Source organism: Nelumbo lutea, chromosome 2 (assembly GCF_056320005.1).
Source record: "Nelumbo lutea isolate HS-2025 chromosome 2, American lotus-T2T, whole genome shotgun sequence".
In the NCBI taxonomy this organism is placed as follows: domain Eukaryota; kingdom Viridiplantae; phylum Streptophyta; class Magnoliopsida; order Proteales; family Nelumbonaceae; genus Nelumbo; species Nelumbo lutea.
In genome coordinates, this window is record NC_142685.1 from 103,782,980 (window position 1) to 103,891,332 (window position 108,353).

The 108,353-nt window shown below is 36.5% G+C and overlaps 2 protein-coding genes and 3 long non-coding RNA genes across 9 annotated transcripts; 2 read left to right on the top strand and 3 right to left on the bottom strand.

The window, feature by feature from the left end:
• The first annotated feature begins 2,768 nt into the window (after positions 1-2,768).
• Positions 2,769-4,384, top strand: LOC148872447 (uncharacterized). Its single transcript, XR_016107937.1, has 2 exons — positions 2,769-3,601; positions 3,766-4,384. It is a non-coding gene; the product is annotated as an uncharacterized LOC148872447 (long non-coding RNA).
• Positions 4,385-15,604: 11,220 nt separating this feature from the next.
• LOC148872448 (carotenoid 9,10(9',10')-cleavage dioxygenase 1-like) lies at positions 15,605-45,571 on the top strand. 2 transcript variants are annotated; one of them, XM_088971101.1, is made up of 14 exons: positions 15,605-16,147; positions 19,300-19,370; positions 19,638-19,652; positions 31,708-31,837; positions 32,482-32,581; positions 32,764-32,826; positions 33,057-33,167; positions 33,246-33,430; positions 36,441-36,579; positions 42,109-42,202; positions 42,282-42,383; positions 43,029-43,277; positions 44,203-44,314; positions 45,263-45,571. In XM_088971101.1, the coding sequence occupies exons 1-14, from the start codon at positions 15,923-15,925 to the stop codon at positions 45,290-45,292; spliced, it is 1,626 nt and encodes a 541-aa protein (XP_088827227.1). In that variant the 5' UTR covers positions 15,605-15,922; the 3' UTR covers positions 45,293-45,571. The 2 variants fall into 2 exon arrangements, with proteins under 2 accessions (XP_088827227.1, XP_088827228.1); XM_088971102.1 differs by having other exon boundaries at positions 31,726-31,837.
• Positions 23,664-41,638, bottom strand: LOC148872449 (uncharacterized). The gene is made up of 4 exons (XR_016107483.1): positions 41,559-41,638; positions 38,386-38,544; positions 38,206-38,259; positions 23,664-23,971 (listed from the first exon to the last, which is right to left on the bottom strand). It is a non-coding gene; the product is annotated as an uncharacterized LOC148872449 (long non-coding RNA).
• On the bottom strand, positions 43,246-61,645 carry LOC148872450 (uncharacterized). The gene is made up of 4 exons (XR_016107482.1): positions 61,372-61,645; positions 60,633-61,276; positions 60,364-60,467; positions 43,246-43,481 (listed from the first exon to the last, which is right to left on the bottom strand). It is a non-coding gene; the product is annotated as an uncharacterized LOC148872450 (long non-coding RNA).
• A 1,471-nt stretch (positions 61,646-63,116) lies between these two features.
• LOC148872451 (uncharacterized) lies at positions 63,117-74,636 on the bottom strand. Of its 4 annotated transcripts, none has more exons than XM_088971098.1 (4): positions 73,952-74,636; positions 71,348-73,399; positions 71,204-71,252; positions 63,117-63,452 (listed from the first exon to the last, which is right to left on the bottom strand). In XM_088971098.1, exons 2-3 carry the CDS (start codon positions 73,306-73,308, stop codon positions 71,246-71,248), a joined length of 1,968 nt encoding a protein of 655 aa, XP_088827224.1. In that variant the 5' UTR covers positions 73,309-73,399; positions 73,952-74,636; the 3' UTR covers positions 63,117-63,452; positions 71,204-71,245. The 4 variants fall into 4 exon arrangements, with proteins under 4 accessions (XP_088827224.1, XP_088827223.1, XP_088827225.1 ...); XM_088971097.1 differs by having other exon boundaries at positions 71,204-71,251; positions 73,578-73,965; XM_088971099.1 differs by lacking the exon at positions 73,952-74,636 and adding an exon at positions 73,805-73,943.
• Between the last annotated feature and the right edge of the window lie 33,717 nt (positions 74,637-108,353).

The window sequence follows — 108,353 nt, forward strand, 5'->3', positions numbered from 1 at the left end:
CGAATACCCCAAACAGAACTTGTGGGAAGGCACGACCGCACGAGGGCGAAGTCCAACGAGTTCTCTGTCAGTGTATCTCCATGATTCCCATGAACATGGAGGTTGCTGCTGCTACAACACGGACCAACTTCTTGCATGTTTGGGGTATCTCCATTAAAGGAGAATGGATAACGACTACAACACTTACCATGTATGCAACCCATGATCTGATAATTAAAAACACAGAATGCAACTTTTGAGGGAATCCTTAAAAGGAAATGCAATAGTTTCAGATCAAGGTGGGAGCGGGAAAATGGGCTTTTACAGAAAGCAACATTGTGGAATTAATGGAAGTTCTTTTTGAACAGAATTTCTGCTTTGGGACCGGACTTGGACATAATTAAGAACGAAATAGAGAAGAAGTGAAATCACGCAATAAAAGAATCCATAACCATCCCAATGTATAAAACGTTGGTTGCTTCATTGTGGTGAGGAGCATGAATGGGGACAGTTTTGGTGGCACTGGGTTTCTTCATTTCGAACTTGACCGAGAGAGCCAGAGTTTTCTTCTCTGCCCACAAGTCACTGTTCTAGTGGTTTCATGTCATCAGGGTCGAGGACTCGGCCTTAGATTCCCAAGCACTACAGACCATCTAAAAATGGTAAAATATGTATTTTAAAAGATAATGTATCAGTCAAATATTTTGTGTGGCTTAATAAGGGAAGGGAGGTTTGTGTTGAGTTTTCCCAAATTTCAGGTAAGCTTTTTTTTTAAGTAAAACTTGAGGGTAGGTTTTTATGATTCTCAGAAACGTTAAGGGAGGTTTTTGTATTTTACGCTAAAACTCTTTATTGCTTTCCAAATTCCAAGGTTGGGATTTGGTTTGGTAGATATAAGAGTGGAGGAAGAGAGTTGAATTTTGTAGGGAATGGAAAGCAATTGGGATAGTTATCGATAGGGGTGGATTCGAGATGAGCCAAGCCAAATAGTACTAGGCTCGAACTTGGCTCGAGCTTGAGCTCAATTCGAGCCAGAACCTTGAGCTTGAGTTCGGCTCGAGTTAAAAGTTTATAAGCTTGAGCTAGGTTCGACTCGAGTTCGATTTTGAGAAAAAATATTTTAAAAAATTAAAAATTATAATAATTATAATATTTTTATTATATATATTATTTTCTATAATTTTATTATTATTATATATTAAAGCCAACTCGTGAGCCTCACGAGCCGAGCTCTAATAGGCTCGAGCTCAGCTCGTTTAATAATTGAGTCACTGAATTGGGCTCGAGCTCGATTAAAACCGAGCCGAGTCAAGCTCGAGTAGCTCGTCTATTTATTAAATAATCAATAAGAATACTTTTAATGACATTTTTAATTATTTTTATTATAACAATAATTACTAAATTTATTAACAATATTTATTAATAAAAATATTTATAATTTTAATTTAAAGTAAATATCTAATTATTAATTATAATCACTAATTACATATTTATTAAATTACTGTCATAATCAACAAATTATAACAGTATTTATAATTTTAAAGTAAATATCTAATTATTAACAATATTTATAATAACAGTAATTATTAATTATAATGACTAATTATATATTTATTAAATTACTATAATAATCAATAATTACTATTATAATAATAACAGTAGTTAATAACAATAATTACTGTTATTGTAATTAATAAGATAAGGATGCCTTCACGCTCGCATAAATAAATTCCATTTACTACATGAAGAAAGCATCCCAATGGTATAAATATATAAGATATATCCTATAAGCCTTTTTCTATTCATGGAGCTACACCATACGGTAGTTCATCCTTTTAACTCCCCCCAACCCCAACCTTGGTGGCGGTGAAATTTGATCCCACCTATGATATTTTCACACTTCTAAAATACTACAATTTGGTACATATAAACACGGTTGACCCATATGTGATATATAAATACAATAAATAATTAAATATATGTATAACTTTGATTATAAAATAAAATAAAAAATTTAAGTTTTAAAACATAAATTTTTATGTGCAACCTCGAATTCCTCGACCTAGGACCAGGCTTGGGAAGCCCTAAAGACCGTTCATACCCTGTATAATCCTAACCTAGCCCCTACACTTGTTCTTACAATAATTGCCAAAGCCAACTGTTTCTGGGTCGGATCATTGACCTGAAAAACAATGGCCTGGCCAGTTCCCAGTCATTGATTAAATCAACACTTTTTCTGCAGTGGAATTTAGAATTATGAGGTGAAGTTAGCAGGAGCAAGTGGCCTTAACGTCAACACGCATGGCTCCGGTAATGTTACGTGGAGTTTGGAAATGCGTACGTTAGTAGCGGCGTTGTCACTTGGAAAAAATTTTGGCCATGCGAATAGGAAATCGTTGAATGTTGAATTAGTACTTGATCTAGACAATGACAGTGTGGAGTGTGGACACCATGTCTAATGCAAATTGGAAATCGTTACTCGTTATATTTGTTTGGAGCTAGTGAACCAGAGACAAGTCCAATAATACCTTCATCAAAGGATAAAATTTACGGTAAAATACAAAAACTTTCGCTCAAGTTTAATTTTAGCAAAATCCTCCCTTATATTAAAAAAAAAAAATCAACAAAAACCTTCTTTCTGTTAATGAATTGACGGAAAACGTTAAACTGATTATTTTTTTCAAAACACCCATTTTACCCCTGTATGATTTATTGTATACCTATCTTTACTAAAATACCCTTTGCCCTCTCCAACCAACAAAGAAAGAAAGGCGCCCTAATTCCTTCCTGTCCTCTTCTCCGTTTCATTATATCATCTTCTTTTTTTTTTATCTCCTCTGCTCTCCACCCTGTCCTGTTTATCTTTTCCTCCCAAATGGATCAAAACAACTCATCCGCAGTCAAAACAGTTTTCCCTGTACTGATCAATATCATCTTCATGATGCTCAGAACCTTGGCACAAGAAACTCGACCAGCAGACCCACAGTTCGATGCTTGTGCACCTAGAAATTGTGGCAAGGGCCCAAATATAAGCTACCCGTTTTGGATTCCTTCTCCCCAGAAATCCTACTGCGGCCTTCCAAGATCTGAGGTCACCTGCCAAAATAGCGATCCCGTCCTTAAGATGCCAGATGACGATTACCTCATTCAAGACATCTTCTACTAAAACAATTCATTCTAGGTGGTGAACACCAGGGCATTGAACAACGAATCCTGTCCGGCCCCTCCCCACAATTTTACCCTCAACAGCACTCCCTTTGAATTTGGCGATAATCACTAAATCTCTTCTTCTACTACAGCTACTCCAATTCCCCTCCTGCAAATCACTTGGTATACCCAGTGACTTCTGCTAGCCATCACTCCTTCACAATGTTTCTGTATGATGGGCAGTTTGGCTTGAATCTTTCTTTAGCGACGTGGACATGCCAGTCAGTTGTTAGTGCACCCATAGACGCAACACGTATTCCATTTAATGAGCAAAAGAACTATAGGGAGTTTTTGAAGGAGGGATTTCTTTTGCAATGGGGTCCAAGTAATTGCATCAGCTGTTGTGGGCTCTATAATAAAAAATTTGTATGCTTTTGCCATGATGGGCGGCATCGCTTATGCTGCAATGATGATGGTAAGCCAAATGATCATCCATGTGCTCTTCAAATTTCTTCCCTGGTTCCTTTTAACAGTTCTTTACCAATTTAGGCTTGGAGGAAGAACAGAGAACAACATGGTCTCTGTGTTCTTCTCTGCGTCTCTTAATTTTTACCATATATTTTTCCATCTTGTACCTAGGAAAACTGAATTGTGAAATAGGAAGCTCAATTTCCAGTGATCAATTTCGAAGTGGAAGTTAGTTATGTAGTGCTTGGTTTGAAATAAAAGGTAGGAAAAGGTAGGGAAGCGAGAAGCCTATAGAACGAACGGTGTTTGTACAGGTTTTCCTCCCTTTCCCTTACTTCCCTACCTTCTCTCAAACCAAACACAGCAGAATTATATTCCAATCTTGGAAGCTGCTTGCTTAATTGCCTACTGGCTTACTTCGTCAATCGGTTCAGAAGGAGGGATCAGACCGCTATTATAAGACTAATTTTCTCATGTCCACCGATAAAGGGGGAGAGTACGAGCTCGTCTACTTCAGAAAGCTTAATCACGGACTGAACAAAGTAAACAAGTTTTACCAGTCCAGAGTGGAGAATCGGCCAGCACGATGCAACACGGCTGTCGTCCAGTGAAGAATCGTCGCCGGAATATTCTGAGCACTGTGACTGTTTTCTCAAGAGAGTGTAATGAGTTTTTCAAGGGTAAAACTGGTATTTTGCAAATAGCTTAGATGATGTATAAAGATAAAAATGTAATTTTTAGTGTATTCCGTCAGGTTCATTAATAGAAGGGAGATTTTTGTTGATTATTTTTTGAAAATAGAAGGGAGGATTTTGTTAAAGTTAAACTAGAGGGGAGGTTTTTATTATTGTCAGAAACTTTTGGGGAAGTTTTTGTATTTACCCTAAAATTTAGTGGTAGCGAGTCCTTAAGTTAACACCGTTTGATTGAGATATCTATTAGATCAGGATTACTCATAGGACATCCCAGGGCCCATTGCTGGATCCAGTGTTTTCAAAATTGGACTGAATCGGGAACTAGTCACCTGACTGATTTTTTTTTATCCTAAAACCGTTTTTTGGCCAAAAATTATTGATTTGGTCAGTGAATTATTGACCCGGGTGGTCAAAGTGTCAAACTATCAAACCATTGATTCAAACAATGGTTTTTGTCCATTTTTTATTTTTTTTTATCAGAATGAACCATCCATTCAGATCAGACGATTGGACCATTTGACTCAAAAACTTAACCCAGAACCGATCCCTGTCCAATCCGGTTTTTAAAACCTTGCCTGGATCATATGACTGTAAGATGTTCATATGCGTATTTTGCTTCAATGGTGCCTGGGTGGAGTGCAGAGTGCCCAATTGCGGATTTAGAGAGTCAAGACCCACAATTTAATGGAAACTGGATTCAGTCAGTGCAAAGCCTCCTCTAACAACTATTATAGTCTTGTATTAGAAATATCTCCCCATTAAATAAAATACTGAAGTATTCGAGATATTCTCAATGCAAAGTTGTAAAGGCTGTTCGAACGCCCTTGAACCGTCTGAAGCCCATACCGATTTAATGGATCTCACCATTTTCAAGTAATTCGCATGAGGCTTTCCATCGCTTGCACTTGTTTTTAACTCTCAAGACAGCGGTCTCTCTCTCCTATAAAGCTAAGCAAAATGCATGGGCCTGAAGTGAAAAAAGCTCAATAAACACACATGAACATGATGCAGGGCATTACAGGGCATAGAATAAATGAAACCACTGATCATTTCATAAAAGAAAATATATATTGGACCTGTTTCGATGCGTTTTGGTGTCTCACCAACTACAAGTGCGATAGCGCCCCGCAAGAAAACAATTACACCAGCAGCATGATGAAAACTATAACACAACGACCAATGGATTGAGCGCTAATGCAGCTTGTTGCATCTGCTTTCTTGCATTTAAAAAAAAAAAATTCAATCAATGGTGGGGGTGGGTTTAAGGGAGGGGGATGGGCTACTCCCAAAAAATTGTTATGTATCGGCTCGTATTAACTGATATATATTATATTGGCCCCTTTCCAATATATCTCTGCAAGGGTTGTATTGGGTCAAGGCCTAGTTTAGAGAGTAGCCGGGACTTAAATTAATCTCTTTGAACCAGTTTTGAAAAAAAAAATAATAAATAAAACTTAAAAGAAGGACCGATACGGATTCTTCGCCTTGCATCGATTGATACATTAAATTTTGGCACCATCAACATTTATTTTAATATAGTTATGGGGAGGTTTAATCCATAGCAACAACAATTAGCTCTTGTTCATCTAATGCACCAAGTGACTTGTGTTGCGACTGAACCACAACATTAACATAAGCTTGTGTCCACAAAAGAACAGAGATAGGATCAAGTTGTTGTTCAAACTACAAACACCTTTCTGTTTCGATACTACTAGATAAGCCATATTGTAACAGTGCCAAACAAGAGTGTTTGATCCTGCATATGTAGTTTGGAGCCAAACCATATTGGCCTGATCACAGAGCAGTATAGTAGAATGTGCTCCAAACTTTATGATTACCATAGAGACGACACTCCTTTTCTTCCAGCACCTAGTGCTCAGCCAAATTGGCTTTAGTGGGGAAAGAATCATTTACATCTCTCCAAATGAAAAGCTTCACATGAAGAGGTATGAGATTGTGCCTCCACGGCTTTACCATTGTTTCTTTTGCAAATCATCATCTATCACACCCACTCTAGATGCCCCCGAATTTCTAACTTCAATCACCATGAGAAATGAAGTAGTAAATTTCCCATTAGGCTGCGTTTGAAAATGATGCAAATGGAGTGTAAATCCTGTTTCAAGGTAAATTTGCATTATGGTTCACTTTTGCTTGTGTTTGGCAATATTACATTTATGCATTGACAAATGATAGAGAACACATTTTCTAATGCATATTTCCATTGATAATAAGGCTGCGTTTGAAAATGATGCAAATGGAGTGTAAATCCCGATTCAGGGTAAATGTGCACTCTGGTTCACTTTTGCCTATGTTTCGCAACGTTACATTTATGCATTGACAAATGAAAGATCAATGCATATTTACATTGACAATAAGATGTAAAAGTACATCAATAAAAAAGAAGTAAATTTGCATTCAAGTGGGCTTTTGATAAAAAAAAAAAAAAACATATGCTTTATTAGAATTCGTGTTTGCATCCATTAAAGATAAAAGTCTATTTGGTAAGAAGTTAAATTTGTCGGTGCAAAACTAACCCAACTTTGCAATTTATATAGACCTTTTACACTCTACATATTTGCATCTGCACTTATTTGCATTGCCTAAGATGTAAAAGTACATTAATAAAAAAGAAGTAAATTTGTATTCAAGTGGGCTTTTGATAAAGAAAGGCATATTTTTTATTGGAATTCGTGTTTGCATCCATTACAACTAAAAATCTGTTTGATAAGAAAGTAAATTTGCTAGTGCAAAACTAACCCAACTTTGCAATTTATATGAATCACTTTACACTCTACATGAAAGAATGGTAGGATCCATCTAATGGACGCCATAAAGGTTGCGGAATGGGTGGGCGAATTTCAAAAAATTTCCTACCTTCTCCCAATTGGGAATTATATTCCCTAAGTTTAGAATACAATATTCAAGGATCCTACTTGAACCATAATCAAACCAGATCTGTACCAAAAGATAAATGGGAGGAATATACCTGATCTGGAGAAGCAGTATCTCCCAAAGTTGGTGTTCACGCCCAAAAAATGCTCCAAGATCCGTTCCTGTTGAAGATGACACAGCTGTGGATGGAACAGAACCAGCAGGGTGCGTCTTACACACTGGATCCTTCACAAGAATCCTCTGGAAACACTAAACACTGAATCCTTTTAGTCTTTGTTGCAAGACTAATGTCAAGAGCAGATTTCTTGACTTTCCTTTTCTGCAAAGATCTAATCTTGCAAAAAAGATGGCGGAAGCAGGAGGAGAACTCTAAAAACGAAAAGGCTGAACTGCCTTTCTCTTTTTTGGAGTATGAATGAGATCTATCTCAATTCGCAGGAGATATCCTATCTCTCTTCAAGGTGGTTCGAAATCTTATATTTCTCTTTCTTGGTTAGGGTTTCTCCTCCTTTCTTCTTGATTAAGAATCCTCCTAATTAGGAGTTATCCCAATCCAAATCAGTATTTGGATAGGGGATAATCTTAATCCTATCTGCAGATAAAGTTAGCTTACTCCTGATCTTATCAGGAGGTTATCAGATTCAAATCTAATTTGAATTTGGTCTCCAAGAGTGGATAAGGCTAAATGCCCAATCCTTTTACTGACATTAATCTTAGATTCGCCCCAAGGATGGGTGATCATATCAGCCCACCTCGAAATGGGCTTCTGGCCCATTAAGTGTTCAGTGTCTAATTACTTTCCAATCTGCTGCCCAGTTGGGCTTCTTTGTATGGCGTGGGACCCAAGCATTGATCTACACACCAGCCACATGGGTTCGGCCCAACCTTTAATACAAGGCCCAGCCGAATTCACTGAAAAACTCAATGAACCCCTTGAGTCCATCATATGGACCCTATGGGCCCAACACTTACATTAAGCGGTCCCTGGGCCAAGCCATCTTATAAAAACCCATGGACTGTGGGCAGGTGCAAGATTAGTCCATCAGGTATTATCCTCAATGGTCTTACACTTAACCTCTCAGCCCTTAATGATCAAGCACTACCCGACAAGAGAGGACCTCTACCTCGGCTGCAAGGAACAATGCCGCACTCTCCTCTCACATGGATCCCGGGAGATAAAACCATTTGCAAACAATTTGAAACCGATATATATATATATATATATATATATATATATATATATATATATTAATTTTGCAAAACAAAATTCCAACGATTGAAATCAACTGCCAGCAGTTTGGTTTCCATCAGAGAGAGTGCATTCCCGATCATTACCCTTTGTCCGACAAAGTGGCTGATTCTGTCACTATGATCACCCACTCAGATGAATTCTCAAACTGCCCCAACATACCCAGGTTTTGATCCCCGCTAAGGATCTCACTGATTGGCATATCAAAGGCCCCCTGATCCAACACCTAGTGAAGTGTCATAATCGAGTCTAGGGGTCAGGTGTAACTTTCCAGTTTTGTCCATCTATCTCCAAGGTCCAAGGCAATACTGGAAATCTAGTCCGGTTCAAGGATTCAAGTAATCCCATACTGCATGTGCCTCGGGTCTTACCCTGGTGGCTGAGACAGGCCATCCCAACACTTGGTGGCACACCAGTATCAGCCTTGGCAGGATAAATCTCCCCAGACTTATCCAACGGCTGTGAACATTTAAAACTAACACGAGTCTCTATAAATGTCCAGTTTTAGGGTTTTACACAGAAGTAAACCAAACAACATGAATCAAACATGCACTTTATTTATTTCCACTAAATAACAAAGTACATCAAATCAGATTGAAGCTAAGGGCATACAAAAACTGTCCAACACTACATATTTGCATCATTTCCAAATGCAACCTTAGGGGTGGCTGTCCAACTTGTGTGCCTAGTTTAGAAAGCCTTATTCCAAAGATTTTCCTAATAGTTTCTTCATCAAAAGTTGACCTTAGTTCTCCTCTTCTCCATGTCATTGAAATATGATGGGTAAAATTTGCACTAGACCAAGACCAAATCTTATCTCCTCACTCATCCACTCACTAGTAATTGAAGGAATCCAAGGATCATATCCAACATCCCACCTATCACCTACTATCTATAAGCTTTCACAACGAGATCTTGACAATCAAGCATGTTGGTCTAGGTTGAAGAATTAATTCATTTCCATATAGCACTCTAGAAAGACCCAATTTGCAGATATTTGGCACGGAGTATCTTCACCCACAAAGAATCTGGGTTTTTATAGAAGTGTCAACACAATTTCTCAAGTAGAACTCTATTTCTCTAATTCACATCAACTAAGGGTGTCAAGGGCTTCATCCAGTCCAAAATCAATTTAGATGGATTGGATAGACCAACAAAAAATATTGGATTGGACCAATCCAGTCTAAAATATTTATTAAATTGGACTGGGCCTAGTCTATCCGTAATAAATTTATATTGGATTGGGTTGGATTAAGCTAAAATCTGGGTTTGGGTTGAAATCAATCTAAATTTGAACGAAATTAAATAGATTGGACGATCCAGATATTATATTGGACCGGTCCAAAATCATCCAAAATATTCATTGGGTTGGATTGAATCTAGTCCTTTTGTAATGGACTCACATTGGACTAGATCGGATTGGACCAAATCCAGTCCAATTGATACCCCTAAGCATGTTGAACCAAGATCTTAGATAGCATCTCCCTTCCCTCTCTCTTGTTTGCTCGGCACGGCCCAGCACGACCCATATATACTATTTATATATATACATGATATTTATATATTTTGTATATTTATATATATATATATATATAATATAATATATTGTATAAATTATAATTATATAATAATATATACTATATAATATTTTAATAAAATAAACAAATTTTTTCAATTTTATTATACTAATTTTTTTAATTATTGTATATATAAGCAATTGTATACATCAAAATTTATATAAAATTAAAATTTGAAGTTTTTTTCAATTTTTTTATATAAATAGGCAAAAATTGCTTTGGCCCAGTCTATGGTTCGACTTAGGCCAAGGCTTGGCCCATGGGCCAGCTTGACCCGCAGCACGGCATGGGCCCATGCGGGCTTGGGCCATGGGCCGTGCCGGGCCGACTCCCAAAATTTTCAGCGAGGAGGGCGGCACGACCTACTTTACACCTCTATATATATTAAAAGTTTAGGGGCAAAAAACAAGAATTTAAATATTTATGTCAAAATTATGGTTTAAAATATAAACATTTTATATTATATATAAAACATAGGTGGAATTCTACCTATGCTATGTTAAAAAGTTGTATTTCTCATAAACAAATTCTTATTGATTTTTATAATTCAAAAATTCCTAATGATATGATATTTGAGGAAGACTGAAAAATGACAATCACTGATATGATATTTTCAGTGATTGTTTTGCAAAATATAGAAATTATCCATAGTTTTAATGTATTGTTGTAATAATGAAAAATAAATTTAAAAAATATTGGGAGAACATTTCTCCCCTTTATTGTTTAGCTACAATATTAGACCCTCGGATTAGGAAAGATGGTTTAGATATTTTACTTGAATCATATTGTGAAAATATAAATATTGAAATAGGAAATAAAAAAGAAGAAATTAATAATTTGTTGCTCATGGAAGATGCCTAACCTTGGACAGGTTATTGAAAAGACAAATGCCCTTCGAGCTCTCTTTGCTCCCTTTGCAATGCTGCTCCTGAATCCATAAGTAGAAGAGATTAAATAAGAAGAAATTAACAACTTGTACAACATCTTCTACTTCTGATCTTGAGCCTAGTAGTAGAAGAGAAAAACTTTTTTAGTTAATAAGTAGAAGGCAGAAATCTGCTACTTCTACAACAAGTTCATTTACTGAACTTAATTTTTATTTACAAACAAAATTTTCTAATTTAGGTGAGTGAACAAAAAATTTTGATATTTTAGCCTGGTGGAGTGAATATTTAAAAAATTATCCAGTTCTCACCGCCATGGCACGTGATTTACTAACCCCTCCAGTGTCTACAATTCCATCAGAGTCTTGTTTTAGTGCAAGCACCAGGGTTTTGGATGATAAGAAAAGCTGCATGAACGATGAAAGCATAGAGATGTACATCTCCTTCAAGGATTGGCTAGATGCAGAAGATAGATTACAAGACAAAGGAGGGCATGGCACTACACCAGATATTTCACTTGAAGTAGATGATGAAAGTCATGATTCATGAAGTTGACTAGTCATATAGAATTTTTTATTTTTTTCAAATTATTGTATTTTTTTTAATTTTATTTAATTTATTTGCTATTTTTTTTTAATTTTTTAACAATGTAATTTTGTATTTTCAATTTGTAACTATATTGTATTTTTTATATTTTATTAATTTATTTCATTTTCATATTTCATTCATCTAACACCCAAGTATCCAATGATCCAATCATTGTATTTGTAATTTGTATCATTCAAATTTAAATGAAATAAAATTCCTATTTTTCTTCCAATTTGTTATTCCATCATTCTTATTTCAATTTGGTTAAGTATTTTTTTTTATTTATGTGTTAAATAACTTAAGTTTCTCATTTTCTTAATTTTTCAAATAGTTTCCAAAGTTCAAAGGAAAGTTAAATATTATAGTTTTACACTTTTACTTAGAAAATAAATAAAAAACTTCAAAAAAAAAAAAACAAGTCAAAAAAATCAATCTAGCTCGGTTTAACCCAGGCCCAAGGCCCGCCTTGTGACCCAGCTTGGCACGACTAATTTTACACCTCTATACATACATACATACAAACATATAAACTCAAATAAAAATTAAAAAAAAAAATATATATATATATATATATTTTAAAACATATTTTTAATTATACATCATGGGCTAACCTATTTGACTTCAAAGGTTGAACCATTAACCCACCCCTAGATAGGAAGATGGTTTAATTTCCCATCGGTTTGAAGTTGTATATTTAATGTCCATCATTAATAAAATTATGCCTATTTTATCATAGTTATTTTTTAATATGACAAATATATTTTTTAAATTTGTATTATTTATTATGACATTATGAAATTATCCATTTGACCCAAATGGTTGAAGTACTTACCCATGAACTAGGTGGAAAATATGATTTCATTTCTAGGTTTATTTGACAAATATATAATAATAGAAATGTGTTTAATTTTTTTCATATTTTTTGTATTTATTATACTTTTAAATCTATATTATTTATTTATGACATAATGAAATTATCCATTTGACACAAATGGTTGAAGCACTTACCCACAACCTAGATGGAAAATATGATTCCACTTCTAGGTTTATTTTAAAATATAAAATTTCATTTTATTAATAATTATTGTGTATGGAGTAGTGGAATTTAATGCTGATAAAGAAAAGTATTTTTATATTTTTAAATTTTTATTATTTATTTATGACATCATGAAATTATCCATTTGACCCAAATGGTTGAAGTACTTACCCACCACCTAGATGAAAAATATGATTTCATTTCTATGTTTATTTTAAAAATATAAAATTTCATTCTATTAATAATTTTGTGTATGAATTTATTATTGTAATTTAATGGTGATAAACAAAAGTATAAATGTTGGATTCAATGAGAGAGAATGTGATTTATTTAATGTCTTAAATGTGAGACTTAATGAGAGGTAATTGAATGTACTTAATGGTATTCTTTTAATTACATTTTCTATCTTTTCAAATGGAGATGAACTAAATTCAGGAGGAGGGGTATTTTAGTAAAGAAAAATTTCAGAATCCAATACCTCATCATTCACACTTTTATAAGTAGTATAGATATATATATTGTCTTGTGAGCTCTCAAACCTAATTGACACCTTTCAACATCACATTGAAAGAATTGACATCAATGCCCCACAATCCATCCTAACTATGTATTGAGAACATCTCCCGTGACAAGTGTTCGCACACTCTGACTCTGAGATGTGCATCTGGGGTGCCAGTGGAGGCACCAATCTGAACTCATATCGGAATCAGCGACTTCTCAACCACATTATTTTAGGATTTTTTCTTTAAAAATGATTGAGTTATGCACATAGCAGAACCAAATTATATAGCCAAGCTCCTTAATCCCATGAAATTAAAGAATACGAATATGGGATTAGGGTGGCAAAGCTAGAAAATATTACTGCTTTCTGCACATCTAAGAAAGCTTCATACTCTGTACTTTATTAGTGAACAGTGACACCGTAATTGAATGTGTATTTTGAACTATGTTTTTAACTTAGCATTTTCATTTTCTTTTGAATAAAGGAAGGAAATAAAAAAGGAAAGAAAGCAAGTTCTTCATTAAGATTTGGTAGAAGAGGGACATAACAGAAAAGAACCAATCATATCTTCCTTCATATTTTATTTTATTTTTGCACAATCATAGATGCTAGAATCAAATACTAATGCTTCTTGCTGCATGTCTGAGAGCAACCATTGACACAGGCCTCCACTTCTTCTGCAGCTGCAAAATATTATCAAGCATCTGAATGAGAAAATGTTGAGAGAGAGAGAGAGAAATGATATATACCAGGATTTTTCTCAGTACTGATGTTGGAGCACTTAGAATATGCACAACCCGATGTGCAGGGGTAATGGGGATCATTTCGAGAGGTTGGAATGCAGTGTTTCAAGCAACTGATAGCACATGGTTTGGGGGTGTGTTTGATAATAACACATAAACCAAAGCATGCCGGATAACATTCTGTAAAAGAGGCGGATACTGTGGTTGCAAGCATGACCAAGGCCAACACCATATGCCTCGTACTATTTACCCTTCATCATCATTCTTAAAAATATTAAACAAAACAAACCCTAAAGCTATTAGCTGATGAAACTTCTCTGCAACTCTAAGCTCTATTCTGCTCTCTTCATCTCTCCAACCAGAACTAGATTTAGAGGAAGTTGAACCTGGTTAGTCTTAATTAAGTATGGCTAGCTTGCGACAATATTGTGTTAGATTACCAACCTTTCAGCTTGTTTTTAATCTTGTCCACTAGAAATTTCCGGTCAGTTGTTAAGGACCTAGTACAGAACATGAGGCCTCCCAAGTAAACATTGTGTTTTCCCCAGAATAGCAACCCCCAACATGGATTGGATTCGTTCATAGGTCCTTCTATGAGTGTTAGACTGGAATAGATAGCTGATTTTTGAATGTTGTTTTCCTACCCTCAACACTTGCTAAAGGATTGTAATTGATCTTTTAAGATTTGAACTTCAGCCATGGAGCATTTTTCAAACATCAACACGTTGTCAACAAAGAGAAGCTGATTAATTCTCATTCCTCTCGCCAAATTTGACACCATTGACTTCTGTGTCCTCTAATTTGGACATCAGAAAATAAGAAGAAAAAATATTTGTACATAAGACAAATAGGCATGGGATAATGGGCAGCCCTGTCGGATCCCTAGAAGGTTTGAATCTTTTTCGAAGACATAGCTCTAATAGGAGTATTTGTGACAAAGTGAAATTTCAGAGGTATTTGTTAGTGACCCCATAATATTGGGGGGTGTTTTATAATTACCAAAAAAAGTCGATAGATACATAGCAAGGTTTTTAAAAACGAATCGAACAATAAACTGTTTAGGGTTCGGTTTTCTGGGTCTAATGGTTCAATCATTCGAATCAAATCCATGGTCTGTTTTAACAAAAAAAAAAGCAAAATAAAAATTGACCAAAAATCATTATTTAGGTTAACGGTTCAAATAATTCAATCGCCCAGATCAATGGTTCACTAATCAAATCAATAGGTCTTGCCCAAAAAACGGTTTTGAGATGAAACGAAATCAATCAGGTGCCAGTTCCCTGTTTTTCCGATCAGATCCGATTTTGAAAACATTGATGCATAGCTATGTTAATCTCACACAGATGTGAAGTGAGAGAGTGGTTTGTGGGCATACTTTATAGATGGGTGGGGCGTTATTCTTGGTTGCATCATGGCATCCCCTCTCACATGAGTTCACATCACCACTATGTATTGAAAACATTTTATGGGAGATGTTCCCAATGCATGTTAAGATGTGCATGTGGGGCGCCCAAAAGTGGCCACAAGCTGAGCTCCGAGCTATTCGAGCTCAACTCGTGAAAAGTCCAACTTAGCTCAATTTCAATCGAGTTTTGAGCCTAATTTATAGACTTGATTAATAAAGGAACTAAGCTTGAATATATATATATATATATATATATATATATATATATATATATATAGAAAATAATATATATAATAAAAATATTATAATTCTCAATTTTTTAAATATCAAATAAAAAATATTTTTTATATATCATTTTTTATTTTTATAAAACATTTTTTTAAACCGAACCAAGCTCCAACTTACAAGTTTTTAATTCGACTAGAGAGCTTAAAGTTCTGACTCGAACCGAGGTCGAAATCGAGGTCGAGCTTTGTATTATTCGACTCGGCTCGAGCGCTGACGTGATCGACTCGACACCTCTTACACTGCCATTGCGTTCAGAATTTACAAATATGTTGATTCTCTCGCCATGTGCAGACATGTGAATGGTTTACAGTCACATATTTTACCCTTAATTTTATTTTAATGGCATCGAGGCACCGAGAATCAATATTTGGCGGTAACGTACTAACGTCACGGGGCACTGAACAGAATCGTATCAGGTCACTGAGTGCTTGCGAGAGGGTTTGAGAGGAAAATCTGAAACAGAGTTGTAATGGGAGATGAGAACGAGAAGCAGAGCTGCAATGGCGGAGGGATTGTCTTGGTGGACCCGAAGCTGAGCAAAGGAATCGCTTCGCGAGTTATCGACTTAGTCGAGAAGCTAATAGTTAAGTTAATGTACGATTCTTCGAGGCTACACCCGTTCTTGACCGGAAATTTCGCTCCAGTGGACGAGACTCCGCCCTGCAAAAATCTTCCCGTCAAAGGTTGTCTTCCGGTAAGAGATCCATCGACTTCTAGATGCTTTTAAGGCTGCATTTGGCATTCCTTTTTGCTGTTAAAATTCTCATTGAGAATTTAAAAGGAGATAAGTCCTTAATCATATTCTTACAAAGCTTTTAGTTAATTCAAGTTTTTTTTTAAATAAAATTTGCAATTTTGCTTTACAAATTACAAACTACGTAGAAAATTTTGTAAGAACAGTGTATTTAGCGAGTCCGGATTCGTATTTAGTGGTGTTTTGAAAAACCAAATTGGATGTCAACATGGCAGGTTCGAGAAGGGTTTACCCGCCTCCCTAAACCTACCTCAAAGCATAAGTTTGGCATCGATGTTGCAGATGCTCAGAAAATGGTGTTGCTGATGTGTGGGTTGGAAGATAGACGTTTCTTGGAGTAACAATAATAATTTCTGTTTGGTATTCGTGTTTTATGTCTGTTTTCAGCATGTGTTCATTATAGGAAGTTCATTTCACTATCACATCGCGTTCTCTTCGGCAGCAATGCAATGAGAAATAACTTAGATCAACTAAGTTATTTCTGAAGTAATGACATCACATCCCGTTTTTTTTTGCTGTGGCATTGATGTATCACCGTTTTCTGAAGTAATGGCATGGATGCCAAATAGATGCAAAATCCATCATTCAAGCAAAATAACTTAGATCAACTATCCACTAGGTACCATGGAACTACTTTTACATCTGGGTGGCGGGCTGCTCATTTAGCCTTCAGCCCGTAAACACATGATGTCAAAATATAAAAAATTGGAGAAAAATTAGAAAAATTTTGAGAGAATGAAAGTTCAGCCCAGGGTCAGAATTTTTAGGCCCAAAGTATAATTGGGGTGGGTGCCCTTTGGAATTGATGTCAATTCACGGGTGGGCGTTTTTGACATTTTGAATATTTATAACTCTGCAATGGAATTCAAAAATCTGCATTGAGCCTGTCCCAATTTCTCCATAAATTTTTTGAATGCGTCGGTGGGTCATTATTTTTGCCCGCAGATCAGAGGCGGAGCCAGGATTTTATGTTTGGGGGCCACAAGCTAATGAATGTGAATTGGAGGGGCAAAAGTTAATGAATATGGATGAGGGGGGATTGTAAGGATTTTTAAAGGCATAGGGGGCCATGGCTCCCCTCTGTCACCCCTGGCTCTGCCCCTATGCAGATGAACGGTTGGAGAATGAAATGGACCCAAAAGTTATGGCTGGCTGAGGAATTTGATCGGACCATCCATCTGGTTCAGTTTGTGGATTGAAAAATTGATATTTTGGGTTATCAACCAGAAAGTCCTAAAATTGGTATTTTGGGTTTACTAGAAAAAAGAAAGTCCAATACCTAATCTGATAATTTTGTATTTAGATTATCCCGTTAACATCATGGTTTTCAAAAACGGACTGGATGGTCGGATCAGAAAAACCGGGAACCGGTCAGGTGACCAGTTTCGGTTTTCCCCAAAACTAGAAATTTTCCCATAACCGTTGGTTTTGGTTAGAAAACCGCTGACCTGAGCGGTTAATCGTTTGAACGGTTTTAACTATTTTTTGTTTTATTTTTTTGTCAGAATGGGCCCTGGCCAACCATTCGGGACCGTTCAACCCGGTAGCCGGACCCCTGACTGGTTCGGTCTCCGGGTCGTTTTTAAAAACCATGGTTTACATAATTGGATTGGATTCAAATTTTATAACTTGACCACATCTGAACTGATTGAGATCCAAACATATAAATTAAAATCTGATGATCATAGGCTTATATCAGCATCGATCAGCCTTCGCAAATCTCTATACAAGTTGCTGATCCTATACTTGCGTGAGTTTCCCCTAGGGAACCAATGCACTTGTTTTGATATCAATTTGTCTTGTAAATCAGAAAAAAATGACCAATAAATCCAACTGATTCAAGAATAAAAAATAGAACAAAGTAAAGAGCTAGCAAGAGATATTGACTAAGAATGAAAAAAATATAAGAGAGGATGAGGAGAAAGCACTAATTATGGGGGTCATGTGTAGCCTCACTATCATTTAAATTAACTGCTGAGATTAGAAATGGAAATTACAATATGCCCCAGGTATAATCACAAAAAGAAAGCAAAATCATTATTGGGAAGAGTGCAAATACAAGGTTTATAACTACAGTTTACAATGTTTTGTACTGTACATATTTGTACTTGTACTATTATGGCTTTAAATAGAATGGATTGGCAAAACATGATTCATGTAGCCGACCCCATTTAGTTGGGATAAGGCATGAATGATGATGATGATGATCTTTGTATTTCCACTCTTCCCAAATTGAGCCTTCCTTTTTTTTTTGATAAATGAAGAATTTATTAGAGAAAGAAATTAGGAGAAACTTTTACAGAAGACACTCGGAGAGGCACGAGCTGCGACCTCTCCAACCCTGCAAACACTAAAAAAGGTTACAGCTGAGCTCAATACAAATGTTCCCTCATTGCCCCTTGCTTGGCTAAACAGTCATCCATAACATTAGCAGATCTCCCTACCCATTGTATTCTAACATACAAGTTTCACGTGAAGCATTTGAATCTTTTAAGTACATTTTTGAAGCACCAAACTATAGTCTTTAGATTCTGTAACCACTCCATGACTACCTTAGAATCACCTTCTATTAGTAGCTGCTCCACTCCTATCTGTACAGCAAACTGTACCCCTTGTAGTGCAGCTAATAGTTCTGCCCTCGTGGAGTACCCTCACTTAAAGGGCCTGACAAAAGAAGAGCCACAGAACCACTTCCATTCCTTGTAACCCCTCCCATCCTAGAAGGGCCTGGGTTGCCCAGGCTACTCCCATCAAAATTTAATTTCAGGAAATCCTCAGGCTGGGGTACCCAGCTCATGTGCATCTTTTTCTTCAATGAGGAACTGCTTGCCACTTCTGCCCATCAAACTGAGCCTTCTTAAAGGGTGAATAACTATAATGACCCACTACTCAACAGGAAAAGAAACACAATTTGTTTACTAAATCAAACACATTTTCATCTTCCATGAGGGCTACCTGAATTTGTTTCTTATTTGCTGTGTTTTTTTCTTATTTCCTTAAAATGGAGCTAAAAGTTTGATAAGTTTATTTCAGAAGCTAGAGTTAAATTTCTCTTCATTGCAATGCAATGCTCTGAAAGTTTTGCTTTGCAGGAGTGCTTGAATGGGGAGTTTGTTAAGGTTGGTCCTAATTCAAAGTTTGCTCCAATGGCTGGATATCACTGGTACAACTATTTTCTTTAATTAGAAACATTATAAGAAAATAGGAGGGAACATGTTTATGTAGAAAATATCCAATAAAAAAGAAGCAATATAAAAAATAGCTTTAGATTGTACAAAGTATCTTGGTCTTATAAATATATGGAGACTTTTCTCTAGTTCTCTCTTTCTCTCTCTTATGCATAGACACACATACATCCACAGACACAATATTTCTGAAAATCATTGTTCTCTAGCAACATTTCGTCTTATTCTTGGCCATCTATGTGCAGGTTTGATGGAGATGGGTGCGTGCTTTTCTCTTTCTTGCTTCACAATTGAAAAGACTATTTTTGTTGAAGTGGTTATCATGTTCTAAAGTAAAATGTATAGGTGCACGCACTGTCAGTTACTTATCCCACATAACTTTCAGGACTAGAGGATCTATTACCGTTATTGTCACATGTCATTTCTCTGACAATATTTGGCATTTCTATTTGGTGTTAGCCTCATAAAACAAGATTTATTTCACTGATAATAAGACTTGCTTTCCTATGACAGTGGTCAGCTTAGCTGATATAAAATCTAGTGTAAGTACTATGTTTCTATAATTGTTTCTTTATCCCTAGGGTTTTTGCAATAAATGGAGATGCATATCAGGCTATATTACTATACATTTCCTTGCATTTCAATGGCTAACCAGATTTTGATATTTAAATTTGTCAAAATTCTCCCTTGTCTGCCTATTTATTATAGGAGATGTTACAGTTGGATCTTCTGCATTAGCTTTATAGACTGATAAGATGCCTATGGATGTGGATGCATTCTATTCCCCTGCCAATTCTTTATCTAAGCTCAATGCAATATAAGACAAAGGTTTTACTTAGGGCAGTCTTTGGGGTGCTAATATCTCCCGGACTCTTCCATTGCAAAACATAAATTGGAGTACCTTACCTTCAAATAAAACAGTGGGAAGAGATAAGCATGTTGCTGGTGTTCAACAAGGTAATTTAAAACATTGGTATTTTTAGCAGCAGCAGCAGAAACAACATTCAAGGGTATGATGTTCTAATTTAGAATCTTCCATTATAGGACAGATTTTATATCATCAGCAATTATTCCAGCTATCATCTGAGGTTTGAGTCAATAGGATTTTAAGTTGCAACGAGTTGTTGTTTTGATGACTTGAAATATGTTTACTAATTGATTACATTTCTTTGAATCTTTCTTCATTTATTGATTTTCTGAGATACATGGCCATGTTTATGACATTCTGATAGTAGAAATCTGCTGAACTCAAAAAATATGAACAGAAAAGTGGTTTCTTGAAGAGAGGAGAAAGAGAGGAGGAGAAGAAGAGAAGAAGAGATCTTGAAAAGAAAAGAGAGCAATAATCTGGCCGCCCCCTTCACTTATTATTTATACTAAAAATAATAGAGCAGTACAAAGACAACTATGCCCTTATAGGGCCACATAAAATAAAACAGAATATATAAGACTCAAAAACATAATAAAATTTGGCCTCACATAACTACTATGGTCCCCATCTCCTATCTAACAACTAACATAAAACATCTACTCAGAAAAACAACATAAAACTGATTAATCTTCAATACTCCCCCTCAAGTTGGGAGTAAATGTCACACATTCCCAACTTGCATAGATCATGTTCAAGCTTTTTCTTTGCCACCCCTTTAGTGAGAATATCAACCAACTGCAACTCTGAAGAGACATAAGGCAAACAAACTTCTCCAGCTGTTACCCTTTCTCTTATGAAGTGTCTATCAATTTCAATGTGTTTTGTCCTGTCATGCTGAATTGGATAGTGGGCAATATTGATTATAGCTTGATTGTCGCAGTACAACACCATAGGTTCCTCTACTTTCACCCCAATCTCACTCAAAAGAGATCTAACCCAAAGAAGTTTTGAGACACTATGAGCCATGGATCTATACTCAGCCTCTACACTTGACCTTGCCACAACCGCTTGCTTCTTACTCTTCCAGGAAATCAAGTTTCACCTACAAAGGTACACACTCCTGATGTAAACCTCCTGTCATCTAAGCATCCTGCTTAGTTTGCATCTGTATAGGATTCTAGCTTCAGATTCTCATGATTTGAGAAAAGAATGCCTCTATTAGGGTGCTTTTTCAGATATGCAAGTATTCTCTCAATAACTTCCCAGTGTTGAAATCGATGTGCATGCATGTACTGACTCACAACACTGACAGCATGAGAAATATTTGGTCGTGTCATACACAAATAAAGCAGTCGGCCCACCATTCTTTGATATCTCCCCACATCTTTTACCAACTCACCATCCACAACATTAATTTTGTGATTTGGATCAATAGGAGTGTTTGTTGGTTTGGTCCCCAGCTTCCCAGTCTCCTGTAGTAGGTCAAGTACATACTTTCTCTGTGAGATGAAGATCCTATGCTTGGATCTTGCAACTTCAATCCCCAAGAAGTATTTGAGCTCACTAAGATCTTTGATCTCAAATTCTTGTTGCAATGATTTTTTGATATCATCAATCTCCTCCAGATCATTTCCTGTAACCACTATATCATCCACATACACAATCAGAATTGACACCAGAGCATCTCTTCTCTTTACAAAGAGGGTATGATCAGACTGGGTATGAGTGTATCCAAAATGGATAAGTGCCCCTCTGAACCTGTCAAACCAAGCCCTAGGTGACTGTTCCAGGCCATACATAGATTTTCTGAGTTTGCACACCTTTCCTTTACCAACATTTTCATAAAAGTTTGTTGTAATGTCCATATATACCTTCTCCTGTAAATCACCATTGAAGAAAGCATTTTTGACATCAAGTTGAAACAAGGGCCATGAATAGGTGGCTGCCAGAGATAAAAGGATACGAACTGAACTCATCTTAGCTACTGGTGCAAAGGATTTTAGATAATCAACACCATAGGTCTGAGTATACCCTTTTGCTACCAACCTTACCTTGTACCTCTCTATCTTGCCATCAGCCCAATACTTCACTGTGAATACCCATCTACATCCGACTGTCTCCTTGTCTGGGAGGAGATCAACTATTTCCCAAGTTTGGTTTTTAACCAAGGCTTCCATTTTTTCTTGCATGGCTGTTTTCCATTCAGGTTTAGAGAGAGCCTCAGTAACATTCCTGGGTATAGACACAGAATCAAGGGAAGAAAGGAAAGCTTGGTAAGAGGGTGATAAGGCACTGTAGGAAAGATGGTGTGAAATGCAATATTCTCTTCCATTTGTGAAGTGCAATGGGAAGATCAAGGTCAGTGGGATCAGCTGCAACAATGGTGTTAGGTACAGGAACATTATCATTAGAAAACATAACAGGCTCAGGCTCAAGAGTAATACCTGGAACTATATCTATTGAATCTGGAGTTTCAGAAGGACTGATAGCGAGTCGTGTGGGTTGAGGATGTGTGGAGTCAACAATCGTTTGCCGGCGCTGATATTTCTATGAGGCTGCTCGTAATGGCTCAGGTAATGAAACTGATGAAGGTGCTGGCTGAATTGATGATGGAATTGATGGAGGCACAAAAGAAACAGGAAGAGAAACAAATTGTAAGTTCTCCTCCCTAAAACTCTCTCCCTGAGGAGAACCACTCAAGAAGAAAAAGGTGGATTAAAAAAATGTAACATCCATAGTGACAAATCTGCTCCTCGACACTGGGTCATAACAACAATACCCCTTTTGGTTCTGAGTATACCCAAGAAAAACACAGTTCTTGGCCTTAGGGTCCAATTTTTTGCGATGGGGGCCAAGAATGTGAACAAAGGAAAAACAACCAAAAAACCCTTAGAGGTATGTGAAATATCTCCCCATCTGGAAAAAGAAAACTAAATGGCACCTTAAACCCTAAAACCCTAAAGTTCGTGAAGGAACATGATTAATCAAATATATGGCTGTAAGAATTGCATCTCCCTAGAAATGCACAGGAACTGAAGCACACACCATAAGACTTCTTGCCACCTCCACAATGTGTCTGCTTTTCCTCTTAGCTACTCCATTCTGTTGCGGTGTATATGCATAACTGCTTTGATGAATTACACCATGTTTTGAGAAATACGTGGTTAGGTCCTTCTCAAAGTACTCTCTGGCCTTATCTGATCCAAAGGCCTTAGTTCTCACTCCAAATCGTGTGAGAACCATCTGGTGGAATTGTCGTACCAAGTTAGGAACCTCATCTCGTGATCTCATCAAATATATCCAAGAATATCATGTATAATCATCCACAAACAAGAAAAGGTAACGGTATCCTCCAATGGAAGGGATATAATATGGCCCCCATACATCAGTGTAAACAATATTAAAAGCAAAAGTATTTCTTTTATTACTTGGTTTAAAAGAATGTCTACAATGCTTTCTTAATTGACAACTCTCACACTCCATGGTGGATAACTGAACAGACTCAAACAACTTTGGGAAATGAAATTTCAAAGAACTAAAAGAAAGATGTCCCAAGCGATTGTGCCAAAGAATAATCTGGTTCATTGACTCTGACCCACTACTACTGTTGCTGCTAACATGATGGCCTTGATGTCTTGGAATCTCATCCAAAAGGTAGACTCCATTCACCTCACGACCACTCCCAATTATCTTCTTTGACTCCAGATCCTGCAAAACACAATTACCAAGAAGAAAGGTTACTGTAAAAGTCAATTTTTTTGTCAAAAAACTAATAGAAAGTAGGTTGGTATGAAGTCTAGGGACATGTAAAACAGAAGATAAAGTTATATCATTGGTCACTCTAACTATCCCCTTCCTAGCAATGGGAATATGTGAACCATCTACTATAGGGACTTTGTCTTTACCAGAGCACAACTGATAGGAATTGAAAAGGGTAGGGGCATTAGTCATGTGCTCAGATACTCCTGAGTCTATAATTCAAGGAGATCCCTCCTTACCTGAAGTGGATGCAAGATTTGTAGTTGCATATGAACTACCTATATGTGAAAAAGAAGTGGTGTAGTTGGCTCTTATATTCTACTGTCCATCTGGAAGGCTAGAGTTAGGTGAATCTTTTTTACTCATAAGTTGTCCAAACCTCTCCAGTTCTGTTCTCACTGCTGCTATTGCAGTGGATTCCCAATCAGTTTAGGAAAGAGGGGCCAAAGAATCTCCTGTAGTTGCCACATTTGCATTTCCCTTCTTGTTCCTTATCCGGGAAGGCATAAGATTTGGATGAAGCTTCCAACAAGTGTCCCTATTATGCTTAGGCTTCTTACAATAATACACACCAAGTCCTTCTTATCTTCCCTTCGAGTCTTATTACTCCCTCTGTCTCCATTTGGCTTAGGTTTGGTTATACTAAGCATAGCCGATTGGTTAATCCCAGACTGTCTCAGCATGACATTCCTCCTACTCTTCTCTCCAAAGACAAAGGCTTAGGCTTCAGGGAGTGTCACACTCTCCCTAGAAAGAATATGCTGCCTAGCAATGTCAAATTCAGGGTTCAACCTTGCCAAGAACTTAAAAACCATATTCCTCTCTACCAATCTGTGATAGGTTGCTGCATCATTTACACTTTCCCATACCATAGTTTCTAAGTGATCTATTTCCTACCAAAGGGTTTTTAGCATGGAGAAATACACAACAAGGGGTTTTTCTCCTTGTTTCATACTTATCACCTGATTCCTTAACTGATAGGCTCAGCTTCATTTTTCTTTTGAGAATAGGTTTCAGTCACTCCATCCCAAATCTCCTTAGCAGTATTAGTCCATAGGAAATTTTTTGCAATATGAGGTAACATAGAATTACATAGCCAAGACATTACCATGTAATTCTCCTGCACCCATTAGTAAGAGTCTGTATCAGGTTTCTTCTCCTCCCTAGTGATGTACCCTAATTTTCCATGGGCACCAATAGCCATCTTGGCTGATTGTGCCCACTCTAAATCATTTGTACCATCAAGTTTTACTGTAGTAATGATTCCAGACCCAAAAATATCACTACTACCTCCAGCACCCAGTCCCATAGTACTGGTGGATTTCACCTCGGTATTCCAACTGTCAATCTTACTTCAAATAGTTCAACAGTAAGAAAAAATAGATTGGAGACCTTTCAAAAACAAATTGATAGCACACACAGAAAACAACCCTTCCGAAAGAAGAAAACCCTATCTGGAGAGAAATCTCTCTCCTCCCCATGCCTCCCAATAGAGAGAAGAGTGAATCGATCACTCCAGGGGGCTCAGAAAATTCCAAAAACTTAAACGCCCTCTTTAGAATATCAAAAGAAAACTAACAATACCTGGGCGCCCAAGATCAGATAAAAAACAAAGAGTCCAACTTTTCTAGGACTCTTCCCCGTACTCCAGTTTTTCTTGATTTTGATGCCAAATAGTAGATCACCTTCCTAATGACTAGATCCCACCAAAAAATCCAAGAACTGAGCAATATATAGTAGATCAGTCAGCCCTTTTGTCACGGGGGTAATCTTTGGGGCCCCGTGCGGCACTCGAAATGGGCGAGTAAGCCTACGAAACAAAGCAAACACACACAGAAAGGCAACAAGAAGGCACACTAATTAGCAAAAGGCTACTTGTATTGCATTAATCAGTGGTAAGCACAAGCACACAGTACAGTGTCGAGGGGATCTCGTGCTTAACCTTTACACGCTTATGAGCTCACTCGACTACCTACCTCCCCTCAAAGAGTACGTTAAGCTTTTGGGGGAGTGACAATATGAAACATCGAAATAATGGAAAAGCATACTAAGTAATTACAATTACGCCATTGGCGGTCCCCCTTACAAAATACAAGCAAAGCCCACCCATGACACACATGTAGGCACCATGAAAGCACGTGGCTGGCACTCGGATGGCTCACTGTAGGTGCTTGATGGCGTGATGAAGGAGTCACCCGTGACATTCTCCCCCACTCAATTCGATCTACGTCCTCGGAGATCGGCTTCGGCTGGTCGCTTAGAGTCATTGTTGCGGAAGGAGGGTTCTTCTGCTGCTCCCCGAACCGGCTGTCGTCCAAGGCCGAGGTGTATATTTTGGTGGCATGGTCGGGTTGGCTCATTCTGTTGGGGTTTCCTATGGCTAAGTCCTTTCCTGGCAGCCTCAAGGTATGATAGTGGCTGGTCCTGTTTGGCTAAGGGGTAGGTTTGGGCCAGGGAAGGATCAAAATGGTGTTTTGGACTATTAAGGTGTGGATTCCCATGCATTTTTCCCCAAGGGTATCTCACAGGGCTACTACAGGAACTAGCCTTAGGGATAGTGTGATTGTGGTCCCTAGATGGCTTGGGTGGCACTCGCTCTCCCCGGTGGTCGTGGTAGTAGGTGTGGGAAACGTTTGACACGGCCTTGGGTCTTCTTCTGTTGGGCCCACTAGTTGCGGGCACTTGCGACTTCTGCTGCGAAGTCGACTTCTGCTGATGTGGTTGGCGTTGAAGCTGATGTTGCTGCTGGTGTTGACTTGGGCGCTGACGTTGGTGTTGACGCTGAAAATGGAACTGTCTCGGAGGTGGCTTCTTCCTGGTGACGACTTCCCAACCAGTTCCAGTGTCGATGTGAGGTACTTGACAGGGGTTCTTCCTTGTTGACGCAGAACTGTCTTCGTGAAAAAGTTGTAGTGCAGAAACTCGCTTCCCATGAACTTTAGTGGAAGTCGTAACTGGTACCATGCAAGGGGAGCGCTCGTCCAAGATGCACAAAGAGTTGATGTGAGGTAGGAGTGCTGCTTCTGCTTGTCTCATGAAGTCCATTCCCAAGACAACTCGAAAATCATCTAGGGGTACCACTGAAAGATTAACCTTGCTTGTCCACGGTCCAACTTGGAGGTCAACCCCACGAGCCATGCCTTCAATCGCCTTTGCCCCGGAGTTCACGGCCTTGACCCACCCTGTCTCTTTCACAGCGTTCAGATTGAGTCGCTTCGCCTCGGCAACTGAAATGAAGTTGTGGGAGGCCCCTGTATCAACAAGGGCTTGGGTCGGCTTCCCGCCGAGGAGGATGTCTACGTACTTCAGCCCCCTTTGGGCATTCTTTGGCCTTCCATGATTGGCCTCTTTCTTCACCATGGCGTTGAAGAGTTGAAGGGCGCCCACTCTAGGCGCCTGCACAGATTTTTCCTCATCGCTTTGCTCATCATCACTGAGCTTGGCGACGAGGGCATTGATCTTCCTTTTGGTTGGGCAGTTGCGAACCAAGTGATTTCCCCCACAAAGGAAGCAAGAAATTGGGGACCCAGCGGTTCTGGGCTTGTAACGGTGCTGAGGGCCTTGTTCTCCTTGTGGTTTCTTCCCATAGTCTTGTCTTGCTGGCTTGTTGAAGCGGGAGTTGTCGTACGGAGGGCGTGAGGGACCTGCTCCCCCACTCAAATTAGGGGAACGCGGGTTTTCTGGCTCAGGGGCTTCTTCGTCTGATGAGTTAGTCTCATTGAGTTGCTCCGCCACTGCCATTGCCGTGGCGAGGTCCTGTACGTTGCGGCGTTGGAGTTCTAATTCGGCCCAGGGCTTCAGTCCGTCCAGGAAGTTGAACAATAGATCCTTGTCGGACATGTCCGTGATCTCCAAGGTAAGGGCTGAAAACTCTTTAACATAATCGTGGAGTGAGTCCTGATGCTTGAGTGATTTCAACTTCTTCCGCGCCAGGTACTCCACGTTCTCTGGGTAGAATTGCCGCTTTAGTTCTCGCTTGAAATCAGCCCATGTCTCGATGGTGCACGTACCCCGTTCAATGTCTTGGCATCGCCTGCGCCACCATAGCATAGCAATGTCAGTCAAATACATAATCACTGTACGAATTTGCGTTAGGTCATCATCAATGCCAACAGCATGGAAATATTGTTCCATTTGCCACAAGAAGTTGTCAAGTTCTCTGGCATCTCGGGAGCCAGCATAAGGTGTGGGCTCCCGAATCTTCGCACGAGCAGGGGCCAGTGTTGTGGAGGGGTTTGGAGCGCTGGCCACTAGTCTCTTGAGGAGCGTCATGTCTCCTCTTAGATCATCCAATTGAGTCTGGAGGTCGGAGGGAGAGGCCATGGCTACTTTCATGGCCCCCCATTCAGCTCTCATCTCATCCACCTGGTCTTGGATGTCGGATCGAGATGAGCTCCCTTCTTGTCGGGATTTTGTTCCAAGGACTTCCTTGAGGGTTCTATTCAGGACATCTTGGACCTCATTCACAATGCCATTTAGACGGGCTTCTAACTCCACCACGGAGCTCTCAATTGTTTCCACATTCAAGTGGATTTCTTCTACTCGGTCCCGCATCTCCCCAACAGTCACTTCACAGCGAAGGATGCGCGTGTCGAAGGCAGCAAGCGTGTCAGCTAACTTGTCAGGCTTGCTTGTCTTGGATGTGCGACCCCTTGGGGCCTTCTCTATGGTGGCTTCATCGCCTAGAGACTCATCAGTCTCCCTCGCATGGGCAAGGCCATGCCCAATCTCGTCGGTGAGTTCCTTGTTGTGCTTCATTGCGCCACCACTAGTGTTGCTATGGAAGGGTCACGAGCGTTGAGGAGAAACCCGCTCTGATACCAACTGTCACGGGGGTAATTCTACAGCGGAAGAAACCCGTGCGGCGTCCTGGCCAAGGCAGGCCAGGACAAGCCTTTGTGCGCTTAGAGGCTAGGAGTTGCCCGCTGGGATGGCTCCACCAAAGTCAGTAGCACTGGATCATGACCTCAAGTCCAATGGCCGGGGCACTCTTCTGGCTCAGACCGGTCCATGGGAGGCGCCGCTTACGTGCTAAAGGGGGACAACCATCATGGAAGGCGACTATGCGCCGATGAGGTGACTTGGCACCGATGTGTAGGGTCTCCTGTATGCCGATGATGACAGGCACCTGTGTGCCATGATGATAGGCAACCGCTTGGGCCGGAACCCACCCGTGCGCTAGGGGCAACGGGATAGCTCAATCAGCTTGGGCAAGGGGCTGGCGAGGTGTAGGGACATGCTTGAGCCAGGCCCGCGTGCCAAGCCTCCCTTGAGTGTCGGCAGCGCAGTGCCGGTCCAACACTGTCCCCATGAGCTAGTGTGCGCCCATGAGGAACCCTGGTAGCCATGCTAGCCATTAACCAGGGCCGCCCCGCAAGGGGATGATTGTCTAAGAGTGCCAAGGTTAGGCACCCAAGGAGGTCGACCACCCCTCCTCAAGGAGTACGTTAAGCTTTCGGTGGTCTGCCTGAAGATGACATCAATTCTCCCAAAAGTCTTACAGGCGAAAATGACGGGCATGTCCCCAACGTAAGCCTGCCAAGCGTAGGCAAGGCTAAGCCTGTTTTGAACCGTAACAGGCTCCCCCACTCAATCCATTGTCGTCCTCGACAATGGGTCTTCCTCGTGAATGGGCGTCTGTGTCCCGCGCCATCCATTTCCTTGCCAGTTCCAGGGCTCGTCTGGCTAGCCCGGGTCTTGCCTATATTGGTGTCCATTTAAGGGGACGGAACCATTTCACCATGCCGGCCTGCCTGGACTTCACCCCAGTGTCGAGGTTACTCAAACCGCGCAATGGCTATGCCGTTGAATTGTGAAAGGAAGGCCCTCGAAGAAATGTGCGTGGTGCTTCGCGGAGGTCCGCCCCATGTATCATCTTACCTCAAGGCTCAACCGTCTTCTTGGTAGCTTTTCAGTGATGCTACCGAACACGTTGATAGGTCTACTCATGTTGGCGATGACCTGGGTACCCTTTCACCATGCTGGCCTGCAGACTTCACCTCGCCCTGTGCGGGTTACTCAAACCTAGCCATGGCTTATGCTCTCCTGGGCCCTCGAAACTACGCTTCGCCTCGCCGACTCGGGCTACATCTTCACTCCGAGGGGGCCCCACTGCTGCTGCCTCAAGGAGACTTGACCGCTTCGAACGCGAGTGTGGCAACTTTTACCCATGAGTTGCCGAACATGCACTCGCCTTGTGATAAGCTTCTGCTGCTGCAAGTGTTCAACCTGAAAACTGAGCATGTCCACCTGATACTTTGCCGGTGTAGGGCCGCCATGCTCCAACGGCTAGCGTAACCACATTCCTAACAAGGCCCACGCGTCTGCCCCCGCATGAGGACAACCACCAATGCGTCTGCCCCCGCAAAGGAAGCTGTTTTAGGGTCATTGGAATGGGAACGCGAACATTGAATGGCCTCTTGATAGGCCTGATTAACAATCTGCTCGGGCAGTGTACCCACATTCCTATCAAGGCTCACGCGTCTGCCACCGCATGAGGACAACAACCAAAGCGTCTGCAACCGCAAGGGAGGTTGTTTTAGTGTCATTGGAATGGGGCCACAAGCTATGAAATGGCCTCTTGCCAGGCCTGATCTGAAATATGCTCGATCATGGGTGGAGGTGACTAGGGACCGCACCCCACCAAATGCTGCTTGTCGAAATGACCGCTTCAACTGGCTCTGGGCTAATCTGTTGAAAACCAACTGCGGCTGCAACTGGCCAACTTGCTCTGATACCAACTGTCACGGGGGTAATCCTTGGGGCCCCGTGCGGCACTCGAAATGGGCGAGTAAGCCTACGAAACAAAGCAAACACACACAGAAAGGCAACAAGAAGGCACACTAATTAGCAAAAGGCTACTTGTATTGCATTAATCAGTGGTAAGCACAAGCACACAGTACAGTGTCGAGGGGATCTCGTGCTTAACCTTTACACGCTTATGAGCTCACTCGACTACCTACCTCCCCTCAAAGAGTACGTTAAGCTTTTGGGGGAGTGACAATATGAAACATCGAAATAATGGAAAAGCATACTAAGTAATTACAATTACGCCATTGGCGGTCCCCCTTACAAAATACAAGCAAAGCCCACCCATGACACACATGTAGGCACCATGAAAGCACGTGGCTGGCACTCGGATGGCTCACTGTAGGTGCTTGATGGCGCGATGAAGGAGTCACCCGTGACACTTTGTTACTTCATGCAGTCGGCCGATCAAGGGCTGCATGAGAATTCTTCAAGAACCCTAGCCGGTGCTCTGATACCAAGTAGAAATCTGCTGAACTCAAAAAATATGAAAAGAAAAGTGGTTTCTTGAAGAGAGAAGAAAGAGAGGAGAAGAAGAGATTTTGAAAAGAAAAGAGAGCAATAATCTGGCCGCCCCCTTCACTTATTATTTATACTAAAAATAATAGAGCAGTACAAAGACAACTATACCCTTATAGGGCGGCATAACATAAAACAGCATATATAAGACTCAAAAACATAATAAAATTTGGACTCAACATAACTACTGTGGTCCCCACCTCCTATCTAACAACTAACATAAAACATCTACTCAGAAAAACAACATAAAACTGATTAATCTTCAACACTGATATTCATAAATTGTCTAAGATTCATGAAGTTGGAGTGAGTCTTGAATCCATGTTAGATTTTATTAGTTTACTAATGACTTTCAATAGTTTTCTCAATATTTACAGCATGGTTCATGGCTTGCGTATAAAAAATGGAAAAGCAACATATGTTTCACGCTATGTAAGAACATCACGCCTAAAACAAGAAGAGTTCTTTGGAGGACCAAAATTTTTGAAGGTATATTGTAGAGCAATCTTACAAGACCATATTAAAATGTTTTCCTTCGTGAGGGCACAATGTCAATGTTATTGATTTTCTAACTTGTCGTGCCTAGTATGATAATTTTATGTTGTATTATTTAGTTTGGCCCTTGTCAGCTAGATTCATATCAAAAGGTTTCACCTTTTGTTTGAGATATTATAGTCAAAGGAGGTTTAGTGCTTTGCACATTTGGTAGATCTAATCTTTTATAGCTCTCCAAACTTGTGATAATATAAATAATTAGTTTTTATGCTCTATGTGCTTCTGCTTTGATACCCTGACAATAGGCTGTTCCAGATGCATTGTGAAAAAACAGTAAACTTTTGTTATGCAATGATCTCTATGAACCTTATACACTAGGTTTTATTCATATATTGATCTATCAACTTTGACCTATTCATGTTTTAGCTATCCCTATTTACAGTTGTATACTTTTTCTGTCTTTAAAATACACTTCCCATTTGTGCTCCTTGTCAGCTCTGTTTATGATCAATTTAATATCAATGAAAGGAAAAGAGATTTAGGTTGTGAGTTGAACCAGATTTGAACTAGACTAATCTCAAGTAACTCCAGATTTGTGCTCCTTACTGGCTCCTGAAGTTTTGTTGTGTCATTTGTAGATTGGGGATCTTACAGGATTATTTGGATTATTTGCATCTGGAATACATTCTCTTCGAGCAAAATTGAAAGTATTGGATGTTTCCTATGGAATTGGCACAGGTAAGTTTGCTGACCACATAGAAAAAAATACTTGATTGAGGTCTTTTCTATATCAAGATTAAGATAATTTGGCACTTATGGTTGTTATAGGTAGCCTGTTTATGTTTCCAAATGCATGTCATGTCTGAGTTGAACAATCACTACTGTTGGAAGTCAACTAATTATCTCTGAATGTTTTCCAGCTAATACAGCTCTTGTATATCACCATGGTAGACTTTTGGCTCTTTACGAAGCGGATAAGCCTTGTAAGTCTTCTCTTTCTTTCCTTTCCCAGACAAATAAAGTCCATGTCTGGATAGATAAGCGAAAATGTTTGAACTCTAATTGATTTAAGTATCAATAAAACTTTTAGGCTATTTGTGTCATGTAAGACATTACTGTAAAATAGAGTAACTTTGTTCTCTCAAATACATTTGCACTTCTGAGCTTTATTGAAGTTCATTATCACAAATATCATATTTACTGCATTCTATAGATGTTCTTAAAGTCTTGGAAGATGGAGATCTGCAGACCCTTGGAATGTTGGATTATGACAAGAGATTGACACATTCCTTCACTGCCCATCCAAAGGTTGACCCAGATACTGGTAAGGCTCCTCCTCAAAGAACTTAGTTGACTAATATGTAGATCAATCCATTTAAGTTCATGGTAATCTAATATGCAGGAGAGATGTTTACCTTTGGTAATTCACTGACACCACCATATGTTACTTACCGAGTTATTTCCAAGGATGGTTTCATGCATGATCAAGTTCCAATAACAATATCAGATCCTGTCATGATGCATGACTTCGCAATCACAGAGAACTATGCAATTTTCATGGATCTACCTCTATATTTCCGACGTGAGGTAACACAGTTATTGGTTGTGTTATGGAATTGTTTAAATATACATATTTGTAAAGGGTTGTTTGATCAGGAGAAGCATGACCATTTCTTCTATAAAGCATTACTAATATACTTGACATTTACAACAGGAAAGAGACTAAAAGGAATTAAAAACAATCTTGAAAGCAAGGTTCAAAGTATCGAAAAGACAATTTTAAGAGACGTATTGGGATACGCTTTGAATACGTATAGATACGGACGAAAAATCAAGATACGCATAAATATGGTAAAAAAATAAACTAAATCTTAAAAAATATATTACTAACTATATTTACAAATTTTATATGATTGTAAATAAGTCATTTAAATGTAAAAAACCATAATTTAATGGTTTATATAAAGTATGACATATCGGGACACAATTAGTAACCATTGAAAAAATGATGGAATAACTAAAATGTAAAAAAACAGAAAAATAAATAAAATGTGAATGTCAATTTTCAAAAACCAATATAATTAATCTTAAAATTTATTTAATAAATTTTAATAATTAATTCTAGAATTTATTAATAAAAACTTGTCACTCATTGAGAAAAGTACAAATTTACTTAAAACTAAGAATATATATAATCTTAGCAAGTAAATATGTGTGGCTCATTGGCAAACTTGTGGTTGTTAAAACTTTAAATCAAGTGACCAAGGTTCGAATCTTGCTATAGAAAAAATTTGAAGTTTTACACTAACAGAACGAAATTAATGTTAGGGGATCATTAATTAAAGGAATTTATGAGAGAATTTGAATTAGGCGCTAAAATTCAAATTTAAATTTAAATTTGCCTTGGAGTAATTGACTAATTAATGAAAGAGAAATTAGACTTAAATAAACGAAATTAATGAGAGATTCCATATTAATGACGTACGAAAAGAAATGGAACATATGATTTATACACGTTCCGCGTATTGGATTCTTGTCGGAACGATACGCATCGGCCAATACGGACCGATACGTTGTGATATTTTGAACCTTGCTTGAAAGCTATGACAATAGATGTAGAAACAGAGAAGATATGAGAAGAGGGAAAAAAAGAGAGTTGGAAAAAAAGCACTCCCAATTGTGAGGTAGTTGTCAAATGAAGAGTGAGGGAGGAATAGGGTGTGTCACTATCCACACACAAAATGTGCCGTTTAAACTTAGTGGAGAAAACTACATATCTGCCCTTGGATGGGTGCCTAAATACAAACAGTATAGAAAGACAATGACACTATATGGCCTTGAATTGGTTGAAGACCTTATTGACCGAGATGGGCATCCAAGCAGATCTCCAATGAGATTATATTGTGACAATCAAGAAGCCATAAATATTGCTCACAATCTTATTCAACATGATCATACAAAGCATATTGAGGTAGACAAACACTTTATTAGAGAAAAAATTGCTAGCGGAGAGATTTACCTTCCTTTTGTAAGGTTGAAAGACCAACTAACTGATTACCTCACTAAAGGTGTTCACCATCTAAAGTTTGCTAAGAACCTTGTCAATAGGGCATGATTGACATATATTCTCAGCTTGAGGGGAGTGTTTTAGTCTTTTCCTCATCCTTTTGTATTTGGGTGCCCAAGTATGGTTTTTTTTTTGTAATTTTTTCTTTCAAAATATACAGAGCATTTTTGAGGGTGTGAATAGTAGAACACACACATCCCTCTTCGACACATTCTTCTTCTTCTCCTCTTCCTCCTCCTCCTCCTTCTCCTCTCTTCTCTTCTTCTACAAACCCTAGATATGCAACACTAGATTTACAACTAAGAACATAGCACAAGAACCCAGGTCCACTTAGGGAGTGTTCTAAAAGTTGAATATTTTTGTTTTTATTTGTTTTTGAAATCGTCACATCAACAAAAAACAAAAACATGTTTTTGAACTTTGTTTTTGTTTCAAAAGGAAAAAACAAATTGGTTTTGTTTCAAAAAATAATACATGTTTTTGAAACCATCAAGATAATGGTTTTTAAAACAAAAGTAAATTTTGTAGTGTAGAAATTATATGATTTATGGAACATGATATTAAATAACCAGATGAAAACGTATTTTTGAAACCATAAATTCAAAAACATGTTTTTATTGTTAGTTTTGAAAACAAAAAAAAAAAAACACATATACAAACAAGAACATGTGTTTTGTGCTTTTGTTTTGAGAAGCAATATATTTTCAAGCCAGATGTTTTTCTTTCTTTTTTTTTTTTTTGGGAAATGGAAACAAGAAAAACAATTCATGTTGTAGACCACCCCCTTAATCTAATAAAACAATAAATAAATAAAGAGCATAATTGCCCCTTGTTTGGCTAGATTGTCTGCCAAACAAGAGCCCTAACACCTTGGTGCACATAACAAAAGCCCAGGCCCAATAGCCCCACAAGAGAAATAAAATATTGTTGCCCAAAAATTCAATAGTCGACAAGAGAAATAAAACTTTCAGTTACTAATTATAAAAAAAAATCAGTTACTGATAAAAAAATCTGATTCTTATTCATAGATAATAGTCCATGTTTTACCAAGCTAGTTTTACAAAAGAAAAATAAAACTTTCAGTTACTAATTATAAAAAAAAATCAGTTACTGATAAAAAAAATCTGATTCTTATTCATAGATAATAGTCCATGTTTTACCAAGCTAGTTTTACAAAAGAAAAATAAATTTGTTGTCAAGTTTGATATGAAAATATATGTAGGGAACTTCTTTTTTGATCTTTTGAAGGGCTACACCGCAGGGGGTAGCCCATCCACCAACCAGTAACCCCCCAACCCAGGTGTAGGCAGGATTCGGTCCCAAGTCTCCGCTATGGCCAGCAGGAGACCTTACCAACCAGCTGGTTAGCACCTTGCTATATGTAGGGAACTTTTAACTGATCATTTTATTTTAATGTCTAAAAGTATCTTTTCTTATAAGCTGATTAGCTACTTCAACAATGACTGAAAACATTGATAGGCTACAAGTTATCAATCCGAACTATGTTTTATTATATATTTTCGTTTTCAGGAAATGGTGAAGGGAAATAAACTAATTTTCACATTTGATGCAACTAAGAAATCCCGTTTTGGTATACTCCCACGATATGCAAAGGATGAGTTACAAATCAGATGGTTTGAGCTTCCAAATTGCTTCATATTCCACAACGGTGACTCCCCCTTCTTTATTGTCTTATTCCAATAATAGTATCCTATATATTTATCTCTTCTCCTAGGCATAATCCTCCTATATTGCACATCTCAATGAGATTTAACTAGCCAAACACGGTGAATGAGCCTAGTTAATATTAGCTATAAACATGCTCAATTTAAAGACTGAGAAGTTCTGGCATATGGGTATGCATATATCTCAATGAGGTTTAACCAGACAAACCTGGTTAGGTAAACAAAGTCTATCAAATATGGACCTGCTTAGGTGGGACACTAAAAGGTTCTGAGATTTGGGCATCCATTTCTACTTATGTGGCAGCAGCTAAAATGTTGGCTATCAGTGGGACAGCTTGTTTTTTCACTACAGAAAATTCAGTGGATTTTTCAAATATCAAGAACTAATCTCTTTTGTTTTCAGAAGTTAGACGATCATTTGATTAAACATCCGAACACATCTCCTGACTGCTAAAAATTGCTGAAATTTTTAGAGGCGGTTTCCCTTGTAAACATGTTCAGCACTAAATTAAGAGGTCATTTGGAAATATTTCCATTTGGAAAATTTGTAATTGACTATAGAAGTCACATATAACTTGTCCATGTATAATAAATATTATATTATTTATGAATTCTGATATAATCAATATATAATATAATATATTATATATTTGGAGGGGTTAAACTGCTATTAGTCATTTTCTAGAAGTTCCAGCATTCATAATATAAAACAGTTTCATTACATTTAGAACTCTTGAAAAACAAAAAGTTTTTGATAGTTAATACCTCATATCTGTTTTCAGAAATTTTTTGCTTTTCAAAGATCAGTGTTCAGATTTACCAAAACACCATCTTTGCTTGTTTGCCTAGTAACTAGGTAGCAAGATAAGCAAGAAGCCAAGTTATCCAGTTGATCATTTCAGCAGTACTGTACATAGTAATTTTACAAAAAATGGGTATGAATTTTGTCTTAATATGGACTTCTATTGTGTCTACAACAAGCTAGCAGACTAGCACATTTCTAATTCTAAATAACCACATTTAGGAATAGAGTCAGTTTTCCAGTGGAGTATGAGCTTTTGAGAATTGCGATACACATAAGGCCTAACTATACATCCGACTCATGCTCTATCAAGTTAAGTTATTTGATAGGAGAAGGCACCATGTAATGTGTGTTTTTTATTATTATTACTTTTCTTCTTTTATTTGTAAAGGTCCACTTTGTGAGGATGGGCAATGGACATTGAGTATCTTTGTACACCCCATTCTTTCTTATTGTTCTTTTATTCAATTTCTTCTTGTGATTGTGGTTACTAAGTCCTAAGGTAGACTGCTATTGCTCATGGTATTGATACCAAAGTATCAATTTAGAGAAAGAAGATAATCTGTATGATAAGGATTTAATATCCATAGTCCTATGCTTCAAGTCATGCTTTTGGTTTTATTTTTATTTGTTGAGAAGATAGACTTGGCTACTTCCAAAAAGAAAGAGATGTGCTCAAGAAAAATCACATTCTGAGTAATACGAATATGCCATGCAGAGGGATCATAACAAAGAAATCCCTTGTGGTTAGGATTGTAACTGACAAAGGCACACGTAACAAATTGAGCTAAAAGTTTAGAATGCTCACGAGAGGGAAGATGTACAAAGCATAGCAATCCAAAAGCATAAAGATGGGAAAGATCTGGAGGGAAACCAAACATTTTCTAGTGAGATGACATGCCAACAAGAACAGATGAGGAATGCAATTAATTAGATGCACAATAGTACTAGTAGCCTCCACCCAAAATGATGAAGGTGCGTGACTTACACAAGAGTCCTCACAACACTGAGAACATGGCCATTCTTTGGTTTTGCCACACCATTTTGCTGAGGAATGTCGAGACAACTTTGTTGAACTTGTATGCCATGATGTTTCAAATAAACCAAAAATTCTCTATTTCTCTCCCCCTGAGTCAGAATGTGAGACCTGTACAGTTGATTGAAATTGAACTCGAACCATAGCATGAAACGACTAAAAGGTAGGAAAGACTTCTGAGTTCTGACTTGTGTTTGAGAAAGTAATATCCAAGTGTAGCTGATACAATCATCAATGAACAATACAAAATATTTGTATCCCAAACGTGAAACAATAGATGAAGTCCATACATCACTATATGTAATTTCAAAAGGTGAAGTAGCATGTTCAACTTTGTGAGTAAATGGAAAAATATGACTCTTGTTCAAACAAAAAGTAATATAAGAAGTATCAAAAGTTTTAACAAAGGGAATTTTAGTTCTAATGAAGCCAGAGTTAGACAAAAGTTTAAGTTTTCCAAAGTTTGGGTGACCCAAACGATTATGCCATATATCCCAGACATTGTTTCTTTGATCCAAAACAAGACGCAATGAAGAAAAGCTCAAATAAGTAGAGAATAATACTGATTGAGATTTCTCAAACTCTAGTGTAAACAAGTGGCCTAGCCTACGCCCCTTCCCTTTCATCCTTCTAGTGCACCAGTCCTAAATCAAACAACCATTAGAGGAAAAAGTTAGAATGCTACCTTCATCAACCAGTTAACTAACTAAAATAAGGTTAGTAGTAAATTTAAGAACAAAGAAGGTCTTGGTAAGGGAAAATGAGTTTGAAGGCGAGAGTTTGAGACACAAATCATCACTCCCAATGATATTCAATTTCTTACCATTGTTAGTAACAATATGTTTATGGTAGGTCACAGAAAAGTCATTTGATGGTTCGGGGTAGGCAACAATCATATGATATGTAGCACCAAATTCAATTATCCAAACATGAGAGGGAGAAGAGCAATAACCAAAGAACTCACCAAATAGGCCAATAATAGAAAAGGTAGATGAGATAGCAGAGGATCGTATTTCTTCCTTATTCATGGAAGCGGAAGATTCACCTTTGACAATAAAGGCACCGATCGCCTAACCCTTTGATACCTGATAAGCTCGTGGTTGATAATGGCAATGGGGCGGGGCGGGGACGGGGAGCCTCTCCCCATCCACGTCCCCATGAAAATTCCCATCCTCGTCCCTGTCCCCATCTCCACTAATGGGGACAAGGTTATCCCCATCCCCGTCCCCACAAGGATCCCCATTCCCCATAATTTTTTATAATGTTAATCATTTTGTTTTTGTTTTTTATTTTATTTAAAAAAGTAAAAATGAGATAATTAAAATTTACAATCCTATTAGAAAATATTCAACCATATTTTTAAAAATATTAATATATAGACGTATATGTACATATATACATATATAACATATGAATACATATATATTAGTGGGGATCCCATGGGGCAGGGATTGGGTTCCCCACAGGGCGGGGAGTGCTCTCCCCGTCCCTGCTAACGGGGATGAAAATTTCCCCATCCCCGTCCCCACTGGGGGAAAATCAACCCCATCCCCACCTCATTCGGGGTGGATCCCCACGGGAATCGAGGAAATGGGGAATATTACCATCCCTATTCATAGTACCCTTAAAGGGACGAACTGGGTAGTCTAGGATGATATGACCATGCTATTTGCAGTAAGTGTATACATTCTTCTTCTTGCAATGTGAAGCTATATGTCCTAACCCCTTACAATAATAACACTGGGTCTTAGAAAGATCCTTTCCACCACTCAAACTCAATCTGATAATGTCTTGACATGTTGGACCGATGATAAACCTTCTTTAAATATTAACTAGTTCATATTCTGCCCATAAATCATTGAGCCCTGCATAGTACTCTTGTATATTTCTATCCCCTTGGCAATAGGCAAAGATCTCAGACTCAATCTGATATTGTCTTGACATGTTGGATTGATGATAAACCTTCTTCAAATCGGAATACATCTCATAGACTATTCATAGTCTTCTCATGGGAATAGAAATGTGAGGTAAAATGGAGCTTAGAATCCAAGAGACTAATTTCCCATTGTCAACCATCCATTGTTGAAAAGCCTTTGCTTCAGCTTCATTTGGCCTGGTAACTGTACCATCCAAATAACCTTCCTGACCCTTTCCCTCAACAAAGAAATCAAAATGAAACTTCCACATATTGTAGTTAGTTTCATCAAACTTCATAGGTATGACATCAACCTTATCATCCATTTAGGTTGAACACTCAAATAACAGTATTAACAGCCAAGAATGTACAGCTCTGATTTCATGTCATACAACCAGTTCGTACAAGAGAAGAGAACACAGTTTCTGGGGTGTAAAACTCAATCAATCGACTCCACCCCAAGAGTCAGTGATTATATAGATGAAATATTAGATATTTGCAGAGAAGTCCTTACAGGACAAAAGAAGAAAATGAATATGTACATAAAAGCCCTCACAGGACTAAATAAGAAAATAATCAAGAAGGAAAATATAGTACAAGGACTACAAAGTATGATACATCAATGGGACTTTTCACATCCAACTTGTATGGGACATAATACTGTATTGGAAATCCATGTAAAAAAATTCTACATAGATTTTTTATTTATGCTACTGATATATCGGATTTGTTTTCTTGTCGGATTTTAAACTATTGCACTGTTTCCTATATGGGTTCTGGTATTTGGTTTTGATCTGAATTACAATCTTAGACCATATTGCTTGCAGCTTGGATTATTTAGGATACCTTATTTATAGTTCCTTTAACTATATATGTTTTTCTTTAAGTTGGATGCCGATTATTGTTTTTTGGGAACATTAGTCACTTTAATTACAATTAGACTATCAGTGTATTGATTGATCCTGTGGCATCAGATAAGAATGATATTCTTACTGTTAAACTTAATGGGAAAAATTACACTCTGGAAAGTTCATTTTATATACTGTTTTTGTAGGGAAAGATTTATGTGGACATATTGAATAAACACTACATAGTTCAATATAAACATATAATAATATGTAATTATCGTGTAGTATCTATTAACTGCAATCTTCTAATAAACTTAAATTAAGTCATTAAATGATAAATGATAAATGATAACAACACTTACCTGATTTTTGCGAAAATAAATGTCAAGATTGTTTAAATAACCTCCTCTTTTTGAAGTGACTCCTTGCACCTAATCTCCTGTTAGTAAACCAAAAGAAGAGGAAAGTATTACAAGGTCATGTATTTTTCAAAAGAAAAGACGAGACATAGATTAGGTGGTTTAAAGCATTTAATCTGCCATTATACTGAGAAAGAAAACAGAAAAGGTTGGCAGAGGTTGACATAGAGAAGGGATGAGGAGGAAGGGAAGGAATATAGTTGTTTCTTTGTTTGTTTTGCCACTTTCTTTTAACATAGATAGATTAAAATAAGAAACCAGAAAAAAATATATATACCTGGTCAAAGGACTCCAAGCATGATTATGCTTTATAAAAGAGCCCTAATTGTAGTGCTGTACATATATCTACTTATCCCCCACCCTCAAAATAAAATAAGAAAGAAAATCTATTGACCTGTGAAATTTGACGGTTGGTTGATAAAAAAGACAAAAAACTAAATGCAGAGAGCTTTAGCTGTTTATTCTAATGTTCTTTTTGGTTTTTATGTACTAGCTAATGCTTGGGAGGAGGAGGATGAAGTTGTTTTGATTACTTGCCGCCTTCAGAATATAGATCTGGAAGTGCTTCAGAATCTCACAATTGAGCTGTAAGACAGATGGGTTCACTCAATTTTATGTTTGAGCACATTGTTCTCCATGGTGTTACTAATTCGTATGTTCTCTCAGATATGAGATGAGATTCAACATGAAAACTGGTCTGTCTTCACAAAAGAAGTTGTCAGCACCAGCTATAGATTTTCCTCGGGTGAATGAGAACTACACTGGCAGGTTTTTCTCTACCAATTTTAGTTGAACACGCTGGAGATTGGGAGTTGAACTATATGTCAAGTGTGTAAAAAACTATCGTTTAGCAATAGAAAATTGGAAGTTCAAATTTTGTTTTGTTTTTTTTTTTTTTTTTTCACTTTGGAATGCAATAGATTTCTATGTTTAGATCATTCTATAATTTTGTGATTATTTCTAACTTTCAAAACAATATTTTTTATCAATAGCTGAGCAATTTATTAATATAGAATAGAAAAGTACAGATTACAAGTATTTATTGAACAAGTAGCAAGTCTTTATTTCCCTCTATAAATTTCCTTTCAATTGCTCAAAAATGTTGTTGGCTATCCTTTGAACCCACTGAACTCTCACCTCCATCTCTCTAGTCTGCCGTTGGAACTTTCAAAACATTATTATTTATACATGTTCAAGGTATTCTATTGGTAGGAAACCACAGATGTTTTTGCCATATTGGAAAAGTTTTAGACAGTGGACCAACTTTGTAATGTTATTATCTTTACAAAGCTCGTTAATATTTTCCACGTTTAAGCAGATTTTCTTGTTACCTTATCATTTTCTTCAGGTTTTGTTTGCACTTCATCAGAGAATCTATAGATTCTGTTTTCTTATTATCTTTGGTGAATTCAGGAAACAACGGTTTGTCTATGGAGCCATTTTGGACAGCACTCTGAAGGTGACAGGGATTATTAAGTTTGACTTGCAGGCTGAACCAGAAAATGGAAAGACAAAACTTGAAGTTGGAGGAAATGTTCAAGGCATCTTCAACTTTGGACCAGGAATATTTGGTTCGGAGGCAATTTTTATTCCTCGTGAGCCAGATGCTTGTGAAGAGGATGATGGTTACCTGATATTCTTTGTACATGATGAGAACACTGGGTAATTGTTTTCCTCATCTTTCTTGTCATTGGTTGCATTAGTGACTATATTATTTTTGTAGTTACTGTAGTAACAGTAATCATGTAGGAATGTGCTGCACAAACTTCTTGTTCGTCCTTCAAAACCCAACCAACTTTGCTTTCTTTTCAGAAGATGGAATTTATATGTTTGGAACACCCAATATCTATAGTGTTCTATTTTGACCTGCAATAAGTACAGAAGATAAAGAAAGATGTGAGTCAGGATTAGTAGTATCCAACACTTGGCTTTTAGGAAAAAGAACCAAAAGCAAGAGTTACATGTTTCAAAGAATAATAACACATAAAATGAATGTAAGACAACATACTTGGGGTACTGGTTACATGACCAAACAAGATGAGACTGTACCTATCTGAGCTAGAGAAGGAATGAAAAGTGATGCCTGAAGAGCAGTCATAAGCTAAGAATTTTTTCTTTAGATATGGTCATCATATAACTACCAAGCTATCGAGAATTACTAGATGATTTGCTACCATACCTGTCTTCCTAATTGGTTGGATGATTAGTAAATCTAGTGGTCTTGTCATGGAGATGACGATAATTTTGAGAATTGAAATATTATTTAGAGGGACGAATATGTGGCAATGAAGAATTTAAATATCATGATAACTATTCTGTTTCATGGTAAAAATGTTTTTTGGTCTAATCTCTTCTAGAAGCTTAGTTTTTTAGCATGGTTATCTTCCATGTATCAAATATGGATATGAGATATCAGTGGCAATTGCTAATTGTCTTTATAAGCATATTCCCAGTTCCATTCTTCACATAGCCATCATTTTTCTCTTGAAATAAAAGTCATTCTTATTTCTTTAAATTCAAATTTAAAGCCTACTTACCATGACAAGACAATTAGACTCAAGAATTGACTTGCTTTCTTTTTCTGCAGAAAATCCACAGTCAATGTAATAGATGCAAAATCAATGTTGTCTGATCCTATTGCAGTTATTGAGCTACCTGATAGAGTTCCTTATGGATTCCATGCCTTATTTGTAACAGAGGTCAGTGTTTTTTAAAAGGGATTGGCTTTTTTTTTTCTAATCAGCATTAAAATCACATTTATATGAACGTTCCTTATGAATTCCAGGCCTTATGTTCTGTCTAGCCCTAAACTATCATTTATATGAACGTTTTAAGAAAATACATGAAGAGACAAAACTGCCCCACATTAGATGGCTACAAAACAAATGTGATTAAAGGTACAACATAGCCCTGGACCCATTTAACCCAACAAAAGGAAAACAAAATAAACAGAAGTGAACATCCCAAGCCCACATTGTTATGCCTTGCAATACTCCCCCTCAAGGCATAACTCATGAAACCTCGTCTTAGAAAGCCCTTTTGCAAACACAACTGCAATCTATCTTCTGGTAGGCATTATCATACACACAAGTCTTTAGATACAATCTTCTTTCTAACGAAGTGTTTGTAAAAGAAAGATATCTGAGGCATATATTGACAAACCGAAAAGCTGTTGGAACTTCTATTAATACTTCTTGAGACAGTATAATAGGGAAATATTTTGAGATTGGTTTAGGCAAAGATCTACAAGGAAAGTTGAATGGACACAAACATGTTAATTCGAATCTGATGGGCATCCAAGATTCTGACTTGTCAAGATGAGAAAATGTGGATTTGTATCTATGGAAAAGTATATAATTCCAATAGTTCATATTTTTTGAATTCTAACATTATATACCTGCATAAAGGGGTATATAATGAAACCTCCTTGAATTCAATACTATTAATGAATGATTGAATTTTCTCATATTGGTTCTGATATGCTAATTGGGATTATTACTTGATCTAGTTTTTCTTTATTTTGGTCTCATGGAAATTAGTTCCAGTTCTATTTCTACTTGTGCTATATTTGTTTACTTATTGATTTTGTGTCTTCCTCCTTTTCAAATTAATGTTTATCCTGATTGAATTTGTGAATATCTGAACAGGAACAACTTCAAGAACAAGCAAAGTTCTAATAATAAAAATGTCTAATTGTAGAAAGCATATGCCACATGGAATATTGAAAGCTTGGAAGGTTTATTCAATAATGTATTTATTAGTGCTGCGAGGTCCTTTTCCATTCCTATATCTGTGTTATATGGAAATAGTTTTTGTTCTAGTCAAGATAGGACCGAGGAAAATGAAAGAAGTTTGTGATCCCTCTTTCTGCATGCTTTGTTTAATACTTTAATAGAATATCTCTGCATTTCATATTTAAATTATTGCTATATGAAGTTTGTGTTGGATCTAGTAAATATTAGCTGATTTGTGTGTAGTGCTTGTCCTCACCTCATCAATTAACAAAGAGATGGTTACTTTTAATGTGTTAAGTACAAAGAATTGGATGTTCAGGGGCTTTATATTGGGTTAAAAGTACTCGTAAGTACAGGCTGATACAAGCTAATGTTGTTGGAGTATCTGATACATTCCCCGTATGTAGTGTATTTAATGCTATTAGTTATTACTAATTACTAATTTCTTTCACTGATTCATACACTTAAGAGAATTCAGATTCAAATTCAAATTATCTTCTCTCATTGTTATCCACTCACATTTTTCATTCAAAAAATAAAAACTCATATTTTACTCCTATTAATTTCTCTTCCATAAGGCCGAAATTAAAACAATCAAACCTAGGTCTCCCATGTGAAAGATAAGAAACCACACCATTATACATGTTCAACAACCTGCTCAAATAAAAAAAAAAAAAGGAAAAAGAAAAGAAAAAGCCATTACTGAATGTTGGTTTCTGCTATTTACGGTCTTGGGAAGAGCCATTACTGGATATGCTCCTGACCTTTGGTATATTCTGCACAAAGTTGTGTCATTCTTAGACCTTTTGTAAATTCTATGATTACAAATCCAGGAATACAATCAGCACGAAGAAGGGAAAGATAGCACTAGAGACCCGACTGAAACCTGCTGGGCACAAAAGAAGTATTCAAGAGCACTGGAAAGCAAATAGCCCGAGAGACCTCTGTGAGTGGCACAAAAGTCAAAAGACACCAAAAAAACTGAGCAACTGCCTCCAACAGACACATCTCATCAAGCCTGAACCTCTCAAGATCGAACCTAGACCAAACTTCAAATCCATCTATACGTGAAGTTTAGGAGAAACCCAATAGCCAAGTCTAACCCAAGAAGTAACCAATGCACAAAATAGCGACCCCTAACTTGTTAAATTTACGTGGGTTTTAAATTTTAACGTTTTTGATATGGCCTTCTCTTCTTGCCTTCTTGGTGTCATATCTCATATCAATAGAAAATTCAAGAAAAAAAAAGGAGAAGAAATCAATCAATTACTCATTAGATGAGATTTATATTGGTTTCTTAAGATATACATGCATATTTCAATTCTTCTTCCATTTACTCTTGATAGTCCATACTTTTATTAAAATATGCTTTTTATTACGTTTTTATTCCTTATTTATGGTCCTTTGAACTTTAGTTTTATTGTAAATGATATACTTTTGGGATATATATAAGTTTCCCTTAGGTATTTGTCCAATAAAAATCTATCCTATATATTATTAAAAATATAAATGAGGGTGTGTGAAACTTTTCTTGACTAAAATACCCATATTTGTTAATTTAGTGTATCACTAATTGGAGAGTTGAAAACATAATTTCAACTAATAGTTTTCACTTCATTTGATCCCCTCTCATTAAGTCATATATTAAGGTATTACCTCCCATTCTCCCTTATTAAATCCTATATATTTTAGTTATTTTTTGCACTAATAGATGTTATTACTAGGTCTATTTTTAATAATTTTAACAATATAAATCCATGTATTTCAAAACGGACTCATAAACAAAATCATTCTTTCATCCAACTGGTGACCAAGCAATTCAACCATTCGAATCAAATTGGTTAACCCATGAAGTCATAGTTAGACAATAAAATTTTTAAAAGATAAATAAATATAGAAAATTACAAAGAAATATAGGAAAAATTAGACATATTTATGATATTTTTATTAATCAAATTAAAAAATAAGGGTAATAAACAAAAATTATTTTCATTGTTTGGTGGAGATTAATAGTTATATGGGTCAAATGTGTTGACCTTTAAATTCCATAATTAAATAATAATAATTAATAAAAGATAAAACAAAAAATACATAAAATTTGCAAAAAAGTGGACTCATGTATATTTGTCATATTAAACAAAAAAAAAAAGTGACATATCAGAATTATTTTTACACACACAGAAATATTAAAAAAATTATAGAAAAAAAATGAACACATCTATAGTTTGACTCCATCCGATCCCAGATTAAAATCTGATTATGATTATATTGTAATATTTATTGGTTTTAATATATATAATTTATATAATTATATTTAAAATTATAAAAATATTATAAAGTATATTATGTATGCATTTATATATTTAATTAATTCAATATATTATATTATATTAATTTATTATATATAAAAGTTGAAAAGTATTTAACTTCTAACTTTTTATTTTATAAATGAATGTGGAGTCCGACTAAAACAAATCCAATTGGATCTCGGATTGGATTCAAATGCAAGTTTTCAATAATCGGATTGGATTTGGATATTGTTCATTCCAATCCGAATTCGATTTCTTTGTAGTCCTACAAGCAAGGGGTTCTCTCATATATAACATTCATTCAAAAGTCTAACATTCCAAGGTATAACATGAACAGGTTTAATAAAAGGTTGAGAGTTATAAACAAAAGTGACAAAAAAAAATATTTGGCAAATTTCCTAATTTTATTTATGTAATAGCTAGACAACAAGATATCGATAGTTCATTGCTATTCAGTGCCTCCACCATCACTTTTACATTGGAAACAACTATTAATTGATGTCATCCTCTCTGACATGTAAATGGCAAAGATTTAAAATCTGTTATAAGCTCTACCCTAATTTGCTCTTTAACCAAACTCACTTTACCAACTGCAACAAAATAATAATAATAATAATAATAATAATAATAATAATAATAATAATAATAATAATAATAATAATAATAATAATAATAATAAACTATTATAAATACAAAATCCAAAAGTCCCCTTCTTGTCATTCATAAAGCCCCCCATTACATATAATATAAAACACCATGATATGGCAAAGATGAAAAGCTTAATATGTTATACACAACTATGTCACTATTGGCATTAATATCAAGATTCTATGTATTCATTTTTCCATTAATTTTTATTAGAACCCAATGGGCATGTATTTTAATATTTTTAAAAATAGTGTCATTTCCAACTTGCCATATGAGATATTAAATCTCTCTCTCTCTCTCTCTCTCTCTCTCTCTCTCTCTCTCTCTCTCTCTATATATATATATATATATATATATATATATATATATATATATATATAATACTTTTAATAATATAAAACTCATTTTTAAAAAATGACCCAAAAACAAAACCTTCTTCTATCCATGTGGCAAATAAACAATTCAACCATACAAATCAAATGGGTAAACCCATGATGCCATAATTAAATAATAAAAATATATCTAAAAACAACAAAAATACATAAATTTTATAAAATATTTTAGATACATTGTTATTATTATTATTATTATTATTATTATTATTATTATTATTATTATTATTATTATTATTATCACCTAAAACTGTCATGTGCAAAGCATGTGCACACTTACTAGTTCTAAAGAAAGTGGGATAAACCCCAATTTTTCCTAGGTACAAAATTTGTCTCTCAAACATTTTTTCCTTCTCTTCTTATTCTTATTCTTCTTTTTCTTTTTCTTCTTCTTCATCCCTTTTCTCCTTTGTTGTAAATTTTCTCGATATCATAGCACTCTCTAGTGGGAGTTTCAACTTACAAGAACATGGATGACTTTTGACATCATCATTGTTGATTGTTGACATCAAAAGTTGTATTGTTGGAATTTCTAACAGGTCTTAGAAATCCTAGGGTTTGGTCAGATATGATTTTAGACAATTTTTTGTGTAGGTTCCATATTTGTTTGCCAAGGATTTAATGTTGTTTAGATTTTTGAATTGGAAAAAAACAATTTTAACTTGAAATGAGTTTTAGTGTTGTTTAGATTTTTGAATTGGTGATTCTTGTATTGGGTGAATCGTGTGATATTTCTGAATACACCAAAGGTTGTCTCACTTGATTTTGTGAAGTTTTGAGCTTCCTATAACTTTTTTTCTTCCACATATTTGTCGCCCAGGACTCTATTTTATGTTTTGTTTGTACTACAGATTGGTGGTTGTTGTTGGAAGCCACTGTTAGTGTTTATGTGGTGTGTGTGTGTGTGTGTGTGTGTGTGTGTGTGTGTGTGTGTGTGTGTGTGTGTGTGTGTGTGTTGTTAGGAAGACTCAATGACAAACACAGAGAAGGCAAAAAACAGTGGTAGTTCTAAAGAGATGCTTGAAAACTTTTTTGGACTTGGTCTAGGAGATCTTAAGTTGAGTGATGATCTCTCACTTTGTCATGTTCTTTATGTTCCTCAACTTTCTACTACAACTCATTTTTTTCCTATTCTCAACAAAATAGTTTTAATGAGTCCAAGAGTTTTTTTTTTTTATAGAATTGTCATTTGGTTCATGTTTCTTTTAGTTCTTTCAAATTTTTATTTCCAAGTTTGTTCCAATCAGTGTCTATGTTTGATCTCCAATGTGAAATATGTCAACTTTCAAAAGCACTGTAAAACAATTTATCACCCAAGCAATACAAAGAGTTTTATTGTCATTACATATTGTGCATAAAAATGTGTGGGGTCCATATTCTCTTGGAAGTATGGGATGTTAGATAGTATATGCCCTTAGCTCCAATTAGATAGACGTACACAAACATTCTATTATGATTAATCTAGGTACATCATTGTTTTGTGTTCAGTTAGTGTGTTTTTGTAAATTATTTCTTAAACTAGACACTTATGCGACTTGTGTTAGGATTAGATCCTAAGCATAGTTAGTGGGTGTTTGGATGAAACACTGAACCTAGGTCAATTTTTAGTTATACCCTGGACCGTGGAGATAGATGGGAAAAATTGGACAGTTGCACTTAAATTCTAGACTTGATTATGAGTGGGTGATTGATAGGATCGTCCTCTTTGTCAGACAAAGTGAATATCAAAGTTTATACTCTCTCTGATAGAAACTTAAACTGTCAATAGTGAATTTCAATTGTATTTAAAATCTGATTTACAAAATGTATTTATATGTTATTATTATTTCATTGAAAAGGTTTGCACATGTTTTAATCTCAGGATCCATTTGAGTAAAGAGTATGACATTGTATTTTGTAGTCAGGGAAGAAGTCCTTCCTTACGAACAATGTTTTGATGATTATGGGCCAAGAGGTTAGATGCAAGAGGCTATTATAAGGTTGATCATATGATAGGTTTCATCTTACATAAGTCTATTATCTTTGGGTCTTCATAGTGTGGCTAAATTCAAAGATAATTTATATTTAAATGTTAAGCCCAAACTGAGCCCAAACTGATTGGACCAGGGGTTCATTGCCCTTAGATAGTGAATTCGGTCTGTCCCTTTTCGGGGGTAGGGCCAAACCCTTGTGGACTTATGTAAAACCTTTTTGGGCCCCATGTCATACAATATTCAATCCTAAAGTGGCTATTCAATGCCTTGGGACATGAACCATTGAAGAAAATGAGCTTTAGCCCATTATTAATAAGATTGATTAAGTAGTCACATGATAACTTAATGGGTTGAATATGGGCATGGATTTGGGTATGGTGCACCCATTCTCTTAACAAGATGATTCTTATCTAATTAAAGATAAGTTCTGATCCAAATCTGATTTAGATAAACTCATAATAAGATTAGGAGAGTGCTTTATATAAGGGATGAGAGGGAGGGGGCAAACCATCCACTTTCTCCCTACTTTCTTCACTCTATCTTTCTTCTATTTGTAGTCTAAAACCCTAGTTCGAACTAGCCATTGTAGGAGCCTATTCATTTTTAGTCCCTAACTGAGTTTTTGGAGAAAGACATTAGTCACACCAAGGTTTGATATTGGGTGTGAACTACCACTCTAGGAGCTAATTTTGTGGACTTTGTATTAGGTATGATCAGCATTTAATTTAGGTTTCAAACCTAGCCCAGTTCGATGCAGGATCAATTAAAAAATTATGGATTTCAAGATACTAAGAAACCGGTTCTTGTGTTGGGTTAGAAATTTTTTACAATTCAGCTAGGCACTAGATCTAATTCAGCCATGTTAAATATGATTTCTAACCTAACCAATAATGGTAGCAAAGCACTATGTTTAGTTCTTAGACTAAACTTAATCAGATCTGAAACAAGGATCAAATAGGCCTAAACTAGTCTAGTTGATTTGACCTAGTTAACATGTGAACTAAGAATTTGGTTCTCGATTTAGGCCAATGATCTAAAATTTAATATTTATATTTTCTACTTTTATTTGGAATAATTCTATGGTGGAATCTTGGATTTATGGGCTAGAGAGTGAATGATATCAAATTATTTATTGGTGGCAAGATTAATGCACACCACTCGATTTCAAAGTTCTTCCTCATTTTCCTTAGTCTCAGTTCTAATTCTAGTCCCTTTTGTTTTACCTTTGCCCCTTGTTAGCACCCAATTTTTGCTTGGTCCTTTCTTTAACCCATCTTCTACATTCTGAATGCCCAATCAAACCACACCAATCATTTTAAAACATGCCTAAACCCTAAGAAACCAAATTTTAGCCTAAATGCCTATAAATCCACCGTTAAATCTACTTGATTCCCTTTTGATGAACTTGATTATGCCACATCACCATACTTGATCCCCGATCAAAATCCATCATGTGAAACAAAATCCTCAAACAACCAATCATGCAAAAATTCCAACCCCAAATTCTTGGATTTAGCCAATCATCCATCAAAGATCCTATTTTGACGCACATAACACTACGATGCTCCTCAAACCTAAAACTCGTGATCTGTACACACCTAACATGATCAAATCCTTCCAACAGCCCCATAATCTCAATCCATACCTACCCACCAAATTTTATCCCAAAATTCCTTCGTTTGACTTAACATCAAGCCTGGATTCTGTTTTGACGAATCTTATTGATCAAAACTTTACCTGTCACAAACATCCATCATCCAAGCCCTATTTGACCAATCAGACCCCACCACCATGTTTAGTGACCCAAAGAATCTCAGCACATCAAATTTTACGACTAAACACCTCCATTTGACCATTGAAAAAGCAAGATTCCATTTTGGACCCTCTCGTTGATTGAAAAATCATAAGCTAAGACCATGATCTGAACTAAATTAGTCAATACACACCTCTGATCAAATATCCATCACTTTCATCAGATTTGGGATGTTTGAAAATGCCTACCCACCGAATTTCATTCCAAAATCCCCCCCCCCGTTTGACCCTTCATCAAACAAAGATTCTATTTCAGCAAATCTTATTGATCCGAACTTGTCAGCAACAGATCTCAATCTTTCCAACCCCATTTATCCGATCAGACATCACCACTATGTTTAGAGACCCAGAAAACCCCAACACACCAAATTCCATTACTAGACTTATCTGTTTGACCTTTAAACTAGAGAGATACCTTTTTGATGCACCCGATTGAACCACCACATTAGCTGTTCAACATAGGATCTTAAGTGGGTGGGGACTGACGTCAGATCCTTACTTAACCCTATTAAAACACCTGAACCATTATTTTGAGCCTAATAAGCTTAAAAAACCCCAAATGTCAAACAAGCCCCTACTTAAAATCAAGAAAATACAAAATAGCATTTAAAAGTTCTTCAAATTTATGTTTTTTGCCACTGTCAACCCAAAATACGGGGTTATAACGTTTGACACACCCCAGTCCCTCATTGGACGCACGAAACCCATGAGAAACCATCCAAAATCGAGAAGATTTGTTGCACAAAGAGGGAAGGGTCAACTACAAGCCCCTTTCTCTCAAAATCCTTGCCCATTTTTGTGAAAAAACTCTGTTGAGCTATAAACATTGTAGCTGGACGAGTTTCAGACCCATCTCCCTCCATTTTCTCTATAAATAGAGGCCTAGCTCGAGCTTGAAAAGGGGGGAGAGCATTCCAACTCCTATAACACACCCAGCTTGCTTGAAATCTCGGTATCATTGTAGACAAGTTCAAGCCTCATCCTTTGTTTTCCAGCCTCAACACTAGAAATGCCCAGCCAAGCTCTTGTCTTGTTCAAGTTTCATTTGAAGTTCTTTCAGCTGCTGGAAAGCTTGTTTCAAGGTCGTACACGAGAGGTAAGCCTCTCATTCCAGACCTCTTTGCTTTTAGTTTAGTTTCAGGTTGCTTAAAGTTTTGAAATTTTGAGAAATCTGTATTTTCATCTTCCTACGGATTGAGAAAAAGAGGTAGAGAGGCGAGGATCTTAGGAAAACTAGTACCTAAGACCTGATAATATCACCTCAAATCAATTCTAGGTGAATTTGGGAACATTTTCGCCAGATTTCAGGAGCTTTGGACAATCTTGTTAGTGTGTTTCTATCAGAATTTGAGCCTAAATTACTCCCGTAGTGGGCTGCAATAGCAGATTGGAGAGAGGGGTGCCTAACACCTTCCCTCTCCCAATCCTTTGAACCCAAAGCCTTTTGGTTCAGTGCCTTTCCTTGGCGGAGAACAAAGCCTCTATCAAGAACAATAAACTGTTTTTCAAACTCGAAAGTGAGGGCCCATTTCCTCTAAAAAATGGGTGGCGACTCCTACTCCTTTGAGCCGACCATGAACTTCCCGGAACCCACACCCCTATTGAAAAGTCCTATCTTCTCTTACACTTCTGGGAGTGAGTCACAACTAGCTTTCAAATAAACATATATTATGAACAAATGTTAGAGGGTGGCTCTAGATGTTGATTATCCACTTCAATCTGCTACCATGGATTCAAATAACTTTTCTCTTCACTTCGTTTTTACTTTTGATGATCATGTTATTGTTGCTAACTCTACTTCTTTTGATCATGTTGAAGATTTTAGTACTAGTGTTGAAGGTGTCGAGTCTAGTTATCTTGATCTTCCTATTGCCTTGTGAAAGAGAAAAAGAAAGTGTGTTTTGAAGTCTATCGCATCCTTTATTCTATTTCTAATTATGTATCTTATGAATTTCTATCTCCTTCATACCATACATTTCTTGTAGTCTTATCTTTTGTTTCTATTCCCAAGAATGTTTAGAATCCATTATCCAATTATTCTGGAAAGAGGTTATGAATCAAGAAATTGAGACCTTGGAAAGGAATCAAACCTAGCAATTAGTTGAGCTTCCTCTGAGAAAGGAATTGGTTAGACGTAAGTGGGTATACATAATAAAATATAATGTTGATGGCTCTATCAAGAGATATAAAGTTTGTCTAGTAGCTAAGGGATACACCCAGACTTGTAGCATTGCTTATCTTAAGACTTATTCCAATTGCCAATGAACCCTATCCGGGCTTTGATATCTCTTGCAACTCACTTATCTTGGCCATTATAACAAATGGATGTTAAAAATGATTTTCTGAATCGTGATTTGCAATAGGAAGTGTATATGGATTTCCCTATTGGTGTCATTGTCCCTGAAAGTGAAGGCAAGGTTTGTAAACTATAAAAATCTATATATGGCCTAAAATAATCTTCTTGAGCTTAGTTTGATCAATTTACTTTGAATGGTATAACATGTCAGATACCCAGTGTATTCGCTTTACTAAGATAAAGCTAGTAGGGTCTGCCAAGCATTATTAGTAAGGGGTTCAACAAGACATTGAGCATCTAGGTGAGGCACCCATCACTTTGTGGGCTGAAATGAAAGCTAAATTGAGGGAAAAATATCTTCCCGCAAATTTTAAAAGGCAATTATTGGAGCAATAGATGAATTTGAAACAATGGTCGTTAAGTGTAACTGATTACCTTAACTAATTTGAGGATGTCTATGAAATGTGATATAAGGGAAAAACAATGGGTAACTCTTACCAAGTACATTAATGGTTTAAGACCTGAATTGAAAAGGGAATTGAATCTGCATTCTCCCGACACCATAGAAGAGGCTTACCATAAGAGCTTAGCGCTTGAAAAATTCTAAAAGTTGTCTATCTTTTATCGTGTCTTCCCAAACTGGAGACACCCAAACACCTAAATCTGTGTCCAAATCAATGTATTTTCAAAGGACTAATAGGTTTGCACATCAAAAACCATTAATGTCTAGTGGTAATAATAATTCCAAAAGGTCTTGATGCTTGAAATTTTCCAAAAGTTGTCTACCTTTCATCGTGTGTCTTCTCAAATTGGAGACACCCAAGCACCTAAATCTATGTCCAAATCAATGTCTTTTCAAAGGACCAATAGGCCTACACATTAAAAACCAATAATGTGCAGCCGTAGTAATAATCCAATTTAGAGAACCAACACTAACACTACTACTAGTTCAAAATAAAAAAAGTTTGACATTCAATGTTTTAGTTGTCATTGTAAATGACATGTTGCTTCACATTGTCCAAATCGAACTTTGAGGGTGAAGATATTGATCAAGTTGTTGAGTCTTTAGAAGAACCTTCTAAGTTTGAATTTGAAGAGAACCAAGGTGGTGTTGATGATCATCACCTTATTGTTATGATGTGTATTCTATCCATTCCTATTGAGATAGATGATTGGAAGTGCACTAGCATTTTTTAAGCCTATTTTAATTGTGGGGATGTTGTGTGCAAAGTCGTCATTAATGTAAGAAATTCGATGAATGTCGTATATAAATATGCCAGATCAAGGATAAAGCTCAAACCTGAACCACACCCACAACCATATAGAGTAGCTTGGGTAGATAAGGCTTCTTTACCCATAACTGAGAGGTGTTAGGTTCTCATCCAAATGGGTGATTATTCAAATAAGATTCGGCATGATGTTCTACTTATGGATGTTGTTCATGTCTTGTTGGGGTGTCTATAGTTATATAATATGAATGTTACCCATTATGGTCAATCAAATACATACATCATCAAGCACAAAGGGAAACCTATTCTTGTAAAACCAGCCAAACCATTTGGGGAGGATAAATCCAAAATGGTCTTTCCGATTGACCCTCCAAAAAGGAAACCTTCACATATTTTAACTTGAAAAGAATTTGAAAGGGAAGGAAAAGAGTTAGGTGTAGTTTTATTTGTTATGGCCAAAGAAAATGTTAATGTTGATTCTATAAAATCAACTATAAATTCACTTGGGATTGCAATTTTATTGAAAGAATTCCAAGATGTGGCTCCAAAATAATTGTTAAGTGAATTACCACCCTTGAGGGATATTCATCGTGTCATTGACTTAATCCTAGGATCTCAAATGCCTAAACCTCTCACATTATAGGATGAATCCAAAGGAGCATGATGAATTACAACCACAAGTGGACAAACTTTTAGAAAGAACTTAGTAAGAATTTAAGTCCATGTGTTGTATCAGCCCTATTAACTCCTAAGAAAGATGGATCATGGAGAATGTGTATCGATAGTCGTGTAATTAATAAGATCACAATTAAATATAAATTCCTAATACCTCAACTTGATGATATATTGGATCTCATGGTTGGTGCATAATGGTTTTCTAAGATTAATCGGCATTCAAAGAGATCAAAAGAAAATGACGAAGACATTCGTTTTCTAACTTCTTGATTTTAATAAAGTTTTTGAGATAGCATGTGATGCATTGGGAGTTAGAATTGGAGGCATTCTATGCCAAGAGGGCCATCCAGTTGCATATTTTAGTAAGAAGCTCAATGATTCTAAATAGAAATATTCCACTTACAATAAGGATTTTAATACAGTGGTGTACGCACTCTAACACAGGAGGCATTACCTATTATCTGAAGAATTTGTGCTATATTTTGACTTATTTGCATTCACAATGTAAACTTAGTGTTAGGCATGCTAGGTGGATTAAAAATTTATTCAAGAATATACATTTGTTCTAAAACATCGTATAGGTGTTGAGAACAAACCAATAAATGCCCTTAGCCATGTAGTCATTGTTCTCCAAGCCATGAGTATCAATGTGGTCGACTTTGAAAAGTCGAAAGACGAGTACCCTTGAGAACCGGATTGGGCATAGAACCAAAGAGGAGAGAGGTTCACAAATTAGAGGTTCAATCGGGGTCAAACTGGAGGTCAAACAATGTGATGTGGCATATATACAAATATACTAGAGGTCATAATAATATTATATATAATACATTTTACAATTTTTAATGTAAATAAATATGATGTATTGATGGCAAGTTCCTTAAATTTTAAATCAAATTATTAGAATTCAAGTTTCTTAATTTACATTTTCTTTAAATACATGCATAAAAAAGTAATATGTATAATAAGGAGTCATTAATTAACACAAATTAAGAGGTAGATTATTGGTAAGGACCCAAGCAATTTCATGAAACTAGGACTTGTTCACTAGTTTTCTCATTAAACTAATTGGTTAGTTGATTTTCACTGGTTTTTTTTACCAAAGCAGTTATTGGGGCATGACCAAACTGACCAGGGTCTCGGGTTGTGGTTCAACTGATCCGTTCTGGTTTTCTAAACATTACTTCTTGCCCAAATTTTGGTATCATTTTCCTTGATGTGTAGAGTGGTAATCGACACGATTATGCGGATTTTGTGTTCTCTATTTTTAAGTACGAGACTTTTTTATTTGGGAATTACATGCTGGAGGATTAGCTAGTCACTTTGGTCAAGATAAAACTATTGCCCTTGTTGAGGACAGATTTTATTGGCCATCTTTAAAGAGGGATGTAACTAGAGTTGTGTCTCAATGTTGAACATGTCAACTAGCTATAGCCAAATAGAGGAACACAAGATTATACACACTTTACCTATACCCCACACTCCTTGGAAAGACATTAGCATGGATTTTGTTCTTGGGTTGCCTAAAACAACTAGAGGACATGGATAGATTTTGTTCTTGGGTTGTCATGGATAGATTTTCTAAAATGGCCCATTTTCTCCCTTACCATAAAACTGGTGATGCCTAAGATAGGGATGTTAAGTTTGTTATTTGTTTTTGAAAAACATTGTGGAAACTCTTGGGTACCAAGTTGAACTTCTCAATTACTTTTCACCCACAAACTGATGGTCAAATTGAGGTTGTTAACCAAAGTTTAGGAGATTTACTTAGATGTTTAGTTGGTGAGCATTTAGGTAGTTGGGACTTGATATTGTCCATTGCAAAATTTGCTTATAATAAATTCAATTAATTGATCAATCAACAAAGAACCTTTTGAGATTGTCTATGGCTTTACTCCTCCTAAACCTGTTACCTTGTTCCCTTGCCTCTTAATGCCCATACTTCTGCTTTTGCTGATTCTTTTGCCCTACATATCCATGACTTGCATGCCAATATAAGACAAAAAATTGCTTTAAGTAATAAAAACTATAGACTTGCTACAAATGCACATCATAGAAATCAAGAATTTAATGAAGGAGATTATGTCATGGTTTCATGTGCATCCCGAGTGTTATCCAAAACACTCCTTTAAAAAGTTATATCCCCAAGCCAATGGCCCATTTCACATCATCCGAAAGTAGATAAGACCTAATGCATATGAACTTGATTTACCTTTGGACATGGTAATTATCTCAACTTTCAATGTGGAGGATTTGTTTCCTTATTGAGACACCTTCGAACCTCCTACTCTACTTGTAGGTGTGCCCATATCTAGCACTGCTTTACCTTCATTACCTATACCCATTCTGCCTCGAGTTCAGTCTTCACATACTAAAAAAATTGGGTGTACTACCCAAGATGCAATTGTTATTTCTAGGCTAGGCGGTTTCAGCATTATCTTGTGAAATGGAAAGGTTGCCCTGACACCAATACTACTTGGATTTTAGAAGAGAAAATTCGTCACCTAAACCTAGATCTATTGGAGCAATATCATTCTTTTACCTCTCCTAAGGAGAGTTCTTTTCAGCCGAGGAGAATTGATGGTGATCACTTTGAGACTAAAGCACCAAATAGTAGGGATGGCAATTTACCCCATAAAATCAGGGCCCCGCCCCGCCCCGCCTTGTCCCAAATGGGGCGGGTTTTCCCCGACTCTAAACAAGGACAGGGCGGGGATGGGGAAAATAAATTTTCCCCGAAATGGGTATGGTGTGGGGACGGGTTTTGTATATAATTCCCCGAACCCAAAGGTAAATTAGTAAAATATCTCTAGGTTTAATATTGATATTTAAAATATCTCTTAGTTTCTCCTAAATTCTTAAAATATTAGGATTCCATAATTTTATTTTTGAATTATCCCTAAAGTATTATTATAATTCAATTATAAAATACCCCAAATTCCTATATCCTATGTATAAATTGTCCATAAAATAGATAATTTTTAAGTAATTGCCTTGGAGCGGGAAAAATTCAAGGATTCCTTGTCCCCGATGGGGAATGGATGCCCCGCCCCACCACCGGGGATGGGGCAGGTACGGTGCAAGGTATCTTGACTTCGGGGCGGGGACAGGGAGGGGGTGGCGGGGACAGGGAGGGGGTGCCCTGCCCCAAACCCGCCCCGTTGCCATTCTTACCAAATAGAATTCATACTTATTTTAGGTGTAGATGGTATTAGTTTAGAGTTTACTTTGATTAATGCAAAATTTGGCTTTAATTATAAAATGTCTTCTTAATAGGGGTTATTTGTAATTTTCATATTTAGTAGGGATTTAAGTTAATTTTCATTTTTAGTAGGGATTTAAGTTTAATTTTCTTTTTTAGTAGGGGTTTAGGTGTAATTTTCAGTTTTAGTAGGAATTTAATTGTAATTTTCAGTTTCTAGGTTTCTCACAAATTAACATTATGCTATATTTTGTTTTTGAAGAATAAATTTTTAAACTTTCTTCTTCGAGCTGTTTCTCCCTCTCTTCTTCTTTCCCCAGTTTATTCCTTAAATCACCCTCACAAAGCCTAGAAAGGGGGGGCGGGGGTGGGAAGCTATAGTTTTTGGCATAGTTTAGATAGAGCCTATGCAGAATACAGTATTTACAACATAATGTATCAAGAAAAAAAACATTAAAAACAAACTATCTACAGTACATACATATTTGTGGTATTGCAACTGTGAGATTCAACTCTATCTCCAAGTTATTGTACTATGCAAAACCAATGTTGTAAGATGCAGCTCCAACTCTAAGTTATTGTACTCTGCAAAGCCAACGTTATGATGTTGTACGCAGGATTTAAAAACAAATAAAGGAAAAGAGAAGTCTGTGAAAAGGCAAAGAAAACAAAAAGTTTATGGAATACTCTATGATTAAGCTCAAAATATCAACTTCTTCCAGACTGTTTTTAACTTGTGCCTGACCTAACCTGTTAAACTGGTCAGCCTGTCACTTGGCCAAGTTTCCGGGTTTATTTAGCCCCGAACCATTTGACCTGGTCAGTGGATAACAGGTCATACATTAATTCACTTTTCTTTTTACTTTTTATTTCTCCCATGTTCCGCCACCTCCGCTGCAACTCGAACCATCGGTGGTAGCAATTTCCTCACTGGAGCATACTTGTCTCGAAGAGTATCAACATATCTGAGTACTTGCATCAAAACGACAGATGACGATCGGATCTCAGATCTCAAATTTCGGTTCCTTGCAGATCTGAGTTCCTTATGGGATCTAGGCTTATCGAATCTAAGAGATACTCAGATCTAGGTTCCTTCTGGGGTCTAGGCTTGCTGAGGGAATAGAGATGTATGAGTTGCCAAGAGTAGCTAGGCTTACGATGCACGGTGGAGGCGCCACATTTTCCCCATGCCAGAACCAACAGAGAAAAGAGAAACAACTCCCTCCACAGAAATGGTGAGCGGTTTACTTGTGGGTTCAGATGCGACCGCATAGTCGCCAACATCAGCCGAATCACCGAGATCAGCCTCGACTGAGCTGGGTACATTGGTTCCCTCTCTTCCTCCGCCTAAAACCTCCCTTGTTGGAAATCCCTGTGGGTTTCGTTGTTCTCCCCTGCATCCAAAACCTTTAGTCTCGTGTCTCATCTTGATGTTGTCAAGAGGCATTGTGATCAACATTGAGACATGGCTTTCCATTGATGCACTCACCCCTGAACTGCCACCACTGTCTCCGTATCCGATCAGAAGATGCCACCGTTGCTGCTCTTCCACATCATGCCGTATACCAACATGCCAGTGAAGTATGTGCAGATGACGGTGAGACAAGCGGCGGTGACTGAAATGGGCTAGGGTCATTTCAGCGTGGTGAGCCAAAGGGGAGAGAGAACAAAGGGGCCGGAGGTGGAGGGGGCAATCGCCGCCGCTGGTTAAGGACCAGCTCGAAAATCATTCGTCACATGTGAATGAGTTTTAGATGTTAACAATAAGGGTAGAGTCAATTGACTAAACCATTAAGGTACTTTAAGAAATTTACCCTTATTTATATAGAAAACAACTCATTCAAATGCTTGGAGGTAATAGGTAATGCAAAAATGCCGGCTTGGGTTTAGGCTCCATGATCATGGCTGGCCGATTTTGGCTATAAAACATCTTAAATATAACCAATAAATTGATCACCTTTGATTGATAAGCATATATTCTGATTTGAACTACAGACCTATAACAATTCAAATTTATAAACAACTCCACCTACAACACCCATACCTGCCCATGAATTGGCATCAATTCCGAACTGACACCTAGCCTGAAATGTATGATGAAACTAGGATTTCTGAGGTGAACTGAACGGTAAAAACCCCTAATACAATTGCTAGAGTGGTACAAGACCTATGGCGGTAATAGCATCCCACAACAATATGTTTTATGATTTCAGCAATGGCTATGGCACTAATAACATTCCACAACATGTTTTAAGATTTCAGCAATGGTTTAAATATCAACCAGTATTTTCAAACAATTGTTGACCTAAATATCAACCAGTATTCAACCAATTCTGTTTCACCCCTAACCTATTCTTTGGCAAAAAAATCATTGACTTGATCACTGACCAACATGTTTTAAGATTTCAACAATGGTTCAAAGTATCAACCAGTATTTTCAAACAATTGTTGACCTAAATGGTCAGATCATTCAGTCTGAGAGCCTTCCATGCAACCAGTTCTGTTTCACCCCTAACCTCTTCTTTGGCCAAAAATCATTGACTTGGACACTGACCCGCAGAACCAGGTAGTCAAACCATCAATCTATTCAATCTGAACAACAGTTTTGGGATGTCTTTTATTTAAAATATTTTTTTTATTTTTTATTCTTTTTTTTCATTTGAAACAGGCCATCCATTCAAACCAGATTAGTATCAAAAACCAGTGGCCAAAGCAATTCTAATTCCAGATTAGTTTTTAAAACATTGGTATCAACACGCTCTATAGACTGATTTTTTCACAAGTCAAATGTGTCAAAGGTTCAACAAATGAGAATGTTTCGGGTATCAACTATTTGCAAAACAAAACAGATATATGATAGGTATCAAGGGTCCATTAAGTTTATAGTCAATCAGAATTGGAATTCAAATCATAATCTGAATTGGAATCAAAATCGAAATGATCTATTCCCATAATTTGCTTAGCTCATACAGAAATCAGAAAGGGAATTAAAATCAGCAGGATGAAATTTCACTCATTCCCTAGGAGGAACGGAGAAATGCCATTCCACTAAGAATAGAAATGGGATTATGATTCCAGACAACCAAACAGTTAGAATCGGAATGAGTGGCTCGTTATGCTTCTGATTCCAAACCCCTATTCCCGCAAGCCAAACGGGCCCTAACTCATGAAAATGTGCATTTATATTTCATTTAGTGTATCGGGAATCTCAAATCAAGTTACTTTGATCCATGGTTTTCACGAAAATATATTTTTACACTAAAATTCATTTTCTTGGTCAAATTGGTTTTAGATAACAGGGCATCTAACTGTAAACTATGAAGATCACAAATTAGGAAGCCATGAAAGTTTAAGATAGGGTTTTTAAGAGAGAGGAAAAATTTAATAGCAAACAGATATACAAATTTTGGTGTGGTTTTAAATCATCGAGGACTCAATTCAAAGGGAAAGGCTCTTTAGAAGTTGAAACTATTCAAATCTACCATTTCTGTGTAAATTTAGACAGTCCCACGACCATGTTTCTTGTTAAGTAGTTTTCATCCACCACCTCAATGCACCAAACAGGCCCACCTGTATATATAACATCATAACGAGGAGTAAGATTAATCCAGACAAAAAAAAAATGGTTACAGCACATTGAATCCAAGAAACAATATATTGCAGCAAGAATCCAAATAAACAAGTAATGAACAACAGCTAACATAGAGCATAGTAATATAGTATAAAATATATGATAAGTTGTCTCTGCCTTCCCATTTTCCTACCATAAGAAGGCACCGAACATGTATGCAAAAAGATAATATAAGAGCACAAACCAGAAAATGCCTTATGGCCTAGGTGACTAACAGCAAAACAAATGAGGCTCTAGTTTTAGATCCAACACAGGATTCAATATAGTCTAATGTACTTTTAGGGTTTACTGTTATAAAAAATGCATTTATTATTAAGGTTATGCCTTCTGCCAGAGATAAAAGAGGCTGGTTGACTTAAATACCATTTGGCAAAGCTTTGCGGAAAATCTTCAAACAATCCCATATTTTGAGAAACTGGGGAACTGTGATAAAACTTTCTTTGGCAAACACAGACTGGTCTTATTTTTCACAAAAGACCATTCTTTGGCAAACACAGACTGCACATCTCAGTGGTCAAGGGCTCTTCTCTCATTCTCTGCCCTTTGTTTGATATATAGGAAGCTTATTTATCAAAGATCATGAAAGCTTGGAATCATTCTTCCAAAATGGATCTTTCAACAGTTTTAGGGTCAAAAAAAGGTTCAAAACAACGACATGATAGGCCCCATATAGGACATATCATATCATATCTTTGGCTCACCGAAACACCAAAGACGGGGAATCAGGACATCTGACCACTTTTAAAGGTTAATACCCTTCCTGGAGATGTCCCGATTCAATTCTTGAACCCTAATTACTTTCTGATTCAAGTATATTGTTCATTTGAAACATCCAATACTAATTGTTTTTTATCAATATCAATTTTATTAAACTGAGAAGAAAGTGGTAATTACAGACTGTTAAAACAGATTAAGTTCATGAGATAAAAACTCTTATCTCTCCCCACAAAACCCCAATCCCTTACAATAGTGCCCAAAACAATGAATCTCTCTCCACCCCTTGCTTAGCTAACGACTCTGCTATGGCATTTGTACTCTGCTTGACCCACCCTGTCCTTACTTCCATGTCTCTAGTTAACCATCTGAATTTCTTCCTTTCATTATTGTACTTCCACATCCTCATTCCAATACTAAAATTTTTGCATATTGAGCATATCGATACTTAGAACCATGGGGCCAAAAACCCAAAGATATGTGGAAGATCTCTTTTCAAACACAGAAAGACATATCTTGGTCTTCTGCAGACCAAATATCTTCAGCTACAAACTTATCAAACACACCCTTGACAAATCAAAAAATCTAAATTATGTTGTAATGCAATGGTTGCTAGGCAATAAACAATAATAATCAATGGATAGAAAACAGAATATGAGAATATATCTTAACAGATTTAAGAATAAATGAAGGAACTATTCTATTAATTTAATGGAACAAACTCACATCTGATATTGTCACAAAATTTACGCAAGAGCAGCATCAGGATGCAAAAGATACATTCAGTTAAGTCATTCCATCCTATAAAATAAAGAGCTTACAGTGTATAGCTTATTCATTTCCAATTAGGACTGAACCCCACCCCCAGCTTCATTAACTACACCTTCATTTTATGCTTACAAAGAAATTTGACTCAAAATAGAGAAACTTAAACAACATAGAAACACAACTTTATGTATATGCACAATAAAATGAAAAGAATAGAGAAAAAACATAATTTCAAAATGACGAGAATAAGCCCTAGTTATAACAACACACCATGCCACTGAAGGCAACTCACTTGTGGAAAGATGGAAGTGCCTGAGGAGCACCACAAGAACCAAGATAAAGACTGCAGAAATATTAATAGCAGTTACTACGCTAAACAGCTAGAGTGAACATTCATACTGCCATCTTCCACTCAAAGCAAAATAACTGCTCAGTAATCAGAGAAATCCAGATCTGATGTCCAAAATATCCCTCAGAATGCCTATTATCAACCTGGCATGAAATCACGGTTCCTCAACCTCCACAATAAACTTGCAGAGGGAGCACCAATCTTTCAAATTTCATACAAAGTTTCAGATTACTAAATATTTCCTCATTGGGAATGTGCAAGTACAGTAAAATAAGATGATATTGCCCAAGGCCAATACACATGTTCAGCAACCAACAAATATTTGAGATTTAACATCCACAAAATCCCTCAGAGTGCCTACTATCAACCTGGCATGAAATCATGGTTCCTCAACCTCTGCAATAAGCTTGCAATGGGAGCACCAGTCCTTAAAAATTTCATGCAAAGTTCAGATTACTAAATATTGCATCACCGGGATGTGAGGAAGTATGATAACATAGAAAATATGGAAACTATGAATATAGACCCTTGTCCAGTCAAATAGCAAGCTTACTTACATGACCTATGCAAGTTAGGTTAGAGCTAAAAAGGGAGTTCTTGTATTCCTCATACTAAATTCATGTAAAAATTTGAGATCAAATGACATGAAAGCATGTCCTAGATAAGTTCTTTAAGAGAAATTTTTTGATTAATAAGTAGAGAGATATCATTAATTGAACAAAACTCCAACCCAGGGTTGATGTAAACTACAGGATCCATCACAGCCAATTTGATGAATGCTCAAAATTGACATAGAGTAGGTCATGTAGACAAGCTCTCTATATCTCTAATATATTAACTTATAGCACAAAATTAATGATAAAGAGTGGAACAAAATGGAACTCAGTTGCTTTGCTTGCTTACTAAAGCTCCAAGAATCCCTCTTTTGCTAATGTTCATTCATTCTTGATACAAACATTTTTTTAAAAGATAATGAACCATAATTAAAATTATTGGATTCATTAGCATAAAAAATCTCTTGCATGGGTGGCATGTTCAGAATGTGAGTAAGAGAGTTAGAGAAATTTCGGCTGTTGTCCCTTTGGCTTCTTTTTGGTCTATATGGCTTAAAAAATCTTGGATTTATTAGCATAAAAAGAGTATTGTAGAGGTTGTAATTAATAGTTCTTTTGGGTTGATCAGGGACTGGGTCTATGATAGCAGAATATCTTGTGCTTAGCCACACCTTTTTGGCCATTTTTAAATTATATATATATATACACAGAGAGAGAGAGAGAGACTTGTTTCAAGGGGCTTGGTACAAAGATGGCTCATAAAATTAGGAATGAAAGATATTTAACATGGCATTAGCTATTTGAAATAATGTGATTGGGAAAGAAATAAAGAGATTGAAAGTTTGACATTCTTGAATATGTTTTATAAGTTATTTTTGCATTTTCACTTTAAATATGTTTTATATGTTAATTTGAGCTAATAGGCTTTTTAAAATATTTAGTTCAAAATTAATGTTTACATATTTTTAATTAATAGTATTGTTTATATTTTATTGATTTATTTTGAATTATTTGGCATGTTATTGCACTTTTTTATTTTTTTTTCAGAAAGGCATGCAGTTGCCTTGCGCCTGGTGCTTCAGGTGCAAAAAGCCCTTTGTAATTTTATTGGCACCTTGTGCTTTTAAAACATTGGCAATGCCTATGCAACCGAGCACCTAAGGGTTTCCCTTTTGAAAAACAGAAATTCATTAAAAGACAAAAAGAATACAAAAAGGTGATAAGAAATCACCTGAAAGATAACAAGACAACTAACTTACAACCAACAACACAAGACTAAAGACACAACAAAACGAAGAACCAAAAGCACCAATTTCGGACACCTCCACCTGCCTCCATGAGCTTCGAGAACACATAGGGCCCAGGCAACCAACTCTTAATCCTCCCATTCAAACACTTCCTCATCTCCGTCAATGTTCTCATCCCACATCTCTCCTCCCTCCCCACTTGCCACTTTCTTCCCTCCTCTCAAACTCCTCAAAGGCTTTACTAGCAAACTCCTCCCCTCCCCCCCCCAAAAAAAAAACAAGCCAACACTTTTGCCAACCTTGACATTTTTCTCAACAATCTTCTCTATAGAAAGCTTTCCAAATTTCTCAATCATTCAGACTTCTATCAGGATCTCTCGCTTCAGAACTAGAAACAATTCCATTTTCTTTTTCATGCTGACATGAACCTATCTAAGAGACCGAACTGTTATTAACTTGAAAGTCCACCTCTCCAACATCTACAAACGTTAGCACTGTTGTCTCCCCCCTCCCCTCCCCTCTTTTTTTTGATAATTGAAATGATTTTACAAAACAGCAATAGACAATAGTACAAAGTCCTCAAGGAAAGGTACGAGTTGCAACCTCTCCGGGCTAGTTAAGTACAGATTTCCAAATTAATAACAACTTGCATAGAAACACAAAAAATATCTTCCCTAGAAACTCCCTGTTTGGCTAAAGCATCAGCCAAAGAATTAGCAGACCTACTAACCCATTTTACCTCAACTCTCATATTACTGGTTTAACCACTTTACTTTTTTGATGAGATATCCACAGTTTTCAGCCAATGGATTGCTCTTGTTAGGATACAATCCTTCATTTCATCTAACCCTCTTTCCTTCTCTAAGAAAATTCTTGCATTCCTTTCTTCCCAAAGAGTCCACAGAGTGGCTGCCCTGACACATTTCCACATGACCTTACCTCTTCTAGTCCACAGAGTGGCTCCCAAAGAGTTCCCCCTCCCCTCCCCTCTTATAAACCTTTTTGTAATTTTTTGTAGGTCTTGCCCCCACCAACCAAAGTTTCAGGTGAGAAAAGACCTTGGATGTGAACAATGTATGTATTCCTTGCTCCACAAGATTTCTTGAGAGCCACCTCTGTGACCACATCATTCTCTGACACACTCCTACCTAAATCCACACCTAGCGTTCCAATCACCACTTCCTCAAAGGGACTGCTAATGGAATCAAAGCATTCTACCTGGAAAGATTCACCAAGCAACCACATCATTATCCTCATTTCCTCCAATCATCCTCTCCTAAAACCCTTCCAGATTCAGCATCACCAATCAAAACTTCCTTTGTCCTCTCCCCCAACCTATCCTTTGCTCCATTAAGAATCTCCTGGAATCGCTAGCTAGAGATTCCTCCTCAGGAGAGAAAACAACCCAAGTCGATACAGCATCAGTCGCCTTCTGACTCACCACTCCAGAAATCGAAACATCAATCTTGTTACAATTGTAGCATACTGGAATATGATAGTCAGGAACAGCTCTTCGAACAACTTCACTTTCAACACTCTCCGCCTTAGACTTCTTGATGCCCTTCTTCTTCTCTCTTTTGTCATATCTAATGATCACCCATTCCCAAATTTCATCCTTCCCCCTTTGTTCCTTACCTGAAAAAGACGATTTTGAGAACCGACATTTTTTCACTTTTGGACGTTTGCAAATAAAAGAATTCCTTTTAATCATCCTTAAGAGATCCAACCGCATGCACTCCTTCCTAATAATGGATTTGGAATCCGTGATGTGGTGGACTGCACTCTACCTTAAAACCATGTTCCTAGCCTGCTTCTCTACGTTCGAATTTGGAGACTCTTCTTCTCTCCTATCAAACCCCAAATTCTACTTCTCTTGGCCTTCCACGTGTCCCTCATTAACTACCCCCTTAGCCAAATTACCCTCATCTTCTAGGTCCTACACTTTCCAATTTCAAAGAGCCCCACATCCACCAAATCAGCCTTACAAACATTAATTTTATCTTTAATGCCAAAATTACCCTCATCTTCAACCTCCTTCGCTCCCTCCCCAGCTTGTCTGTTCGTCTTCCCTTCCTCCAACACAGAAGTCAATGAAAACTTGCTACCATCCTCCATCTACCGAGACAGGTTATTTACCTACCTTAGCATATAGGAATCCTCGACCACTAAACTTAGATCAAAATTCACTCCAGCAAAACACAGGGATATCAACGTGGGCACCAAATGTATCTCTGGAATTTTGGATATCTCCTAGCAAATTCCGGATCAGAGTTAACAAACCTGTCTTTCTCACATCAGAACAGAGTCAACAAATCTACCAGCGATGCTAACAGAGCAGTAAGTTCCTCCTCAAACTCAACCTACTTTCCTATCATTAAGTCAATCAAACTGCACTTTCTTGACATCCTGGTTCTATATGTCTTCTATGTTTCTGGAAACACAACAATGGAGGTGTATAGCCTCTTTCTATTTTTTTGTTTTGTTTTGTAAGCCTTCATGAAATGCAAAATACTTCCTCTGTTTTGATATTAAGTTTGTAATTGATGAAGATTATTTGTTATTATTAGTACAAGATAATTGCTGGCTATTAAACCTAGGAAGTTACCCTATTAAGGGTTATTCTTTTTCAAAATCCATCACCCAGGTGCTGGCACCGAGGTGCTTGCTTCCCCGCAACCAGCCAACATAGTTGTCAAGGCAAACCTAGGTGACAAGAGGCTCACCTCACCTAATCACCAATCAGTCTTCTTCTTCCACCTTTTCCTTTCTTCCTTTAACAAAAATAGGGATACAGCCCCTATATTTTTTGAATTTTCTTTTCTTTCTACACTTTCTTCTCATGGATATGTTGATTTTCTATACTTTAATATGAAGTTTATACAATTCTTATGAAAATTATGGATAATTATTAAGGAAATAGGGTTATGGAACCTAGGGAACGACCCTAGGATATACATTTTTTACTTAACAAAATCCATCGCTAGGAGACGCCTAGGCGACTAGGCAACAAGGCGCCCCCTGTTGCCCAGCCTCACCTTGGCGCCTTGAAAACTATGCCAGCCAAAATTCCTCACTGCCACAACCTAACCATGCTTACAAATTCCCCCCTACTCATCCTTTCTCTTCTTTGTATTCTTTGATACTCTTTCAATTCTTATTCACCCTTTCCCCTTTAAGAACTAAAGTCCACCAAATCCCATCTAAGGAGCTGCTGAGATTCTTTGGACAACCCTTCGGGGTTGCTACTAACTGCTTGGTCACCTATTGTATTTAGAGATAAGTAACTATATTTTAATAGATCTACAAGTGAAGAAAATAAAAAGGAAAGCAGAGTAAGAATTAAAAGATTTTGTACTTTTTCCTTACAATGTTATTTGTCATCTTTTTTCTGGTTTTAATTAATTATTACTCTTGAATACATTACATGCACATGCACTGCTAACTGAAATTTAAATAATAAATTTTAGTAAAAAGTTTGTTTTCTTAATCACTAAATGATTGTTGATGTTTATTTCAAATCGAACCTTACCATAATGGTATATTTGCACTAAATCAGCAAGATTCTTTTTCAATTTTTAGTTAAAAAAGGGATACATATTGAAGCCTATAGTGAATAGCCACCCATATTTTAAGATAGGTTCTATCAGGAAGTAAGTGACCAAGTATTAATGTCTTTAATATTCAGTAAAGTGGCAACACCTTACCATGAGGTCAGCCCACTCAATGACCAGGTTTTCTTACCATAAACTAATGCAATGAACTAACAAACAGTATCAAAGCAGACTTAATGACAAAAGCTCATATAAAAGGCCAAACCTTACAAAATAATTGCAAAAGCAACACCCTCAATTCAAGCAAGCAAGTGATGATAAGAAAATTAAATCAAATTATGCAATCAATTAATAACCCCAAGAATAGTCTGATCCTCCACCTTACTATTGCTGTGGTCAACATGGCAATAATTATAACTAATAACTATGGTAGGAAAACAAATATTCTAACAAAGTGACAAAAATTAATTAATATATTAAACTCTTGAGTAAACTACAGAGGCATACCTATTTAAGACAGGAAGAGTTTCCATTTACATAATCGGCACTTCATTTTCTGTCCAACATGCCCATGCAACCATGAGCATCAAGTATAAAAGCACAAATTCCAATTCCAAATCAACAAGAAATTTTCCAAATAACCATACTCACTTTTTTTTAATCTTTGCTCGACCCTTTCTGACAACAATTTCTGGCAGATGTGTAGCCTGAGCATTCAGCTCTAGCTCTGCCAAGGTATTCTTCTCTTTTGACTCTTCTTTATCTCGAACTTCACCATTCTCAATCTTCTGCTTCATAATTTCAGGATTTTTTCCCACAGTAAGCATTTCTCCTTTGGCACTTGGTAATTCATCAGATATTTTACTGGCTTTATGACTTGCTCGTTGTGAAAGATCATGACAACCTTTCCCAAAATTAACAACCTCAGTTCCTTCACCTTCCACATTAATTTTATCACTTACAGCTTTGTCCTCAGCTTTTTCAGGAAGTACATTAGGATCCATATCCACGAGATCTATCAACTTCTTATTGTCAGTATTCTTTCTACCCAAACCACCCCTTTTTGCTGCCTTTGCTCCCAATTTTTTCTTTGTATTTGCCTGCTTTTTCAATGGTTCAGTATCACCTACTTTAAGCAAATCCTCCCTCACAATGTCCCCACTTACCTCATCTCCATTTGAACCTTTCTCCTCGGGACTAATTCTTGGATTAGATGGTTTTGCTTCATCAGATGTTTCACTGACTATCTCAGATGGTACTTCTGAAGTGGAGACAACTTCATTGTGATTTTTCTGGGAATCATTTTCTCCAGGATTTTCTGCATTGATTTCACCTCTAACTGATTTCTCATCTTCTTCCTCTGGTATAGTCATATTGGTCTCCAGCTTCCCCACCTCCTTCCCAGTAGCTTTTCTACCCTTTGCTTTTGAACCCTTGCCTTTTGCAGACTTTGATGCCATCTTTTTCTTCATGTTAACAAGCCTTTTCGGTAGTTTAGCCCCATCATTATCTTCGCAACTACTAATACCCACATCTTTCTCTAAATTATTGATTTCACCAGGTATTTCATTCTCCTCAACTTTTTTGGTAAGTGAATCCACCTCCATATCTGTAATCAGATTCTCCACCTTATCAGCCTCAGTACCTTCTCCACTCTGCAGCTCCAAATGCCATTTTTCAGGCTTTGACACTGTTTTTTGCTTCTTCTGTGCATGCTTTACAGGTTTAGCATCATCAACCTTAGGCCCTCTCTTTGTTGTCACCTCAGTGATCCTACCACCATCTAAACCTATTTCTTTCTTCTCAGGATTGAGTTCCATTTTGGAATATATGGGGAAAGCCTCACTTGGTAAAACCTCAAGCTCAAACTTCTCTTTCTTCAAATCCAGTTCTTCCTTGTCGCCATCATCATAGAAAATCTTGTGAAGCTTCTTCTCAGTATCAAATGATTTGATGCGCCCAACAAACCATTTCCTTGAGCCAGACCAGAAGATCTTCACTCTCTTCCCAACAATCCTGTCATAATCATTCTCACTTAACACAACTTTCCGAAAGGATGGAATATCCTTCCTAGGTCTTAACCTAGATGTGCCTTTCTCTGATGACAACAAGAACGTCAATGCTATTTCCGCATCTGCACCTCGTTTGTGTCTCCTTGGTAGGGTCCTGCCTGTCTCCACATTCTCCACCTCAGGCACATCTCCCTCGCCAGAATTCTCACCCTTCCTAACCATAACATTACCCATTACTTTGCTACTTTTTGACATGGACTTCTTTCCCTTGGTCTCCTTAGCTACATCTCTACCTCTCACTTTGCCCCCATTATCTCCCTTTATGGTATTTTCACCCTTTACATCATCACCTGCAAAACCCAAATCACTCTCTTCCTTGGTATTCGTAGCTGCATTTTTCTCATTGAGCCTATCACCAGGACTCTTCTTTCTATCTACATCCCTTGTGACTTCATTGCCACTTTTCCGTTGCTCAATGAGTATATTTTCATGTTCATTAGCATCTGCAACTTTTGCTGTGTTTTTACCACCAACTTCCGTCTCAACTACTGATCTCCCTTTTTTCTTCCTATATTTCTTAGTTGAAACCTTATCCTCCATATTCAAAATCTAGGCTGATCAAACTTTAAATCTTATCTTTCAGTAATCTTCCACATGGCCCCAACAAAGAAAAGTAGATAAATCCTCAATCCTGCAAAGCCCAAAAAATGCAAAAAGAAAATACCATAAGATTACATCAAGACAACACTTAGAACTCAGAAACTCGGTAAAAAAAAATCAGAGATCTTCCAAACTACAAAAACGTCAAAGCCCTAAACCCTTAATGTTTAGAAAATCCACAAACTCACTCCTACAGAAAAAACCCGAACCTGCAAAACCCCCTTGTTGGAGCGCTAAATACCTTTCAAAGCTACCCCGAGAAATAGATGATCTTGTTGATTAAGTTCAATATAATACTAAGATATGCAGTTGAGCCCAAGAAATCCTAAGAAAACAACAACATAAACCCATGATCGAAGATTCTAATTTTCTGAATCCACCACACTCTAAGCTAGAACGCTCCAGAATAAACTGTAACATTCAGGAAAACCTATACCCGAAAGAAACAATTGATTCTTTGATCGTAATCAAGCTTCCCTTTAAAAAGAAAAACAATAAAAATGAACAATAGATCGGCAAGAAACCCTAGCTTTCAGCAATCAATAAGTAAACAAGAAATGAAAAATAGGGTTCTGCTGAGTACCTACGGACAGCTGCAGATTTGCATCACTGCGTAGTTGGGTTCTGATGTGGGAATGTGCTGTAAGGAACCCAAAGCACGCCATGTCAGCTACGGAAAAAGAGCGGGAAGTCGCAGAGGAACAACACGTGGCAAGGCTTGATTTGATCGGCAGTCTGTAGCAGTAACGTTCTGTGTTCCTTTTGGAGGGGATGTAGATGAATTGATAAAGCCCTAAGCTAAGCAAGGAAGTAAGAATTTATAGAGTCCTGGCGGGATTAACCGATTACGGGGCATTCTTTTGGAGAGGATGAAGATGAATTGATTAAGCCCTAAGCTAGCTAAGCGAGGAAGTATGAATTCATAGAGTCCTGGCGGGATTTCAAATAAGGCTCCATTTGGATAGAGTAAAAATGCAAATATGCAGACTTCATATTTTGTATTATTTTATATAATTTTCATCATACTTGTATTTTTGGATGGAGATGATCAAGATGAATTGATAAAGCCCTAAGCTAAGCAAGAAGTATGACCTGACCGGATTTCAAATAAGGGACATCCTTGTTATTATGAAATTTCTGTATAAGAATACAAATATAGAATAGGAAAGGCATTAAGGCAATATTAAGGCCCTGTTTTGCATCGCTACCGTGGAGTGATTCCATGATTGTATCTCGTGATTTTACGGATGAGAATCACATTTGGTTGAAACCAATTGAAAAAAGACCAGTTTTTATAAAGGCTTAGTTTGGAAGAAATATGAATCTATCTATTTATTTATCTATCCATCAATATATATATATATATATAGAAAGTTTACGTCACCTTTCATCTATTTGACTATCTCTCCTCTCCTATTCCCACCACTCTCATTAAGTCATGTCATCATTCGAGACTCAATTACCTAAAAATATTCTTAGAATCTCTCTCTTAAAATATCTCATATAAGCCATTAAGAGCATATCATATTACCCCACTCCCCAATCAATTTCTAAAATCTCTCTCTCCAATCTATATCTGCTTTCTCTCATGTAAAATATTCATATTAATTAATGAAATAGTTAAATATGATTAATATCCAATTTTGTTATTGGATAAAATCGGCACACCCATCACATAATGCCACCTATGCCCCCACGCTTTGTTGGGACCAGATGACATGGCAAGTTGGGATTCACCCGCCCTCGGAGCAAATCCATAGTCTACCCAAGAACTTCAAGCAACATCAAGGACAATGTGAAAAGACCAACCTAGACCTCGATTATCACTCCAGAGTGCCCGTGGGCCAAAGCATCATAACGGTTCTCTGACCTCTTCAACCTCAAAATGTCGAGCTACCATGTAAGCTTGTGGATTACGTTTCGGAACAATTAGTGTCCCTGAGATCCTCAGAATCATGTTGCACGACCAATAGTGACAGCAGGAACCACTCTGCCTCTTAGGGAAATGGTGAGCATCTCCTTCGGAGGACGCTCCCAAGATCCCTACAATCCCGGCCATCGAGGACCGTTATTCTTGAGAATCTCGGTGGTGCTTGGATCACCCTCCATCTCTATAAAAGGTGAAGACATTCGCTCCTAGAAGGTACACTCACACAAGGCTATCTTGCTTACTTGCTATCTGCTTAGAGTTTTCTCATACAACTCAATACTAACTTGATTGTTGGAGTTCCTACGCTTGGGCTCACAACTCGGGCACCCTGACATCCTCTCTCTCATAGGCAACTAGCTAGGTGGAGCTTGCTCACAACTCGCCCTCCTTCTCAAATCTGAGCAGATCGAGCGACATTAATTAGTCTCGTCTGTGGAAGCAACAGAAAAGTCATCCCAACTCTTTCTACTATTCTCAACACCAACTCTCCTTCTCTGATTGAGTGGCATCAAATCCAACTCATATTCAATGAATATTAAATAGTGTTATTACCAAAAGTTAATAAATATGGTTAGTAAATTACCAAAAATTAAATATTCTTATTAATACATTTAGTAAGTTATCAAAAATTAATAAATAATGTTATTGATTAACTCATCATGACATTTTAAAGTATTTTGAGTACATATTGTTATGTTCATGTTAATTAACAACATTTTATAGAAATTGAAAACTCTTTAACTAATTTCTATCAAATTGAGAATTATATTTAACAATTATCAAAAAGTATAAAATTTTAGTTATTGTTATTATCAAGTTAATAAGCAAATGCAAATGAGGGAATAAAATATTATAATGTTCAAAAATGAAATTACTAATTAATTTATATTGGAAAATGAAAGATAAATTAGTGTAATTAAAATTATTACATTTGGTAGATTTTGGAAAACAATTGAAAAATTATGTAATTTTCATTGTAAATTATTGAAAATTATTATTTTCATTGCAAATTATTGAAAATTATTATTTTCATTGTAATTCATTGAAAATTATTAAAAATAAATGAGTATGGGAAAGGGAAATTTGTAATTTGAACCAATAATTACACGAATTATTAAGATAAACTAATATAATATTGGAAAAGGAAATTATTGAATACTTTATATTAGAAAATATAAGATAAATTAGTGTAATTCTATAAGTAAACCATTTAAAAAGAAAGTAAATTATTTAATAACAATTTGAAAATAAGTATGAATAAATTTTCCAAATTACACAAATGTAATAAATTTTCATAAAATTACATTTTTGAAAATTAAAGACAATTTAGTGTATTTTTTAAAATTTACCATGTGGTTGATACTCAATATATCCTTTTAATCATTTTTGTCATCAAACTAAGTATTGGGTTGATGGGGAGTGGGTGCATCACATTGAACCCGCTTGACAATAGAGATGGGGTGAGGAAAATTTGAGAATTCCCATCCTTATTAAGGAGTGGGTGCCTTGCCTTGAACTCGCTTGACATTGAGGACTAAACGGGGAAATTCAAGGATTCATGATTCCTAACGGGGAGTGCATGCTTTGCCCTAACCCTCTTGACACTAGGGATGGGGTAGAGTGTCTTGACTACAGGGCGAGGAAAATTTGAGGATTCCCCATCCTTGATGAGGAGTCAATGCCTTGCCCTAAATTCACCCAACATTGAGGACAAGGTAGGGAAACTCTAATAGTCCCTATTTCTAATAGGGAGTGGGAGCCTTGCCCTGGACCCGCTTGACACTAGGGACAGGGCAGGGATGGGTAGAGTGTTTTGACTACGAAGTGGAGATAGGGATGGAGTGCCCCGCACCAAACTCGCCCTGTTGCTATTCCTATATAATGGTTGATTATCAATGAAATTAATAAAAATGTTAGCTTTTGTAATTATTTTTACTATTTAAAGTCAATCAAGATTTCATTTAAAAATAATAACAATTATTAAAATTACTACAAATGATTAATAAAATTAATAAAAACATTTGTTCATATTAAATTAGCAATAATTATTTTTTGTAAATCAACACTCAATGAAAAATACAATTATTAAAATTTTAAATATCAACAATAACTTTGAATATTTTTAGTTAATTAATAGCAAATTTTGATTATTAATTTATCAATTTATTAATATTCAATAAAATTATTCAATCTTTCACTGCACAGGTCCCCCACTAGTATAAATATATGTAGAGTGCAAAACCTTATAAAACTATTCAATCTTTCAGATTTGCACTCCTTCCACTAAGTTTGGAAGGATACAAATGCAAATATGTACATTGCAAATATATATAAAATAATATAAAATACAAGGTTTTGCACTCTACATATTTGTATTTGTACTCCTGCCAAATTGAGCCAAGAGTAGAAAGTTATGTTAAGTACAAAATAAGGAAGTTGATCATAAGGTAATAGTTAGCAAGGACATGAAGAATTTTAGCATTGTTTGATTAAAGTAAATCATCAAATCAACCCAAACGTTTAGGCCAAGTTTGGTTTGAAGGAAAAGGTATACAAAGGAAAGGAAATGATGGAAAATATGTATAAACCTTGTATAGGTTTCCTTGTTTTTTCCTTCATTTCCTTACCTTTTCCTTCAAAACAAACACAGCTAAAGTTTCAACACTATGCTACTATTATGCCCCGTTTTAAGGGTGTTGTATCCTTACTATCAAGTGGTCGGCTTAAGGTATTTTAAGAAAAAGTGTTGGACTATGTTACCAAAGACATGATATAGAAAAACATTATTACCAAAGATTTTCTCTTAAGAAAATACCATTTTTAATAGTTAATTAGTAGATGAGCATGTGCTTTGCACGTGTATTTAACATTAAAAATATATTGACATTGTACACATTTTGGGTTTGACCAGTTTGTCATGTAAAAAATTTCAACAAATAAATATATGTGGTTTACTTATTGTTCTATGGAGATACACAACCTAGGGGTAGGGGTGACAATTTTTCTCCATCCCTACCAAGTACTTGGCCTCCTTGATCAGGTGGGAGTGGATGGAGATTGCCTTATCGAGGGAAAAGTGGGGATGGAATTAATAGGAATACCTGATTGGGAATGGGGGGTGAAGTCCACACTCCCCCCCCCCCCCCCCCCATTTATATATATATATATATATATATATATATATATATATATATAATATGTGTGTGTATTATATTAAATATATAATATTATTTATATTATATATATATATATGTATACCAAAATATATTTAAAATATCATTTGCATTTTAGTTATTCCTTCATTTTAAATAAATACTTTTCTAAAAACAAACTTTTAATTAAAAAAAATCAGGGATGTAGCCTAAAATCTTTTATAGGATTATTTCCCTAAACCCATAACACCCCCAAACCCATAAATATAGTTCCATTAATTATAGTAATTATAAATGTAGTATCCAATACTTATGGAAATTATTAAAATCTTCTAATTATTTATTATAAAATTAGAACTTTTATAATTTAAGTTTCACTAAATTAACAAAATTACTAATTATTTCTAAAAATATAGTAAATATCAAAATTACTAAAAATATAAAAATAAATTTATATTTGTTGAAATTAATTTTCCAATAAAAATTTATAATTATTGTTTGATAATATCATTAAATATTAATAGATTGACCAAAATTACTGAAAATATCAATAACTACTTATTGATACAAATTAGTGACAAATTTTAATTATTAAATTTGTATTTACTAATATTCTAATTAATTATTAATTTTTTAGTAATTATTGATCTTAATAATTAAGTTTCAAAATTCTAAATTAAATTACCAAAATCAGTAATTTTTAGTAATTAAAATTTCAGTAAGTTGATATTTACTAAATAATATTCAATGATATAATTAATTATTGAAAATATAAAAAATATTTCACAAATTAATTTAACTACCCAAATTGATTTAATTAATTAATTTACCCACACTTTTGGTTTTTAGATGGTTTATAATATAGATTAAGAGGTGTTTTAGGAGGAATTTTAGATGGGAGAGATTGGTTAGGAGAAATTTTAGGAGGGGATTGAGCTAATTGGTAACATGGAAGAGAGAGAGAGAGAGAGAGAGAGAGAGAGAGAGAGAGAGAGAGAGAAACTCTAGTGAAGAAGAGAGGGTTGCCATATGGTAATATAGATTAAGAGATGTTTTAGGAAGAATTTTAGGAGAGATAGTTTAGGAGAAATTTTAGGAGGTGGTTGGCTAAGTGATTGAGAACATGAGAGAGAGATTTGGAGTGGGACTCTAGTATAGAAGAGAGGTATGCCATGTGGTTACATGAGAGGGCTAGGAAGGGGTAAGGGAGAAAGGAGAGAAGTGTGAAGGGGGAATGGGAGAAGTAGGGGTGTATTTCGAATTCGATATTCGACGTAATCTAATTGAATTCAGATAATTCGAATATCTAATCATTTGAATTCAGATATCCTATTCATATCAAATAGTTAATCAGATTCGAATTCGGATATGACCTGATTCGATTCGATAAATATCCGAATTCGACCAATTATTTAATTCTTATATATAATATTTTATATAATTTGTATATAATAATTAAGTTATATAAATAATTTATATATTTATATACTTTATATCAATAAAATATTTATTTTATATATTTATTAATTATCTAAAATAATCAATTAATCGAATTCGAATCGAATCGAATATTCGAATATTTAGTTGGATTCGAAGACGGATATTAATATTCAATATCCATCGGATATCAAATTGAATTTGGGTAATAGATTTTCTAATCGGGTTCGAATTCAGATATTGCCTGATCTAATTTGAATTTGATATGTTTAAACCCCAATGGAGAAAGAGAGGGGTGGTAACGTGGAACCTAGTTGCTTTATAAGCTTAAGTTAACCAAGTTAGGTCAGTGATTAGCCTAGAGATGTGCATCCTTTGCAAATGATTACATCAACTCCTAAGAAATAAAATATAATATAAAGCATTGGGGCTTGATGCTTCTTTCTTCTAGCTCTTTGTGCAATTCATCTTCCTTGGGGAGTGACTAGTTAATAGTTAAGTACTAAAATGCATTTCATTCCCAATTTAATTCTTTATAGTAGATTGTTAATTAATTTAGCTCAATAATAATTACTTGGCATAGATGCATACTTAACATCATTCAATTAGTACTCTTAATGAGTTTGTTATTATCAAAAGGCATAGGGTCAATACATATGGATTAATCTCAATCCAACCTAATACATAGGGTTGCCAATGGATTGGATATTGGTCTAGTCCAATCTGGTTCAATATGAGTCCATTATAGATGGTATGGATCCAATCTAATCCAATAAATATTTTGGACTAGACTAGTCAATTCAATATAGGAATAATTACTTAAAGTATACCTAAGTTTATTTTTTTTTTGGTATTCATTAATAACTTCACCTTGACCCCTTTTATTCCCCTAAAGTGCCGGTTGGAGATTATATTCTACGACAACACTAGAACAAACTGGCTAACACACCAACGAGCCAGCCCTTGGTTGGTTAAGTACCCCTAAGTTTTGAAACCCCACTTAAAGTATCCTTGAAGTTTTGGAAATTTGATTTCTATTAAGTCTTCTTGTTAAATTAGATAAAAAGACCCATTTACCCTTGGCTATTGTTTAAATTTTGAAAACATACCTTTTCTCATTTTCTCTTCTTGCCTTCCTTTTCTTCTCTCTCTTTCTCTCTCTCTCTCTCTCTCTCTCTCTCTCTCTCTCTCTCTCCTCCTTGGGGGTTTCTTTAGACACAACACCAACCAAGCCTACTCCCTCAAAATCCCTACCAGTTGGTCCAACCGCATCTAGGGTCATTAGCATTGCTACTTTCGACACATCTAGTAGGGGCCATTGTGCCACTAGTGACTAGGGGTGGATCCGAACCGTGCCAAGCTGAATACTTGGCTATTCGAGTTCGGCTCACTGAAACTGTGCTAGGCTCGAGCTCGAGCTTGATCTCAATTCAAACTAGAGACTTGAGCTTGAGTTCAGCTGGGCTCGAGCTCAATTGCAAGCCAAGTATTTTTCTAAAAAATAAAATACATATAAAAATATTTTTTAATTCTACATACAAAAATTAATAATTATAAAAATTATTTACTATTATAAATATGAAAAATAATATATATATATATATGTTTTTATTTTACATACAAAAAAAAGAATTATAAAAATTATTTACTATTACACATAAAAATAAAATATTATATATAAAATATTATTATACTAGGTTTGATTAGGCTCGTGAGCTGAGTTTTACTGAGCTCAAGCTCGGCTTGATTAACAAACGAGCCTATATATCAGGCTCAAGGTTGGCTCGAAGCTTAGTTTAAATTGAGTTGATTCGAGCTCAAGTAGCTCATGAGAAGCTTGGCTTGTGGCCACCCCTACAAATGACTGTAGTGGGGCTCTCTATTGCAATGGTCCCGGTGGGGCACCTCTAGCCATCTTGACTGAAATTACACTTGGTGAGTAAGATTTCTACAACGTTAGCCTTGTTGATGGGTATGACTTGGCCATTTCATCACCCCATTTAGAGGAAAAGGGAAATGGAACTATGTGGGTTTTGCTAGCGGTTTGAATATGATGTGCCTCGTGGGGTTACAAGAGAGGTCCCACGGCAACCAATGAGAGGTGGCGTGTAAGAGCAACTGCTTTGCATTCTAGTGTTGATCCCTTGCTATTGGATTGCTTTAAAGATGTTAGATTTTTTTTTATCACATCAATAGCTTTAATGTGGTGACAAAGTATTCAGTAAGTAGTGGATATGCTGGAAAACATTTTGTCAGTTTTTTATAGGAGTAAGGTAAGATTGGTGGTGATTGGTGAGGGTAAAATTTGGTTTTTGAAAAATTAAAAGTATCATGTGATGTCACATGTAAATAGAACGTGATGACCAACTAATAGAAGGGTAGTATGTGCCATATTATATCAAACCTTAGGGGTCTTTAAGTAGGGTTTCAAACCTTAGGGGTACTTTATGTAATTGCCAGATAGTTCAGGGGTACTATAAGTGATTACCCCTTCAATTAGATTGCTCAACCTATTTCAAATTGGTTTTAAATTAGATTGGGTCTAATCTAAACCTCGTCTATTGACACCTTTACTCTTATCTTCTGCTAATGGACCTGATATTGGTTCAACCTCACCTCATCAACATCATCATCATCATCATCATTCATGGCTTATCCCAACTATATGGGGTTAGCTACATGAATCTTGTTTCTCCAATCCATTCTATTTAAAGCCATATCCACTTTTAAATTATTAGTGCTTAAATCATTTCTTACTACTTCTACCCATGTTCTTTTTGGTCTACCTTGAGCTCTTCTATCATTTCATTGTGTGATAAATCACTTCTTCTAACTGGTGTGAACTTTGGGAAACTCATGGCTGACTCAAACAAAGGAGTAGCCACCCATTTAACTTACAATGAAATAGGTCCTCTATAAAGTTTGAAATTTGATTTTGTTTTGAAAGAATAGTGATTCCATTCTCCATCCAAAAGGTGCTCAACTATGAGATTCCAAATTTAATAAGATTGGGAGAGGGAAGGTTTTAGGCACCCCTCTCTCCAAGTTGTAAACGACAGTTCGATGTAGGGGTTGCTTAGGTTCTCAACTTTGCAAAATTCGAATTAATGAAATGGAATTCTAAAATTTGTGAATTGAATCTCTTCTAATATCTTAATCTTAGTTTTAAGGGGATGTTATCATGATATAAGTACTGATTTTCCCTAAGGCTATGTTTGGTTTGAAGGAAAAGGTAGGGAAAGGAAGGGAAAGGTAGGGAAACCTTAACAAGCCTTGTAAATCTCTCACCTCTCTCCTTTTAATTCCAAGATTACAAGAAACTTGAAGAAAAACCTTTATAGATTTAAAGCTCCAATCTCAACCAATCCAAATTTGAACTACCAAAATACATGATAAAGAACAACCAAATAACCAATAGTTAACTAAGAGGAACTACAAGATAGGTTAAGAAACTTACCTCTTTGATTATGAATTTGTTTAAGTTTGACAATAGCAATTAATCTCAGAACCCAAGAATGTTGCTTTTTGAGTACTTAGGCTGAGAGGATGAGTTGAAATCACTCCTTGATACAAAAGAGTGAATATTTGCATAAGACTGTCTTTCTTGAAGGTTAAGGTGTGGATATAGGAAAAGTCAGGCCTCAAAACTCAAAACCCATTCTTTTTATAGAGAGGGAAGGTTGGAGCAGGTTTTAGACAAACTCACCACATGTCCAAGATTTAAGATATGAGCATGCAAGAAAACCCAAAAGACTCAATCTAGTATGCGTTTTTAAAAGATCTCAAGGGGTTTAATCAGTTAACATGAGGTTTTAACAATTTTCTCAGTTTTCTCATTCCCAATGGTGTTCTTTTTGAATTTGTTCATGTCAGGTTCAAATATGACATTTCAATGTCAGAAAATGTAAATTTGAACTACACATAATGGCCTTCATTTCGATTTCTAAGTTTAAGAGGTTTTACTTTGGGTTTTTTTTTGGCTCTTTTGGTTTACTTGGTTTGTCATAATTGGTATAATGGGCCAGGGGAGATTAAGTGAAGGTTTGAAATTAGTCCTAATTCTTTTGAGGTCTTAGGTTGGGACATAAGAAGGGGCGATTTAATTTAGTGCTTTGAAATATAACCTTTCTCGTTTAATAGTTAAACATGTGACTTAGGTTGTGAAAATTGGCATATTGGGGTTTTTTGGGTCTCTAATCACAAGTGGTGAGGTCTGATTGGTTAAATGATGAAGTTGTTGAAATATAATCTTTCTAATTTAATAGTCAAATATGTGACTTATGTTATGAAAATTGGCATACTAGGGTTTCTAATTACAGCGGTGAGGTCTAATTGGTCAAATAAGGTTGGGATAATGAAGATTTATGCCTGATAAGCTTTGATTAACAATTTTGTTGAAACTGAATCTTTGCTTGATTGAGGGTCAAATGAGGATTTTTTTATATGAAATTTGGTTGGTAGGCATTATTAAATGCCTTGAATTTGATAAAAAAGTTGGATCATTGGTTAAAGGCATGGATTGAAAGATTTGGTTCAAATCAAGGTTTTGGCATTAATTAATGAAAAAGCTTAACATAGAATCTCATTTATTTAAAGGTTAAATGGGGGAGTTTGGTCATGAAATTTCATGTATTGCATTTTTTTTTGGTTTTTGAACACAATGGTGATGTCTTATTTGTCAAATAGAGTTGGGATGATGGAGATCTATATCTTATAAGATGAAATATAAGCATTATTTAGTGGTGGGTCAAACTAGGGAATTTTGGGATAAAGTTTGATGTGTGGGCATTTTAGTCATCTTGAATTTGATGGGAATGTTGGATTTTTAATCAAAGGCATGGATTGAAAGATTTGGTTCGGATTAAGGCTTTGAGAATGCCCAAAATGGAATCTTACTTGTTTTGAAGGGATTTAGAGGAATTTAAAGTTGAAATTTGGTGTGATTAGTTGTTTAAAGGTTTTGTTTCATGTGATGAAGTTTGACCATGTGACAGGTGTGGTAATGTAGCACAACCATAACTATTGGAAAGGATTCTTATAGATTTAACGATAGATATAAGGGTATTTGAATCGTGATTTAGTTTCTTAGGGTTTTGACATGTTCTAGAAAGAATGGTGGGTATGACTGAGCATCAAGAGTGTGAGAAGTGGGTCGAAGAGGGGACCAAGCAAAAATTGGGTGTTGAAAACTGGTGCAATTGGCAGTATTTTATGCACGTGTCCAAACAATTTTAGTTTACTCTCTCTCATTTTATCATCCATTGGAGATACTCCTAGGTTCTTATAAATAATTTCGTCCCTAATCTTATCCTTTTTAGTTTTTCCACTCATCCATCTTAGCATTCACACTTCTACCACATTGATTTTTTAGACATGTTATTTCTTGATTGCCCAATACTTCGCTCCATACAATATAGTTGGCTTCACAACTATTTTATATAACTTTCCTTTTAATCTAAGTGCTATTTGCCTATCATGTAAGTCCAGATGCATCCCTCCATTTTGCCCATCTTGCTCTAATTCTTTGGGTGGCATCCTCCTTAATCACTCCTTTGCTATGAATTATTGAACCAAGGTATGAGAAAATGGTCACATTGAGTTATCTCTTGGTCTCCTATCCTAAGTGTATTTTGATTTACACTCCTATTATTACTAAATTTGCATGTCATATACTTTGGTTTAGTCCTACTTATTTTAAAATCTTTTGTTTCTATGGCATTTGTTCATAATCTTAATTTTGCATTTAATCCTTCATTAGTTTCATCAATTAAAACTATGTCATCCACAAACAACATGCACCATGGAACTTCCCCCTGAGTATGTTTTGTCAATTCATCTTTAATTAATGCAAAGAGATAAGTGTCAAGTGCTAAAGATCCTTATAATTATAAAATCTAAAGTCTCTCCCATTGGTGTTCTAACACAGGTTGTTGCTCCCTCACCTAATTCAATAGAAATCCATCACAGATGTAAGAAGTCTAATCTAATCTAATAAATACTTTAGACCATCAAGTCTAAACTGATCCTATTCAATATGTTTTATTCGACTGTCCAACCCATTCAAAAGCCCCAATCCATTGATACCCCCTACTAATACAGCTTGACTTATGTCCCCTACCCATAAACTCACTCTAGGTGGATGGGGTCAGTTACAAGAAAAGGGGTCCACATTTTTTATTGAGCAGACAAACCTTAGTAATCAACTATAAGGATGTTTAAGACTTTAAGCAGCTTCCTTGTAATTACATTTTTTTATAATAATTGATTTATGGCCCATCCATGATAGAATATTCTATTGGATAAACCATTGATAAATAAAATGGAAATCTTAAAACATGCTAGCTTGTATGTATTCATTTTATTTAGACATAAGTAAATATAATTAAATATTATTGGAGTTGAGAGAAATTAATATAATATCAATAAAATCCTTTGCAAACAAGCATGGGAACGTAGGTTTAAATTTGAGAGAAATTAATTTGAGGGAAAAAAATGACAAAAACTAGGTCTATGAGAGTTTGGTAATGGTTAGGCCTCTTCAAGTTGCTGTTGGGCTGGGCCCATGTAAAAATTGTAAGTTTTAGTCTCAATTCAAATGCATAGTTGAGGGCAGTCTTAGGGTTTAAGAGGGTCTAGGCTAAGAGAACCTTGGCAAGGAATTTACTAAGAGTTTTGGCTTGTTCAAGGAAGAGTTGTAAAATGGGCGGGTGGAAATTAAAGAATAAATGATGAAATAAAAAAAAAAAAGATTGAGTTTGATTCAGTTTTCCCTTAAAAGGCTGAAGGAAAGTGAAAAAGTTGGTGAGAGGTAAAGACATGGACATGAAGAAGTGTGGTTTGAGTGATGGAATTTAGAAGGACAAAGGGAATGTTCGATAGGCTATGAATGGAGGGTGAGAGATCCTCTTCTCCTCTAGTTTTTATTTTTATTTTTCGTTTTTTTTTGATAAATGATTTTCTCCTCTAGTTGAGGATATAGTTCTTTTTGCAGCTTTGATTAATAGCAGCGATTAGTAGGGCTACTTTCTTATAGAGACCAACTTTGTAGAAAAGAAAAAGAAAATGCTGGAGGTTACTTCATATCAAATCTACCCTTCGAAGACTCTTATAGTTGGGGCCAACAATGGTTAATGGCCTTTTATTCCCCATGTATTATGCAGATTTGCAAAGAACTGAACAATAAAATTGAATGAAAATAGTAATAATAATCTATACTATACATATAAAGCAAGGTTGTTCATACCACCCTTCATCTTCTTTTTGGATAGGGATATGTACCAACAAACACTCCCAACACTACCCAACAGGGCATTGCAGTCACACATTGGGAACATCTCCTTTGTCATTCATGGGGAGATGGGGATGTTCCCAATGTACAACTGCAATGGCTGGTTGGTACATTGTTGGCACCAAGTGTAATTTGTAGCTGATCCGAACTCCTCTTTTCTCCATTCCCCTTGGTCCTTTCTTGCTTCCTCTCTCTCTCTCTCTCTCTCTCTCTCTCGATCCCTCCTTCCTCAATTCCCCCTTTCCATCCCTCCCATGTTGCCAAGTGGCACTCCTCTCTCCTTCACTAGAGTCCCACTCCAACTTTCTCTCTCTCTCTTTCTCTCTCTCTCTCTCTCATTCCTCAATTCCCCCTTCCCAGCCCTCCAATGTAGCCAAGTGGCACTCCTCTCCCCTTCACTCTCTCTCTCTCTCTCTCTCTCTCACCCACACACACACACACACACACACACACACACACACACACACACACATATTTTAAATCACCTAATAGCCATCTCTCCTCTTAAAATTTCTCTTAAACTATCTCTCTTGCCTAAAGCATCCACCCAAAACACCTCCTAATCTATCTCATATACCCAATAAACAATTTAATTCTCTCTTTCCCATTCCCTATCTTTCTATCTATCTATTTCTCTCTTTCTCTCTCCTCATTCCATATACATGCGTTTAATTTTTCATCAATGTATTAAAACATTAATGTTTAAATTAACACTTAAATATTGAAATAGTATGAGTTAAAGTATCTAAAATAAGAAAAAAATAAATAATACAATAAGTCAAATAATAAAAGTAAAGTAATAAAAGTAAATAATTAATAAAAAATCTTATTACAAGTATAAATAATATTAATATTGTAATTATAAAATTTCCTCTCTCTCTCTCCATGGGACATTTTGGGGCGCACACATCACAATTTTTGTTGATGTTGAAATGTTACCCTGTAACAAGAAGATGGGTCAAGACAATGACTCTGATGGATTGGATCATTATATAACCCAAAAGTTATCTGCCTAATTTATTTTGGTTATCGATTTGAATAGATCTTGATTAATTCAGTTTGGTTTGCCAAATATGTTATACAAATTTTTAGAAAATATATCTTGAAAAGAAATATTAGAAACACTATTGACTAATTGTTTTTGTTAAAATATTAATTTCACCATTAATTACATTTTCAATAAAATATTTTTTTTGTTAAAAAGTTACTATTTTTTTTTGTAAATTATGTGAAATTTTCATTGCTAATTTTCTAAAAATATTTTTCAGTAAACATGAATTGTCAACTTTGTCTTATAGCTCCATTATGATGAAACTTAATTTTTTGAAGCATTGAGTGGTAGATCAAATGGATGAGGTTGTTTCCCCAATTTTGTTAGTTTCCGAGGAGAAAAAGAAAGCACGAGAAGAAATGAACAGGGCCCTAAAAATCGATATGCATCAAGAAGATGAATTTAATGGGTTAGGTTATTTGAAAACCCGAAAACTACTTAACTTGATAATTTCAATTACCAATTCATACTGAATTGGATCAAATCTGGTTTGATCGGTTTGGCCGGTTTATGCAATTTTCAAAACAAAGAGTGTAGATTAGGGTAATTTGAATACCTAAAATCTGCCCACCATTAGCTTCAATTACCAGTTCATATTGAACTTGACCAATGTGGTTTGATCGATTTGACTTAACTATGCAATTTTGAAAATAGAAAGAACAAATAAGGGAATTTTTTACTAAAAAAAATTTAATGTTGTTAATTAGAAAATAACTAAAAACCCAGAAAAGGGAAGATAACAAAAAAATTATTAACAATTTTGTTAATTGACATAAAAAATTATAAAATAAGGGAAATTTTCTGAAAACAATTCAGAAAATAACAGAAATTAGAAAAGCTTAAATTTTTAATTAATTGATAAAATAAGATACAATTTCACTAAAAATAACAGAAAATTTGTAACTTATTAAAATTAATATCTATCAAGAAAATATTAAAAAAATCAACAAGGAACAAAAAATAAGGGAAAATTTAAAATAGCAACTTGCTTGACATGATTAACTTATTAAGTAAATTATTCATTAAAAAATTAATTCTACAAAAATTATAAAATTTAAAGTTTAAACTATTAAAAAAAATTAACATAACAAAAACATTAAAAATTTGATAACACATTTAACAAAATTATTTGATTAGTTAAAATTGATACACGTTAATAAAAACATAATTTAATAAAATTAAAAAATATATATATTTTAAATTTAACTTAATAAAAATATAACTCGCCCTCTTCCTAATCCTTTCTGGATTTTTTGTTTTTTTCTAAATTTATTAGACAATACATAAACTGAGAATAATGCTAAGATGGATTGGGTCCATCTTGGCCCAATTATAGATGTCCTAAGACTCCTGCCTATTTTTCACTTAACAAAGTTTGTGCATCACATTTAAGAGTAATAAAACTAGTAAAATATAATAAAAATAATACAAATTAATACTAATTTATCTAACAATTTGGACTGGACTTGGTACTAATTGGCCCAATTGATAATGTGATAAGGCTCCTGCCACAATTAATTTCTTTTAATAACACTTTAATTGTATTGCACGGGGCCCATCTAGTACAATAATAAACAGAATAATATAACTGCAAGGAAAAACTAATTAATTGATGATGGGCTTAATAAAAGGAAATGGTAGTACCTATTTAGAAGCTGTTGATTGCATCTAATATTTGTAATTAAATCTTTCTCTCATCAAACCTTTTTTCAATCCAGATGTTTCTTTTTTCTTCCTCTTTTTATTTTATTTATTTATTTTTTCGTGTAATGATCAAGAGGGGTTCAAATGAGAGGAGAGGTAAATCAAACTTTATAGATGCCGATGATGCTAAAATTATCAACGTGTATAACCATCTCATCCAGGTCACTAATTAAGAGGTGGAGAATCAAGAGTTGGCGTGGAATCACAATCAAATCTCCAAAAATACTAATACAGTAAGTTGACTAATAAGGCCCCGTTTGATTCACAGGAATAGGGGTCTGGAATCAGAATGGGATTGGCTTATTCTGATTACAATTATTTGGTTGACGGAATTAGAATCCCATTCCCATTCCTATTGGAATGGCATCTCTGTTCCTCTCTTTGGAATGAAATCTCATTCTTGTTGATTTCAATTCCCATTCTCATTTTTGTCTGAACCAAACAGACTATAGGAATAGACCATTCCCATTCCGAATCCAAAGATGCTTAGAAAATAATAATGAAACCAAACATGATAAATAAATCAAATTAAGACTACTACTCCTCCGTCCACATTGCCTTCTCTCATTTAGGTTTGGTTGCGTGAACCGCAGCAGTTGTTCAGGCTTTATATATGACTCTCTACTAGACCTTCAGTAACATCAACAGACAATCCTTTTTATAGTCCTCAACCTCCTCAGCACTTTCAGTTCGTTTTCTCCTTGGCTTCAAAAGGATGGCCGAAGGCGTGCTTTTTGACATTGTAGGAAAAATATTGGTGAGTTTAACCTCCCCCGCTCTTCTAGAGATTGAATTGGCATGGAATGTCCAAGAAAATCTTGAAAAGCTCAAGGACAAACTATCAGCAATCAAAGCTGTGCTTTTGGATGCAGAGGAGCAGCAAGCCAAGAACAAAGCCGTGAAAGACTGGGTGAGAAGGCTCAAGGACGTTGTTCATGATGCAGATGATGTGGAAGATGAATTTGCAACAGAAGTTTTGTGATGGCAAGTGGAGATCCCTGGAAAAGGAGGTATATGCAACTTCTTTTCATGTTTAAATCCCATTGCATTTCACTTTAAGGGGGTGTTCTTTTTTAGGATTTTCAGAGGGGGAAATTTGGTCAATGGGATTTTGGTTTCCATTGACCAAGAATCTTGTGTTCATTTTTCAGATTTATGTGGGAATTAGGGAAAGTTTATTTTCCTGGGTGGATAAATAACTTTTCCATTGCTAACACTTGAATGGGACAAAAATGCCCTTTTTAATAATGAATTGTTATGGCTAAAATAATCATTACCTTATTTACATAGAAAATAAAAGAACATGGGTAAATGCACTTACCCGGGCAAATGTTTCCTAGGAGAAAGTTACCTAGATAGTTGTATTTACTTGAATAAATAGCTTACTGAAAAACGAACGGAGCGTAAGATGTGCCATCAAATAAAACAGATAACTAAGAGACTTGATGCGATTGCATCAGATATATTCCAATTTACGAAGAGATTGCTTGATACTAGGCCAATTGCAAAGGTAGAGAGGGAGGAAACCCACTCTTTCATACGTACATATCATGTTATCGGACGAGACTAGGATAAAAAGAAAATTATAGATCTTTTATTGACCTCGGGTGGTGGTGGTGATCATCTAGAGCAGGTTTCCATTATTCCCATAGTTGGAATTAGGGGAATGGGGAAGACCACACTTGCCCAATTGGCCTACAACGAGCAGAGTGTCGCAGACTATTTTCAATTGAGAATGTGGGTATGCGTGTCAAATGACTTTGATGTGAAAAAGCTAACACAAAAGATTGTAAAATGTGCCAATGCCAATATAGATTGTTCCAACAAAGAAATGGAGCAATTGTAGGCAGACCTTCAAAAAGAATTGAATGGGCGGAGATATTTACTTGTGTCAGACAATGTGTGGAATGATAAAATAGAGAAGTGGTCTAAACTTAAAGAATTGCTAATGGGTGGTTCTATGGGAAGTAATATCTAGTAACAACCCGAAGCAAAAAGGTGGCATCAATCATGGGCGCAATTGGTATCAAAGCATACCATTTGGCGGGGTTGAGCGAAGATGAGTGTTGGTCTTTGTTCAAAAAGTGGGCATTTGATGAGTAAGAGCACGAAGGAAATCATCCAAACCTTGTGAAGATTGGAAAGGAAATTGTGAAGAAATGTAAGGGAGTACCCTTAGCAGCAAGAGCACTAGGGAGTCTAATGCGCTTTAAAACCCAAGAAAGTGAATGGTTTTGTATGTGCAAAATAATGAAATATGGAGAATAGAAGAGGAAGTACTTGATGATGATGATACTCAAGGGAACAAAATTTTACCTGCATTGAGGCTGAACTATGATCACATACCATCCAAATTGAAACATTGCTTTGCTTATTGCTCATTATTCTCCAAAGATCATAAAATTTAAAAGGAGACCTTGATCCAATTATGGATGGCACAAGGGTTCATTCAATCAATTGAAGGGAGTCATCGGAGTTTAGAGGATATAGGTGAAGAGTATTTCAACGACTTATTATGGAGATGCTTGCTTTTGTTGGGCCTTGAGGGGAGTCACAGACCACAGGGAATTGCCAAAACTAGGGGCTTCGTACACGTACACACATGTAAAACTTGTACACAAGAGATAGACACCACTAACGACTCAAAAGCCTAAGCTATTGGGTTATGGGCCACTCTTGTATATAAGTCCCTTGTACTTCTTGTGTCTTTCCAATGTGGGACTCTCTTTCATTCCTCATTCCATACACCTACTCACATGTGCACCCCAACAATCCCCCTCTCACATGTGAGTTTCTTTAACCACTTGCCCTCAAATGGAAGTTGATCACCAAACTTGACATCTACCCATATTGCACTTCATGCACAAACACCAAATGCCTTTGTTCATGACCATAGGGAGCCTACCACCTCCTACTACCTATTCGAACACACATAACCATGGGTGGTATCATGGTAACCACGTACATGCTCTTGGAAACCGATCACCAACTACTCTCACTCAACCTATTTGACCATGGGGAACCAGTAGAGCCATGAGAGCAATCGCATGCAAACTACTTGACCATGGGGAAAGGAAGCAAAGCCTTGGGAGCCACCATCATGCTCATCTGTCAACACTTGCACCCAGCCAAACCTTTGGCTCTGATACCACTTGTTGGGCCTCGAGGGGGGTCACAGACCACGAGGAGTAGTCAAAACCGAGGGCTTCGTACACATACACGTGTGTAAACTTGTACACAAGAGATGGACACCACTTACGACTCAAAAACCTAAGCTATTGGGTTATGGGCCACTCTTGTATATAAGTTCCTTGCACTTCTTGTGTCTTTCCAATGTGAGACTCTCTTTCATTCCTCATTCCATGCACCTATTCACATGTGCATCCCAACAATTTCAAAATGTAGAAGAAGATGAAGAGGGGAACATAATAAGCTGTAAAATGCACAACCTTGTACATGACCTTGCTCAGTCAGTTTCAGGGGGTGACAATTGTCAGATTGATGAAATGGGTCAATTATCTTCCGTAAATATTCCTAAAAGAGCTCGACACTTGACCATTGTTGATTCTAACTTGGTTTTGCTATGAAGTAGTCAATTCCTTTTGAAACTTCAGAAGGTGAGGACACTATTATTGTTGCATGAACGTGAGACTTTGGTTGCTAGATCATCATCACCATCTTGCAACATAAACATTGGTTCATCAAATTTCCATTGCTCACGTGTGTTAAACTTAAAAAATACATGTATAAGAGGGTTGGTAGGTTCTATTTTCCAACTAAAGCACTTAACGTATCTTGACCTCTCTCACACTAAAATTGCTGAGACAGTACTCCCTGCACTTATTACCAAGCTGCAAAATTTGCAAACCCCAAGGGGGCGTTCTTTCTTTGGATTTGGAGAGGGGGGAAAGTTGGTCAATAAGATTTTGGTTTCCATTGACTAAGAATCCCATGTTCTTTTTTTAGTTTTATATGGGGACCAGGGAAAGTTTATTTTCTTAGGTATCACTTACCCATGAAATTAGAGATACCCATCTCCTAGGTGGGTAAATAATTTTCCCACCTATATGGGAAAGTTGCCAACACTTATATGAGACAAAAATGCCATTTTTAATAATGAAATTCTATGGCTAAAATGGTCATTGCCTTATTTACTTGGGAAATAAAAGAACATGGGTAAATGCACTTACCTGGTTAAGTGTTTCCAAGGAAAAACTTGCCCAGATAATTGTATTTACCCAAGTAAACAACTTACCAAAAAGTGAACGGGGCCTAAAACTCCGTGAATGTAATGTTAGAAAATTGCCCAAAGCTATTTGGAAATATGAGGAGCTTAAGATATATTGACCTCTCTTGAAACCACTACGTCCAAGCACTCCCCACTTCTATTTCAAAACCACAGAATTTGCATACCCTGATTCTTCATGGCTGCACACTTAGAAGTTTGCCAGTAAATTTTTGAAAGCTGACTGCACTGAGAACAATCAAGGAACTAAAGTTTTTTGTTAGCAAGGACACACTAAGAGACCTTAGATTGAGGGAATTGCAAGGCCTGAGACAGCTTAGTGGTGAGTTAAGGATTGATGGGCTCGAACATGTGAGAGATGCCACGGATGCCAAAGAAGCAAGTTTGAAGGAGAAGCCATACCTTCGATCCTTGACATTAACATGGGGTTTCAAGTACTATTACGACAATAATGATGCAAATACTCCAACCACATCCAAATTTAAAAGAGTTGATCATAAGGTGGTATGGAGGGATCAAATTTGCCTCCTGGATGATAAAATCCTCACTTCTCCCAAATCTAGTAAGAATCGAGTTATATGGTGAGTGCTCAAAATGCGAATCTATTGAGTTGTCTGGCTCACTCCCTTCCCTTGACAATCTCACTTTATGGAATTTAAAAGCCCTCAAGAACATTATCAGTAAATTGAGGAGAGGAGAAGGGTTCTTCCCATCGCTAAAGCTTCTCAGTCTCCGAGAGACATGCCTATGTTGGAGAGTTGGTCAATAATAGTTGATGATAGAACCACGAGTACAACCAACACAATGATTTGGGGAATATAGTCTCAGCGTTGGCATTCATCATCTCTATCTTTGTTCCACCCAATACCTCAGGTTGGTAGTCGTTCTACTCCATCTTCATATGGATGGTTATGCATATTTTCTCAGCTATGCTCAGCATTCCTTGCATTTACAAATTAAGTAACAAATGTGTTAAATAAGATCTATTTACATTGAATAATCAGCCAATATCTTTTGTTAACTTTCTTGCTGCAACCCTTATGCATTTTTCTGTGTACATTTTATCTACTTCATCTACTGGATCCCTAGACCTCTAAAAGGAGATGTCTAATTACCCACACACGTGGGCCTATCTTGGTTTCAGAAATACACATTCAAAGTAAGTTCAGGTCTCCTACCAACAAATTCTTCTCACATTCTTACCCACAAGACACTACAGGCGCACATTAGGAATATCTCTCTTGTCATTCAGGGCGAAATGTTCCCAATATATGATGGTAGTGCTTGTGAGAGAAATTTGTGGGTAGGAGATCCGGAGTGATTCAAAAGTATACATCTTTTCTTGTAACCATAGAATTCCTTGGAAGCAAAAAAATTCTGCACACTCTGAAATCATTGGCATCTAGTTGTACATTGGGAATATCTTCCCATGAATTTAACAAACATGTATGAAATATATTCCCAATAGCATTCCCTTAACTGGGTCCTTACAATGGATACATGGGCACAATGATCGAGTTCAAGTAATTCATCATTATTTTAACATAATAAATTAAAATTCCATTATTTTTAAATCGTATATAAATGGATTATAGTTAATTATTTATCATTTTTAACTTAGTAAATAAAAGTTACTATTAGATGGAAATTGAATGTTTTGTAATTCTTAATTAATGAATTAATAATTTTTATTAATTATTGTTAGATAAGAAATAGTTAATTTTGGGTCTTTAGTAATTTTTCTAGTTTTTTTATTAATCTTAGTTATCTCCAAATGGAATTTAAATGGGTTTTAGTTAATTTATATTATTTTTAAATGGAATGTTAAATAATAATTTGTATTAATTGTTTTTTAGGTAAATTATTACTATTTATTACTAATTTTTATTAACCTTAATAAAATTTAACTTCAACCATAATGTTAAGTATAGCTTCATTATAACCAACTTGTACGAAGTATAAATGACATTACATCCAACCAACCGATCAAAAAGCATTATCTTGGCCATGGATGGGGGGAGAAGTGTCAATCTTTGGAGAGAGGGGAGGTAAAAGTATGTCAAATATTTTTCACTTACTAAATGTACACGTTAGACTAGGGTTTCTTTTCAATTCCAATTGGCAACTGAAAGGAAACCAGAACTCTTTGATGGAGAAGTTCAATAGTCCGATATTCCATGTTTCCTTTTCAGTGAAAGCCAATCGCTAAGTGTAACAACAATTCTCAAAGTCGGGGATGCCGCAAATTTGGCGCCTACTCATCCTAATGCCCATTGACGTGCACTATAGAAACCAACAAAACTAGCTTCAATGATACTCCAACACCGGATTATTTATGGTTACGTGTATTTATTTTTGATTAATTGATTATTCATGTTAGAGTTATGTCCGTAATTCACGCAACGTGATTCATGCAATGGCTATTTCGGCCATGCACGATATAGTTTATCCGTCCGAATGTATTGTACATCTAGAACTCTATCTCAAATGATAGAGCTCTATGATCTCTATCCTAACTAACAGCCTTATCTTGTATTTTGTATATAAATCATCAATAATCCGAGATAATGATATTGAGCATTTTGATTCATCTTGAATTCAATCTCCTCTCTCACTTTCTCTCACTTGGTATCAGACCCATGGCCGACAATTCATCCTCTCCCCCCACCCACTTCCCTTCACCTTTTAGTAATCTTACCAACCTCATCTTTGTCAAACTTGACAAATAGAACTATCTATTATGGAAAGCTCAGTACCAACCCATGCTCGAAGGCCTTGGACTGTTCGGCTATCTTGATGGCTCCAACAAATGCCTACCATAGTACCTTGATGATACCATAGACACCTCTGGCATCAAAACTGTGAATCCAGTGTTCACCTCTTGGCAAATTCAAGACAAGTTGCTACTTAGTTGGGTTCTCGCAACTCTGACAAAGAGTGCGTTAGCTTAGGTCGTTGGATGTCGCACCTCCCATGAAGCCTGGACAACTTTAATTTAAGTGTATGTTTCTCTTTCTCAAGCCCGGATCATGCAGCTGAAGAATGATCTTCATCACCTCCACAAAGGATCGAAGGCAATGACTGATTATCTCCCGTGAATCAAAGGACTCACCGATGCTCTTAAAGCTATTAGACACGGCCTTTGCTCCGATGGCATCATTCTCCATACCACAGGGGGTTTAAGCCCAGATTATGACCCTCTAGTCACAGCTATTACAACCCGACATGATCCCCTATCCATTGAAGAACACAATCTCTTACTCCAGTTCGAATGCAGGCTAGATTGCTAGCATATAGCTCTCTCAGACTTACCTCTCTCCGCCAACTCAATAGTGCCCAAACTAGGAACTCGACCACTGAACTCCTATCGTGGTGGCGCTCCACCTTCGCATGGCCAAGGTAAGGGTCGTAACAATGATAACACCCAGTCACAACCGAAAGTTACTTGCCAAGTCTGTGGCAAAGTTGGTCACTCTGCCCTCTCTTGCTTCCATCCTTTCAATCTCAGCTTTCAAGCCACTGGAAATACCAATCAATCTAAGGCTCATGTTGCGGCTAACACCTTTGACTCCTAAGATGGTGATTGGTATTCAGACACTGGTGCCACAAATCACCTAAAAACAAACCTTGGCAACCTCTCTCTCCACTCTGGCTACAATGGCACTAACAAGATTGCTGTGGGTAACGAGGCAGGTTTGGATATTAAACATATTAGTCACACATCTCTTCATACTCCCTCTTGTATATTGCATTTAAATAATGTTCTATATGTGCCTGCTATCACCAAAAATCTGTTGTCAGTTTGCCAATTTTGTTGTGATAATGGCGTTATTTTAGAATTTGATGATTCTGGTTTCATTGTGAAGGACAAACATCGGGGGGCACCTCTTCTTTCCGGGCCGACTAAGGATGGTCTTTATCAACTCTAAATTCTTCATCTAGTAGTTCAAATAAGGAACTTGTGGTCCTTTTGGGTGTTCATACTACAGTTGATGGTTGGCACAAGCGTCTTTGGCATCCTTAGCAGTGTGTTGTCCAGCAAATTCTTCAACAGCACAACTTACTAGTTCCCTCCAAGTCCAGCTCAGTTTTTTGTCCTTCATGCGCCCGTAGCAAATCTCACCGTCTGCCTCACCCTCCTTCATCAACTAGTGTGTCTTCTCCTCTAGATGCTATTTACTCTAATTTATGGGGGCCTTCTTCAGTTCCCTCCACTAGTGGACATCGTTATTTTATTGAGTTTATTGATGCTTTTAGTCACTTCACATGGATATTTCCCTTATTCACTAAGTCTGAAGCCTTGCCTACTATTTTTCATTTCCACACCATGATTGAAAAATATTTGAATTAGTGTATTAAAATTTTACACACTGATGAAGGAGGTGAATACTGCAAATTCAAATCATATTTGCAAACACATGGCATTCTACATCGTTTCAATTGCCTTCACACACATGCCCAAAATGGGGTTGCTGAGCAAAAACAACACATTGTCAATACAGGCTTGACACTTCTTCATAATGCTCGTCTCCCTCACAACTTCTGGCATGAGGCTTTTGATATTTTGGTGTTTCTGATTAATCGCCTTCCAGCCTCCAAGCTTGGCCACAATTCTCCCTATGAGCTACTATTTGGATGTCCCCCGAATTATAGCTGCCTTAGAGTTTTTGGGTGTGACTACTATCCCTACTTGCGCCTTTACAACAAGTAGAAGTTTGATTATCTCACTCTTTGCTACACTTTTGTTGGCTACAACCCTTACCATAAGGGGTATCACTACTTGCCCAAGCCCATGGGTTGCCTCTACATTTCGGATTATGTGATGATCTTCAATGAAAATACTTTCTCCTATAGTGTTGGGCCTTCTTAGAGCGATGCTCCACCAGCATCTTTTCCTTCCATCTTGAGCCCACCCCGGTATTATCTCCCTGCCTTCAGCCCACCAATCTTCCTCTAGATTCGGACAACATTGTGCAACAATAGACCCATCAGTTCGCCCACCATCTCACTGACGCATTTAGCACCATCGCACCCTCACAGGCCCATCCGACCACCATTCAGTTTGCTGATGTGCCCGCACCCATTGCGCCTCCACAGGCCCATCCGCCTTCTTCAGTGACCCAGTTCATTACACAGCCCAACACTGACGTTCTTATTGAGCCCACTGGTACTAACACTCTCGCGTCTTTGGTTCCCGCTTGGTTTCTGTCAACTTATCATCCAAGGAAAAGGATTAGACATTGGACCCATCAATGGGAGAAGAAATCCACCACCATGAACTGATGTTTGGTTTCTGTCAATTTGTTTTAGATCTCTTTTGTTTTCACACTAAAAACTTTCTAACCCTCTTAACACTTTCTATAGTCCTAAAATATTCCTTAAAGTTTTCCTATCCCATCATTAGTTCATTCTTCATAGACTTATACTTGGGTCTATGGTTTTATCGGGTCAAATTCAAATTGGGTCCAACCACATAAATTGAAATTTGAATCCGGCCAATCAGATATAGGTTATCTGCTTAGGTTCAGATCATGCAAAACTATATCAGATTCAGATTTAATCAATTCTTTATATTTCTTTTAAACAAATAAAAAATGACCAGTCCTATTAGTTTGTATCTAATGTAGAAGCTAAAGAGTCAGAATTGGAATTTTGTGAAATTTTGTGTTTTCGTATTTTTGGACATTAGGGATATGTTTGTATTTTCCTATGGAGTCCAATGGTAGGGTCTAATTTGTCTAGTAGTGTGTTTATGTTTAATGTTTAAGTCATTGAATAAGAGTTATTGAGTCTTAGTTTAATACAAGTATGATGGTAAATAGTGAGAGACGAGGGAAGGATTATTTATTTTCAATGATATCTACTCACCACAAAGTTGAGGCTTAAGTGAACACCCACAACAACTACTAATTCTTTCCATTCTTCCCATGCAGTAATCAGCCAATGAAGACTGTCAATGACCATCTCACTTTGTGCTTTGAATCTCTTAATGGCCATTTGTTTTACACCAATAAGTTCATTGGTACAAGAACTCACATCAGATAGTCTAGACTGGTATCAGGTCTTCCATTTCTAGGTCCTTCAAAAACTTCATCTTTGGACAATGAGTGAGAAACATGTGCTAATTTCTTGTCTTTCTTCTTGGCTTTTGCTTTTGCAAAATAAGATCAGATTCGAATCTATTTGGATTGGATAGGGGTGATTCTGATTTGAAAATCCAATGAGGGTATATCTGAATCCATCAAAATAAGATCAGATTTTGGATCGGAACAAATTGTGGTCCGATCTATTTACACCCCTAGTCTTATATACCTTTACTCTGTGTAGTTCATCACCCGTTTCCATTAATAAGATTGTGCTAGATTAGAAATTTGGGGGTTAGAGACCTATTGTGTTTCAGCGTTTTTTACTGGTAGGGCTGTTCACGGGTCGGGTTGGGTCAGTTTACTGGGGTTTTCCCAATCGACCCGACCTGGTCGGGTTACCTGAGATGAAAACCGAAATCGACCCAGTGTTAAGAAAAACTGATCTAGTCGGTTTGAATCGGGTTGGGTCAGTTTGGGTCGGTTTCAATTTTGCCCCTATACAAAAAGGACATAGAAGCCTAGAAGGAAATATCTATTCTGAAAACTGAAAACTGAAGTTTTTAAGATATTTTCTAGAAATATATTTAAAAAGTTAGAATTAGAATAGAAGACAAAAGTTATCAAGAAAATAGAAAGTTAAACTGTTTTATAGAAAGAAGGCTGAAATTTATATATTTGAAGAAACTTTCTAAGTTCTAATCTAAGTAAAAAATGATACCTAATTCTAATTGTAATTACCTAATTGGTTGCCTATTTGGTGTAAAAGATTATAGAAACTAGGATAGAGACAACTTAGTTAAATAGGAACTAGAAGACTAGGTTAGGTTGTAATTAGGAATTAGGATAGAGGCAACACAGTTAAGTAGGAACTAAGTCGGTTCGGTTTGGGTTGGTTTCGGTTTTCTTGTGTGAAAACCGAAACTAACCCGAACCATCGGTTTATGAATTTGTACAACCCAAAACTGACCGGTGCTTATGAAAACCTGGCCAACTCGGGTTGGGTTGGTCTGGGTTGGTCGGTTTGGTCGGGTTGTGCCTTCTTATGAACAACCCTATTTACTGGTATAATAATAATCCACATGAGTTTTCAAGGTATGTTTTGAAAATTTGGAAGAAAATGAAGGATAAAAGACCTATTATGTTTAGTCCTTTTACCACTATTTTAATTATAATAAGATTTTATAATCAATTACTAACTTTTATTACTTTGCATTTATGATTTATCTTATTTTATTATCTACTTTTTCTTATTAGCATATAAGGTATATTTGATTTATCTTATTTAAATTTTTAAATTTTAAATTATACAATGTACTGGGAAGGGGGAAAGTAGGGGTGGCCACGAGCCGAGCTATTCACGAGCTGTTCGAGCTCAGCTCGTGAAAAGATTGGCTCAGCTCGGTCTAAACCGAGCTTCAAGCCGAATTTGAGCCTACCATATGGGATTGTTTGCCAGTCGAGCCGAGCTTGAGCTTAATATAGCTCGGCTCGTAAGGCTCGTGAGCCTAGTCGAGTACATGTACATAAGGTGTCACCTCGGCTACTAAGGGAGACCTCGGTTCGGCACATTGGCAACTGAGGGAGACCTCGGCTTGGTACCTCGACAACTAAGGGAGACCTCGACTTGACACCTCATTAGCTTAGGGAGACCTCGGCTTGGTAGCTTAGCTCAACACCTCGGCTACTAAGGAGACCTACAATCAGAGGCAACCGAGCTCGAGCCGAGCCGAGATTGAACTTCCTAGATTTTGACTCGAGTCGAGCTCGAGCTCAAGTCACTAGTTCAAACAAAGCTTGAACCTGATAATTTATGACCGAGCCGAGATCGAATATCCAGATATTCAGCTTGGGTCAGCTCGACTCCCTAGTGGAAAGAGATTGAGAGAGAGAGAGAGAGGTTAGATAGTCCATTGGGGATGTAAGATAATATTTAAGAGATGCTTTAGAAAAAAATATGTGGAAGAGATAGTATAAGAGAAATTTTAGGAAAGGGCCAGGTTTTACAAGTGATTCAATGAGATGGTATCGTTAATTAGGGAATTAAAATAATAAAATAAAATAAACATTAAAACTACAATGAGGATTTTGGAGTCTGATGTAGATTAATGTTAAAGGAGACAATTTGATTGGTCGAAGCATATTCAATACCTTGTCTTTTAGCTATCATAAATTTTGGAATAGATACGTAGATGGATTTTTGTGTGGTGCCATGATGATAGTGTGTGTGAGGATGGGAAGAAAGATCTATATTGAGAATGACAAACTTATTATTAAAATTCCATAAAATATTTATTTGCATCGACCTTTTTTTCTCTCTCTCTAGTGATTGAATGCCTATGATGTCTTCAGCTTTTTGTTTCCTTCTTATTACCTATCAAACCAAATATAACTTAAAGTGCATCAAGAAGAGTAATTGTTTCATATTCATGACATGAATCATCTAAATTTAGCTTTCTGAACAAAAAAGTCTAGACATAGAGTTGCAAACAATATATTAGTTTAGAATAATAGCAAAAGCACATTAAAGTATTATGATGCGGCACGATTCGGGCACTCCTAACTGGCTCCTTGTTGGCGACGGACAACACCTGAGAAGATGGAAAGGTAGGATTCCCGAGGATTTATCCGGTGGGAATACTCCGATGCTTAAGTCAGAACGCAAGGAAAAAAAAAAAGAAGAGTGCGAAAGCTAAGAGTGTAGGTCGCGCTTTATCACTATACTCGAGAGATTAGCTCGCGAGCAAAGATGTATTTAGTTTAGAGTATGAGAGTGCCAAAGTATTCAAAAGTCTGAAGATCCCTTTTCTCTTCTGTCTTGAGGGCTTTTATAGGGGTGTTCTTGTCAGATCGGGCGTAACCGCCACTGGGCCCCTGCCACAGTCGTTACCTGCCAGGGCTGCACAGGTGGCCGTTGCAACGTACTCCTTGCCCAGATGAGGGACACGTCTCCAAAGGGCAGGCGTGCTTCCTCCTGCTGAGAGACATGGGTGCAGACTGTCGAAAGGACAGGGACTGCGCCGTCAGTCAAGGGACGTGATACAATCTGATTGGTATGACCTGTCAGATAGAAGCTTCCTAAGGAACGCTCACGCTATTCACTTGCGAGCTACTTTGTAGTGAGCTTAGGAATAGTTCAGGGTTACCCTTATTAGAATTGGTCCCTGGGATGACTTATCTTCTTTGTGGCTCGAGTGAGATGGTTTCCCTAGCTTGCGAGCTAAAGTTGCCTCGGAATATCCCCTTCGGGGTAGCTCGGGGAACCCAAAGCTCGTGTTGTAGCGAGCTCTTTCTTCAGCGGGATATGATATAGTGAGCTGCTTTATAGGCTCGTTACCTAGTTGTTACCAGGCCATGATGCTGAGCTGTTGCTCGTGCTATGTCGGGTCCACGTGTCAATGTTTCGTAGGTCGGGCCAAATCATCCTCCATCATAATACATTATAGAATTTGCAATTCATACATAAAGGAAAAATAGTAATAGAAGAACAATAGAATTTAGTTGGAAAAGAAAGATAGGATGGACCTAGAGCTTTTGGCCTTACCTACGACGAATGGACATGAAAGATGAGAGTGGAATCGTGGTGTGAAATTTCAAGGGCACCCTACCTTTGGTGTTAAGGGCCTTAAGGCTTGACGCGTCGATTGAGGGGGGGGGGAGAGAAAGAGAGAGAGAGAGAGAGAGAGAGAGAGAGAAAGAGAGAGAGAGAGAGAGAGAGAGAGAGAGAGAGAGAGAGAGAGAGAGAGAGAGAGAGAGAGAGAGAGAGAGATAATTTGTTGATTCTTTGCAATGGATAGATGCTAAGAAAACGGAAATCTATAACAAGCCAAACACACATGAACTGAAAGGTTTAAACTTTGGTCCTTAATGATCGGTGTTTTTTGAACAAGTTAGAAGTAATGGAAGGGGAAGGCATTCAAGATCTTATTATCAATAAATTTGATAGTTTTGTAAAATCATTATTTTATTAATTTTGGTAATCTTAGAGAAAACTAATATAATACAATTTTGTTAACTTACAAAATTAATATTGGTGAATTTGGAAAAATTAATTTTGATAGGTTTGTAATTAATTGTGGTAAGCTCTTTTTTTTTTCAGTTTCGTAACTAATTTAGAAATATTATTCTATGTAAATTTGGTAACTAAAGTTTGTAGAATAGTTTTGGTAATTCTGTAAAATTAATTTAACAAAAATTTAATTAATGAAAAATTGTAATTTACCAAAAAGATTAATTTTGGTAAATTAATAGTGGTTAATTATGATAATTTATTGAAAATTATTAATTTTATCAATTTAATAAAAATTCATTTCTATAAATTAATATTGATTAATTATGACAAATTAATAATTTACCAAAAAATAAAAGATAATTAGTTTTTTGACTAATTTATTCATTAATTTATATTGAAAAATAAAATATCAATAATTTAGTTGTCAAAAAATCATTACGTTTTTATTAAATTGTTGAAAAATAAAGATAAACTATTTCACTTTCATAAAATTCTTGATAAAGTATTACATTTTTAGAAAATTATTGATTAATTTATATTTGAAAATAAAAGAAAATGAATTGTGATTAAATTTTAATGGACAATAAAATATAAATTATTAAATTTTAAGAAATAGTATAAAATTAATACATTTTTCAAAAAGCATTGTAGCAATAACCATTGAAAACTGTTGAAGATTAATTAGTTTTATGATGTTTTTCTGAATAGATGTTTTATGTTAGTTGTTAAATGGGAGGTGGGGACCAAAGTAATTATGTGAGTTCAAATTTTATTATGTTTTTTGAGTGTTATATATGTTGTTCTATGTTTTCCTGCCCTATAAGAGCATAGTTGTCTTTGTACTGTTCTATTATTTCAGTATAAATAATAAGTGAAGGGGGCGACTAGATTATTGCTCTCTTTTCTTTTCAACTTCTCTTCTTCTCTTCTTCTCTTCTTCTCCTTCTCTCTTCCTTCTCTCTTCAAGAAACTACTTTCTTTCATATATATTTTTTAATTCAGCAGATTCCTACTTGGTATTAGAGCATCGGCTAGGGTTTCTTGAAGCATTCTCATGCAGCCCTAGATTAGCCGACTGCATGAAGTAGTAAAGGGCTGATCGATCTTCTATGGATTGCCTAGTTCTTGGAATTTTTGGTGGGATCTAGACATCAGGATGGTGATCTACTGTTTGGCATCAAAATTAGGAAGAACTAGAGTACAAGGAAGAGTTCCAGAAAAGTTGGACTCTTTGTTTTTGATATGATCTTGGGCGCCCAGGTATTGTTAGTTTTCTTTTGATTTTTTGAAGATGACGGTTTGGTTTCTGAAAATTTCTAGGTCTCACAGAGTGATCGATTCACTTTTCTCTCTATTGAGAGGCGCGGGGAGGAGAGAGATTTCCCTTCAACTAAGGTTTTTTTCTTCCGGAAGGGTTGGTTTTTGTGTGTGTGATATTAAATTATTTTTTGAAAGTCTCAAATCTACCAGTAAAATGGAGAGTTAGAATATCGAGATGAAATCTACCAGTAGTATGGGACTGGGTGTTGGAGGTAGTAGTGATATTTTTGGGTCTAGGATCATTACTACAATAAAACTTGATGGTACAAATTATTTGGAGTGGGCACAATAAGCTAAGATGGTTATTGGTGCCCGTGGAAAATTAGAGCATCTCACTGGGGAGGAGAAGAAACCTGATACAAACTCTTCCCAATGGGTCCAGGAGAATTACATGGTAATGTCCTGGATGTGTAATTCTATGTTACCTCATATTGCAAAAAATTTCCTATCGGCTAATACTGCTAAGGAGATTTGGGATGAAGTGACTGAAACCTACTCTTAGAAGCAAAATGAAGCCAGAGCCTATCAGTTAAGAAATCAGGTGATAAGTATGAAACAGGGAGAAAAACCTCTTGCTGTGTATTTCTCCATGCTGAAAACTGTATGGCAGGAAATAGATCACTTAGAAACTGTGGTATGGGAAAGTGTAAATGATGCAGCAACTTATCACAAACTGGTAGAGAAGAATAGGGTTTTTGAGTTCTTGGCAGGGCTGAACCTTGAATTTGACATTTCTAGGAAGCATATTCTTTCTAGGGAGGGCGTGACACTCTCTTAGGCCTATGATTTTGTCTCTAGAGAGGAGAGTAGGAGGAATGTAATGCAGAGATAGCTTGGGATTGACTAGTCGGCTATGGTTGGTACAACAAAACCTAAGCCAAATGGAGACAGGGGGAGTAGTGGGACTAGAAGGGAAGATAAGAAGGACTTGGTGTGTGATTATTGCAAGAAGCCTAAGCATACCAATGACACTTGTTGTAAGCTTCATCCAAATCTTATGCCTGATCGGATAAGAAACAAGAAGGGAAATGCAAATGTAGCCACTACGGGAGACTCTTCAACCCCTCTCTCCCAATCTGATTGGGAATCCATTACAGTAGCAGTAGTGAGAATAGGATTGGAGAGGTTTAGGCAGCTTATGAGTAAGAAAAGATTCACCTAGCTCTAGCATTCTAGATGGACAGCAAAATGTAGAAGCCAACTCCACCACTTCCTTTGCACATACAGGTAGTTCATATGCAACGACAATTCTTGCATCCACTTCAGGTAAGGAGGGACCTCCCTGGATTATAGACTCAGGAGCATCTGAGGATATGACTAATGCCCCTACAATTTTTAGTTTCTAACAGTTGTGCTCTGGTAGAGACAAAGTCTCTACAGCAAATGGTTCACATATGCCCATTACTGGGAAGGGACAGTTAGAGTGACCAATGATTTAACTCTGTTTTCTGTTTTACATGTTCCTAAACTTCATACCAACATACTGTCTGTTAGCTCTTTGACAAAATATTTGAATTGTTATGTGACCTTTTCTTCCTGGTAATTGTGTTTTGCAGGATCTAGAGTCAAAGAAGATGATTGGGAGTGGTCATGAGGTGAATGGAGTCTACCTTTTGGATGAGATTCTGAGACATTAGGGCCATTATGTTAGCAACATCAGTAGTAGTGGGTCAGAGTTAGTGAACCAGATTATGCTTTGGCACAATTGCTTGGGACATATTTCTTTAAGTTCTTTGAAATGTCTTTTCCCAAAGTTGTTTGAGTTTGTTCAATTATCTACTTTTGAGTGTGAGAGTTGTTAGTTAGGAAAGCATTGTAGACAGTCTTTTAAACCAAGTAATAAAAGAAGTACTTCTGCTTTTAATATTGTTCACACGAATGTATGGGGGCCATATGAAATCCCTTTTATGGGAGGATTTCGTTACTTTCTCTTGTTTGTGGATGATTATACACGATATTCTTGGATATATTTGATGAGATCATGTGATGAGGTTCCTAACTTAGTACAACAATTCCACCAGATGGTTCTCACACAATTTGGAGTGAGACTAAGGCTTCTATATCAGATAATGCCATAGAGTACTTTGAGAATGACCTAACCATGTATCTCTTAGAACATGGTGTAGTTCATCAAAGCAGTTGTGTATATACACCGCAAGAGAATGGAGTTGCTGAGAAGAAAAATAGACACATTGTGGAGGTGGCAAGGAGTCTTCCGGTGTGTGCTTAAGATCCTGTGCAGTTCTGGGGAGATGTAGTTCTTATAGCCGTACATGTGATTAACCGTGTTTCTTCACAGACTTTGGGGTTTAAGGTGCCATTTAGCCTTCTTTTTCTACATGGAGAGATATTTCATATACCTCTGAGGGTTTTTTGTTGTGTTTCTTTTATTCACATTTTTGGCCCTCATCGCAAGAAATTAGATCCTAAGGCCAAGAAATGTGTTTTTCTTGGGTATGCTCAGAACCAAAAGGGGAATTGCTATTATGACCCAGTGTTGAGGAGCAGATTTGTCACTATGGATGTTTACCTTTTTTGAATCCACATTCTTATTCTCGATTAGTTCTCCTCAGAGGGAGAATTTTGGGAAGAAAAACTCACAATTTGTTCCTCTTCCTGTTTCTGTGGGGCCTCTATCAGTTCAGCCAGCATCTACATCAGTTCAGCCACCACCTGCACCATCAGTTCAGCTAGCACCTGCACCTCCAGTTTCATTTCCTGAGCCACTATGGGCAGCCTCATAGCAATATCAGCGCCAAAAA

Coding starts and splice junctions, on each gene's coding strand:
- LOC148872448 (XM_088971101.1), top strand. CDS start 15,923: ATGGGAGATGAGAACGAGAAGCAGAGCTGCAATGGCGGAGGGATTGTC. Junction 31,838..32,481: donor GAGGACCAAAATTTTTGAAG/GTATATTGTAGA, acceptor TGTCATTTGTAG/ATTGGGGATCTTACAGGATT. Junction 42,384..43,028: donor AATGAGAACTACACTGGCAG/GTTTTTCTCTAC, acceptor TGGTGAATTCAG/GAAACAACGGTTTGTCTATG.
- LOC148872451 (XM_088971097.1), bottom strand. CDS start 73,308: ATGGAGGATAAGGTTTCAACTAAGAAATATAGGAAGAAAAAAGGGAGA. Junction 71,252..71,347: donor CGAGCAAAGATTAAAAAAAA/GTGAGTATGGTT, acceptor ATGTTGGACAGA/AAATGAAGTGCCGATTATGT.